We start from the raw sequence: 144,179 nt of genomic DNA, 5'->3' as shown, positions 1-144,179 counted from the left end.
TTTGCAATGTAATTTAAACATATTTGTGTAATGCTGTCCACAATAAAAAGAAAATGGTTCCAGTGCCATTTTATAGTTAACTTTGAAATATTAAGAATGCATTTCTTATAAAACAGTATTACAAAAGGTAATATATGAAGGTTTCTTTGAGTTATTTTTGTCCTATGAATATAAGACGTTTAGAAAAAAAACTTCAGAAAAATATGGGTTTTAAAAACAAAGTAAAATGGCATAAGGTTCTACATTAAGAGTTTTGTTTAATTTTTTAGTCATGCCTCATTAAAGTCAATCCAAAAAAAAAAAAAATAGAAAAAGAGCAATAAAAATAAATGTTCAATATCTTCAAATGATGTGTTACAAAAAGTACATTTTTCACAAACAGTATGAATATATCTGCATTTACAGGCTAACATCTATGAATAATTTTCTAAATTAGTTATTTTACTTTATTAGAAATAACATTTATTTGGTAATGTCCAAATGCTGTGCCAAGATATACAATGAGTTTTAAGCCATTTTGATTTACATGGAGAATTGGATCCAACATTAAACGAATTTCTTATAAAATTGTTATTAAAACATTTATCAAAAAAAGGAGAAAGTTTTTATTAATATCTACATTTGAGAATTTGATTAAGATTATTATGCCATTTGGGACAGCCCTAATTACTTTTACAAAAATCAAAAACAAAATACATTTCTAGTTTTAACATTATTTATTCTTCAGACATTCCCCTTTACATGCAATAAGTATCAGCTGTTAGAATGAACATAATTGAACATGGAGCCGCATTGAGATCCCCATACCAATGGGATTGAACCATTCAAGATTTCAAAAGAAAAGTTTAAGAACCAGAATCTAAAATCAAAAAGTATCTTTAATATTTATGGCACTAAGAAGGTGTCCTATCGCAGTCCTCTGGGATAAATTGACGGCCGTTTAATCTCAACTACAAATAAAAGCGTGGGCTGATTACTGCCATGAAACGAAAAGGCTGTTGTATGTAATTGTTTTGATAGAGGGAAACAAGATACAATTCTAGTTTTAACATTATTTGTTCTTCAGACATTCCTCTTTAAAAGAAAATAATTATCAGCTGTATGCAATATACTCATGGGGCCGCATTGAGATCCCCATGGGATTGAAACATATAGGGCCTTTAAAATGAAAATACCAAAAGAAATATTTGTTAAAAACAAAAATATAAAAGAATATTAAGATGTATTTAATATTCTTCAGTTACAGGCATGTAAACTTGGGGCAAAAAACACAAGAAGTGCTTTTTCTCATTTTTGAACGGTCACCGTTGGCATATAATAAAACAAAAATTGCTAAAGTAAACATATTTTACTAACAGACCTACAAACTTCTGTAAAAATAAAATAATGATGGGGGTAAAAATGACTTTAAAAAGATGGCACCATGTAAAAATGTTAAAATTGTCATTTTGACCCCCTCTACAAAACAGTGGATTACTCTAGTCAATATACATTCATTACATTTAATATTTTGGCTTTCATCACCATATGTTTGTCTTTCTTAAAAAATAAATAAATAAACAAAAAAAAAAAACAACAAAAAAAAAAAGGTTTCCAAAGGGAAGTTTCCAAAATTTGGTTGATTTGACATGGAATTACCTGTTAAAGGTAGGGGTAACAGATAATCGTCCTTGTCCCATAGTTCTGGGTCATGATTTACCAGTAGATCTAGTCCAGCCCCTTGCAACAGTGCAATATGATGATAACAAGAACCATGGCAAAGCGGCCAGAGGAACCAATAGACCAGTGTTTCCCAAACCTGTCCTGGAGGACCCCCAGCCCTGCACAATTTGTATGTCTCCCTCATATATCACACCTGATTTAACTCATGTGCTCATTAGTAGCAAGCAAGACCTGGGCCCTCATTTATCAACGGTGCGTACGGATAGATTTGTGCATAATGAGTGCGTAAGAACAGTTTTACGCAAAGTGTGGGGATTCACCAACTTGTACTAATACGTAGAAATGTGTGTAAATACAAGCACACCTCTGAGCATGCTTACGCAGAGAATCTAGTGGTAGAATAGCGACACTACACATAAAAAGCATTTAAGAGTGTCACAGTATGAATTAAGCAATCCACATACGTCCTGTGTTTCCTCAATTTATCATTTGTCTAGTTTTAAACACGATGCGTAATTGGTGTCAAACCCTATAAAAGACAGATGTGAAAAATGTTTGTCTCAGTGCAATGGCTTATCTTGTGTTATTGGAAGACTTGGCAAACTATGCGCTCCGCAGAGAGCGCGTTTTCCAAGATTGTGCTGATCTGCTTGGCGGCAGCATAGAGTGCTCTCTTTGCCATTATTGCGGTGAGGAAAAAACACAATCACGTGATTTTTAAAGGGAAGTGTTGTCACCATATATGGTTCATTGGAGGCGTTTCCGAATGCTAATGACCGTGAACGTGAACGAGCATGGTACTTACGCACATGTGGGATTTATCAACAATGATTGCTTACTCATGTGCGTAAGAACTGCGTGCGTACGTTTGATAAATACGGATTTTCTTGTACTTAGGCACATTCTAAATTTCATTCGTAGAACAAAATATAGAACCTTTTCTACGCACTGTTGATAAATGAGGGCCCTGAAATGCGTGTGTCAGAAATAGGGAGACATACAAAAATGTACTGGGCTGGGGGTCCTCCAGGACAGGTTTGGGAACCACTGCAATAGACTCTTTCAACACTGCAGTTTTATGATGCAAATTTAGAGATAGGGGGCCTCATTTATAAAATGTTGCGCAGAAACCGTCCGAAATTTGATCTTACGATCATTTCTCCCATGTGCGTACGTGTGATTCATAGAATGAACGTACACACAGAAAGCGTAAGCTGTAAGACTTGATTATTATTATTATTATTATTACACAGTTAGTAATGTATACAAACAATATGCCATTATCAACACATCTCTGCATTACAATTTACAGAACAGGTGCATGAGAGAATACAATACAACAGATAAAAGCAAAATAATAATAGTAAAAAAAAAAAAAAATAGTAAAAAAAAAACTTAGGGGGGCTTGGGTTTTTCTTTTGTAAATCATTTTCTTCTATAGTGGAAAAAAGATTTATTGCATTTTTCTTTTTCATCACTTTGAGGGCTTTTGTATAAGAAATAAACTCATTATGAAATGCATAAAACATTGGTTTCACCTTCAAGTACTTAGATTTGTGTATATAAAATTTTCCCAGCATAAGAATGTTGTTAACCAGGAAGTCATCTTTGTTATTGTTCATTACAAGTCCATAGATAATGTCCTTTATAGTGAAGTTGTACAAGGTGAGGCACCTTTGGGTAAAGCCAGTCATGAATAGATGATCCGTGGTTTCAATAGCATCTCAAAATATACATTTATTAGAATCAAACCCAAATCTATGTGGTAGGTATTCAGTGGACGGATATATCCCATTTAAAAGTTTAAAATGATTTTCTTTAATTTTGGGAAGTAAAAGAAATTTTAAATATTTGGTTTTAAGTATGTGAATGATATCTTTCAAGAAATTATGTGAAATTGAGTTTCTATAAGCTACTATAGGATAAGAAATGTTGTTAAACCTATTTCTAATCATTTTGTTTGAAAGTTTACTTCCTTTAAAATCACAACCTTCAATTAAAATTGATGGGAGAAGCGGGGTCCTGGGAATAGAATAAAATAGAATTTCTTTAATGAGACTAACAGAGTTTGGGGATTGCTTTAGTAATATAATTAAATTTGGCCCTATTGCAAAGTAAATTATACATAACACAGAAATTCTCATATAATATAATTCCACTATTACCATCAATTAAATGGGACACTGACCAAATACCTTTCTCTATCCAGTCTTTGTCATACAGTGATTTGTTTCTAACTATTATTCCATAGTGGTGCATTGTGTGGTGTGAAGTTAACAACAGGTATAACAAGACCTGTTGGTGAAACTGGGATAATTTAATTGGAAGTTGAAGTTGAACAGTGAAATCACAACTTAATAAAAATTCTATTCCTCCTAATTTCTTAAACAATCCTCTGGGAATATGAAACTAAAAATTGTTGTGGTTTAAAAAGGATTTCAGCCAATTAATCAGGGTCCCATTTTTAGAATCAAAATCAATGGCTTGTAAACCTCCATCTTTAAAAATTGTCATCTCTACTCTTTTCATGTAATGGGTTTTCTTTTTCCAGATGTAACCAAAGTTAACCTGATTGATTTTTTAATGGCTCTATTAGAAATAGCTATTGTGTATGCATAGAATCACGAATATCCATTTTATATTATCCTTTAATATTGAGGCTGTCGGTAGAATAGTTAATCGTGGATAATGTTTTTGTTGGTATTTTATTGAAGTTGTTGTATTCCTCAAGTGCTTCTCACGTAATTGTTAGTGTTTTTTTGCTCTTATGTGATGTGATTCCCCCATAAAAAATGACAAATTACCTTATTTTTATTAGAAGAGTTTCTTTATGTTGTAAGCTAATAAACCATTTTATGAAGTTTTAGTATCAATTTTAATAACTGTCTTAAATAATGATATTGAGCATTTTTATTTAATGACAAATAATAACTCTAAGACTTTTGAAGCACTGAATAACATGGCAATAAGCACATTTGACACTGACTTGAATTGCATCTAGCATCTAGTAACGTAAGCTTTTTAGGTCATTCAACATAATTTTACTACAGGTAGTATTTGCTAGAATCCATGACGCCACGTATCTGAACAAGATGTCCAGGACCTCCAGCAGAAAATTAGGCCAAAAAACTTTAAAGATACAGCAGTGTATTTATTTTACACATGTGGTACTTTTTATCTCTGTTTGCACCAAACCCATCTTAAGTGTTTGCTGCCAAAAAGCTTTTTTTGTTTTTTTGTTTGTTTGTTTAATCTGACCATAGAACCCGTCCCGTTTGAAGTTCCAGTAGTTTTAGTTACTTTTCAAATGTTCTATGGTCAGATGAAAAAAAAAAAAGCTTTTTGGCAGCAAACACTTGAGATGGGTTTGGTGCACACAGGGAAAAAAAGTACCCCATGTGTAGATGCATGTGTTATATGTACATCTGTAGCTTGTTGATCAAAACGTGTACCTGTACATGCAAAATGACCCATTCAGTTAAAATCTGTCAGACATGCATGTATATTCCATAAATACCTATGACTTGGAATATTTGTAATGTCTGTTGAATTGACAAATGGCCCCCCATTGTAATGAAATAGGAATCACAATCTTACCAATCAACCAATCAAGTTTGGAAGCATGCAGTAGGCTGTATGAAGTTTTTTCAAGCACATTTTTGAACATGCAGGAATGCCTAAATCCCTAAACAACAGCAGCAGTTTTTTTTTTTTTTTTTTTTTTTTGTAGAAATGTGTTACATATAAACTGAAAATACACAGTTGCTTGTTGTGGAAGAGCAAGATATGTAAGAATGTGTGGTGTTTGGGGAAGGCATAATTGAAAATGCACAGTTGCTTGTTCACTTTTACATATTGTGTTTACATGTACAAATGTGTCTTTAACTACTATGTACTAACATTTAAATTAATCATTTGATAAAATGCACTTATTGTGTACACTTTTACATTGTACTTATGTTTAAAAAACTGCACGCAATTACAGCTAATTAGTTTTTTTTTTTTTTTTTTTTCACAATTGTTAACATCCTGTTGTCCAATCTGCAGTCTACATCTACATTTTTAAAACTCTGAACACAATTAGCACAACATCCATTGTCACTGTTGTGACCACACCATTAACACAATTAATGTTGTTTTCACACAATATACAGTCAATTAACACATTTCTAAAATGCTTGAATTTTCTTTTCACACAAGCTTACTCAATACCAAAATCATGAATCTTTCTGCAACGAAGAGTCAGTGTGGTTTATTAAAGGTGCAATATGTAAGAATTTTTCAGTAAAATATCCAAAAAAGACTAGGCCAGTGTTATATATTTTGTTCAATTGAGAACTTACAATATCCCAAATGTTTCCAACTATTTGTAAATCGTAAGAAAATTGCAATTTTAACAAAGGCTCCGGGACGTGTGAGCAATCGCCTGTCAATTGCGTCATACCCACGTTATCCTCAGTTTCCGGTTTTATTTTGTAGAAACCATGGAAACACCAAAGACGCTTTAATATATTATATGTTTTAATAGACAAGGGAAAAATTGTTTTGATATATTTATAGACAGAAAACTAATTATTGTTATATAGCTCAGCACGTTTAGTCTTATTGTTTAAATCTAATTTTCTTGATTTTTTGCGAGTACATCTGCCTCAGAGAAAAACACTATTTTGTGAAGTAGCTAACATAGGATAATCAGATGCAGCTTTATTTTTAGTAACAGTAATACAGCATTTTCTCCATCATACAATACGTTTTAAAATTAATTGCATGCCATTCATCAACACAAGCCATCCAGCATTTAATATGATATTCTAATATCGATCTAGCTTACTGCAGTGTGCAACAAGTGTCTCATAGCAGCCACCGAGCGAACGCACAGAGTAACGCTATAACATAATTTTCAACACACTCAGATGTATCTAATATGATAAACAGAGCTGTGTTACTTCATACTCACGGAAAAGCGGAAGCAGCGCCGGTGACTGTGGCATAATAAAAGTCCGCTGCTCGCGGCGTGTTGCGCAATTGCTCCAGCGGCCTCGTTCAGCTCCCACAACACTCGGTCCTGCTCTGCTTCATACTACAGTAACGTTACAGTTTTTTACAATCGCTAGGACACATTTCTCAATACTTAGGTCACTTTTTCAAAACTCTTCACACAGTTCTCCTAACCAACTTTCATCTTGGCACAGAGGTTAACTTCATATCACTAATAAAACATCGACCTAAAAACACTAACATCAGTTAGCATTATACAATGTTTTCTTTTTTAAAATTTCTTTACAAAACAAGAATGACACTCTCTACTGCTTATAATTCACTGCAGTTTGGTGGTCCATGTTTACATTACAGAACAAAATTATTACAAAATAAGTTTCCCCTTTTGAATTGATGGTAATGAAATTGAAAGACTAATGCTTGTATAGGTGTTCAGTTTCATCTAATTGTTTTGATAGTATTTGATTTTTTAGATTCAGAATATATTTCATAACTATATTACTGTAGAAATGTAGCAAACTTCTGTCTTATTCAGTTTTGTATTATGTTATTGTTTTGAACTTAAGTTTAACAGTTTTGAAAACAGTATGTAAGCATGTGCAAATTGGCCTGTACGTACAAAGAGTTTTGGCAGTTGTTGTGTCTGAGTGAGAAAAGAATTCATGAAATTTGAGAGATGTAGTCATTGAATGCATTCTGTGCCAAAGCAATGATAATTGATCCTCAGTTTAGCCCACATAGACTTCTGTTGTGCTCACTGTGTGAAGAGTTTTGCAAAAGTGACCTAAGTATTGAGAAATGTGTCCTAGCGTCTGTAAAAAACTGTAATAATCGCATCCATGAACATGATTTCTTCTCGAGTCCTATCCCGATTATTTTCCACCGGCTGTGAAGTGAAGACCACATGTCCAAAGATTCCACGCTCAAACTTGGCATCATCAAGCTACGCCTTTGTTTTGAATAGGCCTCTAGCGACCTCTAGCGGACAGAAAATCCTACATATTTCACCTTTAAGAGAAGCAGCAGTAGTACAAAACAGGCAAGGATCAATCACCAGCAACAGATATATCAGAGGTATCACAGTAACGTCAGAGCAGGCAGCAGACAGTACAAAGTTAATCCAAGCAAAATCAGCAGGGCAAAACAAGACATTGCAAAGGGTGAGAGAAACAGGGCTGTAAAAATAGTCCAGGGAATGAGGTGTGCAGGTAACCAGTACCAGGTACGGGATTATGGGAAATGGAGTTTAAAGGGGAAAGTCAATATTCCAGGAGGGAGCCCTCTGTTGGTGAATGGGGGGAACTACGGGAGCCTGATTTGTGACATTTTTTGGTCTTACTTACAAATGAAGAAATGTCAGAAATAAAGACCTAATGTTCCAAAGCTTACATATAGTATAAAGCCTCTACTTCTGCCACAGCAGCTCAAAAGTATTGAAAAAATATATGAAAAATATTGAAACAAATGCTAAGCATTTTTAGGTAACAGATCACTGAAATATTGAGAAATAGCTGATTCCAAACTCAGTTGGAGGCATAGTCAGTTGTTGAAATTCTTTCCATTACATGGACATACACAGTAAAAATATGACTCTTTGAATTGGTTTTGTTCAGTGTGGATGCCGAACAACAGAAAAAATAATGTCTGGGTGAGAAGTTGTAGGAGGAAAAGGAGTAGTTGGATCAGGACAAGGGAGAAGAAGAGTTAGGGGAGGGAAGGAAGAATGTGTGCTGGATTGTGCATCTTTACGTTTGTTTGTTTTTTTGTTCTGTTTTTGTCAGAATTGTGAGATGTAAAAAAAAAAAAATTAATTGTCAGATAAAAAGTCACAATTACCTTTTATGGTTTTTTTTTTTTCTGTGGCGGAAAAAGCTTTCATAGGAACCAATGGCCATGTATGTTGGATTTTTTGTTGATCAATGGCAGCAGTTTCATGTTTTCATTTCAGTAAAAGCTTCATGTAAAGCATTTGTAAAGCTACAAAAATTTTAGTACATCTGTTCCATATGTGCAGAATATGCTGTCTGCATAGGGCACTAAGGGGCCCAGGTGAAAAAAAAGTACATTTCTATAATGTACTTAAAGTGATCTATTTTCGTGCACTAATTTTGTACTCAATATACTAAAAAGTCTTCTTTAGTACTTCTTAAGATAATCTTAAGAACATCTAAGTGTACTCAACTGTGCTATTTTGAGACACCATGAAATATGAACTAAAATGTGCTTTTAAGCTCCATCTGTATTTAAAAAATGTATTTAGTTACCACTTATAGTACATTTGAACCCATAGTGTACTACAAGTTGTAACTAAATATATTTTTTAAATATAGAGATAGTATATTAAAAGCACATTTTAGTTCATATTTCATGGTGTCTCAAAATAGCACAGTTGAGTACACTTAGATGTTCTTAAGATTATCTTAAGAAGTACTAAAGCACAATTTTTAGTATATTAAGTACAAAATTAGTGCGTGAAAATAGACTACTTTAAGTACATTGTAGAAATGTACTTTTTTTCAACACCCCTCTTTAATCTCTCAAGATCTGATTAAACAACTCGACAAACTCTATAAAACATTACCAGCTTCACTCATTGCTAACTAGACTGACTTCATATGTCTACAGAAGTTATAATGAGAATTAAGAGAGGTTTAGATGTTGATGATTTATTGAGATTCATTTGAAGTTACAATCTTTGAGGTCAGTGTTGGCTTTAATTGGGCTCTTGACTTTATTGCATCAGTTGTTCTTTGGCTGCTGTAATGGTGTTTATAAAACGCATTTGTTATAGCACAAATGTCAAGAGAGTGTATAATCAGGTGTTGATGGTTAAGTGTTGATGATGAGTCATCATTTAGTGACCTGATTCATAGACCTTGTTCAGAGTTTAATCTCTGATGAAATGAGTGATGCATTATTAGCTTTGTGCTATTCATTAGTATGTGAGATCCAGATAAAGAAATGCTCAAAATAAAGTTTAATTATAATTTTATATCAGTAAGTCTGAAGTGATATGTCAATAAATAAGTTAATAAATATGTTATTGGATTTGAAGTATACTTATTATGAAATAAATGTATTTTAAATAGATTTTGGTATAGGTTGGTTGTTGTTGTTTTTTTACTTGGGTAGACATGTTTTCTTATCATTTTCTTTATATCACAATGACATTGTACAGTGTGCAGTGTGTATATTTTGTACTGTTGAAATGTATATATGCCATACAAATAAAGTGCAGTCTTGTGCATTTTCAATCATTAGCATCAAAATCGTACACCTTAAATTACTGACAGAGTACACTTTTATATTGACAACATGACTAAGCATTTTGACTCTCTTGTTTGTGAACAATGACACAATGACTTGTCATTCTGATGGCACTGATATGTTCATTGACCTGTAGGGCCCTATCATACATGTTTTTTGCTAGTTTCAGTCTGACACAGTCATCATTTTCATGTCCTGTCCTGTTTAAATAGCAAATGCATTTGCACCTATTTGTGCACCCATGGGCGTGCTGGTCTGAAAGTAAGCTGTATTGTTGGCATGTTACAATTTTGCGGCAACTGAAAATGACTCCGCCATTGACCAACTGAAACCTGGTCTAAATTCAATGGCGCAATATTTGATTTGTTATTTAAAGAGCGCGTTAGTAATATGCGCCTATAAGCGGGTGCACAAAATGTGTACACTCTGCTTATTACACACACAGAGACACACAGCAGGACACAAACATGCCAAATATTAAAAATAAAAGGATTGTAATGTAAAAGATTATTATTGTGTGCATAATGACAAAAATGCTTTGCTGGAATCCGGCTTTTCCCGTGGATGGTCTGCTCGCACACTTTAACCTTGTGCACGAACAGATCCATTTCCTTGCTAGAGAAGCATTCAGGCTTTCTGCTTGCAAATTCCTCCATATAAATAGCGAATCCGTCATGGTGCGAGCGCAACTGGCTTTTAAAGGGAATGGGAGATGAAACTCTGATTGGTTTATTGCATGTCACGCCCAAAACACACTCATTACTCATTAAGAGAATAGGGACAACCCTTTTAGACCTTGCACCGGGTGCGCCGACCATTCTTCCCGTCCTTTTACTAGCAAAAGTGGATTCGGACACCCCCTAAGCGTACTTGCGCCGTGCGCTTTAGATCATACACTTAGATCATTAAAATAGGGCCCAAATATTTTTGAGAGATGAACTGAGGATTTTGAGCAAGTTACAGGCTTTTAAAGGTAATCCATTGTATGGTGCTGTTTGTATAAATTTGTTTTGAGAAATGCACTTACTGGTTTGCAATAAATGATTCAAGAATTGTACCAAAGCGACTGAGAAAAACTGTGAGAAATATGGGATTAAACAGTGTTAAATCACTCTTTTTTCTAAAGTGACACTGTCCAACAGTGACAGCAGCATTCCAGATCCACAAATCAAACTAAGCTAGTAAATAACTCACACACTGCTTTGTCATGTCCAATCAACTTTATTGCCAATGATCTACTTGAAATAACAATCTGTGAGTAAGCCGGTTTTTATTGAACACTTAGCTTGGGGAAATTAATGGTAGAGTAAAAGGTAAAATCTCCATGTCTGAACTCCAGTTCACAAATAAAATACACAAAATCTGAAAACTGTTACTACATTCTTATATTTAATATTTTGGAATAAATATAACAGACTTAACCGACTTGCACATTGTGATCAACACAAGAATAGTGTTTAACTTATTGAGAAATTAGTCTATGATGAGAGAAGCACAAGGAAATTATAATGTAACAGACACACACACACATACATTGGGTTCACTGTGCCTCCATTGTATTCTGTTGACTGTGAATTCTCGGAAGTGTCTTCTGATTCACCATTAGCTGGTTCTGACGAGATTAGACTGCCATCTAAAACCTGTTATTACAAAAAAAGTCACTTTGATGCTTTCATTTATTAAATCCCATTTGTAGTCTTCTCCATCAAACTGTACAACCCAATAATATACAATCTAAATTTACACTGTAGACTCCAAAAAAAAAAATAAAAAAAAATAAATCCAAAATGCTGTTCATGAAGTCACATGCAGTATTAGCTAGTTTTACTACTGTAACACTTTACAATAAGGTTTCATTTGTTGACAATACTAAATTACATTAGTTAACGAAGAATGAACAATACTTCTACAGCATTTATTAATCTTATTTAACTTAGTTCAACATTTACTAATACATACATTTTTAAATCAAAAGTTGTATTAATATTTGTTTAATGCATGGTGAACTGAACATAAGCAAACCATGAACAACTGTATTTTTATTAACTAAGATTATCAAATATTAATTCACGAGTTCATGTACCCATATAATCTTAGTGTAAGTGGTAAACAGATTTGGCTTGCTGTCTGCTATAGAGGGGCTTGGAGAGGATATTCTCCTTGAGCTCCGATTGCCCCCCATAACAGGCAAAATTGTACAAAAAAGGAGGAGAAGGGGAGGATGAGGGATGCCGAAAGAACTAACAACAGGAAGAGGTAAGACGCTGGTTTTATACCTTGGTATTAATTGGAAGATTAGATGGGCGTACTCCTCCCGAAATTACGTTTAATAACTTCACTAAACGTTGCAAAATATATACTGTTCACTGTTAGTTAATGTTAGTTAATTCATTAACTAATGTTAACAAATGAGATCTTATTTAAAAAAGTGTTACCTTTACTACTCACCGCAGTGTCTCAAGTTTATAATCTGCATTATTCCTTAGATCAGAGAGCAGCTTCATTCCTCTCTCAGTTTATTTTTAGCCAGATCCAGTTCTCTCAGGTGTAAGGGGTTTGATCTCAGAGCTGAAGCCAGAGCATCACAACCATGATATGTGACACTGCAATCACTTAACCTGCAGAGAACAATGACACATTCTTCAGTTTGTGTCCTTCTGTACGTAGAAAGCTATTTACTGATATTTTCTGTTAGGTAAGAGAAAAACTGATATTCCAAATTACCTTTATATTAAAGGGTTAGTTCACCAAAAAAAAAAAAATAAATAAATTCTGTCATTGTTTACTCATCATCATTCATCTTCTGAACACAAATGAAGATATTTTTAATAAAATCTGAGTGATTTCTGTATCTCTGTTGACAGCTATGCAACTACCACTTTAGCCCTATTTGGATGGTAATTCTTTCTCATAAGGACGTAAGGTATTTTCAACATTTACAGGGGCTAGTCAGTGATTTTATTGCTGTCTGAATCCTGAATGTCAGTGTTTTTGTCCACCACCCACGTAAAAGCTAACTGTTTTTTGACAAACGGCAAGGTCATGTGGTAATTTAATTGCTGTCCGAATCTCTGAGTTTACAAGAGGACAATCATGCGACCATGTGAGCAGTGCGTTCCCAGGTTTGTAGGATCACTAAACTCACTCCTCCATCGTGAATAAATCGCCATCTGAAAAATCGCATGAGTTTTTACCCCAATTACCATCCAAATTACCATCCAATAGCTTTTGATGCTTCAAAAAGAGATCATAAAACTAATCCATATGAATAGAGCGGTTTAGTCAAAATTTTCTGAAGAGACACGATCACTTTATATGATGAACAGATTTAATTTAGGCTTTTATTCAAATATAAACATTCATCAACTCACATATCAGTTGAACCAATGAGGTTCATTCTCGTGTGTTACGCAGCACATTTGAGCTTCCAAGAGAACCAATGAGGTTTGTTCTTGTGCATCAAACATGTATGGTTGAACTTCTGTTTATGTTCGCTGATCAATGTTTACATGTGAATACAGTTTTTTTATTTGCTTTGGTAATATTTTCACAAGAAAGGTGTACATTTTCAAAATTCTTAGTTTAAAAGCTCCAAACTGAACACACTTGTAACACAGCTAGTCATTCTTGCAAAACCTGATCTCATGCTTTCATTCTAGTTGTACATATTTTCATTCTACATAATAATTGTTTCAAAACACAAGATAATTGTGATATGTAATGAGAACATTTGGTTTAATCACTGAAACACAACAGTATGTTCTTCTTTCAATTTAGTACTTTTGACAGTCAGTTAATTCAATAGCAAACAATGCAATATACATGTTTCAAATCACCATTGTTGCTGAAATAATTAGAGTATCACAGGCTACAAATGCCACATTAGGAAATACACTTACATTACCTAAATTATATCATTGACATAAAATCCATAATGTTTGTAATAGTATCTTTTCAGTGTGTTATCAAAAGGTGTGAAGTATGACACAGCTATGATATTCTGTGCTAGAACAGAGTGTGCTGCCAATATAGTAAATGATCTCACTGTACCATATGATTGAATCTGTACTGTAGTTTACATTTATAAGGGTGAGTTACAGTAATGTGGCAGTCTCTACCATGATAATGCGTTTGTTTACAGTGCCACATGGCATACTGTAATGTAAAATGCTGTATTTTAGTCATCTGTATCTCTCTCTCTCTTACAAACACACACACACACACACACACACACACACACACACACACACACACACACACACGTTAGGTTTCTATGTTTTATGGGGACTTTCCATAAACATAATGATTTTTATACTACATAAACTGTATATTCTATCCCCTAACTCTAAACCTACCCATCACATTTTATAAAAATATTTTGTATGATTGTTTTCCTCATGGGGACCAAAAAAAAAAAAAAAAGTAATATTTCCATCCTTGTGGAGACATTTGGTTCACAACGCAGGGTTTACCAGGACCACACACACACACACTTTGAAAATTGTGGTTATCATCTAAGATAAATTGCTTATAATGTAAAAAGAATTCATTACATTTGGTTATCCATTTCGTAAATTGCAAACAAGTTCTATAGAAACTATGTCTATAGAATCAATATCTATAGAAATCTATAGGTGTACCAAATGTTTCATTGATTAACCATTTAGATTAGTTGGATTAAATAATAGACAAATGTATTAAACTGAACGAGAAGAGGGGGGCGCTCTTGAATGCCGATGGAGTAAGACGTGTCTAGCTCAGGCTCTCGCCGAACCCGTTTTATAAAATAAATAAACACCTTACATTACAAAACACTGTATAAAATCTGCTCTGATTTTGGTTCTGAAATGAGGAAATAGCTGATATGCGGGTCAATGGCAGAAAAGTTACGCAAGTATATATACGATGCATCATCCAACACTCGGCCCAACGCTGCCTCAACTTCGTGCTCTACCATCACCCGATCCCAAACGACCCCACCCCCGCTGGACAGCCCAGAGAAAATGGACGCGGTGGCTTTGAAATCAGAGATCCTTCGCTCGTTAAAAGCTGACATCTCAGCAGTGATCAAATCTGAACTGAAAAGTGCACTTGCCGATGATTTCAGTTTCCTTAAAAACAAATTGCAAGCAGTTAAAAAGGAAATAATAAATAATACGGCGGCAATTCACTCTGAGATAGACCAAATGAAGGCTACGATAAAAGAGGTGGAAGGCGGGCTATCAACGTGGTCTGACGAGGTGACAACTTTACAGTCTGTGTTAACTGACTTGAAAGCAGAGATGACTGTGCTAAGAGGAAAATGCGAAGACATGGAGGGAAGGATAAGAAGGTGCAATATCAGGATACTGGGGGTAGCTGAGACGGATGGATCAAGCTCTACTGTGTCGGTTTCGAGGCTGCTGAGAGAAACGCTACAACTGGAAAAGGACGTGCTTGTGGACTGTTCGCATAGAAGTTTGGCTCCTAGAATATCGGATGGAAAACCACGCGCCATCGTGGCTAAACTTCACTACTACCAAGATTGTGTTGAGGTGCTGAGCCGCTGAGCCGTGCGCGCACTCGAGCCCCGCTGAGATTCAACGGAGAATCAATCGCCATCTTTCCGGACTATACTGCAAGCGTCGCCAAGGCCAGGGCTGCGTTCACGGAGGTTCGGAAATTGCTGGTTTATCAGTTTTGTTTACCTACCAGACTTATTCTGTCAGATGTCCATATTAATTTTCATTTGTTGTCACGTAGCTTCTATAGTTTCCATATATATAACTATTTCCCCTTAACATGGCTGTCATCAATATTTCCAAAGGGTTTAATGGCTGTTCAGTCAACTTTGTGAGTTGGAACGTTAAGTCACTTAATCATCCAGTGAAACGTAAAAAGGTATTTGCACATTTAAAGCAACTTAATGTAGATATCGCATTCCTTCAGGAGACCTATCTACGTACAACGGATCATTTCAGACTTAGAGGGAGTTGGGAAGGACAGATATATCACTCTAATTTTCATTCAAAAGCTAGAGGTGCTGCCATACTTATCAAGAAAAATGTGCCATTTACTGTGACTAATGTAGAGGCTGACTCTTTGGGGCGATATGTAATTGTGGTGGGGCAGCTTTATTCTTTTCTAGTCATCCTGGCCAATATTTATGCGCCAAACTGGGATAACCCTGCGTTTTTTTCCAATCTTTTTTCTCGGTTACCAAATATGACATCACACCACCTTATTCTTGGTGGTGACACGAATTGTACACTCTCCCCTGTCACTTAAGGCATATTTACGGGGCCAGATAATTTCATATTGCGCAAATAAAAATAAAAACAACACGCCTTAAGGAGTTGGTGGATGAAATACTGGAACTAGATAGGCTATATAGTCATCTGCCCTCTGCAGATACAATGAAAAAGCGTATACTATTGCAAACTGAGTATGATCTCCTGTCAACAAGGCAGGCTGAGTGTCTCATTTCTAAATCGCGGTATGTGTGTTATGAACATGGGGACAAGGCTGGCCGAATACTTGCACATCAGTTGAGGCAAAGGATTGCTAATCAGTCCATTCCTTTAATTAATGATGAGTAAGGCTTAAAAAATACTGATAGCTTAAAAATTAATTCCAAAATTTTTACCAATCACTTTAAACATCCGATTCATGCATCGACCCTCATTCGCTGGAAGATTTTTTTGAAAATATACATATCCCCTCTATAGACCCAGTGAGGGCTGCTGAATTGGAAGAAGACCTCACGGTGGAAGAGATAACATTAGCAATTAGATCTATGCAGAGTGGCAAATCACCGGGACCGGATGGTTTTCCAACAGATTTCTTTAAAAAATTTTCAGAACAGCTTTCCCCTTTATTGTTATCAGTTTTTGAAGAGTCACTTTCATCAAAAAATCCTACCACCAACCATGCGTCAGGCAGTTATCTCATTAATTCTCAAAAAAGACAAGAACCCTCTTGAGTGCAGCTCATTCCGTTCAATCTCCCTTCTAAACACTGATGCTAAAGTGCTCGCTAAGGTCCTCGCACGACGTTTAGAGGAAGCGCTTCCCTCTGTCATATCACCTGACCAAACAGGTTTTATTAAGAATCGTCATTCGTTCTTTAACATTAGACGACTTCTGAACATTCTTTATAGCCCCTCTCCACCCGGTACACCAGAGGTAGTGCTTTCACTGGATGCGGAAAAGGCATTTGACCGGGTGGGGTGGGGTTATCTTTTCAACACACTGGAGAGGTTTGGATTTGGTCGTAAGCTTATATCATGGATCAAACTTTTATATACGACTCCGTTGGCTGCCGTGCGCACTAATAATAATATATCTTATATTATTAATAATAATATTACTTAATAATAATATTACTTATTTTGAGCTTCTACGTGGCACGAGACAGGGATGCCCTTTGTCCCCACTTCTGTTTGCAGTTGCAATGGAACCACTTGCTTTAGCTTTGAGACAAAGAGCTGATATCAAGGGTATACAGCGGGCAGGATTGGAACATAAGGTTTCGCTTTATGCGGATGACATGTTATTATACCTGTCACAACCCCTGTCAAGTCTTCCTAAATTGGTGACTCTACTTGCAGAATTCGACAAAATATCTGGCTATAAAGTTAATATCCAGAAAAGTGAACTAATGCCTGTTGGTGATGGAGTCAGCCTGTTATCTTTACGCTCAGTTCCCTTCAAAATTAGCATTAAAAAACTGAAGTACCTTGGGGTTTGGGTTACGCACAAGTATAAAGACTTGTATGGGGCCAACTACCCACCTCTCTTAACTAATCTAAAACAAGATTTTGAGCGATGGGATCACCTCCCTCTCTCACTGGGTGGAAGAATTAATACAGTAAAGATGAATGTACTGCCCAAGTTTTTATATATCTTTCAGTGCCTCCCGTCTTTTTTAACAAAATCTTTCTTCTCCAAATTAAATAAACAGATATTGACCTTTATTTGGAACAAAAAAACAATAATTAAAGAATTAAAAGAAGTATACTGCAGAGACCTCGTACAAAAGGAGGGATGGCACTTCCAAATTTCATGTTTTATTATTGGGCAGCCAACATAAGGGCACTGCTGTTCTGGTTAAGGAATGACATCACTGTCCCTGCCTGGACGACTCTGGAGGGGGCTTCAGTTGGGTCCACGTCTTTAGCAGCTTTATTATGTTCTAAAATACCATTCACACAACCAATCTCTAGCTTGACTTCTAGACTTCTTGACTTGTCCAGTTGTTATACATTCAGTTAAAATTTGGAATCAGTTTAGACGATCATTTTCCCTTAAAGATTTATCACAGGCTGCATCAATCGCTAAAAATTTCATGCTTGCTCCATCAATGATGGCCGATGCTTTTGAGGTTTGGGCAAGAAAGGGTGTGGTCTCAATGTCTGAACTTTATATTGATGGAAATTTTGCATCATTTGAACAGTTGGTACAGAAATTTAACATTCCCAAGTCACATTTCTATAGGTATTTGCAACTTCGAAATTTTGTAGCATTGAATTCTGATTATTTCCCATCATGCCCTCCAATTTCTTTATTAGACTCAATTTTTGAATGTAAATCAGTCCAAAAACAGGCTATAAGCAGGATCTATGAATTACTCAGCATGTATGATTCAACACCTTTAAATTCACTCAAAAATAAATGGGAGGCAGATTTGGATGAACTAATCTCAGAGGAAGTCTGGCACAAAATAATACAGGGAATCTTTACATCATCCATTTGCCTAAGACATCCTGTAATACAGTTTAAAATTGTACACCGTTTGCATTGGTCTAAAGTCTGATGTAAAGACTTTCTAAGATTAAAGCTAACATAGATTCCACAAGTGATAGATGCAGGCAGGCTCCCGCAACACTACTGCATATGTTTTGGACATGTCCAAAACTTTACATGTTCTGGACTAATATTTTCGAGACCTTCTCTGGGCTATTTGGAGAGGTAGTAGAGCCATCTCCATTTATTGCATTGTTTGGTGTGGCCCATGAAAATACTAGTTTTACTAAAAGTAAAATTAAAATACTGGCCTTCTGTTCTCTTTTGGCTAGAAGACTGATACTGATTAAATGGAAAGACCCTTTTCCACCTACATTTAGTCAATGGTTAAGGAAAGTTATGTACCATCTTAAGCTGGAGAAAATTAGGTATACAGTCAGAGGGTCTACTGGGGCAATGTCTGGCAACCTTTTTTAAATTTTGTTGAGGGAATGCAAGCATGACATTGTAAAAGAAAGGGGGGGGGGGGGGGGGGGGGGGGGGGATATTATTCATACTTACTTCATGTTGTTTATTTATTATTATTATTATTATTTCTTTATGGACGCCTGATCATGTATAGTAACATCACAACTGCTCAAACTGCAGGGAACAATGACACGTCATATAAAGAGTAAATTTATTATCAGAAACTAATAGCAACATTAAAAATTGCCAAACGTATGCTTCAGTTGTTTTCTGAATTCTCTCTATATATCTGCATCTGCACATGCACTGGAAAGGACTTCACTAATTAGAGGAGCCACTGTGGCAATACTCACAGTTGGGCCATTGATAAGAAGATGCCAATAAAAACAACAGAAGGCAAAGTGGAAACAACAAAAGTGGACATGCAAAGGAAGTCAGAAGATATGCAGATTTATACAAGCATTGACTATGAATTCATGGTCAGTGGACTATACTCAGAAATACTAGAACACTTGACATGCTACTGACAGTAGAATCAACAAGCGGCAGATAAACTGGGCTGATACATTTCCTCTGATTGTGATTTTTGTGTAAATGCCAACTATGTGTTTCATTATAAAGATGGATTAAGTGTTGTATGTGAAGTAAAAAAAAATATGTCTTGTATTATATCAATTTGTGAGAATTATTATTGAGAATTGATTTATTGAGATTATTAGTGTTCTTGCTGGGTGGAAATAATTATCATGGGTCTCAGAACAAATTTGGACCATCATCCACTAGCTGGTGACTTCTGCTACAGCTGATATTTATCCAATCATGTTTACACAAACAGTATGATAATTAAATAAGTCAATGAGAAAACAAGAATCACATCAATATAAAGAATACATCAGATTACTCTTCAGTCATGAGTTGTCACACTTTCTATGTAAACTTTGTTTCATAATACCATTGCGTTTGTTAAAATAAAGGGAAAAAAATGGGGAAAAAATAAGTTGCCTTATGATGTGATGATAAGAGAGTGAAGATAAATCTGAGGACCAGTTCAAATATAATTCTTGCAGACATGATCTTACCAGAGTTTCTTAATTTTACATAGAAGCTTCTCAAGTCCATCAGAGAGCTGCTTCACTCCTGAGTCCCCTAGTTTATTCCATGACAGATCCAGATCTCTCAGGTGTGAAGGGTTTGATTTCAGAGCTGAAGCCAGAGCAGCACAACCTTCATTTGTGATTTCACAATACCTCAACCTGCAGAGAACAAACAAACAAAATTAACTCTCTTAGTTCATAACATAGATTCATTCAGCAGAGGATTCATTATCAAAGAGACAATACTATAAAAAACAAAATATTTTTAGCTAAGGCACTGCTAATGGTTGCTGTGTTAACAGTATACTACTGTACCTCTTAACGAGTAAAATATCAAGCTATAATAAATCTTTTTCAATCTTGTTCCTTGTCACTGTTATTTGTGAAATAATTTATGGTTATTTGGAGGGACAGTGATATAAACACTTTCTGGAGTGTTTTCTGTTTAACTACCCATGATGACAGATTATTTTTCCCTGTGCTGGTCTGTTTGACACAAATAGCTGATCTTTGATAAGAGTGTTGTGCTTATTTGCAAGTAAAAAGTCAAAATCTGGTTCTGCAATATTAGTTTCCCATTTGTCAGTAACTACGTTATGTTGACTTAAGCCCTGTTTGAAACCCCAATAAGTAATTGGGGAGGACAGAAATAAAAGAATGGGGCACTATGTGGTCAGTTCTCATAACTCTTATTTACCCAGCTCATACCCTGACTAAGTAAAGGTACCCTCCAGAAACCCGTTATGGCCAGCGACCTCCAGCACAGAACAAAAGTGGGCAACAGAGAGGGACACCACCAGGAGATCTACCTCTACTGTAATCCCTACTATACATCGATCTTACTAGAATAGGCTTATGAAATAAGCACGTAATCCTACTTAAAACACCAATATCAATAAATGGAGAGGACAGTAAACAGGAGCATGGGATGCAAAACATTTTGCCCAACGCAACCCCCATTCACCAAGCTTCATATCAATTATAGCTACTGTTTGCATAAAATAGACAGCACTGCTCCTAGCCTGATAAAGGAACAGGCAACAGAGAGAGTGGTTTCCACTCATTTCTCTTCATTTTTTTTTTTTTTTTTAAACAAACATTTAACTTCAAATGTTAAATGTTAATCACTCTGTAAAGGTCACTACAACTATCACAAGCCTGACAAGGAAGTACAAAGACTCTGACACCTCCCAGCTGAAATGCTGGAGTGGAATCCAGCAGATTGCCTAAACTGGTGAGAGGAGATTGGGAAATCCACACCTCCCGAAGTCCTCCACTAGCTTAACCTGTGACCATCATGAACAGAGTGTGAGCAGAGCTTTTTCACTGAAAAATTTTCACAGTGAGCACATTCAGCTTTCTCGAGAACTGAATATGCGTACTCCGCTCCTAAGTCCTCTGGTGTCATAAAACAAAGACACAGAGGAACAAACTTCCTGAAACTATTCTCTGAAACCTGAAACTATTCTCTTCCTGAAACTGTTCTCTGTTGCCATGCGCTACAAACAAACGGCTCCTGAAGACAAAAAAGCTGATGACGTGTAACTTTTATATGCATGGGTGATCCATGTGTGATGTCATGGACTGTCATCTGCCAATGGATTGGGGTGTGTGTACACATGCTCAGACACCAGTCAGCGTCGAAGTTCCACTTCGAACGGGGACTAGACATTCATAATATATTACTACAAATGTTAATCAAGTGTTGTGTATTAAACCAGTGGTTCCCAAACTGGGGTACGCGTACCCCTGGGGGTACGTGACGTGACAGAGGGGGTACGTGAACAAAATTCTGAGTTTTTTCGTTCATTTAATTCTTCTCCATCTTAAAATAACATTAAAACCCAGCATGTATCTCATGGCACAATGCCAAAAATACATGACATCCAATCAAAATACCACATCTTTTGCGGTCAAACTGACTAAAATCCATTTCCATATAAGCAGCGTGCTTACAGGTTGCGTGCAGAGTCTGCTGCCTTAGTAGATTGCGCAACATTACTTTCGTTCTCGACAATGTACCTGTAGATTTAGCACTACTAGCATGAAAAACAGCCTGGCACAGACGGTGCATATAGAGATCAATTTAAGATTTAAACTCTTGATACAAAACATACCTTTTGTGAGTTCTTGTTTTTAATGTTGATAATATTATACGAGCAAGAATGTAAATCCAATGTAAATCCAATCCACATGTTTGCAAATGTGACATTGATTTTATAGAACAGTTCAACAAACAAACGGGTAATATTAAGTGATGTTCTTCATAGTATTGTCAGTATTTGCAATGAAATATAAGTTCCAACGAAAGCCACAGCATAACTACAACAGACACAGTGGTACGAATCTGTGGCTTAGAACGAATCATTTGTGAAAGTCATTGATTCAATGATTCATTCATAAATACAGCCACTTGCTTCGTTACTGAATGAAAGAATGACTCGGTGACTCACGCATTAAGACTTACCGCCACCTACTGGTAGTTTTAGTTTGTAAAAGAATCACTTTTCACATTTTATCATCTTTGCATATTTTACTATTGCACTTTTTTTGTTATTTAAAACATTATTAATGTTATAAAGGTATTTATAAAGATAATAAATGCACTGGAAAGTCAATTTAGGGGGCAAATACTGTCCCTTAATGGAAAAGGTGCAGTATAAGTGGAAAAGAGGGGGTACGCAGAAGGATGGTAAATGCCTCTAAAAAGTTTGGGAACCACTGTATTAAACTCATGGACATGCAAAAAATATTTATGTCATAGTCTTTAACAAACTCAATTCAATTTAAATAACTGTTTACAGTGTTACTTACTGAGCTGATCGGTATGCTTTAACCACAGGAAGCAGCTTTAGAAGAACTTCAGCTTTAATTTGTGATCCAACAAAATCTTTGAGCTTAAACACATTCATCTCTTGCTCAGATGTCAACAACACAAAAATTAAAGCTGACCACTGTGAAGAGGACAGTTTCACTTTATTTAATGTTCCAGCTGTCACATAATGTTGAATTTGCTCCATTAGTAAACAGTCACCTAGTTCATTCAGACAGTGAAACAGATTGAGGAATTTCTCAGGAGAGGGATTCTTCTTGGTCTTCTGTTTGATGTACTGAACTTCTCTTTGTTATGCAAGCAGTTTCCTGTCTGTGTTAGGCCTTGTAAAAGAGTTTGATTGCACTCCAGTGAGAAGCCAAGAAGGAAACGAAGGAAAAGGTCTAAATGTCCATTCTTATTATGTAATGTCTTGTCCACAGCTTTCTGATGGAGATTTGATATCGAAATCTGTTTTGATGAATTGAATTTCATAAAGTTAAAAAATCTGGACAAAAACCTTCCTTTGTTAATCAGATCAAATACATTTATGTTATCTTTTATGAAGGACAGTGTGTCCATATAGAGCTGCAAGATGTTCTTGAATGCTCAGATGAACAAGGCAGTACACTATCCCTTGATACAAGCCAAATTCCTCTCTGAAGATCTGAGTGCACAATCCCGAGTACACTGATGCTTCTGTCACATCAATGCCACACTCTCTCAGGTCTTCCTCGTAGAAGATCAGGTTTCCTTTCACAAGTTGCTGAAAAGCAAGTTTCCCCAGTTTTGAGAATCATGTCTTTGTCTTTCACTTCTCATAGTCCTTTTTATGTTTGATGTTAGTCTGAATGATCAGGAAGTGTGTGTACATTTGAGTGAGAGTCTTGGGAATCTCACCACTCTCTGCTTCACTCAACATCTTCTCTAGAACAGTGACCGAGATCCAGCAGAACACTGGGATGTGACACATAATAAAGAGGCTCCTTGATGACTTCAGGTGTGAGATGATTCTGTTGGCCAAACTCTGATCACGGATTCTTTTCCTGAAGTATTCCTCCTTCTGTGGATCACTGAAGCCTCATACCTCTGTCACATGATGGACACACTCAGAGGGGATCAGATCAGCTGCTGCACGTCCACTGAGGCTGATTCAGTGACATCACACATTCTCACATTACTCTGAAAATCCAAAAAAAGACGACACTCGTCCAGACCATCAAAAATGAATGACACTTTATATTTACTGTTGCAAACATCCAGTTCTTTTGTTTCTGTGAAAAAAAGTGTGAAGCAGATCTAAAAGACTGAGTCTTTGTTCATGTATCAAATTGAGCTCTCTGAAAGGAAGTGGAAATATAATGTGGATGTCCTGATTTTCTTTCCCTTCAGCCCAGTCTAGGATGAACTTCTGCACAGAGACTGTCTTTCCAATGCCAGCGACTCCCTTTGTCAGCACAGTTCTGATTGGTTTGTCTTGTTCAGGTAAAGACCGAAAAATGTCATTGCATTTGATTGTTGTGTCCTCTATAGCAGTTCTTCTGGATTGTGTCTGAATCTGTCTCACCTCATGTTCATTACAGTCTTCACTTTCACCTTTTGTGATGTAGAGCTCGGTGTAGATCTTACTCAGGAGTGTAGGGTTTCCTTGCTTTGCAGTTCCCTCATACAGACACTGAAACTTCATTTTTAGTTTTGGTTTAACTGCATTGTAGACTTGAGATGCATTGCTATAAATTTAAAATAGCAGATTATTAGTTAGTAAACATATATGCAAACTGATCATTGTATAGCCTGCTTATAAAAATTTGTTTACTGAGATTTGGGGAAAAAAATATTAGAGCCACTATACAGTATCTCACAGAAGTGAGTACACCCCTCACATTTTTGTAAATATTTTATTATATCTTCTCTTGTGACAACACTGAAGAAATGACACTTTGTTACAATGTAAAGTAGTGAGTGTACAGCTTGTATAACAGTGTAAATTTGCTGTCCCCTCAAAATAACTCAACACACAGCCATTAATGTCTAAACCGCTGGCCACAAAATTAGCCATTTTCTCTTCCCGGTGTCATGTGACTCAGGTGTGAATGGAGAGCAGGTGTGTTAAATTTGGTGTTATCGCTCCCACTCTCTTATACTGAATTGATGCTCTACATAAAGATGGCGTAGGCTATAAGAAGATTGCCAAGACCCTGAAACTGAGCTGCAGCACGGTGGCCCAGACCATACAGCGGTTTAACAGGACAGGTTCCACTCAGAACAGGCCTTGCCATGGTCGACCACAGAAGATAAGTGCACGTGCTTAGTATCATATCCAGAGGTTGTGTTTGGGAAATAGCCGTATGAGTGCTGCCAGCATTGCTGCAGAGGTTGAAGGGGTGGGGGGTCAGCCTGTCAGTGCTCAGACCATACGCCGCACACTGCATCAAATTAGTCTGCATGGCTGTCGTCCCAGAAGGAAGCCTCTTCTAAAGATGATGCACAAGATAGCCCGCAAACAGTTTGCTGAAGACAAGCAGACTAAGGAACCATGCCCTGTGGTCTGATGAGACCAAGATAAACTTATTTGGTTCAGATGGTGTCAAGCGTGTGTGGTGGCAACCAGGTGAGGAGTACAAAGACAAGTGTGTCTTGCCTACAGTCAAGCATGGTGGTGGGAGTGTCATGGTGTGGGGCTGCATGAGTGCCGGCATTGGGGAGCTACAGTTCATTGAGGGAACCATGAATGCCAACAGAGCATGATCCCCTCCCTTGGAGACTGGGCCACAGGGCAGTATTCCAACATGATAATGACCCCCAAACACACCTCCGACGACCACTGCCTTGCTAAAGAAGCTGAGGGTAAAGGTGATGGACTGGCCAAGCATGTCTCCAGACCTAAACCCTATTGAGCATCTGCGGGGCATCCTCAAACGGAAGGTGGAGGAGCGCAAGGTCTCTAACATCCACCAGCTCCGTGATGTCATCATGGAGGAGTGGAAGAGGACTCCAGTGGCAACCTGTGAAGCTCTGGTGAACTCCATGCCCAAGAGGGTTATGTCACAGACACGCCAGCCTCTACACTCACACAGACACAGCAAACGTCATCACCAGAGTTCTAATCACCCACACCTGCAGCCCATCAAGCACCCTCATCAACAGCAGCACAAAAGACTCACGCTCTCACTCAGTAACTGTCCGGTCTCTTTGCACATGGTCTTACCTGTTTGCTTACCTCAAGGACTCCTCCGAAGATACTTACCTGTCTCCTGTGTGTTCCCTCGACTCCTCGTTGTCTCCTCGTCTCCCGTGAGTTAATCTGTGTCTGCTCAAGCTCCAAGTCTGTCATCCATCTGCCAATCCTGCAAAACCAAGACAAGTATCAGTTCTACATCAATACCTGCCAACGTATTAACCTGCCTTCACTCACCTGCACTCTGTCATCACTCTGGTTGTTCAATAAACACCTATACCTGTATTCCTGTGTCGCTGTCCACTTCTGTGTTGTAACAGGTTAAGGCAGTGCTGGAAAATAATGGTGGCTAGTGCTGGGCGGTTTGACCGAAAATCTGTATCATGGTTTTTTTTTTTAAGATTCTGGCGGTTTCACGGTGTCATGGTTTTTTTTACCTTTATTTTGGCATATTTTACTATCAAGAGTACAGGTAATATATAATTTAAACATTGTAAGGACAAATAAAAATTTATTTAAAAAATGTAATCAAATCAGTTCATAAAGCTAACAATTTAGTTAAAATGTAACCAAATTAATTTAATTATTTAATTAAATTAATATTAATAAGTAGGCTACATTTTATTGTGCAATTTCTGTCATTTCAACGAAGAACTTTGACGAGTCATAGCTCAGAGCGAGGATTTCGTAGAAACATGTGGTTTACCACGTTTGAAGAGTCAGACCATACCTCAAAATGGGGTGTAAGTTGTACCCCTGGGGCACAAGAGCTGCCCAAATTTGCCCCATAGACATACTATGGTGAAGCCGTGCCCATGAACCAGGAAGTGATTGTGTTTTCCTACTATGGGAAATTACATAGGGATTTAGTATTGAACATAACTCTGGATCACAATGTCATAGAGACAAGGGGGTGGGCTCATTTTACTCAGGCAACCATTCAGTCTCTCAGGATCATTGTGAAGCTATCAAGCCACGCCCTAGCAACCATATAGAGCACCATAGCAACAAGTTCCATAGACTTCCATTGAAAAAGATCAAAGGAATATCTTTGGATAGAAGTGTCATAGGAACATGAGGGTGGGCTCGTTTGACTTGGGGCAGCAAACTGCCAATCACGAATCACCTTCAACACTTCATAGCCACACCCTAGCAACCATTAAGAGCTACCTAGCAACCTAAATCCAAAGAGGGATATCTTAACATCTGAAAGACATAAAAGCATGGGGGTTGGTTTATATTGGCAAGCAGCCTTTGGAGTACCATCATTGGTAGCTGCCAAGCCACTCCCTAGCAACCAAACAGAGTACCCTAGCAACCATTTAGCAAGGCCTATATCTCTGCATCAGAGCATCGTCGAGACATGGGGTTTGGCTTATATTAGCAAGCAGCCTTTGGTGTATCATCATTGCCAGATGTCAAGCCACTCCCTAGCAACCAAACAAAGTACCCTAGCAACCATTTAGCAAGACCTATATCTCTGCATCAGAACATCGTAGAGACACTGGGGTTGGCTCTTTTGACTCATGCTAACATACTGGAATTTCAACATGCTACACATGCTAGCAGTGAATAGCTACATGCTAATAGCAATTAGCTTAGGGTTTAAACATGACACAAACAAGTCAAAATGTATTAGCATCATGCTAGCAGCATGCTAATCGTGTTAACATCATGCTAGTAGCATGCTAATCATGTTAGCATCATGTTAGCAAAAAATGCTAATCATGTTAGCATCTTCTTAAAAACATGCTAGCAACATGCTAATCATGTTAGCATCATGCTAGAAACATGCTAATCGTGTTAACATCTTGTTAAAAACTTGCTAGCAACATGCTAATCATGTTAACATCATGCTAGCAACATGCTAATCATGATAGCATCATGCTAGCAACATGCTAATCATGTTAGCATCATGCTAGCAACATGTTAATCATGTTAACATCATGCTAGCAACATGCTAATCATGTTAGCATCATGCTAGCAACATGCTAATCATGTTAGCATCTTTCTAAAACATGCTAGCAGGACGGTAATCATGTTAGCATCGTGCTAATCAAGAGTTCAGAGTTTTGCCACTGCAAGCACCATTCACATTTTCTTCAGGAAATGTACAGTCTAGTTATTGTTATTATTATTATTATTATATCTATTAATCGAAGTACATTCTATTGTACAATAGTAATATTTCTGTTATTTCAAGTTTGCCGAACTTTTATTTTGACAGGGTCGTGAAGACCTTTGACTTTCTGTGTATATGATACGACAAATTTCAAGAGTTTTATCAAATTAAACGGTGTAATGTTCATAAAGTGACTAAGTTCATGTATAATGAGACAGCAGACACTGAAATCATCGCGAGCGTCACGCATGCTTCAGTATATCTAGTAGTAGACGAAAATGCAGCGCTCATTCATACAGACTTCAGATTTCAATAGCAGTCATTTTTAGCTTTAATATTCACAGACACTAGTCCGTATCAATATCTGATTCATTGTACATCCCTACTTTTGATTTATTCATCCAAAAATTGCCAAATTCTGCTTTATACACTAAGTTCTATTTGTGACTGGATTCTGTGATTTCATCCATGTTTTCTGCATCGCGGAAATCAAATGGCTATACATGGTATTTGCAGTATTAAAGAGAGTTAGTTTTGTGAGTTATTTATTGTTGTGCTATAAAGTTGTTTCCATTAGTTTAAGAATGGTATGCAGTTAATAGAAGTCTGCTCTCTATACGCTCCACATTGCGCTTCATGGCCATTGAATAGATACAGCAGCTGTTTCAGCTACTCACCGATATGGCGGTTTTTGAAAAATTCATATCGGTCTCGAAATTGAAACCCGGTATACCATATGAACCGGTATATCGCCCAGCACTAGTGGCGACACAAAATATTGACACTCTGGACCCAATTTTGACATTTTCACTTAGGGGTGTGCTCACTTTTGTGGCCAGCGGTTTCGACATTAATGGCTGTGTGTCAAGTTATTTTGAGGGGACAGCAAATTTACACTGTTATACAAGCTGTACACTCACTACATTGTAGCAAAGTGTCATTTCTTCAGTGTTGTCACAAGAAAAGATATAATAAAATATTTACAAAATGTGAGGGGTGTACTCACTTCTGTGAGATGCTGTATGTGTGAATATCAGAAATAAACTTTTGTTCTATGCTGTTTGTTTTTAGACATGTGAATTATGGTCTTACTATTTGTCTCTGATGCTGATGGTCTGGTTTCTTTTCCAACTGATCTGTCCAGTTTCTCTGACTCCTCCTGAAAGCCTCTATCACTGAATTTTGGAGGACATCCCATTGACCGGTCACTCTTCATAGACACACAACTGGTTTCTGATATCGCTGGTCATTTTAATAATTAATAATCACAGGTGTGGTCAAGAGTTAACATTCCCCTTGCAGAATCTGCAAAATGTTAATAATAAAAAACAAAAAAGAGAGATCATAAAAAGTGCACTTTGATTTTATTTAACACTGCCCTGAACAAAACAATAGCTGAATTTATACAAATGAATCAGTTTGGTAAAACGTCACATTACACTGTGATCCACTGAGGTGCTGAGTTTAAACTTAAAAGGAAAACAGTTTGTTTTCTATCTAATGATGTGATTGCAGGGGTTGTTTAAGGTTATGAGAGGCATGTGATCATGCCAAAAGGACAGATAAATCAACAGGCACCCAGATCAAAGTCCCCAGGTTTTATGACTAACCATGTGACACTTGCTGGAGAACGTAGTGTGTCAAAGATAATCAATGTCTCTTAACAACTGCATCCAATTTGTTGAACAAAACTCCATGTGGTCACACTTTATATTAATGTGTCCTTAACTACTATGTACTTACCAGTGGCGTGCAGTGGTGTTCTGAAATGAGGAGGCACATTTTTTATTTATTTATGAATCAATGTAAATTCATGCATTACTCTTAACGTTGACACATCTTCCTTGTTAAATGAACATTACTTTACATCAAAAAAAGAAACCAAAGACAATTCTATTTTGTAATTTTACATTAACAATGTAATGTTCTATTTATCAAAACCAAGTCAATCTCATCAAGTTAGTGTTTTAAGCATTTCTACATTCATTCCAAAACAATAACTAAAGGCAATAATAATTTCATCAGTCATGCTCCGTAAACACCGTCTGTCACAGACACGAAGATGTATTTGCACCAAGCTGATTGCACTAAAAAAAAACGCAGTCATCATGCTATCAGTCCATACAAGTTTGATTTTGACGTGACATAAAGCAGTGATATCTAACTGGGTGATCTGTTTACTTACTTTTCAATTAGTCTTCCCATTGACGCCATCATTTGTTAGTCAAACTGACGCAAAGAATGTGCACATCAACAAGAGGCGGGATCCCAGATAGCAAAATTGATGTGGCCCAGATCTGGCGCAAACTTGACACTTTCCTTTGGCCCACTTTTGGCAGGAATGATGGCACTTGGGCGGTCCGCTCCTGTTTTCCAGATTTGGACCACAAGCAAGCCACAGTAATGCCGCATGTCAGCCATGAACAAAACAAATGAAGCAGAACTGGCCCACATCTGGGCAACAGTTCATTTTAATTCTGGCCCAGATCCAACACCTTGCTGTTGCCCAGATGTGGGCCAGTTCTGCTTTATTTGTTTTGTTAATGGCTGACATGTGGCATGTGGCACGATTACCGTATATGTAATATTGCCTACCACACTAATCTGACGTCGCTAGCTTGTAATATTTGAATCTAAATCGCTGTTACAACGCATTTGCATTTGCAGCGCTAGCTTGTTAAACTTGTTAACAGTCGCTCGCGCACTCCTTTTTCAACGCGTTCTTCAAACAGCTGTGGTAAGTCGGATCAGTCTACAAACACGGTGAGTCATGTCATCCTCTCCCAGCATTGCTACCTGTTCCATTTGCCACATGTTTACCATAGCTCTCTCTGTCAGTGATGAGGGATTTACATGTCATAAATGTAGGGAAATAGTCAGGCTGACAGAGAGAATCTCAGAATTAGAGACACGCATCCAAACTTTAATCGAGGATAGTAAGAATGCAAGGGCTTCAGATACTGTTTTGGATGCGACTAGCTTAGTGAACTCTGTACATTGTTCGGTTCCGGCTGTAGAGCCCGCACAGCAGGGCACTTGGGTAACGGTGAGGCGGCCTAGCCGCGAAAAACACCACTCTTCCGTTCCAATAAGAACATCAAACAGGTTCTCCCCACTCAGTGATACACCCACTGAGAATCCTGTTGAAAGTGCCCTAGTTATTGGCGATTCTATTACACGGAACGTAAAAATAGAGACACCAGCCACCATAGTCACATGTTTGCCGGGAGCCAGAGCACCTGACATCAAAGCAAATTTAAAAGTGCTGGCTAATGCTAATCGTAAATACTCTAAGATTATTATTCACGTCGGCACTAATGATGTTCGACTTCGCCAGTCGGAGATCACTAAAATTAACATTAAAGAGGTGTGTGAACTCGCAAGTACAATGTCAGGAGAAGTAATTTGCTCTGGCCCCCTTCCTGTTAGTCGGAGTGATGAGATAGTTAGCAGATTATCATCACTCAATGGCTGGCTGTCTAAGTGGTGTCCGCAAAATAATATAGGTTTCATAGATAATTGGAAAAGTTTTTGGGGCAGACCTGACCTGTTAAAAAGAGATGGTATTCATCCCTCCCGGGATGGTGCTGCTCTTCTCTCTAGTAATATGGCACATAGTCTTAGAACTGAAACATGACAAACTGGGGCCCAGGTCAGAAAGCAGCAGACAAACTGGCTAAACCGACCGTCTGCTAGCTGCCTCACGTTACAGAAGTCAGAAAATTCAGATAACTCTCAACACATAGAAACTCTTACACCTAGATATTTTCAAATAGAGACTGTGTCTGTACCCCGAATTAGTAAAAACAAAAAACTTCCAAACCCATTTAATGGTAAAAATTTAATTGATGTTCAACAAATAAAAAATAGAGATAATAATGCTAAACAAATGATAAAACTCGGGTTGTTAAATATTAGATCCCTTTCTTCAAAATCACTTATTGTTAATGATATTATCAAAGATAATAATCTAGATGTGCTGTGTTTGACAGAAACTTGGCTAAAACCGGACGATTACATTACTTTAAATGAGTCTAGTCCTCAAGGTTATGATTATCGACACAATGCCCGTCAGAAAGGCAAAGGGGGAGGTGTTGCTGTAATCTATAGTAATATTTACAGTATTAGTCAGAAGTCTTTCAAATATAATTCCTTCGAAACTATGGTACTTTACGTAACATTATGTAAGTTGACATTTGTGCTGGCTACTGTATACAGGCCACCAGGACACAATACAGACTTTATCAAAGAATTTGCTGACTTTCTATCAGAGTTAGTACTAGCTGCAGGTAAAGTCCTTGTTGTTGGTGATTTTAATATTCATGTAGATAATAAAAAAGACGCATTAGGATTGGCATTTGCAGATATTCTAAACTCTATTGGTGTTAGACAACATGTGTCAGGACCCACTCATTGTCATAATCATGCTTTAGATCTAATATTGTCACATGGAATCGATATTGATGCTGTTGAAATTCTGCAGCAGAGTGACGACATCTCAGATCATTATCTAGTCTCGTGTATACTACATTTAGTCAAGGCGGCTAAACTGCCTCCATGCCATAAATATGGTAGAACCATCACTTCTACCACTAAAGATTGCTTTATAAATAATCTTCCTGATCATTTTCATCGCCTTAGCATACCAGACAGCTTAGAAGACCTCGATGTTGCAACAGAAACTATTGCCTCTGTCTTTTCCAGCACATTAGACTCAGTTGCTCCTTTGCGTTTAAAAAAGATTAAGGAAATTAATCCAATGCCATGGTACAATGAGCACACTCGGGCCCTAAAGTTAGCAGCCAGAAAAATGGAGCGCAGCTGGAAGAAATCAAAACTAGAAGTATTTCGTATTTCGTGGAGAGAGAGAATGATTGAGTACAGAAAGGCCTTAAAATCTGCTAGATCTGCCTATTTTTCAAAACTCTTAGAAGAAAATAAACACAACCCTAGGTATTTATTTGATACAGTGGCTAAATTAACAAGAAATAAAGCTTCAACTTCTGATGTTTCCAAAGAGCACAGCAGTAATGACTTTATGAACTTCTTTACTTGCAAGATTGATAATATTAGAGAAAAAATAATAACCATGCAACCGTCTACTACAGTATCGTGTCAGATAGTGCATTGTAGTGTCCCTGAGGAAAAATTCAATTCATTTACTGCTTTAGGAGAGGAAGAATTGTCTAAACTTGTTAAATCATCAAAATCAACAACATGTATGTTAGACCCTATACCGACTAAGCTATTGAAAGAAATGCTTCCAGAGGTCATAGACCCTCTTCTCAATATCGTCAATTCATCTTTATCATTAGGATACGTACCAAAAACTTTTAAGCTGGCTATTATTAAACCTCTTATTAAAAAACCACAACTTGATCCTAGAGAATTAGTCAATTACAGGCCGATCTCAAATCTCACTTTTCTGTCAAAAATACTAGAAAAGGCAGTATCATCACAGCTATGTTCCTTTTTAGAAAGAAATGGTATCTGTGAGGATTTCCAGTCAGGATTTAGACCGTACCATAGTACTGAGACTGCTCTCATTAGAGTTACTAATGATTTGCTCTTATCATCAGATCGTGGTTGTATCTCTCTATTAGTGTTACTGGATCTTAGTGCAGCATTTGACACTATTGATCACAATATTCTTTTAAATAGACTCGAAAATTATGTTGGCATTAGTGGAATTGCATTGTCATGGTTCAAATCATACTTATCTGACCGTTATCAGTTTGTAGTAGTAAACGAAGACATGTCATATCGATCACAAGTTCAATATGGAGTACCACAAGGCTCAGTACTAGGACCGTTACTGTTCACTCTGTACATGCTACCCTTGGGAGATATCATTAGGAAGCATGGCGTTAGTTTTCACTGTTACGCTGATGATACTCAGCTCTATATTTCTTCGCGCCCTGACGAAACTTACCAATTCACAAAATTAACGGAGTGCATAGCTGATATAAAAAATTGGATGACCAGTAATTTCCTACTACTAAATTCAGAAAAAACAGAGATTCTAATTTTTGGACCAAAAACTTCTTCACGTAATAACCTAGAATATTGTCTAACACTTGATGGCTGCTCTGTTAAGTCTTCGTCGTCAGTTAGGAACCTAGGTGTGCTCTTTGATACCAATCTTTCATTTGAAGGCCATGTTACTAGCATCTGTAAAACCGCATTCTTCCATCTTAAAAATATATCTAAACTACGACATATGCTCTCAATGAAAAATGCAGAACAGTTAGTTCATGCGTTCATGACCTCAAGGCTAGATTACTGTAACGCTCTACTGGGTGGTTGTTCTGCTCGCCTGATAAATAAACTACAGCTCGTACAAAATGCAGCAGCTAGAGTTCTTACTAGAACCAGGAAGTATGACCATATTAGCCCAGTTCTGTCAACACTGCATTGGCTTCCTGTTAAACATCGTATAGATTTTAAAATCTTGCTAATTACTTACAAAGCACTAAATGGTTTAGCTCCCCAGTACCTGAGCGAGCTCCTAATTCATTATAGTCCTTCACGTCTATTGCGATCTCAGAATTCAGGCCAGCTGATAATACCTAGAATATCAAAATCAACTGCAGGTGGTAGATCCTTCTCCTATTTGGCACCTAAACTCTGGAACAATCTTCCTAGCATTGTTCGGGAAGCAGACACACTCTGTCAGTTTAAATCTAGACTAAAAACGCATCTCTTTAACCTGGCATACACATAACACATTACCAATTTATATTTCCAAATCCGTTAAAGGATTATTAGGCTGCATAAATTAGGTCAGCCGGAACCGGGAACACTTCCTATAACACCTGATGTACTCGTTACATCAGAAGAAGAATGGCATCTACGCTAATATTAGTCTTTCTGTTTATCCCGAGGTTCACCGTAGTCAACCGGATCCGGGCCGTATCCAGGTGAGACCAAGGACCTGCACCTTGACACGACCACAACGCAGCCCTGAAGTATCAGCAGAGATTGAGTCAACTAGATCATCCCCTGTGAAGGCCTCATCGACACGACAGCCACGACACAGTTCCTCAACAACCGTCCATACCGGCGTGATGAATACGATCCTCAATTGGATGGAACTGAAATAAATACTTTTAATGTTGCGATCCTATTGGACTTATGATAGCAACCTGAATTTTAACAAAGCACTGTTGGCCAGAGGAGAACTGGTACCCCGACTAAGCCTGGTTTCTCCCAAGGTTTTTTTCTCCATTTTAACACCAATTTGCCACTTGTCTGCCACCTGATGGAGTTTGGGTTCCTTGCCGCTGTCGCCTCTGGCTTGCTTAGTTGGGGACACTTGACTTGACATTTTGATATTCAACAGTGCTTTTGATCTGCCTGCATTGACACTATTCTTTAAGAGCTGCTGTGCAGTCAAACAATGTACCAGATATCAATGTAAAGCTGCTTTGACACAATCTACATTGTAAAAAGCGCTATATAAATAAAGGTGACTTGACTTGACATTGGTATGGATTGCTTGTGGCCCAAATCTGGCAAACAGGAGTGGACCGCCCAAGTGCCATCATTCCATGCGGTATGTGGGCCAGAGCAAGGTGTTGGATCTGGGCCAGAATTAAAATGAACTGTTGCCCAGATGTGGGCCAGTTCTGCTTCATTTGTTTTGTTCATGGCTGACATGCGGCATAACTGTGGCTTTCTTGTGGCCCAAATCTGGAAAACAGGAGCGGACCACCCAAGTGCCATCATTCCTGCCAAATGTGGGCCACATGAAAGTGCCAAGTGTGCGCCAGATCCAACCCCTTTGCTCTGGCGCACATACCCTATGGAATGATGGCACTTAGGCGGTCCACTCCTGTTGGCCAGATTTGGGCCACAAGCAAGCCATATCAATGCCACAAGTCAGCCATTAACAAAACAAAAAAAGCAGAACTGGCCCACATCTGGGCAACAGTTTATTTTAATTCTGGCCCAGATCCAGTACCTTGCTCTGGCCCACCAACTGCATGGAATGATGGCACTTGGGCGGTCCGCTCCTGTTTTTCAGATTTGGGCCACAAGCAAGCCATACCAATGCCGCATGTCAGCCATAAACAATACGAATAAAGCAGAACTGGCCCTAATCTGGGCAACAGTTCATTTTAATTCTGGCCCAGATCCAACACCTTGCTCTGGCCCACATACCGCGTTGAATGATGGCACTTGAGCGGTCCACTCCTGTTTGCAAGTTCTGGGCCACAAGCAAGCCTTGGAAATGCCACACGTAAGCCACTAACAAACCAAATAATAAACCAGAACTTACCCTAATGTGGGCCATAGTTGATTTTTATTTTAACCCTGGTCTTTCCCACGTTCCTCATGTGGCCCACATGCTGCCTAGAATGGTGACATTTTGGCAACGCATTACTGTTTACCAGATCTGGTCCACAAGCAGGCTATTTCAAAAGTCAAGTCACCTTTAATTTAGCAGCACCTTTAATAATAAGCAGCTTTACAGGTATAAACAGGAGAATGATTCAATTATTCCAACAGAGTTCAATTCTGCTGTAAAGCAGCTCTAAAAAGAAAATAGTGTCATTGTTCAGCTGAAGTCAGTTTAGTTTTAATTCAGTTCTGTTCAATAGATGTGTAGAGTTAATCAATTATGAAATCAGTTTAATTCGTTATAAAGCAGCTCTGCAGAAAACAGTGATGTCATCGTCCAGCTCAGTTCAGTTCTCATCTGATAGTGTCAGTGCAATCAAATCAATATTATTGCTGAATATTAAGTGTCCCAAACTTAGCAAGCCAAAGGCAACAGTGGAAGGGAACCCAAAATCCATCAGGTTACAGAAATGAAGAAAAACCCCTTGGGAGAAACCAGGCTCAGTCAGGGACCAATTCTCCTCTGGCCAATGAACGAACATGGTGTGATATGATTCAGGCTCCATCACAAGTTAGATTGTGGATTGGTATAATTTAGAATATTTTGATCTGGTTCCATCAGTTTGAAGATCAAGATACAACACGCCGGCATAGAGTTGAAGCTGGCCGTAGGGGTCTGTGCAGAGGACTTGTCTGGTTCTTGTGGTCTTTGCTGAAGATCTGTGCCGATGGCTGTCAACGAAGTCCTCACAGGGGATCTGTCTCTAGGGCTTGTCTAGTTGACATGGTCTTCGCTGACATTTAGGCTTGTGTTGTGGTCATGCCAAGATGCAGGTCCACCATCTGATCTGGATTTGGAAGGGATCCAGCTGACTATGGTAACCTCGGGATAAGGAAGAAACAGACAAAATGTTGACTGAGTTCTGAACTCACGCCAAAACTCCCATTATAATCAACAAACCTCTTATTTATATTGTGTTTGCACTGTTAGCTGTGATGAACGCATTTGTTAGTGAGCAGAATTCGAGTTTCAATGATGAGATCACTGCTTACATACACTCATGACTGTGATCAGCTACAATGCTCATTCAATGTTGCAACCTTTCATGCCACTATCTAAATACAATGCAATAGATCTAAATGTAATGTTATAATCACGTTTTTAATAATATATATTATTATGTAATAATTTCACAGTTAATCTCTAAATTAAAAACAACATAAAGAAACAACATAAAGACAGTATATTTTAAATACTTTTTTAATGGCATGTTTTTATGAATTAAGGACAGTATCACTGAAACTAAAGCTGCGATCATGCACCGTCTGCATGATGTAATGTTCGTCATCCGGAGGGCTCACGGACGTCCGCATACCCTGTCCGTGTGCAGGCCAAATTTCGAGACTGTGCATGTGCAACAGCACATGCGCAAGCTGTATAGAAGAGTCCACTAGGTGGCAAGATGCACAGTGTGCAGTCGTCGAAGAAGTGTGTGGAAAGAGCAATTCAAAAACAAGAGTAAACTTAGAAGCGTATCCATCTCCATCGATTTTGATTCTTGTTCTCTTGGTGTATCTTCAGAACTATGTTGAAATGGTGGATGCACCATTTTTCTTCTCTGATCCTGCCCAGTGAAGTCTCATTGATAGCATGACTCGTGAATTAAATTGTACTGCACATGTCAAACTCGGTCATCCGCGCGCATCCGTAGTTGAGTATACTTTGAAAGATGCGCGGACACAACTGTGCGCGAGACACGTCTGGCTGCGGAAAGTGAAGTATACCCGGGCCTTAATACAGCTACTGATGTCTAGATGAAATTGATTTTTTCCCCAATTTTAAACATGAATTATAGCCATTTCAACATTTTAATGTAACTGAAACTTCCAACTTCCAGTTCACAGGGACTTTAACTCATTCAAGGCTGCTCCAATGGTGATATTCAACAAAATGGACATTTTTGACATTATTGTGTGTGTTACTGTTTGTTCAAGCGCGACAGAGAACTCGATACTGGTGTGCCGTCCATGCTCACTATACTGGCGCGCGTCTTTCTGTGCGTTGTGTGTGTGACAGGACATTAACAGACAGTACGTTCTCTTTTGGCGTACTTAAATGGTTTAAAAGCATTTGCAGAAAGAAGAGTGTAATCATATATTGTAATGCTAGCCAAAGGATGAAAAAAAAAAAAAAAAAACAGATGCTGCATTAACTGTGTTAAATATTTTAACGCTTTAAACTGGAAAAATGAATCGCATGCATTAACGTTGACAGCACTAAGTATTTTAGTTGATTTACTCTTTCCAAGGTCTGATTTCTGACACATGAAGAGGCAACAGCAATACGGCTATTTGATTTGCGCTCATTTAATTCATTTAATAGAGTTTACACTCATTCACTTCACACACTCATTATTGCATAGTGATTTTGGAGGTTTAAGTATAATATCATGCTTTCCTCTGGCTCACCTGTTATCCAGCAAACACGAGGAGTAACTGTGTCAGCCTCAGCAAAATATTATTTGGCAGAATTATTAGTTATATATTTTGAAGCCATTATCTGTGTCTTTCTGAATCAGGTATTTGGCTTCAGGCACACCCCTAATGGAAAGTCATGGAAACCCCACATGAGTGTGTGCCTTAATGAAGGCAAGCGCATTAATGTAGAATGGTAATTAAACTGACTGGAACTACCTGTGCATTAATAGCAAAACTGTAAGTTCATCTGCTTTAAGAGCAGTGGCGTTACCTCGCTAGTGAGAAATGTCATGTAGCTTTTAAGTTGCTAGTTCAGTTTTTACTGATAAAATAGAGCAGTGCTGACAACAGGTTTATGTGCAAGTGTGTGTCCGTTAGGGGTGGGGGAAAAAATTTGACTCTTAGATGCATTTTAAAAAACAACCTGTTTAACACGGAATACTATTCTTCTAATTTGTTTTACTATATTTATGGGCCACAAGAGAAATAATGGAATAAATTAAGACAGTTAGGATAGTCTACCGTTATCAGCATATTATGCTGAAATTGGTCTCTTGAGAAAAGTTTGCACGTTGCTTTTTGTGTGATATACATTGGCTTGCCTTCTTGGTTTAAAACGGAAAGATTTCCCAATATTGCGACGTAACCATTTTGGTTCGCAGAGGGCCCTGCAGATTTGCGCTACACCACTGTATGTGAGTGAAGAACAACGCACACAGACAGTGCTTACATCTACTGTGTTTACGTGAACACCAGTGCAGGCATTTTGACACGGTGTATTTGACCAATTAGACGCGCAACCAAAAACGGAGGCTTCAATGCTTGTGCATGTTACACTCGGAGCATGCGCACAGAAACATCCTGCCAGTATTGAGTTTTATTTTTAATATCAAGCACGTCCTACTCTTTACTTTCTCATTCATTCATGTTTCTTTATTAATAATGCCAACAGTCCCACCCACTGAAAGCTGCGTGGACTGTCATACAAATACGAATATGACACATTTATAGGACATAAAGGTCTATGCGGTAAAACGAAAGTAACCGGTGAAATGTTTCGAGATGTCCCTTGGCACAGCAGAGCACCAGTTTTAATAAAAGCATATGTTTAAGTTCAGTCACTATTTTACATACTGTAACATTTTCGCGGATGTTCAACAAATCATTATTTTCGCCGTTACCACAAACAAGCTGCAGCCGCATGAATCTGATGAGCGCAGGAGCTCTTGGTTACCATAGAAACGTGCGGTGATGACGGTGATGGCCTCAACATTGCGGTAGGCATCTCATAACTGCGGTATTGCGGTTATCGTCACAGCCCTAATTCAAGCATTCAACAGCCTCGTAGTATAATACAAATTATTACACACATATAGCAACATAGACAGTGTAACTGACTTACAGGTTTCTTAGACAGTCCATCTTCATTCCTCTTTTTCTCTTCTCGCTCTGTCTCACATGCAAGTTGAAGCCATCTTTTGATGCAGGATTCTTCTTCTTAATCTGTTGCTGTGAGCCTAATGTTTCTGACAAGTAATGAAACTAGTTAGTGCAGTATAATGTACAATGAATACATAGATGAATGTACAATTGAATTATAGTCATAATTATTATTTTACTACACTGTCTACACTACCGTGCTGAACCGACTGCAGATTGGTAGACAGTGAGTGAAGGGGAATTCATGCTGGTCAGTGCTGGTTTTTTTACAGCAGGAGGATCTGCATTGAGGAGACAGACAATGTATAACTTCAGTGTTATTGACCACTGGATTTACAGTTTAACTGGGCTACATGCTGCCTTCATGGGACTTAATTGTAGATCAGATCATGTTACTGACCATTTATTCAAATCATTTTATCCATTTGAGCTGAATTACAATAAAATGTTACATTTTCAATACCCAGATTCCCCTAAAACATCTACTTGCACAAACTTTGATCATATTTAAAATAAATAACAAAGTAATGATAAACAACAACTAATAGATGAAAGCTATTGCAGCCACAATAACAAATTATAACAAAGATAAATTATTAATTCAGGGTCTTCAGTTAGGCCTCGTTCATTCTTTTGTCACGTGATAGCAGCATAGGCTAGTGCAGGAAACAGATATGACCATTTCATCAGCATTTATTTAGGAATTATCATTTAATTATCACAAACAAAAAAAACTGTTTATCACATATTCACAAATTCAAAGTGCAAGAAATGAGATCAGGAACGCGTCATGTACTCACTTTAAGAATAACAGGAGTAAAACCAAACTAACGTTATCTGAATGTATGCTGTCACGTCACGTCACGTGACAAACGAACGAAAGAGACTCGGTGGTGAACTAATTAACGTTATTCACGAGATATTAAATAAAATAGTTTAAAATAATGATCTGATCAGTCTTGATCTACTGGCCGTAGCAAAGTATCATAAGAAAAATGTAAACAGCGCGAACATAGCAAATTACTCTGTCACGGTCACTTACAATCATCATTCAGCCTATTTCTCTACACAAACATTCATATTTAAAAAAAATCCTGAAAATCCAGAGATAGCAAAAGTTGAAATGACTAAATAACTTATCTTCAAATAGCCTTAGCTATGTGTTTGCTTGCTAACAACTTGTTAAGTTATCACTAACTTTAATATCACATAAACACTCCAATCAAATATAACGAAGCAATCGCCAACAAAAAGACATTGTTTAAATTTATTATTTTTTATGAAATCTTACCTTGACTTTACTTTGTGCAGTTTTCCACCGTCAATTCTCCAGCCGATCCTCTCTGCTGTTCCGTCTTTTGGGCGCCTTTTCCGCGCGCCTATTTTAAATTTAAAGGGCCGGAAGTAGGAAAATTCGAACCAGTTTGAACTTTGATTAAAAAAATATCTTATCTTTATCTTAGCTGAAGCCTATAACATGATTAAAAAAAAAAGTTTTGAAAAGTTAATAATATCAAAATAACATACAATGTACTCATTGCAGTTTGTGCTGATTTACCCACTCATAATTTAATTCATCTATTATGATAGGCTATTTTTATTAATAAAAAAGTCATTTATAAATGTAAATGTCAATATTCAGTCAAAATGTAAGACAAATTAAATATTTTTATTAATGTTTGTTTTGTAATGGTTTATTTATTTATTAGTTTATTCATTCATTTATTTACTTATTACAATATCAGGGTCACTTAAAGCAGTTTATAAAATGACACTGCCTGCTTACATTGTTAATCCTGCATTTCATTCAACCAATCATATTTGAGTGACAAGTTTAGAGTTTATGTCAAGTTTATGCATCAACCAGGGTTTTGTGCTGGTTATCATTTCCTGCTTTAAGGTTAATGGGTTGGGTTAGGTTTAGGGCTAGCGTTAGGACTAACTTGCCTTTGGGATCTTGTTACAAGATCAACAAAACATGTGTCCTGCTTGAAACCATGGCAAAGATTTTAACATACAACAGCTCAAAATATCTCTCTACCAAACATTAAACGTATGGTTTTTACACAATACAGAGTGTATATTGTATATCCCCCTACCCTAACCCTAAACCTACCCACCACACAAAACTTTCTGCATGTTTTGAATTGAAAAAAAAAAAAAAAGTTTAGTATGTTTTTAAGCCATTTGGTTTACGATGACAAAGGAAGTGTCCTCATAAACCATGTTTACATGGCCACTTTAGGTTCACATTCAGATTGGCCAGTCGTTACTGTCCCTCATGTTTGCCAAAACTGGTCCAGATATGTTTTAAGATATCTGAGCCATATTTGCTGCATTATTTGTGGGCCAGTTTAGACTCACACCCTGGTTAGCCAGTAATGACTGTGCCGTACATTTGCCAAATGTGGTCCAAAGTTGGAGTAATGTATTCGGGCTATATTTGTCATACCATGTGTGGGCCACTTTAGGTTCACATTCAGAATCGCCAGTGATTACTGTCCCATAAGTTTGCCAAAACTGGGCCAGATATGTTTTAAGATAACTGGGCCACATTTGCTGCATTATATGTGGGCCAGAGATTACTGTCCCATAAGTTTGCCAAAACTGGGCCAGATATGTTTTAAGATAACTGGGCCACATTTGCTGCATTATATGTGGGCCAGTGATTAAAGTCCCATAAGTTTGCCAAAACTGGGCCAGATATGTTTTAAGATAACTGGGCCACATTTGCTGCATTATATGTGGGCCAGTTTAGGCTCACACCCTGGTTAGCAAGTGCTGACTGTGCCATACATTGGCCAAAAGTAGTCCAAAGCTGGAGTACTGTATTCGGGCCATATTTGTTATGCTGTGTGTGGGCCACTTTAGGTTCACATTCAGATTTGCCAGTCGTTACTGTCCCTCATCTTTGACAAAACTGGCCCAGATGTGTTTTAAGATAACTGGGCCACATTTGCTGCATTATATGTGGGCCAGTTTAGGCTCACACCCTGGTTAGCCAGTGCTGACTGTGCCATACATTTGCCAAATGTGGTTCAAAGTTGGAGTACTGTATTCGGGCCATATTTGTTACGCTGTGTATGGTTCACATTGTGTGTGAGCCACTTTAGGTTCACATTCAGATTCAGATTTGCCAGTCGTTACTGTCCCTCATGTTTGTCCCAAAACTGGTCCAGATATGTTTTAAGATATCTGGGCCATATTTGCTGCATTATATGTGGGCCAGTTTAGGCTCACACCCTGGTTAGCCAGTGCTGACTGTGCCGTATATTTGCCAAATGTGGTCCAAAGTTGGAGTAATATATTCAGGCCATATTTGCTATGCTGTGTGTGGGCCACTTTAGGTTCACATTCAGATTTGCCAGTCGTTACTCTCCCTTATCTTTACCAAAACTGGCCCAGATATGTTTTAAGATAACTGGGCCACATTTGCTGCATTATATGTGGGCCAGTTTAGGCTCACACCCTGGTTAGCCAGTGCTGATTGTGCCATACATTTGCTAAATGTGGTCCAAAATTGGAGTAATGTATTCGGGCCATATTTGTTATGCCATGTCTGGGCCACTTTAGGTTTACATTGAGAATCGCCAGTGATTACACTCCGTCATCTTTGCCAAAACTGGCCCAGATATGTTTTAAGATATCTGAGCCATATTTGCTGCATTATTTGTGGGCCAGTTTAGACTCACACCCTGGTTAGCCAGTGATGACTGTGCCGTACATTTGCCAAATGTGGTCCAAAGTTGGAGTAATGTATCCGGGCCATATTTGCTATGCTGTGTGTGGGCCACTTTAGGTTCACATTCAGATTTGCCAGTCATTACTGTCCCTCATCTTTGCCATAACTGGCCCAGATATGTTTTAAGATAACTGGGACACATTTTCTGCATTATATGTGGGCCCATTTAGACTCACACCCTGGTTAGCCAGTGCTGACTGTGCCATACATTTGCCAAATGTGCTCCAAAGTTAGAGTAATCTATTCGGGACATATTCGTTATGCCATGTGTGGGCCACTTTAGGTTCACATTCAGAATCGCCAGTGATTACTATCCCATAAGTTTGCCAAAACTGGGCCAGATATGTTTTAAGATAACTGGGCCACATTTGCTGCATTATATGTGGGCCAGAGATTACTGTCCCATAAGTTTGCCAAAACTGGGCCAGATATGTTTTAAGATAACTGGGCCACATTTGCTGCATTATATGTGGGCCAGTGATTACTGTCCCATAAGTTTGCCAAAACTGGGCCAGATATGTTTTAAGATAACTGGGCCACATTTGCTGCATTATATGTGGGCCAGTTTAGGCTCACACCCTGGTTAGCCAGTGCTGACTGTGCCATACATTGGCCAAAAGTGGTCCAAAGTTGGAGTAATATATTCAGGCCATATTTGCTATGCTGTGTGTGGGCCACTTTAGGTTCACATTCAGATTTGCCAGTCGTTACTCTCCCTCATCTTTACCAAAACTGGCCCAGATATGTTTTAAGATAACTGGGCCACATTTGCTGCATTATATGTGGGCCAGTTTAGGCTCACACCCTGGTTAGCCAGTGCTGATTGTGCCATACATTTGCCAAATGTGGTCCAAAGTTGGAGTAATGTATTCGGGCCATATTTGTTATGCCATATCTGGGCCACTTTAGGTTTACATTGAGAATCGCCAGTGATTACACTCCGTCATCTTTGCCAAAACTGGCCCAGATATGTTTTAAGATATCTGAGCCATATTTGCTGCATTATTTGTGGGCCAGTTTAGACTCACACCCTGGTTAGCCAGTGATGACTGTGCCGTACATTTGCCAAATGTGGTCCAAAGTTGGAGTAATGTATCCGGGCCATATTTGCTATGTTGTGTGTGGGCCACTTTAGGTTCACATTCAGATTTGCCAGTCATTACTGTCCCTCATCTTTGCCATAACTGGGCCAGATATGTTTTAAGATAACTGGGCCACATTTGCTGCATTATATGTGGGCCAGTGATTACTGTCCCATAAGTTTGCCAAAACTGGGCCAGATATGTTTTAAGATAACTGGGCCACATTTGCTGCATTATATGTGGGCCAGTTTAGGCTCACACCCTGGTTAGCCAGTGCTGACTGTGCCATACATTGGCCAAAAGTGGTCCAAAGCTGGAGTACTGTATTCGGACCATATTTGTTATGCTGTGTGTGGGCCACTTTAGGTTCACATTCAGATTCAGATTTGCCAGTCGTTACTGTCCCTCATGTTTGTCCCAAAACTGGTCCAGATATGTTTTAAGATATCTGGGCCATATTTGCTGCATTATATGTGGGCCAGTTTAGACTCACACCCTGGTTAGCCAGTGCTGACTGTGCCATACATTTGCCAAATGTGGTCCAAAGTTGGAGTAATGTATTCGGGCCATATTTGTTATGCCATGTGTGGGCCACTTTAGGTTCACATTCAGAATCGCCAGTGATTACTGTCCCATAAGTTTGCCAAAACTGGGCCAGATATGGTTTAAGATAACTGGGCCACATTTGCTGCATTATATGTGGGCCAGTTTAGACTCACACCCTGGTTAGCCAGTGCTGACTGTGCCATACATATGCCAAATGTGGTCCAAAGTTGGAGTAATGTATTCAAGCCATATTTGTTATGCCATATCTGGGCCACTTTAGGTTTACATTGAGAATCGCCAGTGATTACACTCCGTCATCTTTGCCAAAACTGGCCCAGATATGTTTTAAGATAACTGGGCCATATTTGCTGCATTATTTGTGGGCCAGTTTAGACTCACACCCTGGTTAGCCAGTGATGACTGTGCCGTACATTTGCCAAATATGGCCCAAAGTTGGAGTAATGTATTCGGGCCATATTTGCTATGCTGTGTGTGGGCCACTTTAGGTTCACATTCAGATTTGCCAGTCGTTACTGTCCCTCATCTTTGCCAAAACTGGGCCAGATATGTTTTAAGATAATTGGGCCACATTTGCTGCATTATATGTGGGCCAGTTTAGGCTCACACCCTGGTTGCAGTGCTGACTGTGCCGTACATTTGCCAAATGTGGTCCAAAGTTGGAGTAATATATTCAGGCCATATTTGCTATGCTGTGTGTGGGCCACTTTGGGTTCACATTCAGATTTGCCAGTCGTTACTCTCCCTCATCTTTACCAAAACTGGCCAAGATATGTTTTAAGATAACTGGGCCACATTTGCTGCATTATATGTGGGCCAGTTTAGGCTCACACCCTGGTTAGCCAGTGCTGATTGTGCCATACATTTGCCAAATGTGGCCCAAAGTTGGAGTAATGTATTCGGGCCATATTTGCTATGCTGTGTGTGGGCCACTTTAGGTTCACATTCAGATTTGCCAGTCGTTACTGTCCCTCATCTTTGCCAAAACTGGGCCAGATATGTTTTAAGATAATTGGGCCATATTTGCTGCATTATATGTGGGCCAGTTTAGGCTCACACCCTGGTTAGCCAGTGCTGACTGTGCCGTACATTTGCCAAATGTGGTCCAAAGTTGGAGTAATATATTCAGGCCATATTTGCAATGCTGTGTTTGGGCCACTTTAGGTTCACATTCAGATTTGCCAGTCGTTACTCTCCCTTATCTTTACCAAAACTGGCCCAGATATGTTTTAAGATAACTGGGCCACATTTGCTGCATTATATGTGGGCCAGTTTAGGCTCACACCCTGGTTAGCCAGTGCTGACTGTGCCATACATTTGCCAAATGTGCTCCAAAGTTAGAGTAATCTATTCGGGACATATTCGTTATGCCATGTGTGGGCCACTTTAGGTTCACATTCAGAATCGCCAGTGATTACTATCCCATAAGTTTGCCAAAACTGGGCCAGATATGTTTTAAGATAACTGGGCCACATTTGCTGCATTATATGTGGGCCAGAGATTACTGTCCCATAAGTTTGCCAAAACTGGGCCAGATATGTTTTAAGATAACTGGGCCACATTTGCTGCATTATATGTGGGCCAGTTTAGGCTCACACCCTGGTTAGCCAGTGCTGACTGTGCCATACATTGGCCAAATGTGGTCCAAAGTTGGAGTAATGTATTCGGGCCATATTTGTTATGCCATATCTGGGCCACTTTAGGTTTACATTGAGAATCGCCAGTGATTACACTCCGTCATCTTTGCCAAAACTGGCCCAGATATGTTTTAAGATATCTGAGCCATATTTGCTGCATTATTTGTGGGCCAGTTTAGACTCACACCCTGGTTAGCCAGTGATGACTGTGCCGTACATTTGCCAAATGTGGTCCAAAGTTGGAGTAATGTATCCGGGCCATATTTGCTATGCTGTGTGTGGGCCACTTTAGGTTCACATTCAGATTTGCCAGTCATTACTGTCCCTCATCTTTGCCATAACTGGCCCAGATATGTTTTAAGATAACTGGGCCACATTTGCTGCATTATATGTGGGCCAGAGATTACTGTCCCATAAGTTTGCCAAAACTGGGCCAGATATGTTTTAAGATAACTGGGCCACATTTGCTGCATTATATGTGGGCCAGTGATTACTGTCCCATAAGTTTGCCAAAACTGGGCCAGATATGTTTTAAGATAACTGGGCCACATTTGCTGCATTATATGTGGGCCAGTTTAGGCTCACACCCTGGTTAGCCAGTGCTGACTGTGCCATACATTGGCCAAAAGTGGTCCAAAGCTGGAGTACTGTATTCGGACCATATTTGTTATGCTGTGTGTGGGCCACTTTAGGTTCACATTCAGATTCAGATTTGCCAGTCGTTACTGTCCCTCATGTTTGTCCCAAAACTGGTCCAGATATGTTTTAAGATATCTGGGCCATATTTGCTGCATTATATGTGGGCCAGTTTAGACTCACACCCTGGTTAGCCAGTGCTGACTGTGCCATACATTTGCCAAATGTGGTCCAAAGTTGGAGTAATGTATTCGGGCCATATTTGTTATGCCATGTGTGGGCCACTTTAGGTTCACATTCAGAATCGCCAGTGATTACTGTCCCATAAGTTTGCCAAAACTGGGCCAGATATGGTTTAAGATAACTGGGCCACATTTGCTGCATTATATGTGGGCCAGTTTAGACTCACACCCTGGTTAGCCAGTGCTGACTGTGCCATACATATGCCAAATGTGGTCCAAAGTTGGAGTAATGTATTCAAGCCATATTTGTTATGCCATATCTGGGCCACTTTAGGTTTACATTGAGAATCGCCAGTGATTACACTCCGTCATCTTTGCCAAAACTGGCCCAGATATGTTTTAAGATAACTGGGCCATATTTGCTGCATTATTTGTGGGCCAGTTTAGACTCACACCCTGGTTAGCCAGTGATGACTGTGCCGTACATTTGCCAAATATGGCCCAAAGTTGGAGTAATGTATTCGGGCCATATTTGCTATGCTGTGTGTGGGCCACTTTAGGTTCACATTCAGATTTGCCAGTCGTTACTGTCCCTCATCTTTGCCAAAACTGGGCCAGATATGTTTTAAGATAATTGGGCCACATTTGCTGCATTATATGTGGGCCAGTTTAGGCTCACACCCTGGTTGCAGTGCTGACTGTGCCGTACATTTGCCAAATGTGGTCCAAAGTTGGAGTAATATATTCAGGCCATATTTGCTATGCTGTGTGTGGGCCACTTTGGGTTCACATTCAGATTTGCCAGTCGTTACTCTCCCTCATCTTTACCAAAACTGGCCAAGATATGTTTTAAGATAACTGGGCCACATTTGCTGCATTATATGTGGGCCAGTTTAGGCTCACACCCTGGTTAGCCAGTGCTGATTGTGCCATACATTTGCCAAATGTGGCCCAAAGTTGGAGTAATGTATTCGGGCCATATTTGCTATGCTGTGTGTGGGCCACTTTAGGTTCACATTCAGATTTGCCAGTCGTTACTGTCCCTCATCTTTGCCAAAACTGGGCCAGATATGTTTTAAGATAATTGGGCCATATTTGCTGCATTATATGTGGGCCAGTTTAGGCTCACACCCTGGTTAGCCAGTGCTGACTGTGCCGTACATTTGCCAAATGTGGTCCAAAGTTGGAGTAATATATTCAGGCCATATTTGCAATGCTGTGTTTGGGCCACTTTAGGTTCACATTCAGATTTGCCAGTCGTTACTCTCCCTTATCTTTACCAAAACTGGCCCAGATATGTTTTAAGATAACTGGGCCACATTTGCTGCATTATATGTGGGCCAGTTTAGGCTCACACCCTGGTTAGCCAGTGCTGACTGTGCCATACATTTGCCAAATGTGCTCCAAAGTTAGAGTAATCTATTCGGGACATATTCGTTATGCCATGTGTGGGCCACTTTAGGTTCACATTCAGAATCGCCAGTGATTACTATCCCATAAGTTTGCCAAAACTGGGCCAGATATGTTTTAAGATAACTGGGCCACATTTGCTGCATTATATGTGGGCCAGAGATTACTGTCCCATAAGTTTGCCAAAACTGGGCCAGATATGTTTTAAGATAACTGGGCCACATTTGCTGCATTATATGTGGGCCAGTTTAGGCTCACACCCTGGTTAGCCAGTGCTGACTGTGCCATACATTGGCCAAATGTGGTCCAAAGTTGGAGTAATGTATTCGGGCCATATTTGTTATGCCATATCTGGGCCACTTTAGGTTTACATTGAGAATCGCCAGTGATTACACTCCGTCATCTTTGCCAAAACTGGCCCAGATATGTTTTAAGATATCTGAGCCATATTTGCTGCATTATTTGTGGGCCAGTTTAGACTCACACCCTGGTTAGCCAGTGATGACTGTGCCGTACATTTGCCAAATGTGGTCCAAAGTTGGAGTAATGTATCCGGGCCATATTTGCTATGCTGTGTGTGGGCCACTTTAGGTTCACATTCAGATTTGCCAGTCATTACTGTCCCTCATCTTTGCCATAACTGGCCCAGATATGTTTTAAGATAACTGGGCCACATTTGCTGCATTATATGTGGGCCAGAGATTACTGTCCCATAAGTTTGCCAAAACTGGGCCAGATATGTTTTAAGATAACTGGGCCACATTTGCTGCATTATATGTGGGCCAGTGATTACTGTCCCATAAGTTTGCCAAAACTGGGCCAGATATGTTTTAAGATAACTGGGCCACATTTGCTGCATTATATGTGGGCCAGTTTAGGCTCACACCCTGGTTAGCCAGTGCTGACTGTGCCATACATTGGCCAAAAGTGGTCCAAAGCTGGAGTACTGTATTCGGACCATATTTGTTATGCTGTGTGTGGGCCACTTTAGGTTCACATTCAGATTCAGATTTGCCAGTTGTTACTGTCCCTCATGTTTGTCCCAAAACTGGTCCAGATATGTTTTAAGATATCTGGGCCATATTTGCTGCATTATATGTGGGCCAGTTTAGACTCACACCCTGGTTAGCCAGTGCTGACTGTGCCATACATTTGCCAAATGTGGTCCAAAGTTGGAGTAATATATTCGGGCCATATTTGTTATGCCATGTGTGGGCCACTTTAGGTTCACATTCAGAATCGCCAGTGATTACTATCCCATAAGTTTGCCAAAACTGGGCCAGATATGTTTTAAGATAACTGGGCCACATTTGCTGCATTATATGTGGGCCAGTTTAGACTCACACCCTGGTTAGCCAGTGCTGACTGTGCCATACATATGCCAAATGTGGTCCAAAGTTGGAGTAATGTATTCAAGCCATATTTGTTATGCCATATCTGGGCCACTTTAGGTTTACATTGAGAATCGCCAGTGATTACACTCCGTCATCTTTGCCAAAACTGGCCCAGATATGTTTTAAGATAACTGGGCCATATTTGCTGCATTATTTGTGGGCCAGTTTAGACTCACACCCTGGTTAGCCAGTGATGACTGTGCCGTACATTTGCCAAATGTGGCCCAAAGTTGGAGTAATGTATTCGGGCCATATTTGCTATGCTGTGTGTGGGCCACTTTAGGTTCACATTCAGATTTGCCAGTCGTTACTGTCCCTCATCTTTGCCAAAACTGGGCCAGATATGTTTTAAGATAATTGGGCCACATTTGCTGCATTATATGTGGGCCAGTTTAGGCTCACACCCTGGTTAGCCAGTGCTGACTGTGCCGTACATTTGCCAAATGTGGTCCAAAGTTGGAGTAATATATTCAGGCCATATTTGCTATGCTGTGTGTGGGCCACTTTGGGTTCACATTCAGATTTGCCAGTCGTTACTCTCCCTCATCTTTACCAAAACTGGCCAAGATATGTTTTAAGATAACTGGGCCACATTTGCTGCATTATATGTGGGCCAGTTTAGGCTCACACCCTGGTTAGCCAGTGCTGATTGTGCCATACATTTGCCAAATGTGGCCCAAAGTTGGAGTAATGTATTCGGGCCATATTTGCTATGCTGTGTGTGGGCAACTTTAGGTTCACATTCAGATTTGCCAGTCGTTACTGTCCCTCATCTTTGCCAAAACTGGGCCAGATATGTTTTAAGATAATTGGGCCATATTTGCTGCATTATATGTGGGCCAGTTTAGGCTCACACCCTGGTTAGCCAGTGCTGACTGTGCCGTACATTTGCCAAATGTGGTCCAAAGTTGGAGTAATATATTCAGGCCATATTTGCTATGCTGTGTTTGGGCCACTTTAGGTTCACATTCAGATTTGCCAGTCGTTACTCTCCCTTATCTTTACCAAAACTGGCCCAGATATGTTTTAAGATAACTGGGCCACATTTGCTGCATTATATGTGGGCCAGTTTAGGCTCACACCCTGGTTAGCCAGTGCTGACTGTGCCATACATTTGCCAAATGTGCTCCAAAGTTAGAGTAATCTATTCGGGACATATTCGTTATGCCATGTGTGGGCCACTTTAGGTTCACATTCAGAATCGCCAGTGATTACTATCCCATAAGTTTGCCAAAACTGGGCCAGATATGTTTTAAGATAACTGGGCCACATTTGCTGCATTATATGTGGGCCAGAGATTACTGTCCCATAAGTTTGCCAAAACTGGGCCAGATATGTTTTAAGATAACTGGGCCACATTTGCTGCATTATATGTGGGCCAGTGATTACTGTCCCATAAGTTTGCCAAAACTGGGCCAGATATGTTTTAAGATAACTGGGCCACATTTGCTGCATTATATGTGGGCCAGTTTAGGCTCACACCCTGGTTAGCCAGTGCTGACTGTGCCATACATTGGCCAAAAGTGGTCCAAAGTTGGAGTAATATATTCAGGCCATATTTGCTATGCTGTGTGTGGGCCACTTTAGGTTCACATTCAGATTTGCCAGTCGTTACTCTCCCTCATCTTTACCAAAACTGGCCCAGATATGTTTTAAGATAACTGGGCCACATTTGCTGCATTATATGTGGGCCAGTTTAGGCTCACACCCTGGTTAGCCAGTGCTGATTGTGCCATACATTTGCCAAATGTGGTCCAAAGTTGGAGTAATGTATTCGGGCCATATTTGTTATGCCATATCTGGGCCACTTTAGGTTTACATTGAGAATCGCCAGTGATTACACTCCGTCATCTTTGCCAAAACTGGCCCAGATATGTTTTAAGATATCTGAGCCATATTTGCTGCATTATTTGTGGGCCAGTTTAGACTCACACCCTGGTTAGCCAGTGATGACTGTGCCGTACATTTGCCAAATGTGGTCCAAAGTTGGAGTAATGTATCCGGGCCATATTTGCTATGCTGTGTGTGGGCCACTTTAGGTTCACATTCAGATTTGCCAGTCATTACTGTCCCTCATCTTTGCCATAACTGGCCCAGATATGTTTTAAGATAACTGGGCCACATTTGCTGCATTATATGTGGGCCAGTTTAGGCTCACACCCTGGTTAGCCAGTGCTGACTGTGCCATACATTGGCCAAATGTTGTCCAACGCTGAAGTAATGTATCCGGTCCATATTTGCTATGCTGTGTGTGGGCCACTTTAGGTTCACATTCAGATTTGCCAGTTATTACTGTCCATCATCTTTGCCATAACTGGTCCAGATATGTTTTAAAATAACTGGGCCACATTTTCTGCATTATATGTGGGCCAGTTTAGACTCACACCCTGTTTAGCCAGTGCTGACTGTGCCATACATATGCCAAATATGGTCCAAAGTTGGAGTAATGTATCCGGGCGATATCTGCTATGCTGTGTGTGGGCCACTTTAGGTTCACATTCAGATTTGCCAGTTGTTACTGTCCCTCATCTTTGCCAAAACTGGCCCAGATATATTTAAAGATATCTGGGCCACATTTGCTGCATTATATTTGGGCCAGTTTAGACTCAGACCCTGGTTAGCCAGTGCTGACTGTGCCGTACATTTGCCAAATGTGGTCCAAAGTTGGAGTAATGTATTCGGGCTATATTTGTTATGCCATGTGTGGGCCACTTTAGGTTCACATTCAGATTGGCCAGTCCTTACTGTCCCTCATCTTTGCCAAAACTGGCCCAGATATGTTTTAAGATATCTGGGCCACATTTGCTGCATTATATGTGGGCCAGTTTAGACTCACACCCTGGTTAGCCTGTGCTGACTGTGCCGTACATTTGCCAAATGTGGTCCAAAGTTGGAGTAATGTATTCGGACTATATTTGTTATGCCATGTGTGGGCCACTTTAGTTTCACATTCAGATTGGCCAGTCGTTACTGTCCCTCATCTTTGCCAAAACTGGCCCAGATATGTTTTAAGATAACTGGGCCACATTTGCTGCATTATATGTGGGCCAGTTTAGGCTCACACCCTGGTTAGCCAGTGCTGACTGTGCCGTACATTGGCCAAATGTGGTCCAAAGTTGGAGTAATGTATTCGGGCTGTATTTGTTATGCCATGTCTGGGCCACTTTAGGTTTACATTGAGAATCGCCAGTGATTACACTCCGTCATCTTTGCCAAAACTGGCCCAGATATGTTTTAAGATAACTGGGCCATATTTGCTGCATTATTTGTGGGCCAGTTTAGACTCACACCCTGGTTAGCCAGTGCTGACTGTGCCATACATTTGCCAAATATGGCCCAAAGTTGGAGTAATGTATTCGGGCCATATTTGCTATGCTGTGTGTGGGCCACTTTAGGTTCACATTCAGATTTGCCAGTCGTTACTGTCCCTCATTTTTGCCAAAACTGGCCCAGATATGTTTTAAGATAACTGGGCCACATTTGCTGCATTATATGTGGGCCAGTTTAGACTCACACCCTGGTTAGCCAGTGCTGACTGTGCCATACATTTGCCAAAATCTGGTCCAAAGTTGGAGTAATCTATTCGGGACATATTTGTTATGCCATGTGTGGGCCACTTTAGGTTCACATTCAGAATCGACAGTGATTACTGTCCCATAAGTTTGCCAAAACTGGGCCAGATATGTTTTAAGATAACTGGGCCACATTTGCTGCATTATATGTGGGCCAGTTTAGGCTCACACCCTGGTTAGCCAGTGCTGACTGTACCGTACATTGGCCAAATGTGGTCCAAAGTTGGAGTAATGTATTCGTGCTGTATTTGTTATGCCATGTGTGGGCCACTTTAGGTTCACATTCAGATTGGCCAGTCGTTACTGTCCCTCATCTTTGCCAATAGTGGCCCAGATATGTTTTAAGATAACTGGGCCACATTTGCTGCATTATATGTGGGCCAGTTTAGGCTCACACCCTGGTTAGCCAGTGCTGACTGTGCCATACATATGCCAAATGTGGTCCAAAGTTGGAGTAATGTATCCGGGCCATATTTGCTATGCTGTGTGTGGGCCACTTTAGGTTCACATTCAGATTTGCCAGTCATTACTGTCCCTCACCTTTGCCATAACTGGCCCAGATATGTTTTAAGATAACTGGGACACATTTTCTGCATTATATGTGGGCCAATTTAGACTCACACCCTGGTTAGCCAGTGCTGACTGTGCCATACATTTGCCAAATGTGGTCCAAAGTTGGAGTAATCTATTCGGGACATATTTGTTATGCCATGTGTGGGCCACTTTAGGTTCACATTCAGAATCGCCAGTGATTACTGTCCCATAAGTTTGCCAAAACTGGGCCAGATATGTTTTAAGATAAATGGGCCACATTTGCTGCATTATATGTGGGCCAGTTTAGACTCACACCCTGGTTAGCCAGTGCTGACTGTGGCATATATTGGCCAAATGTGGTCCAAAGTTGGAGTAATGTATTCGGGCTATATTTGTTATGCCATGTGTGGGCCACTTTAGGTTCACATTCAGATTTGCCAGTCGTTACTCTCCCTCATCTTTGCCAAAACTGGCCCAGATATGTTTTAAGATAACTGGGCCACATTTGCTGCATTATATGTGGGCCAGAGATTACTGTCCCATAAGTTTCCCAAAACTGGGCCAGATATGTTTGAAGATAACTGGGCCACATTTGCTGCATTATATGTGGGCCAGTGATTACTGTCCCATAAGTTTGCCAAAACTTGGCCAGATATGTTTTAAGATAACTGGGCCACATTTGCTGCATTATATGTGGGCCAGTTTAGACTCACACCCTGGTTAGCCAGTGATGACTGTGCCGTACATTTGCCAAATGTGGTCCAAAGTTGGAGTAATGTATCCGGGCCTTATTTGCTATGCTGTGTGTGAGCCACTTTAGGTTCACATTCAGATTTGCCAGTCGTTACTCTCCCTCATCTTTGCCAAAACTGGCCCAGATATGTTTTAAGATAACTGGGCCACATTTGCTGCATTATATGTGGTCCAGTTTAGACTCACACCCTGGTTAGCCAGTGCTGACTGTGCCGTACATTTGCCAAATGTGGTCCAAAGTTGGAGTAATGTATTCGGGCTATATTTGTTATGCCATGTGTGGGCCACTTTAGGTTCACATTCAGATTGGCCAGTCGTTACTGTCCCTCATCTTTGCCAAAACTGGCCCAGATATGTTTTAAGATAACTGGGCCACATTTGCTGCATTATATGTGGGCCAGTTTAGGCTCACACCCTGTTTAGCCAGTGCTGACTGTGCCATACATATGCCAAATATGGTCCAAAGTTGGAGTAATGTATCCGGGCGATATCTGCTATGCTGTGTGTGGGCCACTTTAGGTTCACATTCAGATTTGCCAGTTGTTACTGTCCCTCATCTTTGCCAAAACTGGCCCAGATATATTTAAAGATATCTGGGCCACATTTGCTGCATTATATTTGGGCCAGTTTAGACTCAGACCCTGGTTAGCCAGTGCTGACTGTGCCGTACATTTGCCAAATGTGGTCCAAAGTTGGAGTAATGTATTCGGGCTATATTTGTTATGCCATGTGTGGGCCACTTTAGGTTCACATTCAGATTGGCCAGTCGTTACTCTCCCTCATCTTTGCCAATACTGGCCCAGATATGTTTTAAGATAACTGGGCCACATTTGCTGCATTATATGTGGGCCAGTTTAGGCTCACACCCTGGTTAGCCAGTGCTGACTGTGCCATACATTGGCCAAATGTGGTCCAAAGTTGGAGTAATGTATTCGGGCTATATTTGTTATGCCATGTGTGGGCCACTTTAGGTTCACATTCAGATTTGCCAGTCGTTACTCTCCCTCATCTTTGCCAAAACTGGGCCAGATATGTTTTAAGATAACTGGGCCACATTTGCTGCATTATATGTGGGCCAGTTTAGGCTCACACCCTGGTTAGCCAGTGCTGACTGTGCCATATATTTGCCAAATGTGGTCCAAAGTTGGAGTGCTGTATTCGGGCCATATTTGTCACGCTGTCTGTGGGCCACTTTAGGTTCACATTCAGATTTGCCAGTCGTTACTGTCCCTCATGTTTGCCAAAACTGGTCCAGATATGTTTTAAGATATCTGGGCCATATTTGCTGCATTATTTGTGGGCCAGTTTAGACTCACACCCTGGTTAGCCAGTGCTGACTGTGCCATACATTGGCCAAATGTTGTCCAAAGCTGGAGTAATGTATTCGGGCCATATTTGTTATGCCATGTGTGGGCCACTTTAGGTTCACATTCAGAATAGCCAGTGATTACTGTCCCATAATTTTGCCAAAACTGGGCCAGATATGTTTTAAGATAACTGGGCCACATTTGCAGCATTATATGTCGGCCAGTTTAGGCTCACACCCTGGTTAGCCAGTGCTGACTGTGCCATACATATGCCAAATGTGGTCCAAAGTTGGAGTAATGTATTCAAGCCATATTTGTTATGCCATGTCTGGGCCACTTTAGGTTTACATTGAGAATCGCCAGTGATTACACTCCGTCATCTTTGCCAAAACTGGCCCAGATATGTTTTAAGATAACTGGGCCATATTTGCTGCATTATTTGTGGGCCAGTTTAGACTCACACCCTGGTTAGCCAGTGATGACTGTGCCGTACATTTGCCAAATATGGCCCAAAGTTGGAGTAATGTATTCGGGCCATATTTGCTATGCTGTGTGTGGGCCACTTTAGGTTCACATTCAGATTTGCCAGTCGTTACTGTCCCTCATCTTTGCCAAAACTGGCAAAGATATGTTTTAAGATAACTGGGCCACATTTGCTGCATTATATGTGGGCCAGTTTAGACTCACACCCTGGTTAGCCAGTGCTGACTGTGCCATACATTTGCCAAATGTGGTCCAAAGTTGGAGTAATCTATTCGGGACATATTTGTTATGCCATGTGTGGGCCACTTTAGGTTCACATTCAGAATCGCCAGTGAATACTGTCCCATAAGTTTGCCAAAACTGGGCCAGATATGTTTTAAGATAACTGAGCCACATTTGCTGCATTATATGTGGGCCAGTTTAGGCTCACACCCTGGTTAGCCAGTGCTGACTGTGCCGTACATTGGCCAAATGTGGTCCAAAGTTTGAGTAATGTATTCGGGCTATATTTGTTATGCCATGTGTGGGCCACTTTAGGTTCACATTCAGATTGGCCAGTCGTTACTGTCCCTCATCTTTGCCGAAACTGGCCCAGATATGTTTTAAGATAACTGGGCCACATTTGCTGCATTATATGTGGGCCAGTTTAGGCTCACACCCTGGTTAGCCAGTGCTGACTGTGCCGTACATTGGCCAAATGTGGTCCAAAGTTGGAGTAATGTATTCGGGCTGTATTTGTTATGCCATGTGTGGGCCACTTTAGGTTCACATTCAGATTGGCCAGTCGTTACTGTCCCTCATCTTTGCCAATAGTGGCCCAAATATGTTTTAAGATAACTGGGCCACATTTGCTGCAGTATATGTGGTCCAGTTTAGACTCACACCCTGGTTAGCCAGTGCTGACTGTGCCATATATTGGCCAAATGTGGTCCAAAGTTGGAGTAATGTATTCGGGCTATATTTGTTATGCCATGTGTGGGCCACTTTAGGTTCACATTCAGATTTGCCAGTCGTTACTCTCCCTCATCTTTGCCAAAACTGGGCCAGATATGTTTTAAGATAACTGGGCCACATTTGCTGCATTATATGTGGGCCAGTTTAGGCTCACACCCTGGTTAGCCAGTGCTGACTGTGCCATACATTTGCCAAATGTGGTCCAAAGTTGGAGTGCTGTATTCGGGCCATATTTGTCACGCTGTCTGTGGGCCACTTTAGGTTCACATTCAGATTTGCCAGTCGTTACTGTCCCTCATGTTTGCCAAAACTGGTCCAGATATGTTTTAAGATATCTGGGCCATATTTGCTGCATTATTTGTGGGCCAGTTTAGACTCACACCCTGGTTAGCCAGTGCTGACTGTGCCATACATTGGCCAAATGTTGTCCAAAGCTGGAGTAATGTATTCGGGCCATATTTGTTATGCCATGTGTGGGCCACTTTAGGTTCACATTCAGAATAGCCAGTGATTACTGTCCCATAATTTTGCCAAAACTGGGCCAGATATGTTTTAAGATAACTGGGCCACATTTGCAGCATTATATGTGGGCCAGTTTAGGCTCACACCCTGGTTAGCCAGTGCTGACTGTGCCATACATATGCCAAATGTGGTCCAAAGTTGGAGTAATGTATTCAAGCCATATTTGTTATGCCATGTCTGGGCCACTTTAGGTTTACATTGAGAATCGCAAGTGATTACACTCCGTCATCTTTGCCAAAACTGGCCCAGATATGTTTTAAGATAACTGGGCCATATTTGCTGCATTATTTGTGGGCCAGTTTAGACTCACACCCTGGTTAGCCAGTGATGACTGTGCCGTACATTTGCCAAATATGGCCCAAAGTTGGAGTAATGTATTCGGGCCATATTTGCTATGCTGTGTGTGGGCCACTTTAGGTTCACATTCAGATTTGCCAGTCGTTACTGTCCCTCATCTTTGCCAAAACTGGCAAAGATATGTTTTAAGATAACTGGGCCACATTTGCTGCATTATATGTGGGCCAGTTTAGGCTCACACCCTGGTTAGCCAGTGCTGACTGTGCCATACATTTGCCAAATGTGCTCCAAAGTTAGAGTAATCTATTCGGGACATATTCGTTATGCCATGTGTGGGCCACTTTAGGTTCACATTCAGAATCGCCAGTGATTACTGTCCCATAAGTTTGCAAAACTGGGCCAGATATGTTTTAAGATAACTGGGCCACATTTGCTGCATTATATGTGGGCCAGAGATTACTGTCCCATAAGTTTCCCAAAACTGGGCCAGATATGTTTGAAGATAACTGGGCCACATTTGCTGCATTATATGTGGGCCAGTGATTACTGTCCCATAAGTTTGCCAAAACTTGGCCAGATATGTTTTAAGATAACTGGGCCACATTTGCTGCATTATATGTGGGCCAGTTTAGACTCACACACTGGTTAGCCAGTGCTGACTGTGCCATACATTGGCCAAATGTTGTCCAAAGCTGGAGTAATGTATTCGGGCCATATTTGTTATGCCATGTGTGGGCCACTTTAGGTTCACATTCAGAATAGCCAGTGATTAGTGTCCCATAATTTTGCCAAAACTGGGCCAGATATGTTTTAAGATAACTGGGCCACATTTGCTGCATTATATGTGGGCCAGTTTAGACTCACACCCTGGTTAGCCAGTGCTGACTGTGCCATACATATGCCAAATGTGGTCCAAAGTTGGAGTAATGTATTCGGGCTATATTTGTTATGCCATGTGTGGGCCACTTTAGGTTCACATTCAGATTTGCCAGTCGTTACTCTCCCTCATCTTTGCCAAAACTGGCCCAGATATGTTTTAAGATAACTGGGCCACATTTGTTGCATTATATGTGGGCGAGTTTAGGCTCACACCCTGGTTAGCCAGTGCTGACTGTGCCATACATATGCCAAATGTGGTCCAAAGTTGGAGTAATGTATCCGGGCCATATTTGCTATGCTGTGTGTGGGCCACTTTAGGTTCACATTCAGATTTGCCAGTCATTACTTTCCCTCATCTTTGCCATAACTGGCCCAGATATGTTTTAAGATAACTGGGACACATTTTCTGCATTATATGTGGGCCAATTTAGACTCACACCCTGGTTAGCCAGTGCTGACTGTGCCATACATTTGCCAAATGTGGTCCAAAGTTGGAGTAATCTATTCGGGACATATTTGTTATGCCATGTGTGGGCCACTTTAGGTTCACATTCAGAATCGCCAGTGATTACTGTCCCGTAAGTTTGCCAAAACTGGGCCAGATATGTTTTAAGATAACTGGGCCACATTTGCTGCATTATATGTGGGCCAGTTTAGACTCACACCCTGGTTAGCCAGTGCTGACTGTGGCATATATTGGCCAAATGTGGTCCAAAGTTGGAGTAATGTATTCGGGCTATATTTGTTATGCCATGTGTGGGCAACTTTAGGTTCACGTTCAGATTTGCCAGTCGTTACTCTCCCTCATCTTTGCCAAAACTGGCCCAGATATGTTTTAAGATAACTGGGCCACATTTGCTGCATTATATGTGGGCCAGTTTAGGCTCACACCCTGGTTAGCCAGTGCTGACTGTGCCGTACATATGCCAAATGTGGTCCAAAGTTGGAGTAATGTATCCGGGCCATATTTGCTATGCTGTGTGTGGGCCACTTTAGGTTCACATTCAGATTTGCCAGTCATTACTGTCCCTCATCTTTGCCATAACTGGCCCAGATATGTTTTAAGATAACTGGGACACATTTGCTGCATTATATGTGGGCCAATTTAGACTCACACCCTGGTTAGCCAGTGCTGACTGTGCCATACATTTGCCAAATGTGGTCCAAAGTTGGAGTAATCTATTCGGGACATATTTGTTATGCCATGTGTGGGCCACTTTAGGTTCACATTCAGAATCGCCAGTGATTACTGTCCCATAAGTTTGCAAAACTGGGCCAGATATGTTTTAAGATAACTGGGCCACATTTGCTGCATTATATGTGGGCCAGAGATTACTGTCCCATAAGTTTGCCAAAACTGGGCCAGATATGTTTGAAGATAACTGGGCCACATTTGCTGCATTATATGTGGGCCAGTGATTATTGTCCCATAAGTTTGCCAAAACTGGGCCAGATATGTTTTAAGATAACTGGGCCACATTTGCTGCATTATATGTGGGCCAGTTTAGACTCACACCCTGGTTAGCCAGTGATGACTGTGCCGTACATTTGCCAAATGTGGTCCAAAGTTGGAGTAATGTATCCGGGCCTTATTTGCTATGCTGTGTGTGAGCACCTAAACTCTGGAACAATCTTCCTAGCATTGTTCGGGAAGCAGACACACTCTGTCAGTTTAAATCTAGACTAAAAACGCATCTCTTTAACCTGGCATACACATAACACATTACCAATTTATATTTCCAAATCCGTTAAAGGATTATTAGGCTGCATAAATTAGGTCAGCCGGAACCGGGAACACTTCCTATAACACCTGATGTACTCGTTACATCAGAAGAAGAATGGCATCTACGCTAATATTAGTCTTTCTGTTTATCCCGAGGTTCACCGTAGTCAACCGGATCCGGGCCGTATCCAGGTGAGACCAAGGACCTGCACCTTGACACGACCACAACGCAGCCCTGAAGTATCAGCAGAGATTGAGTCAACTAGATCATCCCCTGTGAAGGCCTCATCGACACGACAGCCACGACACAGTTCCTCAACAACCGTCCATACCGGCGTGATGAATACGATCCTCAATTGGATGGAACTGAAATAAATACTTTTAATGTTGCGATCCTATTGGACTTATGATAGCAACCTGAATTGTAACAAAGCACTGTTGGCCAGAGGAGAACTGGCACCCCGACTAAGCCTGGTTTCTCCCAAGGTTTTTTTCTCCATTTTAACACCAATTTGCCACTTGTCTGCCACCTGATGTCACCTGATGGAGTTTGGGTTCCTTGCCGCTGTCGCCTCTGGCTTGCTTAGTTGGGGACACTTGACTTGACATTTTGATATTCAACAGTGCTTTTGATCTGCCTGCATTGACACTATTCTTTAAGAGCTGCTGTGCAGTCAAACAATGTACCAGTTATCAATGTAAAGCTGCTTTGACACAATCTACATTGTAAAAAGCGCTATATAAATAAAGGTGACTTGACTTGACTTGACTTGAGCCACTTTGGGTTCACATTCAGATTTGCCAGTCGTTACTGTCCCTCATCTTTGCCAAAACTGGCCCAGATATGTTTTAAGATATCTGGGCCACATTTGCTGCATTATATGTGGTCCAGTTTAGACTCACACCCTGGTTAGCCAGTGCTGACTGTGCCGTACATTTGCCAAATGTGGTCCAAAGTTGGAGTAATGTATTCGGGCTATATTTGTTATGCCATGTGTGGGCCACTTTAGGTTCACATTCAGATTTGCCAGTCGTTACTCTCCCTTATCTTTACCAAAACTGGCCCAGATATGTTTTAAGATAACTGGGCCACATTTGCTGCATTATATGTGGGCCAGTTTAGGCTCACACCCTGGTTAGCCAGTGCTGACTGTGCCATATATTGGCCAAATGTGGTCCAAAGTTGGAGTAATGTATTCGGGCTATATTTGTTATGCCATGTGTGGGCCACTTTAGGTTCACATTCAGATTGGCCAGTCGTTACTGTCCGTCATCTTTGCCAAAACTGGCCCAGATATGTTTTAAGATAACTGGGCCACATTTGCTGAATTATATGTGGGCCAGTTTAGGCTCACACCCTGGTTAGCCAGTGCTGACTGTGCCATACATTGGCCAAATGTTGTCCAAAGCTGAAGTAATGTATCCGGGCCATATTTGCTATGCTGTGTGTGGGCCACTTTAGGTTCACATTCAGATTTGCCAGTGATTACTGTCCATCATATTTGCCATAACTGGTCCAGATATGTTTTAGGATAACTGGGCCACATTTGCTGCATTATATGTGGGCCAGTTTAGACTCACACCCTGGTTAGCCAGTGCTGACTGTGCCATACATATGCCAAATATGGTCCAAAGTTGGAGTAATGTATCCGGGCGATATTTGCTATGCTGTGTGTGGGCCACTTTAGGTTCACATTCAGATTTGTAAGTCTTTACTGTCCCTCATCTTTGCCAAAACTGGCCCAGATATATTTTAAGATATCTGGGCCACATTTGCTGCATTATATTTGGGCCAGTTTAGACTCACACCCTGGTTAGCCAGTGCTGACTGTGCCGTACATTTGCCAAATGTGGTCCAAAGTTGGAGTAATGTATTCGGGCTATATTTGTTATGCCATGTGTGGGCCACTTTAGGTTCACATTCAGATTGGCCAGTCGTTACTGTCCCTCATCGTTGCCAATACTGGCCCAGATATGTTTTAAGATAACTGGGCCACATTTGCTGCATTATATGTGGGCCAGTTTAGGCTCACACCCTGGTCAGCCAGTGCTGACTGTGCCATACATTGGCCAAATGTGGTCCAAAGTTGGAGTAATGTATTCGGGCTATATTTGTTATGCCATGTGTGGGCCACTTTAGGTTCACATTCAGATTTGCCAGTCGTTACTCTCCCTCATCTTTGCCAAAACTGGGCCAGATATGTTTTAAGATAACTGGGCCACATTTGCTGCATTATATGTGGGCCAGTTTAGGCTCACACCCTGGTTAGCCAGTGCTGACTGTGCCATATATTTGCCAAATGTGGTCCAAAGTTGGAGTGCTGTATTCGGGCCATATTTGTTACGCTGTCTGTGGGCCACTTTAGGTTCACATTCATATTTGCCAGTCGTTACTGTCCCTCATGTTTGCCAAAACTGGTCCAGATATGTTTTAAGATATCTGAGCCATATTTGCTGCATTATTTGTGGGCCAGTTTAGACTCACACCCTGGTTAGCCAATGCTGACTGTGCCATACATTGGCCAAATGTTGTCCAAAGCTGGAGTAATGTATTCGGGCCATATTTGTTATGCCATGTGTGGGCCACTTTAGGTTCACATTCAGAATAGCCAGTGATTACTGTCCCATAATTTTGCCAAAACTGGGCCAGATATGTTTTAAGATAACTGGGCCACATTTACAGCATTATATGTGGGCCAATTTAGACTCACACCCTGGTTAGCCAGTGCTGACTGTGCCATACATATGCCAAAAGTGGCCCAAAGTTGGAGTAATGTATTCAAGCCATAATTGTTATGCTGTGTGTGGGCCACTTTAGGTTCACATTGAGAATCGCCAGTGATTACACTCCGTCATCTTTGCCAAAACTGGCCCAGATATGTTTTAAGATAACTGGGCCACATTTTCTGCATCATATGTGGGCCAGTTTAGACTCACACCCTGGTTAGCCAGTGCTGACTGTGCCATACATTTGCCAAATATGGTCCAAAGTTGGAGTAATGTATTCGGGCCATATTTGTTATGCCATGTGTGGGCCACTTTAGGTTCACATTCAGAATCGCCAGTGATTACTGTCCCATAAGTTTGCCAAAACTGGGCCAGATATGTTTTAAGATAACTGGGCCACATTTGCTGCATTATATGTGGGCCAGTTTAGGCTCTTACCCTGGTTAGCCAGTGCTGACTGTGCCATACATATGCCAAATGTGCTCCAAAGTTGGAGTAATGTATTCAAGCCACATTTGTTATGCTGTGTGTGGGCCACTTTAGGTTCTCATTCAGATTTGCCAGTCGTTACTGTCCCTCATCTTTGCCAAAACTGGGCCAGATATGTTTTAAGATAACTGGGCCACATTTGCTGCATTATATGTGGGCCAGTTTAGGCTCACACTCTGGTTAGCCAGTGCTGACTGTGCCGTACATTTGCCAAATGTGGTCCAAAGTTGGAGTAATATATTCAGGCTATATTTGTTATGCCATGTGTGGGCCACTTTAGGTTCACATTCAGATTTGCCAGTCGTTACTGTCCCTCATGTTTGCCAAAACTGGTCCAGATATGTTTTAAGATATTTGGGCCATATTTGCTGAATTATTTGTGGGCCAGTTTAGACTCACACCCTGGTTAGCCAGTGCTGACTGTGCCATACATTTGCCAAATGTGGTCCAAAGTTGGAGTAATGTATTCGGGCCATATTTGTTATGCCATGTGTGGGCCACTTTAGGTTCACATTCAGAATCGCCAGTGATTACTGTCCCATAAGTTTGCCAAAACGGGGCCAGATATGTTTTGAGATAACTGTGCCACATTTGCTGCATTATTTGTGGGCCAGTTTACACTCACACCCTGGTTAGCCAGTGATGACTGTGCCGTACATTTGCCAAATATGGCCCAAAGTTGGAGTAATGTATTCGGGCCATATTTGCTATGCTGTGTGTGGGCCACTTTAGGTTCACATTCAGATTTGCCAGTCGTTACTGTCCCTCATCTTTGCCAAAACTGGCAAAGATATGTTTTAAGATAACTGGGCCACATTTGCTGCGTTATATGTGGGCCAGTTTAGACTCACACCCTGGTTAGCCAGTGCTGACTGTGCCGTACATTGGCCAAATGTGGTCCAAAGTTGGAGTAATGTATTCGGGCTATATTTGTTATGCCATGTGTGGGCCACTTTAGGTTCACATTCAGATTGGCCAGTCGTTACTGTCCCTCATCTTTGCCAATACTGGCCCAGATAGGTTTTAAGATAACTGGGCCACATTTGCTGCATTATATGTGGGCCAGTTTAGACTCACACCCTGGTTAGCCAGTGCTGACTGTGCCACACATTGGCCAAATGTGGTCCAAAGTTGGAGTAATGTATTCGGGCTATATTTGATATGCCATGTGTGGGCCACTTTAGGTTCACATTCAGATTTGCCAGTCGTTACTCTCCCTCATCTTTGCCAAAACTGGCCCAGATATGTTTTAAGATATCTGGGCCACATTTTCTGCATCATATGTCGGTCAGTTTAGACTCACACCCTGGTTAGCCAGTGCTGACTGTGCCATACATTTGCCAAATGTTGTCCAAAGTTGGAGTAATGTATTCGGGCCATATTTGTTATGCCATGTGTGGGCCACTTTAGGTTCACATTCAGAATCGCCAGTGATTACTGTCCCATAAGTTTGCCAAAACTGGGCCAGATATGTTTTAAGATATCTGGGCCATATTTGCTGAATTATTTGTGGGCCAGTTTAGACTTACACCCTGGTTAGCCAGTGCTGACTGTGCCGTACATTGGCCAAATGTGGTCCAAAGTTGGAGTAATGTATTCGGGCTATATTTGTTATGCCATGTGTGGGCCACTTTAGGTTCACATTCAGATTTGCCAGTCGTTACTCTCCCTCATCTTTGCCAAAACTGGCCCAGATATGTTTTAAGATAACTGGGCCACATTTGCTGCATTATATGTGGGCCAGTTTAGGCTCACACCCTGGTTAGCCAGTGCGGACTGTGCCATATATTTGCCAAATGTGGTCCAAAGTTGGAGTGCTGTATTCGGGCCATATTTGTTACGCTGTCTGTGGGCCACTTTAGGTTCACATTCAGATTTGCCAGTCGTTACTGTCCCTCATGTTTGCCAAAACTGGTCCAGATATGTTTTAAGATATCTGAGCCATATTTGCTGCATTATTTGTAGGCCAGTTTAGACTCACATCCTGGTTAGCCAGTGCTGACTGTGCCATACATTTGCCAAATGTGGTCCAAAGTTGGAGTAATGTATTCGGGCCATATTTGTCATGCTGTGTGTGGGCCACTTTAGGTTCACATTCAGATTTGCCAGTCGTTACTGTCCCTCATCTTTGCCAAAACTGGCCCAGATATGTTTTAAGATATCTGGGCCACATTTGCTGCATTATATGTGGGCCAGTTAAGGCTCACACCCTGGTTAGCCAGTGCTGACTGTGCCGTACATTTTCCAAATGTGGTCCAAAATTGGATTCATGTATTGGGGCCATATTTGTTATGCCATGTGTGGGCCACTTTAGGTTCACATTCAGAATCGCCAGTGATTACTTTCCCACATTTTTGCCAAAACTGGCCCAGTTGTGTTTTAAGATAACTGGGTCACATTTGCTGCAGCATATGTGGGCCATATTTGGTTTACACCCAGATTAGCCATTGTTGATTGTGCAACATTTTTGCCAAAGATAGCCCACATTTGGTTTGTGATATTTGGGCCATATTCATTATTTATCACATGGGCCACTTCAGGCTCACATTCAGATCACACATTGCTGTAAGTGCCGCATCTTTGCCTAAAAAGGCCCACATGTGATTTGAAATATTTGGGCCATATTTGCCATGTTACATGCGGGCCACTTAAGGCTCACATACATTTTGTCCGGGCCATAAGAAGGCCTGCAGTGCCGCATCATTGCCTGAAGTGGCCCACATCCGTTTGCTATCTGGGTATTTATCGCACAAACCAATCATATCCAATCATAACCAATTACATCCAATCATAGCGCGATGGAGACATTGCCTCCTCTCACGTGACTTCGCCCATTCGTTCTCAATTACCCCCCACAAAACCCACCGCACGCCGGGGGTCTGATGATTTTCTATTGTTTCCTATGAGAGCAAAGGGAGGCATGTCTCCTGTGTAAATTTACCTGCGGGTGTCGCTGTTGGGCAGTGTTCCTTAAGAAATACGAGTGACTTGCGCTCTTCATAATGTCATAATTTGTAATATTTGTGTTGTTTTATATGTAATATGGATTATTTTCTCATCCTATTTTTTTGAGGGAGGCACTGCCTCCCTTGCCTCCTCGGAGTAAACGCCCATGGTACTTACATAAAAAAGTACAATTTACTTTTTGTTTTCATATTGTATTTTCATATTGTATTGCAAGTGTATTTAACACTTTTGCTGCTATTGGTGTCACAGACACGCCAGGTTCCAACATCCACCAATCACAGCGCACACCTTCCCGGGAGTACTAATCACCGCCACCTGCACCTCATCAGCTGACTCATCACCAGCACTACTTAAGACACTCACACACACAGTCACATTGTCCGGTCTCGTTCGCATCTAAGGACTTGTATGCTTACCTCAGGGACTCTCCTCGCTACTCACCTGTTCCCATTGTCTCCGAGTTCCCTCCATTGTCTCCAGTCTGTGTGTGTGTGAAGTGTTGTCTGCAGTCATCGTCTCCATTCAGCAAGTATCATTCTCCATCGTCACTCTGCAACCACAAAGGACAGTATCATTCTCTATACCATTCATCAGTCACAAACTTTGTATCTGCATACTCACCTGTTGTCACCATCTACTCTGCTTGTATTCAATAAACAACCTGTTAACCTATCTCCTCTCTCCTGGCTGGTCCTACTGTAACAGAAGACCGGACCAATACAGCGGAACACAAGCATGAGTCAACCCGATCAGTTCCAGGATTTGGTAGACGCATTGCGTCGCACATTCACCACTCATCCACCACCATCAGCACCCACCTTCACTTCCGCAAACACCGCCACCTCTTCTTCACCGCCTGTGTACGTCAGTCCCATGGCCAAACCAGTGCCCTACTCTGGTTCGGCGGAGGAGTGCAATGGATTCCTCCTGCAATGTTCCCTGACCCTGGAGATGCAACCGCACCTGTTCCCCAACGACTACTCCAAGGTAGCGTTTGTGATCTCACAATTATCAGGCAAGGCGCTGCAATGGGCCGATTCCATTTGGTCACAAAATAACCCTGTGCTTCAGTCATACTCCAGCTTCGTCGAGCACTTCAGAGAAGTTTTCGGAAAACCCTCATGGGATGCATCTATTGGTGAGAAACGTTATAATTTGAAGCAAGGAGACATGTCTGTTAATGATTATGCCATTCAATTCAGAACTCTCACTGCCAGAAGCGGATGGAATGAACAAGCGCTCCTGACGACATATCGCCAGGGTTTGGATCCTCTAGTGCAGTTGCATCTCGCTGCATACGAGGATACCATTGGCCTAGAACGTTTCATCCAACTCTCCATCCGTTTTGCCACTTGTATGCAGTCGTGTCTCGACGAGCACCAGGGTCAGCAACAGCTCAACAACCCCCTCTGCCGACCAGAATCCGTCAGCACTCCAGAACCAGCCAACGAATCTACTCGTCTGACACCCGCTGAACGTCAGAGAAGGCTGACCCAGAAATTATGCCTCTATTGTGGTTCTCCTCGTCCCATGGTGAGTGCCATCATCCCAAATGTCAATACTATGAAACCACTCACCACTATTGTACAACTTACTGCTGCTGATATCTCCATTCCAGTTACCGCTCTCCTCGACTCTGGGTCAGCAGAAAAACTTAATCTCCGGCGCCCTCTGCCGTCAGCTCGGCATCAAGACCAAGAGTGCACCGTCAACCTACCAGATCCACTTGATAACTGGCAAACCTGTAAACAGAAGACATGTGAGTCGGAGCATTGGTCCACTACAGATTCAAGTTGGCATTCTTCATGTGGAAGACATCCATCTGCTGGTTCTGGAGGGTTCCACCGCTGACGTGATATTAGGGCGCCCGTGGTTGGAGCAGCACAATCCCATCCTCTCATGGAAGACTGGAGAAGTCCTGAAGTGGGGCAACAGCTGTTTCTCTGCACTTCCAGTTCCATGACCTCCAAGCTCCAATCATCTCCCTGTCTGTACCTATACGCCCTGTCCATTGAAAGTCCCATCGAGAAACGGTCTGTGGATATTCCCTCGTGTTACGCCCCCTTCAGCGACATATTCTGCCTCAAGAGAGCTTCCAAGCTGCCTCCACACCGGCCATGGGATTGCGCTATAGATCTGCTTCCGGGTGAGTCAGTGCCTAGGGGAAGGATATACCCCCTATCCATCCCGGAGGAGAAGGCCCATGGTGGAGTACATCGAGGAGGCCCTGGCTCAAGGTTACATACATCCATCTACTTCCCCTGCTGCTTCCAGCTTCTTCTTCGTGGCCAAAAAGGAAAGAGGCTTGCGGCCTTGTATAGACTACCGAGCACTCAACTCCATAACTGTCAAGTTCCGATACCCCCTTTCTCTCGTCCCAGCGGCCCTGGAACATCTCCGCGGTGCCACTGTGTTCACCAAGTTGGACCTCCGCAGCGCGTATAACCTGATCTGGATACGCGAGGGGGACGAGTGGAAGACCGCCTTCATCACGCCCACCGGCCACTATGAATATCTGGTAATGCCGTATGGCCTGGTCAACGCCCCCTCCGTATTCCAGGATTTTATCCATGAGGTGCTCCGGGAGTTCCTCCACAAGTTCGTTCTGGTATACATCGACAATATCCTGATATAATCCCGGAGTATGGCCAAACATCGCCACCACGTTGCAAAGGTCCTGAAACGCCTGAGAGAATACCAGCTCTTACTCAAAGCCGAGAAATGTTCCTTCCATCAGTCCTCAGTGCAGTTCCTTGGGTATCACATCGACCACAGTGGCATCCGGATGGACGAGGGGAAGGTAGAGGCCATTAAGAACTGGCCCACTCCAACTACGGTAAAGGAACTCCAACGATTTCTCGGATTCGCCAACTTTTACAGAAGATTCATTCAGAACTACAGCTCCATCACCAACCCACTCACAAGTCTCCTACGCAACAAGCCCAAGTCTCTGTCCTCTGTCCAGCTGTCACGAAGGCCTTCAACAACCTGAAAGAAGCCTTCACCACCGCTCCTCTCCTGGTACACCCTGATCCCAACAGACCATTCGTGGTGGAGGTGGACGCCTCCACAACCGGAGTAGGAGCGGTCCTGTCTCAGCAGCAGGGGAATCCGAGCCGCCTCCATCCATGCGCCTTCTTCTCCCGCAAGCTCAACCCAAAACTAGAAACTATGACATCGGCAACAGAGAACTTCTTGCAGTCAAGTTGGCCCTCGAGGAGTGGAGGCATTGGTTGGAGGGAGCTAAACATCCCTTCCTGGTCCTAACGGACCATAAAAACCTTGAGTATCTCAGATCCGCTAAAAGACTTAACCCCAGACAGGCCCGCTGGGCGCTGTTCTTCACACGCTTTAACTTCACAATCTCTTATAGACCTGGTTCCAGAAATGTCAAAGCGGACGCTTTATCAAGATTTCATGCTCCAGAAGAAAACACAGAGGAACCTGAAACCATTCTCCCTGAGCAGATTGTTGTCAGCCCCATCACTTGGTCTGCGGAAACTCTGCCCTCCTCCAATGCCTCCACCAACACTCCGCCGGGTTGCCCACCGGGCTTGCAGTATGTCATCCGCACACGGCGCACTCCACTGGTTCACTCAGCACATACCTCACTTGACACTGGCCACCTGGGGGTCAATGAAACCCTCTCGCTGCTGAAGGAGCGCTTCTGGTGGGCCAATTTGGCTGCCGATGTCAGAAGGTATGTGCAGGGATGCAAGGACTGAGCCATCTCAAAGAGCCCACGCCATCTACCATCCGGCAAGCTTCTTCCTCTGTCCGTTCCAAACAGACCCTGGTCACACCTAGGAGTAGACTTCATCACTAATCTCCCAGCATCGAATGAATATACCTGCATACTGGTCGTTGTGGACAGATTTTCAAAATCCTGTCGTCTCATCCCTCTGAAGGGTCTCCCTACTGCCATGGAAACAGCAGAGATCATGTTCAACAATGTTTTTCGATACTTTGGTATCCCTGAAGACATCGTGTCTGATAGAGGACCACAGTTCATCTCCCGGATATGGAGAGCTTTCTTCTCGCTCCTAGGTGTGACCGTCAGCCTCTCATCAGGTTACCATCCTCAAACGAACGGGCAGACGGAACGGAAGATCCAGGAGATCGGCCGCTTCCTCTGTACCTTCTGTCATGGTCACCAGGACTCTTGGAACCAGTACCTGGGTTGGACAGAGTACGCACAGAACTCTCTACGCCAGCCATCCACCGGACTTACACCTTTCCAGTGCGTACTCGGTTACCAACCCCCACTGTTCCCCTGGACCAGGGAACCATCGGACGTACCATCTGTGGACTACTGGTTCCGAGAGAGCGAGAGGGTCTGGGACTCAGTGCATCACCAACTTCAACGAGCTCTTCGTAGGCGCAGAATGACAGCAGACCTTCGTAGTTCCGAAGCTCCCTCCTACCAACCGGGACAGAAGGTCTGGCTGTCCACCAAGGACATCTGTCTGCGCCTACCTTGCCGTAAGCTGAGTCCCAGGTTCACTGGCCCATTCACCATCCTGGAGCAGATCAACCCTGTCACCTACAAACTCCAATTACCTCCTGAGTATTGCATACACCCCACTTTCCATGTTTCCCTGCTAAAGCCTCACCACCACTACTGTCACAGACACGCCAGGTTCCAACATCCACCAATCACAGCGCACACCTTCCCCGGAGTACTAATCACCGCCACCTGCACCTCATCAGCTCACTCATCACCAGCACTACTTAAGACACTCACACACACAGTCACATTGTCCGGTCTCGTTCGCATCTAAGGACTTACCTGTATGCTTACCTCAGGGACTCTCCTCGCTACTCACCTGTTCCCATTGTCTCCGAGTTCCCTCCATCGTCTCCAGTCTGTGTGTGTGTGAAGTGTTGTCTGCAGTCATCGTCTCCATTCAGCAAGTATCATTCTTCATCGTCACTCTGCAACCACAAAGGACAGTATCATTCTCTATACCATTCATCAGTCACAAACTTTGTATCTGCATACTCACCTGTTGTCACCATCTACTCTGCTTGTGTTCAATAAACAACCTGTTAACCTATCTCCTGTCTCCTGGCTGGTCCTACTGTAACAATTGGGGTTGGATATACGGGTAAGGTTAGTGACAGGTTTGGTGTATAGGTAGGTTTAAGGGTGTGTTAAGGTGTAAGGGAATGCTCAACAGTTTAAATATAGATGTAATTACAGAAATTAATTACAGCTGTAATTTCATGCAGGTATTTAAAAAAAATATACAAGTACAATGTAAAAACATGTATGTACACAATAAGTGCATAGCATCAAATGATTAATTTAAATGTTAGTACACGGTAGTTAAAGGCAGAGTATGTAAGTTTCGCCGCTAGAGGTTGCTTTTTCAAAACAATAACAAAGGCGTAGCTTGATGATGCCGTGAATGAGTTGTCGTCTTCACATCCACAGTCGATGGAAAGAAATCCAACTGGACTCAGGCAGAGATCATGTTCCTTGATGAGCTAATGTATTTAAGTGTTATCAACGCTGTGGTCAGAGGCAGAGTGGGGCTGAGAGCCCATAACATTTTATGTTGCTGTTTTTATTATGCTTATATGCCACAGTCGGCCACCGCAGCTCCTTTCGCTTTTTTTGTTTATACATATTTTATGATTAAAATTGCGATTAACCTGTTAACCTTAATGAGGACGCCGACACACTGAAGCTTCTTTGTTTAGATTAGCTCAAATTTACTGTTAGATGTAATGTAATTACCTTGACAAACTATACATCATTAAAAAGATCTAAGACTCAAGCTTCAAGTTTTAACCTCTGTTTTACTCTCAATATCCTATAGTGACTGCTATTTGTTGATATGCGTCAGGAGTTATGAATATGAAAAACAGAGTCGTTACCTTTTCATTGAAATATGAGTGTCAGCCACATTCATTGACAAAAAAAAAAAACTTCTGTGAGATCGTCATGAAAACACTTGACAAAACAACATCCCTCAGAGCTTTTAGCTCAAAAGCATGCACATTTGGAGAAATATTGATGGATTCTCATATGTTTATGTCAAATTTCTATACAGAGGAGTAATATTTATTAATTTTTTACCCAAAATGCACCGTTGTATTCATTTTGAGTGCTGGATATTCTGATGTACTATGTTTTCAATTCATACTTGCAGCCGGAGGGCGCTCTGTGCACAATGTCCACAAATGACAAGTGGTGAAGAACAGGCATACCATGTGACATCAAGTGGTACTCACTGCAGAGTCTATGATGGCAAGCTCTTCCTCTCTGGACGTCCAGTGGGGTGGAGAGATAGTGTTGTGGGTAGGGTTAGCAGAAATCATATTATTATAGGGAGATAAGAGGGTCTGTATCGTTTACCATTGGAGAAAGTGTAACGGCTAACTTAATCACGTGCGGCACCTCTCAGCCTATCGTGTCGCTGTTCAAAACTCCTCCCTGCGTACCGCCAATGCGTACCACCCGTACCGTCAGTTAGCATTAGCCGTTACGCTTTTTTGGCTAAAGGTTGCAGGCTTGCCTTCCAGTGGCTTTGGGGTTAGGGTAGGATTAGGGTGTGGTTGTACATTTGCTCCTCGCAAGGGGGAGCTAATGTAAGCTCCACCCATTTGCTCTGCAGTGAGCACCTTCTCTGTGACATTCCAGAAACTAACAGAGGCTTTCGAGATCGCTATATCATGCAGAACTGACACTTTTGAAGGCAATAAATACTATAAGATTGTGACGATATATGGTTTATCTGTGTTCTCCATGCCATGTCGGGTACTTTCATAATAATAGATTATATTTATAATGCAATGCTAATCGAAATAGCTTTTCTCATTGTGCAGAATATCATAAAATAATATATTTTCTGTCTGATTTTTTTACCCATAGTTTTTTACTTGTAGTTTGGAGCAAAAACATGGTTTTAATCTCACAAATTGTCGTGTTTTGTTGGTGTGCTAAGTGAACATGCTAGAAGCACCTGTTCTAAACGAATGTAATGCAAACACATAATTTTTAATTGTAAAGCTCACAGATTTTTTTTTCTTTTTTCATGAAGGGCATTTGATACCGTTTCAAAGAAGGTGAAGTGAGAAGTTTGATGAAAGAAATGAGGGATTTAATCTGCTTGAATAGAACATTGTCAGTAATTATAATATAGACAAAAGAAACAAATAATTAGAGCCATAAGCAAGTCAGAGAGGTGTAAATGTGTGCACAGAAGACTGAAACTGAATGGGGCAGTTTGCACCACAAAACAATAGAGATGAACAGATGCTTAGAAGATGGCAATAAACATCAGTTAGCATTTTAGAGTCTTCTCAAAATAAAATCACATGACATGGTCTTGAATAACATTTTATAAAACTCAGAATTTTAGACTAGTCATCTTCAGATTTGAAATATAAAATGGTCAGACATGTGGCTTTAGCTGCAGTGCATTTCTAGATTGCTACAAGGCCAACTTCACTTTTATTTCCGTAAAGATATTTCATAAAAATAAATTTCTAATAACTTTACAAAACTTTGAAGCAATTTATACATTTTTTTTTCATTATGACCATAATTATGACTTTCCAATAAACTGCAAAGTGTCTGCTTTCAAATGAGACTATACTTATGCTTTTAGTGAAAGCATGAAAGTGCATGTTCACTCTCTGACAGCAGAGGGCGCTGATGGAACAGCAGAAATGCAGTGGTTACCCCGGAAACCCCATCAAAAGGTACACATTAAATCTCCGGCAGGGGATGAAATATTGTCCCCTGCACCTGAGACAGAAGGTCCCTCCTCTTTGGTATCGCCAATGGCGAGCCATCTAGGAGAGATATTATCTCCGAGAACCATATTCCGTTCAGCGCTATCAGTAAGAGGCAAGTCCCTTGTTGGAGAACTTTGGCTAGAACTCCTGGGAGCATAGAAACCGAAGGAAACACATACAGGTGCATTCTGGGCCATGTACGTGTATCACATCCACACCCAGGGGGAGCTGGGTGACTCAGAAAGAAGTACAGTGGACATCGCCCCAGTCCCGTCATTTATTATTAGCCTATCTATAGGCTACTGTAGCAGAGACGTTCTGCTTGGTCTCAAAAGCCTCCGTTTTACGGCTACTGTTATTTCTCTCACATCATCTGAGATTCAGCAAAATAATGAAGTTAACATCAAAATAAACGAATAAGCAAAGATAACACCCCAAGTACATAGGACGCAGTATATTCATGGGACGGGTGGCTTCGTATGAGAAGTTGAGAACCCAATGGTTTTCAAAACACAGAAGAACTTTCTCATGTCAGTTTATGTGTTAAACTGGCATGAGCTCTCTCTTACTTTGTGACCAGGTCAAACATAAAATTGCAAAAATGTCAATTTATTACTGTACAATGTAAAGGATGCAAGAGAAAGCAGATGTCAAATATTCAGAATCACTCATTTATTTATTTATTTTTTATATTTTTTTGCAGTGAGCCTGAAAAGATCATGCATGAAAGATTTCAGAATTGCTGTAGAGATATGCTGTAATATCAGCCTAGTGTTGTAATTGTCCCAGAGCTCCTGAAACACAGCTGAAAGTCCTAGATAACCTTCAATCATTTTTCTTTTTTAATTCCTAACAATTTGCTGTGTACAGGACAGGTGTTAAAATGTTAAAGAAAGGTGGTAATCATCTAAAATTTGAAAAGTGGCCAATTATTTAGGGTAGGTGACTCAGGGAAAATAATGTTTTAATCAGAGTGCATAATACATTCTAAACACCATGTTCTGAATGACACCTGAAAACTATTCAGTATATAAAAAATACATGTACTGCTATTATGTCAAAGAGCTATTAAAGACCCATTTATATGTAGTTCCTCTGAGCCAGATGGGTTATTGGTAGATTTGGGTTGCTCTGTGAATGACAGTGAGGACGGGTACACCACGACAGCTCAGTGCAGTGGTGTTAACGTACATGGACTGGTTGAGTAAGATGCAGCAACCTTCCCACATCAAGAGAAGGCCTATTCAGTGCCAGTGTCTGCAATTCTAGCCAAAGGAATTACAGCAGCAGGACAGGTTGTGGAGCTTTTTAATGTGCCTTTAACGAAAAGGAAAGTGCTCCGTATCTGTTTTGTGAGGCATTGTCTCATTACCAGACACTCTGTACCTTCCTCCAAAGCCAGACTCAACCCTACAAACACTGAGACTGGGCAGACATTTACTTAACATCAGTTCATATGCAAGCAACAAAATCTACACTTATTTTCCTGTTAGATTCTCCATCAGTCTTACAGAAATAAAATAATTTGGTGGTGATAACACTTTACAATTCCATAAATTTAGTTTCACTTTCATTGTTATTATTTTCTTATTTTGATCACTTTTATTACTTAGAGAAGAGTATAGTTATAACAGCAAAAAATGGGAGAACAGGGTCCAACAGGATCAGGAAACTACTTTGAGCCAGTTTGAAACTCACTTCAAACTTGTACAATGTTGTACAAAAGGTTCTCTATATAATTTATGTAATCTGTTAAAAGGCTATATTTGTCACAGTTCCCATCTGCTTTGGACTCCATTTCCCATAATCCTCCCTGGCCCACACCTGCACTCACTCCACCACTCAGCTATCACCCACACCTGCAAGTCATCCTCTCATCACCACAGATACTTAAGCACTCCACTCACTTCAGTTCACTGTCTGTTCTTGTTTTGCAAAAGGACTTTATTCCCGTGCATACCTGAAGGACCATTTGTGTTACTACTCCAATGATCTCCCACGTCTCCAGCGATCTCCAGCGTCATCCCTGTATCCTGTCTCCTGTCTCCTCCTGTGTTCCTGTGGCTTTGTTTGTGTGTGTCTTCCTTTCATCATCTCCACCGCACTAAGGACAGTATCAGTTTATTCATCTCACCACCCGAGGACTTTATCTGCTTATTCCCTCACCTGCTTCACTGTTTGTATATGATGTATGTCCAATAAACACCACCTACCTCCCGTCCATCTGTCCGTAACAATATTATATTTGATGATGACATTGTAAATATTTTGATCACCTTATTTTGATAAAATGGAACAGGTGTGTAGAACTAATTAACAATGAAGGAAACTAACTAGAGAAAACGGGCAGGCAACACAGTGAAAACAACCAAAAAAAGACTACATGACACATTCATTAAATTTTTACAAAGGTTTACGTGCATAGGATTTCACAAGCTAATTTTTGGCATTAAATTAATTGTTAATAATCGCTGATTGTTTATGTTTACTGGAAGTCTTGCCCACATTTTTTGCAAAGTACCATGAGACGTAGAAATACATAGAAACCCTATTGTGGATAGGCAACTGATATTTGCCTCTGATCAGTTAAAAGCTAATAAATAAATGCAGGGAAAATATGGATGTTATTTTCTGGCTTTGTGATTCATGTACATGAATTTGACAAAGTGCAATAGTTTCAAAGATTTGAGCTTTTCATTTTGGGAAAAATCTTGTTTCAGTTTGTATTCCCTGATGTAATATTCGAGGAAATATCTGAGGAAATTTACTGGTGTATTTCAGATAGATTTAAGAGAACTGGTTTATAAGAATACAATACTCTGTTTAGCGCAGGAAGATCTCACCTCTCTTTAACCAGTTTCAAACATACTGTATAAACAAGTATTCAGGTATGAAGTTGTATGTTTCCTTAAGGTACACTATGGAGGATTTCATGCATAATTTTTTATATAGAAATGAATGATTGGCTCAGTACTTAAAACAATTGGTGTATAATACCACTTTATTTCTTTACCTCGAGTCAATAAGCTGTATAAGAAGATTAAGATGTTGACAGAGACCCCATTATACCGTATTGTACCTTTAAGTTTGTCAAGACAAAATGCATGAAATTAAGAATAAAATTAAGAATACAAAATAGGATGAAGGCAAAGAGCCGAAACGTTTGTCATCTTATCTCCTGTGTATTATAATTAAAGTGCTTCAGAGTGCAAACCTTTCTTGTATTCTTAATTTGATGTATAGATTTCAGCACCTAATTAGCTGGGAGAGCGCGGTGAACGCTTTGATAAGACAAAATACATGAAAAAAGTATGTGCACATGTTCAGTTATAATTGTGCTACAGCAGGTTTTTGCATAATAAAAGTATAGTTTAGTTTAGTTTATTATTAAGCACATTTCTACTGCCTCAAGTGCAGCCCTAGGTGCTGTACAAAACAATCAAGAAAAATCAAACAAAGAGAATACATATATAACATCACCATCTCTGTCCAAACATACGAGGTGATGCATAATCGAATATTTGAAGGATTACATATATACGCCGCACATCACCTCTGTCTTTAAAAGTAAGCAGCACACAACACAGAGGCAAATTTATAGTATGAATAATGTGTATATATGCTGGGTACAATAAGTCAACCATTTAAGACAACTAATTTGATGATTAATTTGTTTACTGCTTTAACTAATTACTGCTTTCGAGAACTACATTTGCTGGCAAGGATAACGATTGAATGGTTACGAGTTACAAAATGTAACAAAGTCAATGATGAATCAATTTGATCAGAGCAGCTGAGAAAAAGGAAACAAGAAAAACATTCCAATGCAGACTGTAAGAAGAACAACAAAAAAGCACAGACTACATGCTAAATACCATTGAAAATCTTTGTTGGGATTTGAAGAAGACAGTGACAGCACAGAAACCATAGAATATCAGTGAAGTTCACTGGATGTTTTTGGACATGAGAAAGGACTAAGATTCCAGTAGAGTGGTACTAGAAACTTGTAAGCACTTATATGCAACGTTGGAGGTTATAGAGAGTAAAGGATTCTCTACAAAGTACAGACTTTTGGGGTTTGAATAATTTTGTATATGGATGTTTAAAGGGCACCTATAATGCAAAATTCACTTTTACATGGTGTTTGAACATAAATGTGTGTTGGCAGTATGTGTACACAACCACCCTATAATGAATAAAATCCACCCACTCATTTTTTTAATTACCATAAATAATAAGCAGTGTCTCAGAACAAGCCGTTTGCTGATTCTGGGCAAAGTGACGTCACTTTGCACAGGCCCTGTCCACGACTGCTGACGGACTCTGCCGTATTAGCAGCTGTCTTGTAAGCGATTGAGGTGGTTTGCTGTTGGATGTAAGAGTGAACATAACAGTCTCCATGTACTCCTGACATTAGAAGCGCTGAAGACGCAGTGGATTAGTTTTATTTTTAAAAGAATGCACCCCATATACCTAAATGCGTTTATGTATGGAGAATGAGCTCTTGAAGCTCCACCCTCTTAGCTAAAACTTCACATACACACTCTGGGGACATCAGAGACTTGTAAAAAGGGGCATAATAGGTGCCATTTAAAGCTACTTTGATTTTTTTTTTTCAGTAACCAACTTTACATTCTTAGAATCACTCAAATGTGTATTAAAACTTTATTTGATGGTTTGCTGATGCCTTGAAGTGTTTTTACAAAATCTTGTTCACAACACCAGAACGTCTTGTTTGTCAGAGGGGTTGAATAATTTCGATTGCAAATACAATACAATACAATGTTTATTTATATAGCACATTTAAAACAACCGAAGTCAACCAAAGTGCTGCACAGAGTATGCAAAACAGAAGAGTCAACAGGATTACAAACAATAAGACAATCTAAAGAACAAACACTGTAAAATGGATGAGGTGCATTAAAATATACGATCATTGCACAGCAAGTCAGGAGATGTTGAAATCTAGGGAGATGTCCATACTGCACAAATGTGTGACATGTGCACAGGAATAACCTGTTTTCTGTTTTAGTTTTCCAAAGATTTCTCTGTTCTTACACAATAAACCTTATGAAGTAGTTACTGGTATGTGCAAAAGATCTAAACAGTATAACGTTCATTTGAGGGCACGTGGATATATAACCTATACAGTGGCACTTGAAAATTATATTTAAAATCACATTGCATCATCAGTGTGTCAGTAGTTATAAAGATTAGCTATTTTTATGTATTTATTTTAATAGTTACAAACATTCACATGTTTAAGTCATTATTGTTCATTTTCTAATAAAGTTCAGCACTATTAAAAAAGTTTCAGTTCATATGAGTGATTTAAAAAAAAATATTTGTCATCAATCAGTTATCTGTCATATTTTTTAATTAACATGTCGGCAAAAGCCACTATTCATCAGTATAGCACGGAGAGCTAGAGTCTCTGTAGTGGCTGTAGGGTTCCCTTCTGTCGAGCACTGCAAGGCAGATCCAGCAGAAATACTGCTTACAGGAGGAGCAGGTCATTTTGTTGCAGCCCATTATTTTCTAAAAAAGAAAAAAAAAAGAAAGAAAGAAAAAAGAAAAAAATAGTGGTGAATCACTCCTCTAATACACGTTGGCCACAATTATTGGCACTCATATTTTTCAAAATTCATATGAGTAAAATAGATCTGTAATATATTCCCCTTTATATTTAAATTTTTTTAACACACCAGGGTGACTAGGATCATGAAATTATCCAGTCATGAGTTCCTATTTCACAAGAGTACAAATATGAGGTAAGACGAAGGCCAAATTCTCTTAATCATTCATCACAATGAGTAAAACCATAGAATATAGTTCTGGGTAGGGTTGCACCAGCCATTCGTAAGTTCTTTCCTAAATTAGAACGCAAAGTCCATACTAGTGGCTTAGTAACTACTAGCTAGTTTGTATCTAACTCTGTTCTTTATTCGATTGCACCATTTGTTCTTAAGACAGGCCGTAGCTAGTAGGTCGTAAGCTCTCTGTTAAGTAATGTGTAGTTGCATAATGTGACATTTACCCTCAATGATCCAATAACAGCCTTCAAATATGTCAAGTTGTGTTTAAATGCCGTGAATTTCAGTTTATACTTCATTTTAACTTCTTTTGCCTCACGTAACTAACAGTAAAAATAAGTTTCCATTAAATATGATACTACTTAAACGTGAATAATATAAGTGTTTTTATATGTAAATAACATTCAGAAATTGTAAAACAAAATTAAGGATCAATAAATAAATACTGATACAAAAAAAACATAAGACATGACATTTATTTATTACTAAAGAATTATATATTTTTTTTTTACATGCACAACACGGAGCAATGCACACAGCGACACGCTGTTCAGTACGGGTTTGTGTTGAAGAGCCGCTAACAAAGTAATCTATTCACATAATGTTCTCTGGGTTCTGTTTTCATTGTGTTTTTGGTTCAGTCCCTGTGACCTACTTTTCCCCAGTCTGTCTAATTAGTCATGCCATTCACCTATGCCCTGTTTATCACTTATCTCATTTAGATCCCTCATTTGTTCTAGTATATATACTCCTTGTGTCTTTCAGTTCCTTGTCCGTTCTCATCTTTGTTTTATGTGGTTGTGATCTCCTGTCTTTGGATTTGTTAAATAAATACTTACAACTTGGACTATTCCTGTTGTGCGCTTCATTCAACACAAATGTTCCCTGACAGAAGAACGGACCAAGACAGTTATATTATTTGCGACGTTTTTCCCTTTTTGTTTCTTGTGTTTTCCTTTAATGGACCTCCCCGCAGTTCAGTCACTCTGCCTGGAGCAGGGTGACCATCCGTTGGAAGCTCATACACAGGACTCTCTACATCTTGCATGCCAGACGCACTACCCAGACTGATTGCTCTGTGTATTTTACCAAGCCAGCCTGAGCGAGCGTTCGAAGGCATGTGTTCCAGCGGACAGTCCAAAGGAGGATTTTGCCCCCTTCATGGAGTGGGTACTGGTAAATAACAACTCGCCATTTACCATCGGCCCTGCTGAAGATGACAGCATTACCAGTTCCACAGTTCCACAGAAACCAGCCATCTACCACTGACTGCGACTGGTACGATGGAGTTTCCTTTGCCCACCGCAGACCGTGGAGACCGGCCTGCCATGATAGACGAGCCCGAATCAGAGAAGAGCTCGGAAGGAGTCATCACCCCAGAGCCTGGACCACTGCTAGACTCTGACCAGGTGCGTGAGCTGGCGACATCGTGCATCACTGACGGAGTGCTTGTGGTGCTCGAGGGCTGGGAGGAAAGCCCCGCCCACTACCCCAACCGCTGTGGATGAGATGTCAGCAGTCTCTGGCATATATTTAGAAGAACTGAAGGACATTTTTGTGGTGAATTTTTTGGACTTTTTTGGAGAGGTTGTTCTTAGTCCCCCTGTACCTCCAGCGCCCCCTGTATCTCCAGAGTTCCCTGGAACTCCAGCGTTCCCTGTGTCTCCAGAATTCCCGCCCAGCCTCTCTCTCCCACCTCCTCAATCAGCCAGTTTCTCAGCCCTGCCTCTGCTGCTGTCCTTCAGCCCCACATGCTGTGAGGACCTGCCCAGTGTCTTCAAACCACCAGCTCCATCCAACACAGAGGATCCCCTGTCTCTGCCTCTAGCCTCTGTGTCCATTGCTCCACCTCGGCCTGTTGACACATTGGCTCCACCCTGGCTCCTCCCCTCAGCTCCACCAGAAACCATTGGCCATACGGCTTCTCTGGACTCCCTCATCCCTCCGGCTCCGCCTTGGTCAGCCGTCGACCTGCCTGTGCCTACGGCTCCGTCTGGCTCTGCCTTTCCCCCCGGCTACGCCTCCGTCCTCTGTCCCACCGGCTCAGCCTCTGTCCTCTGGTTATCCAGCTCCACCACGGACACTTGTCGCCACTGCTCCACCTCGGTCTCCAGTGCCATCGGTCTCACGTGGGCTCATCGACCTGTCAGCTCCACCAGTGTCTCCATCTTCGGTGGCGGTATCTTTGTCGTCAGTCGTCCCCAGGGTGCATTCCATCAAGTCGTCCACACCATGACTCCTCTTCCATTCGACTCCGCCCTGGGGCCTCATCCTTGCTGCCCTCTGGATAAACATCTGGCTCCTCCTGCTCCTGGCTTCCCCTTGGCTCCTCCCACCATCCACTCCTCCTTTGACTAAGTTGTTTTTTTCTGGACTGTCTTTTCTGTTTTTCTTCTGTTCTTCGCCCTCCTCCAGAGCCCCCTCCCTTCCTCCCTTCCTCCTCAGTTGGTCTAGTTACGGTTTCAAGAAAAAATCCTCTTCTCTCATCCAAAAACAAACTCCAGCATATTCAGTTGTCAGACACCACTGCAACTGCAAATGGGAATGGGTTCTATTGTCAGATGAAACTAAAAAAAAGGAGCTTTTTGGCAGCAAACCCAAGTACCTTATGCCCGCAGTTACATATACTGCTGGATCTTTAATGTTCAGGGGCTATTTCCTGGACATCTTGTTCAGGTACATGGCATCATGGAATCTATCAAATACCAACAGATAAAAACTCAAAACCTGACTACCTCTGCTAGAAATCTTATAATGGGATCTTCAATCAGGACAATGATCCAAAACAAACATCAAAATCAACAAAAAAAATGGGTCACTAAGCACAAAATGAAGGTTCTGCCATGGCCTGATCTGAATCATATAGAAAACTGAAGAGGAGAGTATATCAACATGGACCTGGAAATTTGAAGGATCTGGAGAGATTGGTTTCTGATCTCTTATCAGGTGTTCTCCAAACTCATCAGGCATTATATCTTATATCATCTTGGCTGTCATCTTGGCCAAAGGCGGTTGCAAAATATTAAATAAAAGGGTATCAATATTGTTTTTCTCAGTCAACAAAAAAAGAAAATATGATTATTTTTGAAAACTTTTTCTAAGGATCACACCTTTAAGACCACACATTTATACAACCAAATTTTGCAGTCATGAGCTAGTAGTTTCTGACCTGTATGTTAGCACCACAGGAAGGGCACTGTTTGGAGTTATCCTTCAGCCAGTCTTCAGTTAAAGACTCATCAGTTGCTCTTTGAATTAGCTGCTTTTCATAACTCTTTTCAAGCTGTTCCTTCTCCTTTTCACTGGCAGCGAGGTACTCATCCCTCAACCTGCAAAGCTCATCTGTTAAATAAATACAGACCTATTATACTGAGCAAAGGAGAATAAGATTGTCTCATCATCATATATATATATATATATATATATATACAGGTGCTGGTCATATAATTAGAATATCATGAAAAAGTTCATTTTTTTATTGTAAATTATTTTTAAAAATGAAACTTTCATATATTCTAGATTCCCTACATGTAAAGTAAAACATTTCAAAAGTTTTTTTTTTTTTAATTTTGATGATTAGAGCGTACAGCTCATGAAAGTCCAAAATCCAGTATCTCAAAATATTAGAATATTTCCTAAGATCAATCAAAAAATGGATTTGCAAAACAGAAAAGTTCAAGTTCCTTAAAGTATGTTCATTTGTGCACTCAATACTTGGTCGGCAGCACATATTACAGCAATTGACTTGCTCCTAGCACAAATTACAGCATCAGTGAAGTGTGGCATGGAAGTGATCAGCCTGTGGCACTGCTGAGACACTATTGAGCCTTCAGATCATCTGTATATTGTTGGATCAACTGTTTCTCATCTTTCTCTTGAAAATATCCCATAGATTCAGGTCAGGCATGTTGGCTGGCCAATAAAGCACAGTAATATCATGGTCAGCAAACCACTTGGAAGTGGTTTTTGCACTGTGGGCAGGTGCTAAAGTCCTGCTGGAAAAGGAAATCAGCATCTCCATAAAGCTTGTCAGCAGATGGAAGCATAAAGTGCTCCAAAATCTCCTGGAAGATGGCTGCATTGACTTTGCACTTGATAAAACACAATGGACCAACACCAGCAGATGTCACGGCCCCCCCAAATCATTATTGACTTCAGAAACTTCACACTAGACTTCAAGCAGCTTGGATTCTGTGCCTCTCCAGTCTTCCTTCAGACTCTGGGACCCTGATTTCAACATGAAATGCAAAATTTACTTTTATCTGAAAAGAGGACTTTCGACCACTGTTCACTGTCCAGTTCTTTTTCTCCTTAGCCCAGGTAAGATGCTTCTGACGTTGTTTCTGTTTCAGAAGTGGCTTGGTAGTCCTTTTCCTGAAGATGTCTGAGTGTGGTGACTCCTGATGCTCTGACTCCGGCTTCATTCTACTCATTGTGAAGCTCTCCCAAGTATTTGAATCGGCTTTACTTGTCAGTATTCTCAAGCTTGCAGTCATCCCTGTTGCTTGTGCACCTTTGCCTACCCAATTTCTTCCTTCCAGTCAACTTTGCATTTAATATGCTTTGATATTTCACTCTGTAAATAGCCACCCCATTCAGTAATGACCTTCTGTGACTTACTCTCTTTGTGGAGGGTGTCAATGATTGTCTCCTGGACCATTGCCAAGTCAGCAGTCTTCCCCATTAGTGTGGTTTCAAAGAACAAGAGATACCCGGAATTTATACTGTAGGGATGGTCATTTAATGAAACTATTCTAATATTTTGAGATACTGGATTTTGGACTTTCATTAGCTGTACGCTCTAATCAACAAATTAAAAAAAAAAAAAACTTTTGAAATGTTTTACTTTACATGTAGGGAATCTAGAATATATGAAAGTTTCATTTTTTAAAATAATTTACAATAAAAAAATGAACTTTTCATGATATTCTAATTATATGACCAGCACCTGTATATATATATATATATATATATATATATATATACACATACATACATACATACAGTATATTGAACTGTTCAATAACAGCAAGATCACACTCATAATGATGTTGGAAATATTCATTCCAACATCATTATGAGTGTGATCTTGCTGTTATGCACAGATGCATTGAACAGATATTGTATAATATAATACTATAACATTTTAGAGTCTAATTACACAGTCCGCTAAATGAAAGGCAATTATGTACATCAAGTACATTGTGTCATACCTAGTGACAACACATTTCAGTAAGGATGCTTTGAAACCCTGTGTATTGTGAAAAGCAAGTAATCCCTGCAAACCCATCAGCTGACCACTGTTCAAGTGGAGTTTAAAACAGCACCCAGGGCAGCAAGGAACCTGGGGGTAGTGTTCAATGACCAACTGAGCTTTACCACCCGCATTTCAACAACACAGGTTGGTGCTTCACAATATCAGGTAAATCAGACCCTTCCTATAAGAGTATGCGGTGCAGCTCCTCCTTCAAGCTCTTGTTATTTCAAGACTGGACTACAGCAATGCTCTGCTAGCCAGCCTTCCAGCCAGCGTGACTAAGGACCAGATTTACTAACAAACACTCTTTTGAAAAAAAAAAAAAAACTATTATCAGGATTTACTAAATGCACACGGTGAAATATTAGCGATGAAAAGGCTTAGACGCAGTTATTTTTGCAGCTGACCTTATTGCATATGCATTTGTAGGAGTTTCCCTTTCAGACACGAAATTTATGGGAGGAGAGTATTTGAATAAATCATGCAAAGTGATTTACTAGGGTTTTGCGGTAGTCAATTTTTTGGTATTTTTGCCATTATTTAACACCAAAAAATCATGTCTTAACACATTTTGCACTTGACATGGCTGCAATAGATACAATGCTCTTGGTAGATTGCGTTGGTTATAATGGAAATGAGCTGCTGCATCTGTGTTCTTTAATTCGCGCATTGTCAGTAAATCACCCGCAAAACTTTCCACTCCCATCCTGCTTTTATGGGATTGGGGTCTCACACCACTTTGCTGTGTTTAGTAAATCTGGCCCTAAGCCTTTGCAGAGCCTCTCCACAACCTTAACCAAGGCACTTATAGACAGTGTTGGGGGTAACGCTTTACAAGTAACATGAGTTACATTTGGTGTGAATAGGCCTTTATTTTTTTTATTATTAAAAAACAAACAACCAAGCCCAGCCCAGGTGAGAAAAGTAACGCAAAAGTATGTAATGCATAGCTTTCTATAAAAAGTAACACAATTAGTTACTTTTTATGGAGTAACGCAATATTGTAATGCACTACTTTTAAAAGTAACTTTCCACAACACTGGTTATAGAGGAATTATAGACAAATTCCTCTTCTTTCTTTCTGCATTTCACATCTGTTTTAGCTTGTTGCCTAATCTAACATTGTAATAAACCTAACGTTGTTTACTATGAATACTGTTGGCTCTGTGACAAATTGCTTACTCTATTGTTGCTTTGAATAACAGTGTCTGCTAAATGCACAAAATACAAATGAAACTGACTTGACCTAACTGTACTTGTGTGTATGAAAGGACACTCCACTGTGATCTTACATTCTTTGCAGTTAGAGAGACCATGGTATGTTCGCTTGCAGAGGGTGCAGAAGACGAACTGGCATGAGGGGCAGATTCCCATGCTGGTGTCAGGCTCGATGATCACAGCCATGCAGCAACTCATGCGTGGACAATAAACAACATCTGCCATTAGGTCCAGACTCAACTGCAGAAGGAGGCGGTCATAGCGGGCAAATTCATCTTCGCCCACGAGAAGTTTCACCTACAGTATAATAGCAATACAGTGGCAATAGTTTGTCTTAAAGGGTTAGTTCACTCAAAAATGAAATTACCCTCATGTCGTTCCAAACCTGTAAGACCTTCATTCATCTTCGAAACACAAATTAAGATATTTTTGATGAAATTAAAATGACTTGTCCATAGACAGCAATATAATCAACAATTTCAAGGTCCAGAAAGGTAGTAAAGACATCGTTAAAACAGTTGACATGACTGCAGTGGTTCAACCTTAATTTTATGAAGCGACAAGAATACATTTTGTGCACAAAAACTAAACAAAAATAATATCCAAAAAAAAATATATATATATTCTCGTTACTTCATAAAACTAAGTTTGAACCACTGTAGTCCCGTCGCCTGTTTTAACAATGTCTTTAGTACCTTTCTGTACTTTGAAAGTGTTGATTATATTGCAGTCTATAGACGAGTCATATATACTTCTTAGATTTCATCAAAAATATCTTAATTTGTGTTCTGAAGATAAATGAAGATCTTACAGGTGTGGAATGACATGAGGGTGAGTAATTAATGACAGAATTTTCATTTTTGTGTGAACTAACCCTTTAAACTATTGTTCAAACAGCTGAAGTTCTTAATAGTCAAAACCTATTCATAGTTCATAAACACGCAAGAAAAAGTACCTGTGCAGGAGAGGCCATGGACATACACTCAGGCTCAGGGCAGGTAAGGCACTGGACTTTGCCATCTCTAATTTGGATCTGAAAGTATTCCTTCACACAGGCCTTGCAGTAGACATGCTGACACTCTTTGAAGAGCAAAGAGTTGGAACCAAGATTCTCAGAGAAGCAGATTCCACAGCAAAAAACCTTGCCATCAAACACCTTCTGCTTCTGAGCTTCATTAAAATCCAGCAGCTGGGTTAGTATATCTGTGTGAGGGTCAACTTCTTGAACTGCTCGTTGGTCCAACTCTTGCACTTTACTCTTTTCTACAGCGGTGTCTACTGCTTGGTTCTGACCAGATTCATATTGAGGCTGCCCATCAATGGTTTGGATCTCGAGTGGACACTGGATGTTCAGAAATTCTAGAGTTTCTTCCTTTAGAAACTGGATCCAAGTAAAAAGAATCACATTGCCCCTGTTCTCTTCCCAAAGTTCGTCCAGTCTCTTGCAAAGTGCAGTGATCTTTTAGACATTAAATAACTTGTTAATTGGGCATTTTTATCTTAATGGTTATGCCTTTATCATTATACCAATATTATGTCCAATATAAAATACCAAATAATTCTATAAATAAAAATACAAAATCATTAAATGTTATCATTTAATTAGCTCAGATCAATGCTAAAATGCAAACCTGGAATCTTGAAAGCCATTTGGAGCTTAGAGTAAAGACTGGAGCCGATGATGAAGGGTAGTCTGTAGGTAGTTCAAAACTCAGAACCACGGGGGGTAGAAAGGATATACCACACTCTATGCATGCCTCCCCTATGAAAAATATGCACAAAACAAGCTCATAAAGACTATGAGGAACACATGCAATATCACCAAAGTTAATTGAATTAAAAATTGTGTTATATATGACTTTCTTGCAATTGCGATTAAAATCCCTTATGTTGTGTTTAGGTCATTTTGATTTCTTTTTCCCAAAAATCTTAGTTAACGTTATTGCATTGGACTAAAACTTACTGACTTTGCTCACACAGGGTATAACTACTTCCTAATTTTTTTTGTTGGATAATTTTTGTATTTTTTGGGGGATTTTTTCTCAACTTAGTTACACTTGTGGTTTTGCCGGTCAAAAAATGACCGGCCTACAAAAAATAGCTTATAAATCTTGTTACGCTACATTATCAACAAAATATTGAATTTAATCTTTTTATCAACTTGTTTTATTTCAAATAGGCCAGGTTTTGTATTTCTTTTGGGAACTGATTGATCTTAGGCCTCATTGATCTGAGCTTATGCACCTCAGTTTTTGAGTGAAAAAATTTGTAAACTTGCAGTTGCAAGAAAAAAATCATACCACTTTTAAATTGTGGTAGTTTGAACGCAAATAAGAAAAAAAGGTGACTTTGTTTGGAGAAAAAAAGGCATAAATGTTGAGTATGAGAGCTGCTGTATAAACTTGTTTTTGATGTTTTTCTTTTGGCCTTGGTATCATGTTTATCATGATGGTTTATAGTAGCCTATAATAGTTCAAAGTACAATATTTTTTTTTTTAAATCACAGTGTTGTTTTTTTTTACAAAATCTTGTATAAAATCTTACCCTTGACTAGCAGTCTGAAGTTAGGAGGAAGCTCAAGGCACATATGTATCTTGCCCCTCTGCCTTGATTCTGTCCTGTTAAACTCCTCTTCATCATATATGCTCGCTAGAGCCAGCAGTTCATCTGATTGTGCTTCCTGGTTGGCTGACATTTGAACATTCCTGAGATCAATATAAAAACAAGTATTGTAAAACTCCAAGAATACTGGTAACCAAAGAGTTGATGAGCCCTATTGATTTTTTTTCCCATACTGGAAGTCAATGGGGCCCATCAACTGTTTGGTTCCCATATTCTTCAAAAAATCTTCTTTTTTGTCCAGCAGAAGAAAGAAATTCATACAGGTTTGGAACAACTTGAGGGTGAGTAAATGATGACAGAATTTTCATTTTTGGGTGAACTATCCCTTAACTGCCAAACTGATGCATGGACAGGGACTGCATGTAGAACATTAAGTAGTTTTAGAGTCAACATAAAACAGTGATCGCATTTAACTTCTGTAAAGTGATGTATTCGCAAGCGAAACAGGATATTCAATGAGAAAACATTAAGCGGAACTTTATCCATGATTGGAAATGGACTGGATGAAAAGTGGTCTCTGACTGCCCCTAATAGACTCTGGCCACCCCTTCTGGCCCCCCCATCCGGCAAACACATGTTGATTGTTTGAAGCAGGGGTGCCCGAACCTGTTCCTGGAGATCTACCTACCTTCAGTTCAGATCCCAGTCCTAGTTCAGATCCAACCCTGATCAAACACGTCTGTCTGTAATTATCAAGTGCTCGTGAAAATCTTATTTAGCTGGCTCAGTTGTGTTTGATCAGAGTTGGAGCTGAGCTTTGCAGGAAGGTAGATCTGCAGGAACAGGATTGGGCACCCCTGGTTTAAAGGAATAGTTCACACAAAAATGAAAATTTCCTGATTATTTACTCTTTCCAAGGCCATTGAATAAAGACCCTTATTGATTTGTTAGGGCCCTGTGGAGCCCTTTGAAGCTGCCTAAATATGGATTTTGGACCATCAAAAATGGTCTATGTTGGGCACCATTCACTTGCATTATATCAGGGGTGTCCAAATTCGGTCCTGGAGGGTCACTGTCCTGCAGAGTTTAAGGTTTTGATTCTGGCTTTCAGGACTGCCACTGGAATAGTACCCATCCCCCATAACTCCTAATTGAGAGCCATATGTGCAGACATGAGACTGGTTTTTACATTACTTGAATGTAGTTCCATACAATGCTATATCAATCCATTCAGTAAAGTGAAAGTCTGCATCAGTTCAGCAAATTCGTCAGATTGTGAACATTTATGTTATGAAACAAAGGTGGGCCAAATACTAAATTACATATAAATAAATCACCATCAAATTAGTGAAAGTATAAATCCTTTCATTTAAACGTGCTCGTGTAAATAACCTTTAAATAAATCTACATTCCAGAAAAGGAAGCGATTCCAAAAGAACGACCAATAAAAGAAAAATATATAAGCAAACAACAACAAAAAAAAAAATATGTAGTGTTTGTGTCGCTCCTTGTTGGCAAAGGTTATTTACACAGACGTAATGCCGCTTTAGCTGTCTGTTTTAACGCAGTGGGTAATATTTTCAGATGGTCCCTTAATATCATGCGCTTCCGCATCTCGTATATACCGGAATCTTGAGATGATAACACGTGACCTTATATTCGGAGCTGTTCACGTCCTTTGACTGGGAATTATGCATTTCTATAGGCGCATTCATGCCATATCGTAATTCCTGTAACTACGAGATTCTGGCTTGTAAAAAGTGTTCAGGTCCTCGTAGAGCTCGTAATTACAGCTTGTAAGCTGGGAGTTTTCTGAAAGCGCCCACATGTATCACGTGGCCGCCCACCACCTGACCGCTGTTGATTCATTTAGGCGTTGATAGTGGTGCCATAGAAACGCATAATTCCCAGTCAAAGGTCGTGAACAGCTCCGAATCAGAGATTGTATATTATAGGGAGATGAGAGGGTCTGTATCTCTTACCATTGGAGAAAGCATAACGGCTAACTTAATCACGTGCGGCACCTCTCAGCCTATTGTGTAATGGCAGTGACATCAGTCGCAACATTCCCTAGTCTGCCTTCTCTTAAAAAAATAAATTTTTATCAAGCTAAAATCTACATATAGTTCCCCACTAAAGTAGTTTAGTGTAAAACATGCTGAAGGTTAGCAAACAGGCTGTCGATTAATTAAATAATTAGCTATTTCCCCACAAAAGCTGTTTAATCAGCATAGTGAAGCCTCTCATCCATTGACATCTAATCAAAAAACAGCCTCTGGTCTCCTTCCTTGCGTACCTCCAGAGGCAGAGCGTTAGCATTAGCCGTTACGCTTTTTTGGCTAAAGGTTGCAGGCTTGCCTTCCAGTGGCTTTGTCCGAATATAATGTCACGTGTTGTCATCTCAAGATTCCGGTAAATACGAGGTGGCGTGAACGCAGCCAAAGAATATACACTAACAAGAAACGACACTCAATAGAACGTTCCATCGCAACACCGGCGCCCAGCAGCGGCCCTGCGTTTCCGCCATTTTGGGGTGAAAGCGAGTCGGCAGTCCACTAGTTTCTATGGTAATATCAGCTGCTTTGTTAAAAAAAAAAAAAAAAAAAAAAAAAAAAAAACGTACATTAAAGCTGAAATCCAACCTGAATGATGACACAGAATAAAATACTATCACTAGTGATCATCAAATCCTTTTAACAGTTTATTTTACACACTTTGTGTTTAAGTCTTCCACTTTTTTCACAAAACCTTTGCTCTCTAGAAACCCAGTCAGTTTGGGTTAAAATTCTTTGAAGTTCAAGTATTAGCATTATAAACACTGAATTAATACCAACATATGAAATTAAATTAAGGACATGCATCAGAAATATTGGGAATGTTGGACAATAAATACATGAATATAACAGCTTGTTTTTGCAGTGTTGTCGTCCGTTAAAGCAAAAGTGTCCAAAAGTGGGAATCATGCATAACGGACACAGCAATGCATCATGTATTATAATATCATTATGTTTGTAGCATGATCCATTAAAACATACAATATATATTTCAATTCAGACCTAGATATTATTATTACTATTACTCCACTAGGTCTGAAATATATTGTTAGCTGCAAACATGATGATCTTAAATTTATTAATTATTAATTTACTATTAATAAATGTGTAAAGTTGCATAAAATGGAAATACTCAATAAAGTAGGCTAACTATATTACCTCAGATGGTTGAATGGTTAGATTCCACAACTGGTAAAATAAAACATATATAAGACAATACAACATTTACTGTAGGAGCCATACAATTTACTGGTGGCTTAATTTAAAAAACTGTTCTATTGCGCTTCTGATTTGGCAGTGAAATTCGCCGATTTTGGGTGCGTAAGATGTGAAGGATTCTATGATTCTAGGATGGTGATTCTATAATAACACTTGGCTGTGAGTAATTTTTTTTATTGTATAAATTGTTATTATAAATACTGTTGTTATTAATATTATTTAACAATTGTATTGAGATGGAAATCAATTCGAGAGCAGATCCTCATGCTTTTCTACATCTGGTTAAATATACCAAAACATCAATTAAGAAAATTAACCATGGTTTTAATATAGTAAAGGTGTAGGAACCATGTTTTTTTTATTCCCATTTGAATGATTCCCATTTGTACAGTTTTACTACAAGTACCATCTATGGTTAGTGTAACAAAATTTGTTAATTTGTGGTTACCGTGGTCTAACTATAATAACCTTTCTTCTTCTTCTTCTTGAAGTAACCATGCTTATTTTTTTTTTTTTTTTTTTTTTTTTATTTATTTTATTTTAATTTATTTTTTTTTGTAAAGGATTTTTCCCAAAACAATGTATACTATACTTGCCTAAACAATAGCACATTGTAACGTGCAAACTCAACTATGTAAAACAAATTAAATTATAAAAGGGTAATAACTACACGTAATTAGCCTACGTCAACAACTGATTTAACGCTGGGCTGATTGGTCAATTAACCCTTTATTATTCTGAATGATCGGTCAAGAAAATTAAAAGGTTCTAAAGTGCTTAGTATTCTTACCTTCTTATGCTTCTTAGTTTATGGCAATTGGCAAAACCTCGTGGTGTTCCGTCACTACTGGGTGTGATTCCCTGGATGTCGTAGGCAGAGCCTTTCTGCTTGGTCTTAAAGCCTTCGTTTTACGCGAACGTCTACAATTATTTCTCTCTGACCGTCTGTGATTAAGCAAAACAGTAAGAATAGGCCTATTATTCAGAATCAGAATTTTATTTAATCATTTATTTTATTTTATTTTCTAGTGAACCTGAAAAGATCTCAATGGAAAGATTTCAGAATTGTCTGACTCAGATATGCTGTAATCTATCCCAGGTCTCTGTAATCAATCTCTGCGTGTCATTTCTGGTTTCATGGCTGACGTTCCTCCTGCAAGAAACATTTTATGATCCTGAGCTGTTTGTTGATGCTATCAGTGGAAAATGCACAACACTTGAAATAATGATGATACTTCACTGAATAATTTTAGTTGCATTTCTCTCGATGCTCAATCTGACCACCACAAATTCAACGTGTTATTATAATAAAGCAAACAATGCAATAGAAAATGATTGCTTCACAACATCATCCTGCTGCAAAATTTAAAAACTTACTTTTGAAAATAAAACAGCACACATCATAATATTAAACAGCAACAGAAAATTTACCTTCATTACATTTTTACACAGAACTGTGTGCACACTGATGTTTCAAAAAGCTTAATTTTTGTATTTGATGCTAAATTGTTCATAGTCGCTGATTGTTTATGTCTACTGGAAGTCTACTGGATGCAACCTGGGATGTAGAAATGTTGTGAATAGGTAACATTTATCTGCCTCTGATCTGTTAAAAGCTGATAAATAAATGCAGGGAAAAACATGAATGTTATTTACTGGTTCTATGGTTAATGTGTGAATTCACAAAATGCAAAGATAAAGTGAATTCAAATGTGGCAAAAAATCTTGCGCTTCAGTGTCCATTCCCTGATGTAATCTAGAGCAAAATAATAACTGTATTTTAAACCATATCACAGCAACCAGCATCTTCAGCATACAAATGTGAAATTTACTGTGTATTTCAGCTAGATTAAAGATTTATAAAGGTTTACAGGAATACAGTACTCTGTTTAGAGTGGGAAGATCATAGTACACTACGGAAAATAATTGTAAAAAAATCAGTGTTCAATACCACTTTATTTTTTTAACTCGAGTCAATATGATAAGCTGTATAAGAAGATAAAGATGTTGATAGAGACCCCGTTATTCCGTATTGTACCTTTAAGTTTGTCAAGACAAAATGCAGTTCTAAAAACACTAAGCATGTGGACATGCCCAGTTATAATTGTCCTTTAGCAGGTTTTTGCGTAGTCAAAATACAGTCACTATCTTTCTGTCCAAGTATTCATGAGACGATGCATATTCGAATAGTTGAAGGATTACATACACGCCACACATCACCTCTGTCTTACAGACAGTGAGCACACAACACAGAGGCCATTTTTAGTCTGATTAATGTGTTTACTATGCTGTAGGTATTTGCTGGGTGAAGCCAACCTATGATCGCAGTATGTAGGTTTGTTAGTCTACCTTCACAAAGAAAAAAAAATTTTTTTCATTTGATTTCATTTGGACTAAAGAATTTACATTACATTTTAAAAAGAACCAACCACACTGAAACAGTCCTTAACCTATATTCCATTTCACATACTATTTACCCTAAATAGTATCCAAGATAGAATTATCCATCCACTCATTTTCCACACCACTTTACAGTGATAACTGGTATATAATTTTGGCTGCACAACAGATCTTAAAGAAAATGGTGTCATTATCCATCTTAAGTAAATTCAGTATTGATTCATTCCAATGCAAGAAGTTATTAATTTAGTTAATTTATCTATATCAGCACTGGAGTAAACAGTGATGTCATCATCCAGCTCAGTTCAGTTCGCATACAATGGTGTCAATGCAGGCAGATCAAAACACTGTTGAATATAAGCTAACTAAGCAAGCCAAAAGGCGACAGCGGCAAGGAACCCAAACTCCAACAGGTGACGTCAGGAGTCAAACGGGTGTTAAACTGGAGAAAAAAACCTTGGGAGAAACCAGGCTCAGTCGGGGGGCCAGTTCTCCTCTGGCCAACAGCGAACAGTGCTTTATGATAGCTGCCTGAATCATAATAAGTCTGATGGGATCGCAACAGTCAAAGTATGTATTCCAGTTCCATCCAGTTAAGGATCGTATTCATCATGCCGGTATGGACGGTTTGTTGAGGAACTGTGCCACTGGCTTTCGTGTCGATGAGGCCTTCACAGTGCAGGTCCTCGATCTCACCTGGATATGGCCCGGATCTGGCCGACTACGGTAAACCTCGGGATAAACAGAGAGACTAATATTAGCGTAGATGCCATTGTTCTTCTGATGTAACAAGTACATCTGGTGTGATAGGAAGTGTTCCCGGTTCCAGCTGACCTAATTTATGCAGCCTAACAATCCTTTAACGGATTTGAAAACATCAATTTATAATGTGTTATGTGTATACCAGGTTAAAGAGATGTGTTTTTAGTCTAGATTTAAACTGACAGAGTGTGTCTGCTTCCCGAACAATGCTAGGAAGATTGAGTTTAGGTGCCAAATAAGAGAAGGATCTACCACCTGCGGTTGATTTTGATATTCTAGGTATTATCAACTGGCCTGAATTCTGAGATCACAATAGACGTGAAGGACTATAATGCATTAAGAGCTCGCTCAGGTACTGGGGAGCTAAACCATTTAGTGCTTTGTAAGTAATTAGCAAGATTTTAACATCTATGCGATGTTTAACAGGAAGCCAATGCAGTGTTGACAGAACTGGGCTAATATGGTCATACTTCCTGGTTCTAGTAAGAACTCTAACTGCTGCATTTTGTATGAGCTGTAGTTTATTGATCAAGCAAGCAGGGCAACCACCCAGTAGAGCGTTACAGTAATCTAGCCTTGAGGTCATGAACGCATGAACTAACTGATCTGCATTTGTCATTGAGAGCATATGTCGTAGTTTAGATATATTTTTAAGATAAAAGAATGCGGTTTTACAGATGCTAGAAACATGGCTTTCAAATGAAAGATTGGTATCAAAGAGCACACCCAGGTTCCTAACTGACGACGAAGACTTAACAGAGCAACCATCAAGTGTTAGACAGTATTCTAGGTTATTACGTGAAGAAGTTTTTGGTCCAAAAATTAGAATCTCTGTTTTTTCTGAATTTAGTAGTATGAAATTACTGGTCATCCAATTTTTTATATCAGCTATGCATTCTGTTAATTTTGTGAATTGATAAGTTTCGTCAGGGCACGAAGAAATATAGAGCTGAGTATCATCAGCGTAACAGTGAAAACTAACGCCATGCTTCCTAATGATATCTCCCAAGGGTAGCATGTACGGAGTGAAAAGCAACAGTCCTAGTACTGAGCCTTGCGGTACTCCATATTGAACTTGTGATCGATATGACATCTCTTCGTTTACTACTACAAACTGATAACGGTCAGATAAGTATGATTTGAACCATGACAGTGCAATTCCACTAATGCCAACATAATTTTCGAGTCTATTTAAAAGAATGTTGTGATCGATAGTGTCAAATGCAGCACTAAGATCCAGTAACACTAATAGAGAGATACAACCACGATCTGATGATAAAAGCAAGTCATTAGTAACTCTAACGAGAGCAGTCTCAGTACTATGGTACAGGTCGTGGGGAGCTGGAGCCTAACCCAGCAGCGTCTCGGACCACAGGCAGGGAAACACCTTGAATGGATGGCCAGTTCATCACAGGATTCACACACAGACACATTCATACCTACAGGCAATTTAGTGTCTCCAATTCACCTGACCTACATGTCTTTGGATTGCGGAGGAAACCCACGCAGACACGGGGAGAACATGCAAAGTCCACACAGAAAGGCCTCCTGGCTGAGTCGGGACTTGACCCAACCCTAGGAACTTCTTGCTGTGAGGCGACAGGGCTACCCACTGAACCACCTTGCTGCCCCAAGATTAGAATTAGTGTGTCTAAAATCATAGCATGCCAAAATGAGTATCCCAAAGGTTTGGATAATAAATGGATGGATAATTATCATCTTGGATATAGTATGTGACTTTATGATGTTTGGTTGCATGCAAAAATCAATTTCAGTTGGAATAAAGCAATAATTTATCTTTTTTCAATATGTAACGTAAATTCTTTAGTCCAACTGAAATCGTATTGCTTTTTTATTTCTTTGTGAAGGTGGACTTTGCCATTAGTCAAATGTGTAATTATGCAAAACCATGCATGAGCAAAGTTCTCTGCTTGAAAGACCCATGACCGTGCTGCTACTTTTCTCTCCAATATGGTAGAAAAAATCGTTAAGTAGTGTAAATAAAATGAAATGTGGAGTGTGTATATGGAGATGTTGTAAAACAGCCCTCTAGAGGTAAAATAAAACCAGTCACAGAATCTGCATGGATTTGCATGGACACATGCCTTATTTTTTGTACATGAAGAAGTGGATTAGTTATCAATTTTAGTATCAACAGTAGTCACTGTATGTCAGCATGTAACAGGCCATTGCACGGATTGCTCTTTCTGAAGTGGCTGTAGGGGTCCGTTCTGTTGAGAACTGCAAGGCAGATCCAGCAGAAATGCTGCTGACAATAAAAGCAGGTCATCTTGTTGCAGCCAATTATTTTCTGAAAGAAAGAAAGAAAGAAAGAAAGAAATTATGAGTAAGAAACTACAACCCGATTTCCAGAAAAGTTGGGACATTTTGTAAAATGCATTCAAATCAAGAATCTGTAATTTGTTAATTCTCTTTAACCCCTTTTTAACTGACAAAAGTACAAAGAAAAGATTTCCAATGTTTTCACTGGCTAACTTAATTGTATTAATTGTGTGTGGGGCAAGGCAGGAAACCTCTGTTGAATGTAAGTAACCTTTGAAACTTCAGATGGCACTGCATGAGAAACCGTCATGCTACTGTGTGAAATACAGCCACATGGGCTCGGGAGTATTTTGGAAAACCGTTGTCTGGAAAACTGTATCAAGAAATGCAACTCAAATTTTTGTTACACAAGGAGAAAGCTATACATCAATTGTATGCAGAGATGGTGCCGAGTTCTCTGGGCCTGAGCTCATCTCAGATGGTCTAAAAGACAGTGGAAATGTTTCAGCTTGTTTTTGGAAAAAACAGACAGGGACCAACCAGACTTTCATAAGTGACAGGTGCAAAAGCAAACATCTGTCATGGTATGGGGGTGCATCAGTGCAAACGGCATGGGTGAAAGTATCATTGACATGGAGGCGTGTATTGGGATTGTACAGAGACATTTACTGACATCAAGATGACACCTTTCCTGGGAAGAAAAACAATGCCAGGCCTCATTCTGGATGTGCTACATTAGAGTGGTTTTGTAGACACTACTACACTGTAGAAGGGATGTGCTTGTCTGGCTTGCCTACAGTCCAAATCTGTCTCTTGTTGAAAATATATGGCCTATCATGAAAAGGAGAATCAAAAACGACAACCACGGACTGTTGAGCAGCTGTCTGGGCAAAACTTCCACATGCAAAACTGCAACAATTAGCTTCTTCAATACCCAAATGATTAAAAAGTATCATTAATAGGAAAAGTGGTGTGACACAGTGGTAACTGTCCCAAATGGTTTAAAATTACAAAATAAAATTAAATTCTGTCAAGACAACTCTCGGGACATTGATATGGTAATTGAGATGTGCATGGTAATGGATAAGACAATGTTAATGTATTTGGTCTTGGCGGAATAGATCTGCTACGCTGCTGCTGCAGAGCAAGTACCGACACTTGCTACTGCCAATACATTCACAGATATTGCTGTGAGCATGTAAGACATGCTGCTGCTGCACATGTAACATACATGAATTAACCCCCATTGCAGATCTACACAGGTGGAGCTGGGGAAGGAGGAGGGCTCTGAAAGCGCGCTGCAGACTGCTAACAGCCATCAATGCCAAATATTTGAATGTTTGAGCAGCAAGCTCATTGGCCGCTAATGCAACAGCAACCAATCAGCTGTGCTGTGTAGATAATGATGTGATGCTACCAAATGAGTTAAAGACCCACCAGCCTGCATCGTCAGAGTTTCTCGCCAGAACTATGAAATTAGTGAAAATCTTTTCTTTGCACTTTCGTCAGTTAAATAAAGGTTAAAGAGAATTAACAAACCACAGACTCTTGATTTTATTGCATTTTACAAAATGTCCCAATTTTTCTGGAAATGGGGTTGTATAATGAGTAGAAAAAACACAATAATGTAACTTAAAAGAAACTAAATACTTTCCAAAAAATATTTTAGACACAGTAAGAGGACTCCTCATTATTTTCTAGTTTCTACCCATTTATATACACAAGTATGTAGTACTTATTAACTGCACACTGACTTGAAAATGTTGTGTGGACATCAGAACACACAAGAACACACTTGCACATACGAACATTGTCTGTTTATAAGACTAACAAATCCATGGAATTAACAGTCATATCTGATCATACATGCATCTTACAAATGACCCACTAATAACCCACTAATGTTGCTTCTGGGTCTTTTTTTTTTTTTTTTTTTTAATCTCAGTCAACAAAAAAAGAAAAATAATCCTTTAATTTTCAAAGCTTTTTACTAAGAATCTACACAAAGACTACACTGTTAAACAACAAAAGTGAAATCTGCAGTCATGAGCTATAGTTTCTGACCTGTATGTTAGTGCCACAGGAAGGGCATCGTTTGGAGTTATCCTTCAGCCAGACTTCATTTAAAGACTCTTGAAATAGCCGCTTTTCACGTAGGTCCTTTTCCATTTGTACTTTGTAGAGGAGAATAACATTGTCTTGTTATAAATAAAAAAAAAAATAAAAAAAACATGCTGCAAAAGAACATTATCAAAACTGTATATATAATTTTAAAACAATTTATATAACAGTTAGGCCCAGTTGCCTATTTAAAATGATAAAACAATTAGTTTGTATGCTTGATTCTGATTGGTCAATAGCTGTGTTTTATTCACGATAAAACACGGCTACGACTGCTTCACCCAACGTTTCTGTGTATTACTACACAACACCCTTAACAACCACTCTTAGCAATGTAAACTGTTTGTTCTCAGTTGATATTGTTCACTGAAGCTTACTGTATTATGTAGAAGAGCGTTGTGAGAAAAAGACTGAGTGAGCGAGTTTATTACCTGCATTCAGATTTAGCATTTTCCTTCAGGTCAGTCCTATGTTCACAATAAAAAAATTGTTTAAATGCCCAATGTATTATCTTGTCCTTTTCTCATAAAGACTGTCTTTGCCGCCATCTAATGGCGTAATAATGTAACTTCTGTTGCTGTTCACAGTCAGGGACTATTTTTCCGGCGGAAGGAAGTCTTTTAGTAAAGGTTTACTTCATGAAAGTTGCATTGATACATATATTTGGCTTTAATATTTGTATTGTGTGGTAACTGTTTTATAAAAGCAATAAGGTACTCGAGGCTAGTGCTGTATCGTGAATAAGTCACAGCTGAAGGGGCTGCAGGCCTAACAACACCTTCAGTCGTGACTTATTCACGATACAGCACAGCCTCTCGTACCTTATTGCTTACATATACATAATAAAGTAATAATAAAAAATCTTTTTTATTGGACTGTTCAATATATGCAATGTCACTCATAATAATGATGTTGGTCTGAAAAATCACAGCTCATCTGCATAGAAAAGATATCACTATACACTATGTACATCAAGAATAGACTATATGTCATACCTAGTGACGGCATTATGAATTTCTGTAAAGCTGCTTTGAAACCCTGTGTATTGTGAAAAGCAAGTAAGTCCTGAAAACCCATCAGTTGACAAAAAATCCACTGTTCAATTGGGGTCTACAAAACTAAGCTCTGTGATGAATTGCTTACTCTACTGTAAGTCCCTTTGGATAAGAGTCTGCTAAATGCCAGTTACAGTCACTGAACGAGTGGCGCCTTGTTGTTTCTTCACTTCACTCTCTGCTCCTCTTTGGTGGAATGAGCTTCCTCCACCCAGACTGAGACCATAAACTCTTTCAACAAGCAGCTAAAGACACATCTCTTCCGCAAACAACCTTAACCAAGGCACTTAAACACACACACACACACACACACACACACACACACACACACACACACACACAAAATTGCTCTTGTTCTTTTTTCAAATTTCACATCTGTTTTAGCTAATCTAGCTTTCTAATAAAACCTGCTATGGTATACTATGAATATTGTTAGCTGTAACAAATTGCTTCCTCTATTTTAAGTCAATAAAATTATCTACTAAATGCACAAATGTAAGTTGCTATAAAAAATGAAATTGACTTGACCTAACTGTACTTGTTGTATGAAAGGACACTTTACTGTGATCTTACATTCTTTGCAGAGAGAGAGGCCATGGTATGTTCGCTTGCAGAGTGTGCAGAAGACGAACTGGCATGAGGGGCAGATGCCCATGTTGGTGTCAGGCTCGATGATCACAGCCATGCAGCAACTCGTGCGTGGACAATAATCAACATCTGCCATTAGGTTCAGACTCGACCTCAGAAGGAGGTGGTCATAGCGGGCAAATTCATCTTCGCCCACGAGAAGTTTCACCTACAGTATAATAGCAGTACAATGGCGTTAGTTTGTCGAAAACTACTGTTCAAGCAGCTAAATTGCTTAATAGTCAAAACCTATTCATAGCTCAATAGGAACAAACACAAAAGAAAAAGTACCTGTGCAGGAGAGGCCATGGACATACACTCAGGCTCAGGGCAAGTAAGGCACTGGACTTTGCCATCTCTAATTTGGATCTGAAAGTATTCCTTCACACAGGCCTTGCAGTAGACATGCTGACACTCTTTGAAGAGCAAAGAGTTGGAACCCTGATTCTCAGAGAAGCAGATTCCACAGCAAAAAACCTTGCCATCAAACACCTTCTGCTTCTGAGCTTCATTAAAATCCAGCAGCTGGGTTAGTATATCTGTGTGAGGCTCAATTTCTTGAACTGCTCGTTGGTCCAACTCTTGCACTTTATTCTTTTCTACAGCAGTGTCTACAGCTTGGTTCTGACCAGATTCATATTGAGGCCGCCCACCAATGGTTTGGATCTCGAGTGGAGACTGGATGTTCAGAAATTCTAGAGTTTCTTCCTTTAGAAACTGGATCCAGGTAAAAAGAATCACATTGCCCCTGTTCTCTTCCCAAAGTTCGTCCAGTCTCTTGCAAAGTGCAGTGATCTTTTAGACATTAAATAAATTGTTAATTGGGCATTTTTATCTTAATGGTTATGCCTTTATCATTATACCAATATTATGTCCAAACATAAAATACCAAATAATTCTATAAATAAAAATACAAAATCTTTGAATGTTATCATTTAATTAGCTCAGACCAATGCTAAAATGCAAACCTGGAATCTTGAAAGCCATTTGGAGCTTAGAGTAAAGACTGGAGCAGATGATGAAGGGTAGTCTGTAGGTAGTTCAAAACTCAGAACCACGGGGGGTAGAAAGGATATGCCACACTCTATGTATGCCTCCCCTATGAAAAATACGCACAAAACATAAGCTTATAAAGACTATGGGGAACACATGCAATATCACCAAAGTTAATTGAATTAAAAATTGTGTTATATAATCAAATAAATATACTTAATAAAAAAAGGTATTTGTGACTTTTTATCTCACAACGTGGACTTTTTTCCCGCAATTGCGATTAAAATCCCTTATGTTGTGTTTGGGTCATTTTCTTTTTCCCAAAAATTTTATTTAATGTTATTGCATTGGACTAAAACTTATTTGTACTAAAACTTATTTGAAAACTTATTTGAAAACTTATTTGTATTGTAAATTTTTTTTTACTTTTTTGGGATTTTCTTCCCACTTGGTTACACTTGTGGTGTTGCTGGTCAAAAAATGACCGACCTACAAAAAATAGCTTATAAATCTCTTGTTACGCTACATTTTCACCAAAATATTGGATTTAATCTTTTTGTCAACAGGTTTTATTTCAATTAGGACAGGTTTTGTGTTTCTTTTTGGAACTGATTGATCTTAGGCCTCATTGATCTGAGCTTATGCACCTCAGTTTTTAAGTGAAAAAAATTTGTTTAAACTCGCAGTTGCTGATGATGAAGGGTAGTCTGTAGGTAGTTCAAAACTCAGAACCAATGGGAGTAGAAAGGATATACTACATTATATGCATGCCTTCCCTATGAAAAATATGTGCAAAACAAGCTCGTAAAGACTATGGGGAACACATGCAATAGAGCTCCAAACTTAATTTAATTAAAATCAAAATTGCAATATGGCCTTCTATTTGCAATTATAAATCCACAGAAGCCAGTGATTTAATCAAATAAATATACTGAATGTGTTACTTTAAAGTGTAGGTGCACCACTTTGTTCTGCCTGTATCCTGTGGAATCCTTTTTATCCTATCCATTTTTCTGCCACAGAATAAAAAATAAAAAAGGTAATTGTGACTTTTTGTTTCATAATGTTGACTTATTTTCTTATTTTGTTGACTTAGTTTATATCTCATAATTCTGTATTTTAAAATTCTGACTTTTTTCTCAGAGTTATAAACTCGCAGTTTCCTTTATTTTTTTATTCTGTAGCAGAAAAAAAATCTGAATTATGAGGTGTAAACAGAATTCTGAGGAAAAAAAGGTCAGAATTGTGATATATAAACTCAAAATTGCAAGAAAAAAAAAAAAAACATGGAACTCATGGGAATTAAGTCAGGTTCATTGCTGAGCAATGAGATCAGAGTCCACTTTTAATTTTTCATACAGTTTAAATGCAAAGACAAAAAAAAAACTCAGTTTACTTTTGGAGTAACTTAAAGAGGTTTGAGTTTGGTTGTTTTAAGGACAAAAAGAGTGAACATCCTGAAAAAGTAACTGTTTTTATCAATAGCTGAATGAGGGTAAACTATGACTTAGTTTAGAGAGAAAAGGCATAATTGTTATGAGAGCTTCTGTTTAAACGTTTTTATATATCTTTTTTTGGTCTTCGTATCATGTTTATTATGAAAGCTTTTAGTACAAAAATTCAAAGTAGAATTTTTTTTCAAAATCAAATTGTTTATTTTTATTTTATTATTTTTGTTTTTTACCAAATCTTGTATAAAATCTTACCCTTGACTTGCAGTCTGAAGTTAGGAGGAAGCTCAAGGCACAGATGTATCTTGGCACTCTGCCTTGATTCTGTCCTGTTAAACTCCTCTTCATCATATATGCTCGCCAGAGCCAGCAGTTCATCTGATTGTGCTTCCTGGTTGGCTGACATTTGAACGTTCCTGAGATCAACATAAAAACAAGTATAGTTAATCTGTAGCAAAGTTTCTGTTCAGGGAAGAAGGAGGCAGGAACCGGCAAATGAGGTACATAAAGTTTAATCACAAAATAAGCATAAGCAACAAAATGAAAGAAAGTGGCAGCTGCCTCACGGATGACTGCATATAAACATAAAACAACAACGCAAAGGGCCTGGTCCTTTCTTGTCTTTCACTATTGTCACTCCATTTATCCTTATGGAGCTACTTCATGGGATTCAAGACCAGTGTGTCATGCAGGTGTGGCTCATTAACATTCGCTCCATTGACCTCGCTCCACTGCCATGACTCTCTGCCCCGGCCTGCTTCACATCTCATTCACCAATGGATTTATAGACTGATAACTATCGAACTTATGCATGACAGTGCAAGAACAGGGACTGCATGTCAAAAGTAGTTTTAGAGTTCGTGGGAGGATCACTTTGAACTTTGAACTCACAATATATACAACATGTTTCACCATGTTTTATTTCCCTTGTAAAAGATTTTGGAGCTATAGTCTCCTCAGGTCAACCCAGATTGTTTCTGTAACTCGAAATATGAAATCTGATATTTTTTTTAATATGTTCCATATAATCAGCTTTATTTTTAACTGAATTAAGAATGATCTTGAATGTTTTTTTTAGTATACATTTTAGTGTCACCTTAGGATTTTTACTGTGTTCCTTTGGCCACAATATTAAAAAAATGTCCTGGTGGCACCACTGAATCTAATGGTGCATTTCATTTGTCCACAGAAGTGAGAATATCCTAGTTACCAACAGGAACTTTTAACTGGAAAGCCTCCTCATGTTAGAGTAGTGACTGGGAAACTCTGGAAAAGCACAACAACTCAGACTTCAAAATCCAATATGATGCTGGATCCATTATGATGCTCAGTGCATCAACAGTAGTGAAACACTAGTAATATATTGTTTATTAGCACTTTTAATTGTCTCAAACTCAGTGATGCACATGGTACCACTCATCCTCTATTTGTGGACATGATACTTCAGAATTATCTGTGCAAAATACTGCTTTTTATGTGTTTGAATTGTGAAAGAGTAAGCACAAAAAAGATTTGCCTGCTTAGTTTTCTGACCTGTGTACTGGTCGCGGTCAACTTGAGTTTGATGTCTGAACACCTTTCTCTGAAAATACTGAAGCCTAATTGGATCACACCTGTGTAGAGCACCTGCTAATAGTGTTTGAGCTCACATGGAGGCTCCGCCTCTTCTGTCTATATAACATGGCACCGAATGCTTTTGTCATGTCTGAGGACAATGAGGACGCTATGTCCATAGCGGCATCGGAGAGAGAGGAGTGTGGCTGCAGCCCCATGAAAATGTCAAAGCTGCGGACGGATATGAGTGAACCACATACAAACGTGGACAACGAGCTGATGAGGGTCCTCACTGAGGCTGTGGATGAGCTGGGGTTGGAGTGGTCTTCCTTTGCTGGATGGCTGGATGAATGTTATCTCTAGTCAGGCCGCCGCCAGAAGACTGGACCTCAAAAGCCAGCACCATTCTTCCGTGCAGTTCATGAGGAGCTCTCAAAAACCTGGTACGCCAGTTGTGCTGGATTGTCCTCTTTGACTTAAAGAACTCCAACAAGGCAGCGCTCCTGGACACACCAGTGAGTCCAACGGGTCTGTTTGGTGATGCAGTGGAAGCGTTCACTCAGCATTTTCGCGCAGAGACAGAATGTGAAGAGCGGAATCCAACAGCCATTATTTTTTAGTACCAAAGAAGGGCCAAGGCCTGTGCCACATCCTTGATTTGAGACTTTTGAATCGTGAGCTGGCAAAGTGCTCATTCAAATGATCGCACAGAAGCAAATTCTTTCACAGATTGGACTGGGAGATTGGTTTCTCTTGGTGGATCTGAAAGATGCCTATTTTCATATTCAGATAGCCCCGTAGCACCGGCGCTTTTTGCCAATTTATGGTGCTCCTCTTCGGTCGGTCTTTGTCCCCACTGACATTCATGAAATATGTGGATGCTGCGCTCTCCACACTAAAAGCAAAGGGGATGCACGTCTGAATTATTTGGATGACTGGCTTGTCGTGGTGCAGTCAGAGACTGTGTTACAAGTACACAAGCACAAACTGCGTGATCATTTACATTGTCTCAGATTGACAGGCAATATGCAGAAGAGCATGATACAACACAGCCAACACATCACATTCCTAGAGTAGGTATGAATCTGGATGTTGTCACAATGCGAGCCCACCTCTCTCAGGAAGTCCTGTTGAAACAGTTTCAGAAGGTGCAAGTTGATGGCTGAGGTGTCCCTTACGGAACAAAAATATATAAGAATATACTGCCAAATATAATGCGATATATTACATAATACATTTCCATATATGGGAAACTTGTGATTATATTTTTCAATATACTGCAATATATGCATTGAGGATTACCATTGTGCTGAAGAGTAGAGCCTGAGGTTAGGTTTATGATTGGCTGAACACCATTAAGACTATAATAACTTTATTTAAAAAGTAACAGCTGTGCATGCTATAGCACAGTGATAGTCTCTTTGGTAGAAACTTTAGTACATGCAGGTGTGCTTTTGTTAACTAATTTGAAAATATGAATCATTTAAAATGTAAAAAATTATAAAATATAAGAAATGTGTTACATAACATATTTTACCATATATGTGTTTATACTGCATGAGTAAATATATCTGCAATATATTATGCATGCAGTACCATATCTGATCACATATTTTTCAATATATGAAAAGCGGCAATTCCTTATGTATTATTCAATATATTGTAATATATTTACGCAATATATTTTCTGAATATTTTCAAATATACTGTTAAATCATGTAATATATTGATCATTCATATATAGGGAAATATATTTTCTTTCCATAAGGCGTCAGTGGTCTGCCCACTGGGCTTGTTACACATGCGCATGCTCCAACTGTGGTTGAATGTGCAGAAGACACCCTTACTCTCCACTGCTGTTGATTTTATTAGCTCAGGATTATTGCACTACACTTGTAGTATTCGGGTGGTTATCTATTAACAATTGATTACATTAGATCCCACCCTCCCTTCAGAGCACTCTCAAAGCCACGCCTTCTCCAAAACACATGAATGCGCAGGTTGCGCACAGCCAGAGCAGATTCAGCAAAGTGTCAAAAGTAGGGATGCCACAATTCTCAAATATAATATTAAACCTTTCGTTACGACATCCACGGTTCAATACACAACGTCCGCTCTTTTGTCATGTGACATGACAGATGTATTGAATAATAATTCCCAATCTCCCTTACAAACAAGTGTGTAGTTTTTTGTTGTTGTTGTTGTTCTTGTTGTTACTCTCACAGTTAGTGGTCTAAAAATTTCTTACCATTTATAAATTTGTGAGCTGCCAGTGTTAATTTTTAAATATATTTATTTTATATTATACAATACACTACGAATGTGTACAAGTGGATTTTTTAAAATAAAAAATAGTATTTTTTACTTACTGTTTCTGTCGCCTAAGCATAGAATAACAAAAAACACTATATGTGCCAAGCCATCAGAACTGAACCAAACATAAAACCATTGTTAAAAAACCTGCATTAACACAACTCATTTGTACCGTAGCGACGTTTTAACGCAGTGGATAATTTTTAGATGGTCCCTTATATATCATGCGCTTCCGCATCCGAACATTCATCGATATTATGCAGCAATAATAAGCGTTGGCCGTTTTGAGTTTTTTTTTTTGTTTGTTTGTTTGTTTGTTTTGTTTTGTTTTTGCCAGTATACAATTGAGTATTTTTTTTTTTTTTTAATCTAACTGTGGTATTTAGATGGGAATCAATGGATAGTTCGAGAGCAGATCCTCACATGCATTTCTACATCTAGTCAATACTAAAACATGTTTCCCAATACGATGTAAACTAAGCACCTTGGTAAAGTGCTATATACTGTCAGACTCAAATAGACAAATTAAAGGTAGCCTTCGTAATTAGCCTACGTTTAATTTGTCTATTTAAGTCTACACGTCTAATTACGTCAAAAGCTGTTTTAACGCTTAACTGATTGGTCCAGGTCACTCATTTTATTCTGAATGATAGGCCAAGAAAAATAAAAAGCTTCTAAAGTGCTTATTTACCTTTTTCTTCTGCTTCTGCTGTTCTGCTTCTTAGTTTATGGCGCTTGGCATATCAGATCGTAATGTTCCGCCACTACTGGGTGTGAAGCAATGACGTAAAGGCAAGACAACTCCTATAATTCTGTTTATTTAAGACAAGTTAGAAAGCTTTGTACGCAGGATTTGTTTAGCAGATTCTTAATAGTCACACACAATAGTCACAATTAAAACATGACCTTCTCCCAAGAAATAATGGGTAAAACACGTTCCATGTTCCAAAAGTTCTAGATATAATTGTTCCACTGTTTCTATCAGTGTTGCAAAATAAAGATACATTTGACTAAACCACATTAAACATTAGTCTTAAAAATTCAGGTTGGACAAATGTCATTTGTGATTTTAAAATACACCTCTTTGCATTTCTGGGCAACAGGAAATGAGATGCTTCTAATTTCAGATATATCTTTTTTTTTATTATTATTATAATGGTGAAGAATATATGCTCTCCTTACTGCTTAATGTCTGAACAAGACTTTTCCTTAGGAATGTGTGATTTTTTTTTTTATCTGTGAAAAATACTTTATTTAAAAAAAAATATATATATATATATATTATTATAAAATATTTTATTTTGTTTATTATGGGCTTATGAATTTTGTGACTGAATATTTTAAATGTTAAGTCAGGGGACTGGGATGGCCAGGGCAAGACTTTGATTTTGTGATCAGTAAACCATTTTTGTGTTGATTTTGATGTATGTTTTGGATCACTGTACTGCTGAAAGATCCTACCACTGCCCATTTTAAGCTTTCTGGCAGAGGCAATCAGGTGTTCATTTAATATCTGTTGATATTTCCATGTCCATGATGACATGTATCCTAACAGGATGCCCAGGTCCTCTGATGGAAAAACAGACCTAAAATATTAAAGACCCTTGATCATGTTTAACTCTGGACATCAGGGACTTTTCCATATGGCTACCTCTTTGTGTGTGCCAAACCCATCTCTGGTGTTTATTGCCAAAAAAGCTCTATTTTGGTTTCATCTGACCATATAACCAGATCCCATTTGAAGTTCTAGTAGTGTCTGGCAAACTGAAGATGCTTGAGTTTTTGGATGAGAGTAGAGGCTTTTTTCTTGAAACCCTTTCAAACAATTTGTGGTGAAGTAGGTGATGTTGGATTGTAGTTTCAGAGACTTTCTGACCCCAAGACCCAACTTCTGCAATTCTCCAGCTGTGATTATTTAAGATTTTTTGACCACTCAAACCATCCTCCTGACAGTGTGTTGGGACAAGATAGACACACGATCTCTTCCAGGCTGATTCATAACATTTCCAGTTGACTGGAATTTCTTAATTATTGCCATGATGGTGGAAATGGGCATTTTCAGTTTTTGCTATTTTCTTATAGCCACTTCGCATTTTGTGAAGCTCAACAACCTTTTCCAGCACATCACAGCTATGTTCTTTGGTCTTACCCATTGTGATGAATGACTAAGGGATGAATTCATAAAGGAGCTAATAACTGTGGCACACATATATTTAACAAAGATATTTGTTTTTTAATAAAACTTTGTTTGCAATTGTTTGTTTTCATGTAAACAATATTGTTTGTAAACAATAAAGACATTTTTCACAGCCTTTGCTCACATTTACCATGGGTGCCAATATTAGTGGAGGGCACTGTATATACTGTATATAGTATAGCTTGCAAGGGTTCCAGAGGTTTTCCGCCAAAATAAAAGCTTCATGGTTTAAAGTTTAAAATTGTATGAAATTTCAGGGTTTCTATGGGTCCTTAAAGTCTTAAATTTGGGGATGGAAAAACAGAGTCACCGCTCAGATATGTGATTATTAAACTTAAAAAGGCTAATTCAATTAAATAAATGTGAGTGCTGCATGATTTAAAGTCAGACCGCTTTTGTTCCACAGGATCGAGGTTTCAGCGCAGTTCGCAATAAGTGAATACCACACATTTGTGCCTAATGTTTGCTTATGACTCACTGACCATGTGTACGTCACTGGCATAAAGTTGGTTTGACGTTGGACATTCGATGTTCGCACATTTAGGGACCGTCTCTAAAGTTACATACGACATTGGTATACACATTTCTAACTTCAATAGCATTTGAAGAGAACAATTTACAGTCGAACCCAACTGTAAAGCGTTCATCTACGTGTCAGCTATACTCACCTTTTATATTTTTGATATTTACTAAAGTAAACTGTCAAATCATATGTAAAAATTGCTATGTATGTCATACTGTACTCATATATAAATATGCCATAATTTAAAGCTCAATAACATTTAAATAATTTATAGTCATAAAACCAACTGTAAAATGTCCATCTAGGTGTCAGCTATCATGCACACCTTTTATATTTTTTGATATTTAACCATGCAAGAACCAAAAAGTAGAACCAAAAAAAAATGATATCATAATAATGAAATAACAACTGATAATACACAAACGTTTTAATATATCAAATATGTTTATTTATTTTCTTTATTTTATTTTCTGTCAGCTGGGCACCAGATAACTGCGCTTTGACACAACTGGCAAATGTTGTAATTGATTGTAAATTATGTACAGTAATTTATTTGTATACAGTGGGTATGAAATAACTTATTTACATAAACAACACTTCGTCAGGTGCATTCAATTCACTTTCGTCGGAGTAAGATGGCGGTGTGCCCTACCTACACAGAAATACATTTTAAATTAAATACATTTTTAAACTAGTGATGGTGAAATGAAGCTTTGCAAAGCACTGAGGCTTTCCCCTAAACTGTATCATAAAATGGTTCGTTACTCGAAGCTTTTCAACATGGCACACCACTAACGACATCTTGTGGTCAAAAGGCGGAAAAATCTGCCATTTGCGTTCCAGCTGACCCAGCCATTTTTCATTGTTTCAAGTAATATTTCAGTTTGTGCTACGAAAGCTGTATATGGCAATACAAATGTTTAGTCTAAATAAATATTAGTTTTCACATGTCATTAAATAATGTATGAATTTATATGAATAAATGTATGAGTCTGTGAATAAGTTTATGGAAAAAAAATAATGCATTTACAAATTAATAATTAACTAATTGTGTAGAGTTGTACATTGGGCTACTGTAGCAGTTTTTAGGGATATTCTTCGATCAACACAAGCAGTCTTATTCACAAACTTTTAAATCCTAAGCCCATGAGTTAATAGACAAGGCCCGGTGTGCGATAGCCTACAGTGAGTTTTTTTGCTGCTAGACGCGGCGCGCCCGCACATGTATTCAAAGCAAAGCGATGTTAAAGGGACAGTCAACACATAATAACATTATATTTTTTTCCCTCAGCCTGGGGCCCTGGGCTTAAGCCCAGGTAAGCCCGTGCATTAATGCGGCCCAGCATATGAGAATACACGTTTACCTCAGATTTCGTTAGATAGAATAGAAGCAGGGCCGTACGCAGAGTTTCATAATTGGGGGCATGTTCCCCCGAGAAAATGTATATTTCCCTGGTGTACACATGTGCATTTTAAGATGTTTTAAGGCCAACAAATTGGATAAATAGCTTTAAAACCATGTCAACAAATACATACATTTTTTACGAAATTGTGCAAAAACAGGCAATGATGTCTAAAATGTAAACATGAATAAAATTAATATAACATTTGTTATCATGCTGATATCTGGAGAAAAACGTCACTGTGATATTTATTAACTACAGGTGCTGGTCATATAATTAGAATATCATCAAAAAGTTGATTTATTTCACTAATTCCATTCAAAAAGTGAAACTTGTATATTATTATGTTTATTTCTTTTAATTTTGATGATTATAACTGACAACTAAGGAAAATCCCAAATTCAGTATCTCAGAAAATTAGAATATTACTTAAGACCAATACAAAGAAAGGATTTTTAGAAATCTTGGCCAACTGAAAAGTATGAACATGTACAGCACTCAATACTTAGCTGGGGCTCATTTTGCCTGAATTACTGCAGCAATGCGGCGTGGCATGGAGTCGATCAGTCTGTGGCACTGCTCAGGTGTTATAAGAGCCCAGGTTGCTCTGATAGTGGCCTTCAGCTCTTCTGCATTGTTGGGTCTGGCATATCGCATCTTCCTCTTCACAATACCCCATAGATTTTCTATGGGGTTAAGGTCAGGCAAGTTTGCTGGCCAATTAAGAACAGGGATACCATGGTCCTTAAACCAGGTACTGGTAGCTTTGGCACTGTGTGCAGGTGCCAAGTCCTGTTGGAAAATGAAATCTGCATCTCCATAAAGTTGGTCAGCTGCAGGAAGCATGAAGTGCTCTAAAACTTCCTGGTATACGGCTGCGTTGACCTTGGACCTCAGAAAACACAGTGGACCAACACCAGCAGATAACATGGCACCCCAAACCATCACTGACTGTGGAAACTTTACACTGGACCTCAAGCAACGTGGATTGTGTGCCTCTCCTCTCTTTCTCCAGACTCTGGGACCCTGATTTCCAAAGGAAATGCAAAATTTACTTTCATCAGAGAACATAACTTTGGACCACTCAGCAGCAGTCCAGTCCTTTTTGTCTTTAGCCCAGGCGAGACGCTTCTGACGCTGTCTGTTGTTCAAGAGTGGCTTGACACAAGGAATGCGACAGCTGAAACCCATGTCTTGCATACGTCTGCGCGTAGTGGTTCTTGAAGCACTGACTCCAGCTGCAGTCCACTCTTTGTGAATCTCCCCCACATTTTTGAATGGGTTTTGTTTCACAATCCTCTCCAGGGTGCGGTTATCCCTATTGCTTGTACACTTTTTTTCTACCACATCTTTTCCTTCCCTTCGCCTCTCTATTAATGTGCTTGGACACAGAGCTCTGTGAACAGCCAGCCTCTTTTGCAATGACCTTTTGTCTCTTGCCCTCCTTGTGCAAGGTGTCAATGGTCATCTTTTGGACAACTGTCAAGTCAGCAGTCTTCCCCATGATTATGTAGCCTACAGAACTAGACTGAGAGACCATTTAAAGGCCTTTGCAGGTGTTTTGAGTTAATTAGCTGATTAGAGTGTGGCACCAGGTGTCTTCAATATTGAACCTTTTCACAATATTCTAATTTTCTGAGATACTGAATTTGGGATTTTCCTTAGTTGTCAGTTACAATCATCAAAATTAAAAGAAATAAACATTTGAAATATATCAGTCTGTGTGTAATGAATGAATATAATATACAAGTTTCACTTTTTGAATGGAATTAGTGAAATAAATCAACTTTTTGATGATATTCTAATTATATGACCAGCACCTGTATATTAAAGTCACACAGTGAAAACGTGCACTCTAAATGCGCACCGACACTAGTCTAATCTACAAGACAACATCACATACAGGGATGTCAGATCGTTTGTGCATCGTTAAAACAACAATTATGATAAAATCGCAGGCTAAATATATCGCACACCCCTACCTATCCTACCCTACCCTTTTCACAGTAATTATAAAAACATTTGAAATTCAGGTCTGTAGATATTTCTATTTAGACTCTTGGGGGCAGTGAAACAGCAAAGCTGCTCTGGTGGCGCCAATCTTTGGTGGCATTTTATTTTCTTTCACTTCATGAACTTGTGAATTTACATTATGCATTTAAATTAATAGTACCCACTGCAAAATCATACTGAGGTGGCCAGAATTTATACAGGGGTGGCCACCCCTTGGGGGCGCCCCTGTATCAAAGAAGCAAATAACACTCAAGCTGCACAAGGGGTTCACTCCATTTTTGAATCAGAATACATAGCAGTCACGTGGTGGTTGTGTGCGAAAACGATGCTTTGGACGTCACTGATCATGTGGTTATGACAAAATAGGTGTGTTCGACATCGGCTGCGGCTGGATGTAACCGATCGGCGAGAGTAGCCGCGTGCAGGCGGGGAGGAGCTGAAAACGGAGACGTGAAGTCGAACACTTTCTGCTTCTCGTAGTGACGCTCGTGCTGCATTTGCATACTTTATCACAGCTGAAGTTAAATAAATGCAATATTTGACTAATACACCGATGTTTCAGATACATTTTCATTCAATACTTTATGTACTGCTTACAGGTTCTGTTTTTACAAGAATAAAGTTCAATATAAGCATATAGCCTACGATATAAAAACTAATGTAGTGGGGTCTAAGTTTTTCATCAGTTTTATTTTGATAAACATGACACAATATAACATCGCGAATACATGAAAAGAGCTTTAACTGTTATAAAAATACAGATTTGTGAGCATTAGTGGACCTGAAGGCGTGAAAATAAACACGAAACACACGTGATCGTTGTCATGCGGTGAATCCGGGCAATCATGGAACAGCTGTGTCGTCATCAGCACTCGTGCAGCTCCTCTTAAGGCCCTGTCCCAAATGGCACACTAAACCCTCACGGTCTTCCTCTGAGTCTGCACTTTCACAATGTAATGCTGCTTTGACTGCCGGGTAAAGTCTGCGTAGCTCGCAGTCTTGCGGGCTCAGCTGAAGTGTGCATCGAGGGCGCATAGCAGCCGCAAAAGAGGCGCTCACGAGCACCCTTCTTTAAGCTTAAATGACGAATGGGACACCCTACAGTCTTGACTTAACGGACATGCGCACGCAACGGCCATTGGAAGTCCACAAGACCGAAAGTGCACATGAAGTGTGCCATTAGGGACAGGGCCTGAGAAACTGCGCTGGCTAACTCAGGCGGCTGATCTCAAATCGCTCTCGCGGTACTTTGATGCCACACCTCACAGTCACATGGCATCGGCGCGGTCTCAAGTCGGACAAAATTTCTTACCGGCATGCACTGCTTCAAGTCAGCCGCCGATCAGTCTGTACGGCGCTGCATCAAGTTGAACAAGCCTAATGACTCAAGCTCTGGTACAGTGCTTCAATGTGAGATGTTTCTTTTTTGATACAAGCTTCAGAGCCTCGGTGCCGAACGTCACTATTCATTATTTTAAACTATACTTCTAGAAAATGAAGATCAAATAACATGCATCAGGTGTGTTTTGCTTTTTTATGTTTTTAAATAATTTATGAAGCCAATGTAAAATTTATGGTCCCATATTATATTGATATATTACAGTGCTGTCATGTTTTGTGCAGGCAGTTATCTTATTTAGTTGTAAATAAAAATGCCTGACAGTATGACTGCTGAATACCTCATATTCCGCCACGTTTCTCACTGACATGCCCCCAACTTGTTAACATCAGGCTTAAAGAAAATGTCTTAGGTTACGCATGGAACCATAGTTCCCTGAGAATAGGGAACGAGACGCTGCATCCCCTAGAGGGCACTATGTGGAATGCCTCTGGCATGACTGGTTTCTGAAGAATGAGTCTAAACATGACAATGAACTTTAAATTGGCAGGCGGCAGCCAATGACGTCGCCACTGGTGTGACCATGAGTATAAAAGAGCACCTGTGAAATACGTCATCCACTTCTTGTCTGGAATACCCAAAGCATGGCAAAGAGAGACAGCGTCTCGTTTCCTATTCTCAGGGAACCATGGTTACATGTGTAACCTAAGACATTCCCTTTTAGAAAGGGAACTCACACTGCGTCCCCTAGAGGGCGCTATGGGGAACGGAATACCTATGCCGCCATGCTGAAGGGATGAGCTAAGTTAAGTCAAGTCAAGTCAAGTCACCTTTATTTATATAACGCTTTTTACAATGTAGATTGTGTCAAAGCAGCTTTACATTGATAACTGGTACATTGTTTGGCTGCACAGCAGCTCTTAAAGAATAGTGCCAATGCAGGCAGATCAAAGCACTGTTGAATATCAAATGTCAAGTCAAGTGTCCCCAACTAAGCAAGCCAGAGGCGACAGCGGCAAGGAACCCAAACTCCATCAGGTGACATCAGGTGGCAGACAAGTGGCAAATTGGTGTTAAAATGGAGAAAAAAACCTTGGGAGAAACCAGGCTTAGTCGGGGTGCCAGTTCTCCTCTGGCCAACAGTGCTTTGTTACAATTCAGGTTGCTATCATAAGTCCAATAGGATCGCAACATTAAAAGTATTTATTTCAGTTCCATCCAATTGAGGATCGTATTGAGGATCACGCCGGTATGGACGGTTGTTGAGGAACTGTGTCGTGGCTGTCGTGTCGATGAGGCCCTCACAGTGGATGATCTAGTTGACTCAATCTCTGCTGATACGTCAGGGCTGCGTTGTGGTCGTGTCAAGGTGCAGGTCCTTGGTCTCACCTGGATACGGCCCGGATCCGGTTGACTACGGTGAACCTCGGGATAAACAGAAAGACTAATATTAGCGTAGATGCCATTCTTCTTCTGATGTAACGAGTACATCAGGTGTTATAGGAAGTGTTCCCGGTTCCGGCTGACCTAATTTATGCAGCCTAATAATCCTTTAACAGATTTGAAAATATAAATTGGTAATGTGTTATGTGTATGCCAGGTTAAAGAGATGCGTTTTTAGTCTAGATTTAAACTGACAGAGTGTGTCTGCTTCCTGAACAATGCTAGGAAGATTGTTCCAGAGTTTAGGAGAAGGATCTACCACCTGCAGTTGATTTTGATATTCTAGGTATTATCAGTTGGCCTGAATTCTGAGATCGCAATAGACGTGAAGGACTATAATGAATTAGGAGCTCGCTCAGGTACTGGGGAGCTAAACCATTTAGTGCTTTGTAAGTAATTAGCAAGATTTTAAAATCTATACGATGTTTAACAGGAAGCCAATGCAGTGTTGACAGAACTGGGCTAATATGGTCATACTTCCTGGTTCTAGTAAGAACTCTAGCTGCTGCATTTTGTACGAGCTGTGGTTTATTTATCAGGCGAGCAGAACAACCACCCAGTAGAGCATTACAGTAATCTAGCCTTGAGGTCATGAACGCATAAACTAACTGTTCTGCATTTTTCATTGAGAGCATATGTCGTAGTTTAGATATATTTTTAAGATGGAAGAATGCGGTTTTACAGATGCTAGTAACATGGCCTTCAAATGAAAGATTGGTATCAAAGAGCACACCCAGGTTCCTAAGTGACGACGAAGACTTAACAGAGCAGCCATCAAGTGTTAGACAATATTCTAGGTTATTACGTGAATACGTTTTTGGTCCAAAAATTAGAATCTCTGTTTTTTCTGAATTTAGTAGTAGGAAATTACTGGTCATCCAATTTTTTATATCAGCTATGCATTCCGTTAATTTTGTGAATTGGTAAGTTTCGTCAGGGCGCAAAGAAATATAGAGCTGAGTATCATCAGCGTAACAGTGAAAACTAACGCCATGCTTCCTAATGATATCTCCCAAGGGTAGCATGTACAGAGTGAACAGCAACGGTCCTAGTACTGAGCCTTGTGGTACTCCATATTGAACTTGTGATCGATATGACATGTCTTCGTTTACTACTACAAACTGATAACGGTCAGATAAGTATGATTTGAACCATGACAATGCAATTCCACTAATGCCAACATAATTTTCGAGTCTATTTAAAAGATTATTGTGATCAATAGTGTCAAATGCTGCACTAAGATCCAGTAACACTAATAGAGAGATACAACCACGATCTGATGATAAGAGCAAATCATTAGTAACTCTAATGAGAGCAGTCTCAGTACTATGGTACGGTCTAAATCCTGACTGGAAATCCTCACAGATACCATTTCTTTCTAAAAAGGAACATAGTTGTGATGATACTGCCTTTTCTAGTATTTTTGACAGAAAAGTGAGATTTGAGATCGGCCTGTAATTGAATAATTCTCTAGGATCAAGTTGTGGTTTTTTAATAAGAGGTTTAATAATAGCCAGCTTAAAAGTTTTTGGTACGTATCCTAATGATAAAGATGAATTGACGATATTGAGAAGAGGATCTATGACCTCTGGAAGCATTTCTTTCAATAGCTTAGTCGGTATAGGGTCTAACATACATGTTGTTGATTTTGATGATTTAACAAGTTTAGACAATTCTTCCTCTCCTAAAGCAGTAAATGAATTGAATTTTTCCTCAGGGACACTACAATGCACTATCTGACACGATACTGTAGTAGACGGTTGCATGGTTATTATTTTTTCTCTAATATTATCAATCTTGCAAGTAAAGAAGTTCATAAAGTCATTACTGCTGTGCTCTTTGGAAACATCAGAAGTTGAAGCTTTATTTCTTGTTAATTTAGCCACTGTATCAAATAAATACCTAGGGTTGTGTTTATTTTCTTCTAAGAGTTTTGAAAAATAGGCAGATCTAGCAGATTTTAAGGCCTTTCTGTACTCAATCATTCTCTCTCTCCACGAAATACGAAATACTTCTAGTTTTGATTTCTTCCAGCTGCGCTCCATTTTTCTGGCTGCTAACTTTAGGGCCCGAGTGTGCTCATTGTACCATGGCATTGGATTAATTTCCTTAATCTTTTTTAAACGCAAAGGAGCAACTGAGTCTAATGTGCTGGAAAAGACAGAGGCAATAGTTTCTGTTGCAACATCGAGGTCTTCTAAGCTGTCTGGTATGCTAAGGCGATGAAAATGATCAGGAAGATTATTTATAAAGCAATCTTTAGTGGTAGAAGTGATGGTTCTACCATATTTATGGAATGGAGGCAGTTTAGCCGCCTTGGCTAAATGTAGTATACACGAGACTAGATAATGATCTGAGATGTCGTCACTCTGCTGCAGAATTTCAACAGCATCAATATCGATTCCATGTGACAGTGTTAGATCTAAAGTATGATTACGACAATGAGTGGGTCCTGACACATGTTGTCTAACACCAATAGAGTTTAGAATATCTGCAAATGCCAATCCTAATGCGTCTTTTTTATTATCTACATGAATATTAAAATCACCAACAACAAGGACTTTATCTGCAGCTAGTACTAACTCTGATAGAAAGTCAGCAAATTCTTTGATAAAGTCTGTATTGTGTCCTGGTGGCCTGTATACAGTAGCCAGCACAAATGTCAACTTACATAATGTTACGTAAAGTACCATAGTTTTGAAGGAATTATATTTGAAAGACTTCTGACTAATACTGTAAATATTACTATAGATTACAGCAACACCTCCCCCTTTGCCTTTCTGACGGGCATTGTGTCGATAATCATAACCTTGAGGACTAGACTCATTTAAAGTAATGTAATCGTCCGGTTTTAGCCAAGTTTCTGTCAAACACAGCACATCTAGATTATTATCTTTGATAATATCATTAACAATAAGTAATTTTGAAGAAAGGGATCTAATATTTAACAACCCAAGTTTTATCATTTGTTTAGCATTATTATCTCTATTTTTTATTTGTTGAACATCAATTAAATTTTTACCATTAAATGGGTTTGAAAGTTTTTTGTTTTTACTAATTCAGGGTACAGACACAGTCTCTATTTGAAAATATCTAGGTGTAAGAGTTTCTATGTGTTGAGAGTTATCTGAATTTTCTGACTTCTGTAACGTGAGGCAGCTAGCAGACGGTCGGTTTAGCCAGTCTGTCTGCTTTCTGACCTGGGCCCCAGTTTGTCATGTTTCAGTTCTAAGACTATGTGCCATATTACTAGAGAGAAGAGCAGCACCATCCCGGGAGGGATGAATAACATCTCTTTTTAACAGGTCAGGTCTGCCCCAAAAACTTTTCCAATTGTCTATGAAACCTATATTATTTTGTGGACACCACTTAGACAGCCAGCCATTGAGTGATGATAATCTGCTAACTATCTCATCACTCCGACGAACAGGAAGGGGGCCAGAGCAAATTACTTCTCCTGACATTGTACTTGCGAGTTCACACACCTCTTTAATGTTAATTTTAGTGATCTCCGACTGGCGAAGTCGAACATCATTAGTGCCGACGTGAATAATAATCTTAGAGTATTTACGATTAGCATTAGCCAGCACTTTTAAATTTGCTTTGATGTCAGGTGCTCTGGCTCCCGGCAAACATGTGACTATGGTGGCTGGTGTCTCTATTTTCACGTTCCGTGTAATAGAATCGCCAATAACTAGGGCACTTTCAGCAGGATTCTCAGTGGGTGTATCACTGAGTGGGGAGAACCTGTTTGATGTTCTTATTGGAACGGAAGAGTGGTGTTTTCCGCGGCTAGGCCGCCTCACCGTTACCCAAGTGCCCTGCTGCGCGGGCTCTACAGCCGGAACCGAACAATGTACAGAGTTCACTAAGCTAGTCACATCCAAAACAGTATCTGAAGCCCTTGCATTCTTACTATCCTCGATTAAAGTTTGGATGCGTGTCTCTAATTCTGAGATTCTCTCTGTCAGCCTGACTATTTCCCTACATTTATGACATGTAAATCCCTCGTCACTGACAGAGAGAGCTATGGTAAACATGTGGCAAATGGAACAGGTAGCAATGCTGGGAGAGGATGACATGACTCACCGTGTTTGTAGACTGATCCGACTTACCACAGCTGTTTGAAGAACGCGTTGAAAAAGGAGCACGCGAGAGACTGTTAACAAGTTAACAAGCTAGCGCTGCAAATGCAAATGCGTTGTAACAGCGATTTAGATTCAAATATTACAAGCTAGCGACGTCAGATTAGTGTGGTAGGCAATATTACATATAAGGTAATAAAAAAATAAGCAACAATGAATAAAAGTAAGAGATTCAAAACAAAGCTATACGGAGTTACAGACGCAAACCAATCTGAGCAGCGAGCAGCGAGGCAGACAGGAGCAATCGAGACAGTTAAAGTTAAAGAACTCAAAGGAGTCCTCATCCCTAAGATGCACACCAGATCATAAACCAGAGCTTCTCAAGAATGCAGGCCTCAACATGATAACTCTAATGAGAGGAGGCCTACTATGTTCACATCCAAGCCAGCTTCCAAGGAGGCTCTCAGAGAGCCTAACACTCAGAACTTCTGATGAGAGAAAGAGCTATAACTGACTGACTGGGCCACAAAGCTCCGCAGAGTGGAAGCCTCAAAAACAATGACTCTCATAATGAGAGGAGGCCTAATAACACTCCACACTAGGCATGTGATGGTATCAAATTTTCACGTTGTGATTAATTGCTGAAGCTTTTATCACAGTATACGGTATTATCACGATATTGAGATAAGTTGCAAAAAAAGTGTTGTCATAGTATAACAGGTTTAAGAACTCTTTTTGTAATAACGAAAAGAACTCAGAATGTTTAAATACAATACACCAAAAATATATAAAGTAAAATTTTCAAACAGATTAAAGTGCAAAAGAATTAAGCTATAAAGAACAACAGGTAACACTTTACAATAAGGTCTCATTATTTAATGCATTAACTAAGATTGAGCAATTTTTGTTAATGTTACACACACACAACACAACTGATCATTGTTAGTTTTATCTCAGGTCCATTAAATAAGTTCTTTTGATTTTAGTAATGTTATTAAACAGTAACTAAGAAATTAACATTAACTAAGAATAATTAATGCTTTATAAGTATTTTTCATTGTCAGTTTGGTAATAATGAATTAACATGTTAACTAATGAAGCCATATGTCTCAAAGTTGTACTGAACAATAACAAATAATCAGAACATTTCTAATCATAAGGGCATGTTGTAGTCCAGATTAAAATATAAAAATGTTTAAGTTTGAAAATAAATAACCTATTAAGTCTTTAAGTATTAAGTATTTGGTGCTGTGATGAACAACATTGAGATTACAAAAAAATGAATGGCTGTTTGAAGCATTTGAAAAACTTCACTAGTGCAGTTGCTTTGTTTGCGGGGTTTCCGGGGTAACCGCTGCATTCTGCTGTTCCATCAGCGCCCTTTGCTGTCAGAGAGTGAACGTGCACTTTCAATTAGTGCGTCTCCTTCACTCGTTCCGCCATATGCTTCTCATGCACGTTGGGCTTGTTTACATCTGAGCGCATATTCCTTTGACGCAGAATACAGCGGTGTTGTGCATTTTATATGGTTGATGGGGAAAGTATTCTTAAATGCATTATAAAAATTTCAATAATTGGTAATAAATTATTATTTACGTAATTTTGAAGTGCCCACGATAACAATATTGTGCATATTCATTATCGTGATATAATCGCATTACCGAATATCGGCACATATCTACTCCACACTAAGGTCAGTAGCCAAGGAGGCTCCCAGAGAGCCTAACAACCTAGCATACCACTTACCACCTAGCCAAGCTCTTGGAGCTGAGGCCTTAGTATGACGACTCTCAGAAACGAGAGGAGACCTAACAATGCCCCACGCTCAGGACATCTTGTAAGGAGGCTCACAGAGAGCCTACAACTCACAATTACTATCCTAGCGGAGCTCTGGGGAGCCAAAACCTCAATAAAGATAACTCTCTGAGCAAGAGGAGGCCTAACCACGCTCGCAGTAGCCAATGAGGCTGACCGAGAGCCTAACAACTTAGCAAACTGCCTGGCTGAGTTCTAGAAGCGGAGGACTCAGCATAACGACTCTCTGAATTGATAGGAGACCTCTATGCTAAGGACATCTAACAAGGAGGCTCACAGAAGGCCTACAGCTCTCAATTATTATCCTAGCAAAGTTCTAGGGAGCGGAGGCCTCAATAAAGATAACTCTAGCCAACAATAGCCGAGCTCTAGGAGCAGAAGCCTCAGCATGACGACTCTCTAAATTAGGGCTGCATGATTAATCAGACGATTAGAAAAAAAAACATTGTAACTGCGCTTAAACGATTTGGCTTAGTGCGATTATGAAATCGCAAAGCTGTGATTATTTTTTTATGTGCAGCTTGTCAATGAACTATGTCTCCAAATGCTAATCCATCTGAAAGCACTGCAAGTTTGAATCGCTTATAATGTGCATTTGAAAAGCAACACGCATCAAACATCTTTCCAGACATAAGCATTTATTAACATCTTGTCCAACAAAAGACAACATTTAATAACGTGTAGGAGCTAAAACAGGATTAATTTAAGTACTATGTTAATTAAGTATCTCATGTGAACTGTTATTTGAGTTGACACCATCTAGGGGTTGAAGCTGGAGATGTAAGGCCTCTGGAAATAAAGGACCTGTGACTTCACCTGAGGGCGTGGTCAGAACCGGAAGTGACAGTCTTTGACCTTACGGCCTGACTCCATGTGAAATAGACTGATTCAATCCACTTGTTATCCTTTCAATCTTTTAGTTACTTGAGATTTAGATTTTTTGATTTTGCATATAGTTACTTTTTTGTAATAAATAATACTTCAGTTTTGGAAAATTATGCTGTGGACAATGGAATCTTTTGGACAGTGAGAGTCAAGCCTTTTTTCTGTTCAGCCACCAAAGTGGACAATTTATCCATTATAACATGTTTTTACTCCAAACTCACTTCATAACGACAATTGAGCGTCCTTCTGTGAGATAATGTGGCTTCTTACACAGAATGAGGCAGTCGTGTGTTTATTAGTCATGTTTAATCAATCAAAACGTTTCTATCTTCTGTTTATTCAGCTACAGCGACAGTACGGGATTTCCTGGAATGACGCATGATCCACTTCGGCAGCAGGGCATATTTGCAGTTTCTGCACGAGAGTGCCCTCTGGTTATCAAATGAAGAAGCATTCACTACTAATCACAGAGCCGTACAGCTCTGATAAGCTGCGCATAAAATAATCGCAGCCTTTGCCAAAACGCGTGCAATAAAATTGCGATAAATCGTGCAGCCCTACTCTAAATCGAGAGGAGACTTAATGATGCCCCACGCTCAGAATACCTTAATTGCTCTCCTAGTGGAGCTTTGGGGAGTGGAGGCCTCAATAAGAATAACTCTCTGTACCGAGAGGAGGCCTAACAACGCCCACAGTAGCCAAGGATGTTTACAGAGAGCCTAATCAACTTAGTGAACTGCCTGGCCGAGCTCTAGGAGTGGAGGTATCAACATGACAACTCTCTAAATTGAGAGTCAAGTCAAGTCAAGTCACCTTTATTTATATAGCGCTTTTTACAATGTAGATTGTGTCAAAGCAGCTTTACATTGATAACTGGTACATTGTTTGACTGCACAGCAGCTCTTAAAGAATAGTGTCAATGCAGGCAGATCAAAAGCACTGTTGAATATCAAAATGTCAAGTCAAGTGTCCCCAACTAAGCAAGCCAGAGGCGACAGCGGCAAGGAACCCAAACTCCATCAGGTGACATCAGGTGGCAGACAAGTGGCAAATTGGTGTTAAAATGGAGAAAAAAACCTTGGGAGAAACCAGGCTTAGTCGGGGTGCCAGTTCTCCTCTGGCCAACAGTGCTTTGTTACAATTCAGGTTGCTATCATAAGTCCAATAGGATCGCAACATTAAAAGTATTTATTTCAGTTCCATCCAATTGAGGATCGTATTCATCACGCCGGTATGGACGGTTGTTGAGGAACTGTGTCGTGGCTGTCGTGTCGATGAGGCCTTCACAGGGGATGATCTAGTTGACTCAATCTCTGCTGATACTTCAGGGCTGCGTTGTGGTCGTGTCAAGGTGCAGGTCCTTGGTCTCACCTGGATACGGCCCGGATCCGGTTGACTACGGTGAACCTCGGGATAAACAGAAAGACTAATATTAGCGTAGATGCCATTCTTCTTCTGATGTAACGAGTACATCAGGTGTTATAGGAAGTGTTCCCGGTTCCGGCTGACCTAATTTATGCAGCCTAATAATCCTTTAACGGATTTAGGAGAGGAGACCTAACAACACCCCAAGCCTAGGACATCTAACAAGGAGGCTCACAGAGAGCCTACAACTCACAATTGCTATCCTAGCAGAGCTCTGGGGAGAGAATGCCACAAAACGAATAACTCTCTGTAGCTAGAGTAGGCCTAACAATGTTCGCAGTAGACAAGGAGGCTCACAGAGAGCCTAACAATTCAGCATACTGCTTGGCCTAGCTATAAGAGTGGAGGTCTTAACATAACGACTCTCAAATTTGAGAGGAGACCTAACTACGCCCTGCACTCAGGACATCTTGCAAGGAGGCTCACAGAAAGCCTACAACTCGCAAATGCTGCCCTAGCAGAGCTCAAGGGAGCAGGCCTATATAGCTGAGCTCATTGGGATGAAATTTCAGGACGAAAACACCCTGTCCTACACCTGTTAAGAAGCTACATAACAGGACTAGCAGCCTGACACAATAATGGTGGAGCTCCGAGGAGCGGAGACCTCTAATAGAACAACTCTCTAAGCGAGAGGAGGCCTAACAACACTCCAGTTCAATAGCAGTGACCAAGGAATGGAAGGAGGGAGGAGGCAGATGTTAATTAGCCTCTGGGACCCTAGAGCACTCAGGGAAATGATTCAGAGTAATCACTCTAAGATCTTTTCTTCTTCCTCTGTTTTCACGCCTGCTCCACGCTCTACCCCTCGAAGGAGGGGAAGCGCAAGAGGCAGTACTTGCCTTCTGGTCCCGCCTCCAGTCCTCAGACTGGGATGGGCCAGCCCCATTCGTGGCTTGAAGCATGGACCTGGACTGGCGCGGTAAAAAGGTTTTGAAAGCCGCAGAGCGCGCCTTCACCTCCAGGAAAACTTCCCGATCACCGTCCCGACAGATGTGCTGAAAAGCTCAGGTCGAAACCAGCACATCGAGGAGAAAGTTTTTCTCCTTGAAGATGTGTGAAGTGTGAATATCTGGGAGAAAGGGACAACATGTACGAGTTGGACAGTTATGTCCCAACACCAAACATTCATTGAGGCAACTACGAGGGAGCTTGCGTTTCTCGTGCTTCCACGGCAGATCTAATCTATCCGTGGTGCAAGACATAACATCCAGCAGTTCATCATATGCGGAGCAGGTGGGCTGCAAGTGCTCAGAGACATCCTTGATCTCAACAGCCTCTTCCTGCTCATCTTGGCTTGAGGCAAGTAGCATGCTCACAGCTCGCTCTTGCCAGCCGCCGACGAATGAGAAATATTCATTCCTTTCTTGAATTTGTCAGCAAGCTCCATCTGCAAACCCCATGAATGCAGTATCCAGCTCGCCTCAGCTGCAGTGGGTCCTGAACTGTGGGGTACAGATGGCTGTCCCGATTCCCTCGAGGAAAGGGAAAGCGCTCGCAATGCACACAAACAGCCCCCTCAAGGACCTCCCACCAGGCACATAACGCATATATCATGTGTGTCTTCTGGTGTCAGAAAACGCTGACACAGAGGAACACACTTTATGAAACTCATAGTGCTTGTGCTAGCCTTAGTTTGCCTATTTAGACACACACTAAAACAGACGGTCTCCTGAATACCAGAAATGTATTTCACAAGTGCCCTTTTATACTCACGGTCGCACCAGTTGTGACATCATAGGCTGCCACCTGCCAATGTCAAGTTCATTGTCATGTTGTAGCAGAACAGCGGGTAGTCCTGTTTATTTAACAAACGTCATAATGGAGGCGTGTTAATAATGAGCGCAGCATATAAAAGGGGGAAAATAGCGCACCTAGGAGGCGTTGTTCCTGATATCCTGCACGAAAGGCAAACGTGATGATGTGTGAGACAACGAGTGACGTATGTCATGTGACGTGTGGTTCCGGCCTGCTGTTTTGGACATGCTCTAGTGAGTTTGGAAGAAGAAATGATTGATTTGTACTTGCACGTACAAGTTTCATGCGATCCCACTCCAGTTTATGCGTGTTGGCACAGCTGATACGGAGATATCCAATGGATTCCCGTCGATTAGACGCCTCGTCGTTCTCTAAGCACTCATCATTAAACCCGAAATCTGCTCAAACCTGGTCAGTGACTCCCCGCTTGCTCCACACACACACACACACACACACATACACATACACATTTTCCAACAAACGCGTGCAATCAAATGCGCGCACCTTAATTCATGCATCCATTTTTAACATTGAGAGCGTTTTTTGTTTTTGTTAAATGCTCCTTACGTTTTGTGTAATGATTTAATTTTCTTTTCTTTACATGTGGGAAAAAAAATGCAGATTTGGGCACGCGGATGTGGAAAGAAACGCACTTATCTGGTGACATATTTTGGAACTTTTATTGTATTGCCATGTCGTATGGTTTGTGAGTGACTAAAAAAAAAAACCGCTTGAAAAAATCTGCTTGAACCGATTATCAGGACAGTCACCAATTATCTGAAACTGAGTTGACATTGCATTCAAGCTGTTTTCTCTCTACTGGACTGGACTTATATGATCATTGTTGCCTCATTCTATGCAAATTTGTTACTCTGTTGATGTGATATACATATATATATATTTTGGTTTTTTTGGGGTTTTTTTTCCTTTTCTTACCTTTTGATAATTAAATGAAATGAACTTGAGAATTTGAGTGTTGGTTATTGTAACTGGTGATTTTAGAGCTATCTGGGGAAATATTTAAAATTTGACAGTTTTCACTGTCTGGCGCCCGAACAAAAAAATACTTTTGAGGTTAAAGTGTACAGCTGGGTGTCGTCACCGTTACAATGTTTAGACTCATTCTTCAGACACTGGTCATGCTGGAGGCATTCCCCATAGCACCCTTTATGGGACGCAGTGCGAGTTCCGTTTCGAAAGGGAATCCCAAACTTCACACTCGTGTTTACGAAATTATGGTGGCATTCATGTGCTTTCCACTCATAAAAACGATCTTTCCAATGTGATTTGAACGCGGAGTGCACTTCGCAACATAGCACAACCAGACAGTATACTTATTAAATTAAATTGCGGTCTTTTGTGATTTGTTAAGGGCGCAAAGCCATATTACGCTATCGATTTTAGTTCGTTTGGCACAAAGCAATGGTGCAAAACACAACATTAAAGGCCTTTCATGTTATTTAAGTTTATATATATTTTCGGTCAGGGCTGGGGCTAAAATTCTGCCCTGGACAAATCCAGCCCAACCGGCCCACAAGTTCACCTGTGAATGTTTTGCTGGTGTTAGGGCCTTAAATGTGAATAAATAAATGAACAAATAGAATAGGACAGATACAAATAATGATAGATATTATTATTTGCTGCAAATACAGTTAACAAAAAGAGTATTGTCTTTCCAAACCTGTATGACTTTCTCTCTTCTGCAAAACACAAAAGAAGATATTTTGAAGAATGTTGGTAACCAAGCCATTTTGACTACCCATTACCTTTGACTTCAATTGTATGGACAAAAAACAAACAAACAAACAAAAAAATTAAAGTTTGGTTGATTTCATACAGAGTGACCCATTAGCATTTAAGTTTGTAGGGACATTATAGAATTCATGCAGCCCTCTCACAAATATACTGGCTTAAATTTACATTTAGGGAAAATTCCAGATTAATAATAACCTGCTGAAAGCCATATCACAGTGAATTAAGTAAACCACGGGTGTCCAAACTCAGTCCTGGAGGGCCATTGTCCTGCAGAGTTTGGTTCTAAAGTTTCTAGTATGTCTAATAAACCAGTGGTTCTCAAACCTGTCCTGGTGACCCAGATTTGACCCGTTTTTCTTGCGCTCTCTCTAGAGTAAATGCATACGGTATCTGTGTGCTGCCTAGCTAGTTCTAGCTTGAGTGAAAGCATCATGTAGGCCAGCAGCTCCTAACCTTTTTTACTCCAAGGTCCCCCTCCTCTCCTAATCAATACTGCAACCCCTTTTATTCACAAAAAAACATTTGTATTTGAGTGTTATATACTTTTCATGTCAAGTCAAGTCAATGCAGTACAATGCAGATTGTTTCAAAGCAGCTTTACAATAATATAAGAAACATAATTTTGATGTTCAGCAGCTCTAGAAGAAAATAGTGTCATTGTCCAGCTTAAGTTCAGTTTTGATCCATTTCTGTTGTAAAAATCATTAGTTATTTAGTTAATTTATCTATACAGCAGCTCTGGAGAAAACAGTGATGTCATCATCCAGCTCAGTTCAGTTTGCATACATGTCAATGCAGGCAGATCAATAACATTGTTGAATTCAACTCCATGTTATTATTTTATTATTTTTTGAACAAAAGAAATTTGCATTAGATTTACACTTCAATGTTATTTTTTGCAAACATACATTGCAGACATTCTTTACAACTTAAAAGTACTTACTCTGCTCAGTTATACAATAACTTAAATAATCACAAGTCAACCTGCCATAGCAAACAAGACCACAGTGAGATGCCAAAGGATTGCATATAGCTACTATATGGATCCATTCAGAATTATTAAACACACCAAAATACAAATGAAAAATAAAAACATTCTGAATGCGTGAAACTCAGCGATCTAAAGACGGTGTCATCAGTGAAAAGTTCCTCTGCCAGAACAAGCAATCGTGTCTATGTTTGGAGTGTCTGATGCTCATCTGTACGTAAACACCACTGATCCTCACAAACTCCTCCAAAACACGCTTTCTCGGTGTGCATCCGTTATAAATCACTCACAGTCGTACGTTAATTTTGACAACTACGTAAATATATTCAACTGTGTTCATGCAGAAATATGATGTTATAGTGATTATTGAGATGACAGAGCATATACATGGTTTGTTTGCGCATCAATAATAACGGACTCGCGCATGCCTAATGTACGACTCCTGTATGTCACTGTAATCGTCTTTTACCTTCCTTACAATCGTCATCCATCAAAACTTTTTTAGCAACACTGGTTTTCTTTATCCAACTGAGAGATGTAGTTTGTGCATCCTATGTTCATGAAGCAGTTGGGTGTTCAGTCTGTATTTCACGCAGCACGTTGAGAAACAGCTTTGGGTGCTCCGAAACAATCACAGAATATGTACGAGAGAGGTGGTGCTTTGTTTCAATTTATTTTTTAATTAATTTAATTTATCTTTTTTTTTAATTTAAAGTATTAATAGTAAAATTAATGAATTATATTAATATATTTAAATTAATTTTAAGTTATATTGCGGCCCCCTAGTAAGCCACGGCCCACAGGTTGAAAACCACTAATGTAGGATATATGCGTAAATGATCGATCGGTTTTAGGCCTACTTCAGAGTACTCGTCCACATATGGTAGGCTACTTGTAGTAATATGTATTATATTTAGCTATAGTGTTATGTTGTAATGCTTAATATTTGAAACAACCCAATAAATGAATTAAACATTTGGGTATTTAGGACAGGTTGGAGGTTATCCTAACTTTAAGAAGTTATTTACAATGATTTTTAAGAACATTCTTTTTGAGAATATGGATAATTCTTAAAGTCCCCCTGTAGTCAATAATTGTATCCCTGAAAACTCATCTTTGACCACCGAAATGACATATTGAAACCATTTTTTTCTGGTGAAAAAAACAAAACAAAAATTCATGCCTTAAAATTGCTTGAATGTAACTCTACACCCTTGCTTCATTTAGTATATGCGGATCTATCAATATGCCAATTAGCCCTGCCTCCACTCACTCACACCAACTCGGAGATTCACTCGGTCAACTTACTGAGGTAAACGCTTCACAATGGTATCACTTTTTACAATGTCGGACACGTAACAGTAATTAATATGATTAGCCTTTTGCTTGACTAAGTTATCAAACAGCTGCTAATAATGTGTTGCTAATGTTACAAAGTTTCAACCATGTTCCCATTCACCAACTGAGTCAGAATGATGCCTTCTAAAAATTGATTTTAAGGTTTAATACACTCCCTCCATATTTCTGTAACTCATCCTTTAACCTTATTTTTAGTTTCACACTTAAAGAGTTAGTTCACCCAAAAATGAAAATTCTGTCATTAATTACTCACCCTCATGTCGTTCCACACCCGTAAGACCTTCGTTCATCTTCGGAACATAAATTAAGATATTTTTGATAAAATCTGACTCAGTGAGGCCTGTATCGCCAGCAATAACACTCCCTTTTTTAATGCCCAGAAAGCTACTAAAAACATATTTAAAACAGTTCATGTGACTACAGTGGTTTAACCTTAATATTATGAAGTGACGAGAATACTTTTTGTGCACCAAAAATAACAAAATAGCGACTTTATTCCACAATATGATGGGCGATTTTAAAACACTGCTTCATGAAGCTTTAAAGCTTTACGAATCATTTGTTTCGAATCAGTGGTTCAGAGTGCCAAAATCCCATGATTTCAGTAAACGAGGCTTTGTTACGTCATAAGTGTTTTGAAACTACAATTGTTCACTTGACTCTGGCAGTTTGATACGCACTCCGAACCACTGATTCGAAACAAATGATTTGTTAAGCTTCATGAAGCAGTGTTTTGAAATCGCCCATCACTAGATATTGTGGAATAAAGTCGCTATTTTGGTATTTTTGGTGCACAAAAAGTATTATAGTCACTTTATAATATTAAGGTTGAACCACTGTAGTCACATGAACTGTTTTAAATATGTTTTTAGTAACTTTCTGGGCATTGAAAAAGGGAGTGTTATTGCTGGCGATGCAGGCCTTACTGAGCCATCGGATTTTATCAAAAATATCTTAATTTGTGTTCTGAAGATCTTACGGTCTTACGGGTGTAGAACAACATGAGGGTGAGTAATTAATGACATAATTTTCATTTTTGGGTGAACTAACCCTTTAATGCACTGGCAAATCAATTGCTCCACTGACTTTCTTTCCATTCCACAATCACACATACCTGCATGATGCTTTTCAATAAATTCATTGTTTTATTTAACCCAATATGTCCTAATTAAGCCACCCAAGCAGTTTGCTCTGCTGCACTCATATGCCTTGACAGACATTTGAACTCGATGTCCATTTTTCCCAGAAACAAGCTGAAATGTGGGCTCATCTGACCACAGCACACATTTCCACTGTATTTTGGACCATATGAGATGAGCTCAGACACAGAGAACTCAGCATCAGCAAAGTCAGGATCATTGCATCAACATCTCCCACAGTGGTCAAAAACAAGGTACAGAATGTAGAACATTAAGGCCTGGTTTCATAGACATGGCTTAGATTAAGCCAGGATTAGACCTTAGTTCAATTAGGACATTTAAGTATCTTTTATAATCTTACCTTATAAAAAAACATTACCGGTGTGCATCTTGAGACAAAACAATGGGACTGACATATTTTAAGAAATGTCAGTGCAATTTGCTTTCAGTTAAAACAGCTCAAACATGCATTTTAGTCTGGGACTAGGCTTAAGCCTCGTCTGTGAAACGGGGTGAAACTTGTTTTTACCACTACAAGATGTCAAAAGACTAGCTTTGAAAATGTTTGAGAAGAGGAATATTCTTAAACTTGAACGGAATGGATGGACTGTTTGAGACCACATGGAATTGGAAGCAACAAACAAAGGAAACTTCTCAAAGAAGTATGTGCTTGCGGAAACAATGTGCTGAGTTAATGCTGAGTTAAAGAGTTAGGTCACCAAAAATGAAAATTCTGTCATTAATTACTCACCCTCATGTCGTTCCACACCCGTAATACCTTTGTTCATCTTTGGAATACAAATTAAGATATTTTTGATAAAATCCGATAGCTCAGTGAGGCCTCAATTGCCAGCAAGATAATTAACACTTCCAGATGCCCAGAAATCTACTTTCATGGAGATATTCTGCAGTACAGGTCATTCCTTCATTCTTTTGAGCACATTTAAAGTAAAACCGATAATAATGCAGACAGGCTGCAATTTCTCGTTCAGTACACAAGGGGGCTCCACAAAAGCTTGTAAGAAGTTGCCAACACATATCACCGAGCAGAAGTTACCAAAAAGCAAAGCAGCTATTGAAAGATCACTTTGGGAATGCATACAGGATTTCATGTGCCTATATAGAGAAAGCACTCTCCTGGCCTTCAATCAAATCAGAAGATCCAAAGGCTTTACAGACCTTTGCATGGTTTCTTAGAAGCTGCTGCAATGATATAGAAGACTTGGAGTTCATGGAAGAACTGGACACAGCTCCCACACAATCTCAGAGAGAGGTGGTAGTGAAACCCAAATCCAAAGGCAGTTTTGCTACCAATGTGCATGTAAACTCACCACCGACCGCATCTAAGGATTTACAGCTGCAATCATGTCTCTACTGTAACAATGGACATGAGTTGATGTCATGCTTGCAGTTTGAAAAGCAGCCACACAGAGAAAAGTTAAACTTCATAAAGCAGAAAGTATACTTCTTTTTTTACGTGTACAAACGCACAGCCTTGCAAAGTATACTTCACTTGACTTGTACAAATACACAGGCGTTCAATGCGTACGCATTGAGACAAATTGCAATACCTCTATGAGTTACAACCCATATAAACATCTTTGTATTCTTTCATGCTATAGTTGTACAAATGAGGGTACTTTCTAACCTCTTCGCACAATCTCTCGTTTGTGTAGGCCTATATTGTTCCTGTAGCATGCACGCATTCCGGTCGGTTCTGTTTATGCAGTTTTTCTTCGACTACCTTGTGAACAGATGCCCCCAGGGCACAGTTGCCACCTTGTGGATAAAGTAATTACTGCCAAAAAATTAAATGCACATGTGCAACCTGCACATACAGAGTACTAGTGGTTACAAATATTCGGCGGTGCACGTTCAGTACGTGCGTACCATTCTGATGCCGAAAAGCATGTCACGCAGTGTATGCTGACCCTCACGTACACATAAAAAGTGAAGTACTTTGGCCTTATGCAGTTAAGACCCTACTAAGATGAGTTATTAATGGTCATTTACAAGGCAAATGCACAGCAAACAGGAATAGCTGTGATAGAGTTGTTGTTAAAAGAATTTCTATTTCAAACTTGGAAGAAATGTTGATGCAACAATACAACCATGATTTTTTTAATGAGAGGTCAAGAGAAGACAAGACTGAAATGTCTGTAGAAGACAAAATATTCAAAATTGCAGAAGAGTCAAAGTTGAAAGATGGACATTACACTCTTGATCTACCCTTCAGAAAAGACAACACAGTGTTGCCTAACAATTATCAAGTGGCAAAACACGAATTACGATATTTTTGATAAAATCCGATGGCTCAGTGAGGCCTCAATTGCCAGCAAGATAATTAACACTTCCAGATGCCCAGAAATCTACTTTCATGGAGATATTCTGCAGTACAGGTCATTCCTTCATTCTTTTGGCAAAACAGCGACTTCAAAGTTTGAAAAGAAAGTTCAGAAGGGATGAACAATTCAGAACAGATTATACTGACTTTCTAACAGATGTCATAAATAAAGGCTATGCTGAAGTGGTGCCACAACAAAAGCTGAAAAGATCAGATGGGAAATTGTGGTTCATCCCACATCATGGTGTATACCATCCACAAAACAGACCATAAGAGTAGTCTTTGACTGTGGTGCTACCTTTCAAAGTAAATCTCTCAAATCAGAACTTTTTCAGGGTCTTGATTTGACCAACATGCTTTTCAATGTCCTCACCAGATTTCACCAAGAGCCTGTAGAGGTTATGACAGACATCAAAGCGATGTTCCATCATGTCAGAGTGTCAAGATCAGATGTTGACTTCTTGTGATTCCTCTGGTGGCCAGGTGGTGATGTCAGCATGCCTGCTGTGGAACATCGAATGATGGTACATCTATTTGGGGTAGTCTTGTCCCCCAGTTGTGCTAACTTTGCTCTAAGGCAAACAGCCAAAGATAACAAAGACTTTGTTTTTGAACTGAGGCGATAAGCACTGATGAGAACAACTTCTATGTGGATGACTGCTTGAAGTCACTTCCAACAGAGCATGTAGCAGTAGAGTTGGTAAAAGACCTTACACCTCTTTGTTAAACAGGAGGATTCCACCTCACAAAATGGCTGAGTAACCATTGCACTGTTCTTGCACATATTCCAAAGGAAGATAGAGCTCAGAATGTAAAGGAATTGGATCACAACAGGGAAAAGCTTCACACTGAAAGAGCTCTTGGATTGTTTTGGTGAGTGTAAAGCCAACTGGTTTTGGAATGCTGAAGCAAGCAGAGCTGAATCATTTCGCTGATGCCAGTGAACAAGGATTTGTAGCAAATAGGATCTCTGTTATTAGAGAAAACACAGATGTAACGCAGTGTAAATTCATCAGAACAAAGCAGAACCCTAGTAGTATCAAGAGGGGTGAGTGTCAGCACATTGATTAAGTGCAAAGTATGGATCCATGGACCAGACTTTCTATGGAAGAAGAGGAATGGCCTAAAGAGTCCAAGGGCCCAAGTCTCTCTCACTCGATGATCTTGAAGTTAAAAGGAACACCACTTTGTATAGTACTGTCATTAAAGAAAAGCAAAATCCTACCAGCCAACTGCTTAACTATTTCTCAAGTTGGACAAAGCTAAAGAATGGCAGTAGATTGGTTCTTGAAGTTCCAGAATAACCTTCGCCTACTCAGTGCAAAAAGGAAAGAAATACAACCTGCATCCTGCATGAATAAGGACACTCTGAGCCAAAACAAGGTATGTGATGAAATTAAAGCATTGAAGACATCACTTGGAGGACAATCCATAAGCTTGGATAATCTCTTAAAAGCAGAAAAGGCCATTGCTGAGTTTTTCCAGAAACAAATGTGGAAATGTCAAGAATTGAAAAGGCATCACTTTTTGGAAAGTACTTGAATAGATTCAGCAGCCTGTACAAACTAGATCCTGTGATGGATGATGGAGTTTTGAGGGTTGGAGGAAGGTTGGAAAAGTCTGCAATGCCTGAGGAGACCAAGCGACCAATGATACTTCCACACTTATCCTTCAACACATACACGAACAGCTCAGACATGCTGGCAGAAACCATGTTCTCTCACACCTGAGAAAGAAATATTGGATTATAAATGTCAATTCTGCAGCCCACAAAGTTCTGTCTAAATGTGTGGTGTGCAAGTATGTAAAAGGAGATCAAAGATGGGAGACTTACCAAAGGAAAGACTACCTGGACCTTTTGAGATAAAAAGAGGTAAAAATCAAGTACAGTAAAAAGGTATGGTCATTTTATGTACAGTAAAAAGGTATGGTCATCTTTAAGTTACGAAGAAAGTGTAAACTGGCGTGGCGTCAGTTAAGCTTTTTCCGCAAGTTGAATAGGGAAGGCGTAGGACATAGCATAAGCTTTTTGAACTGCAAGAGTTTTACACTTTCTTCGTAACTTGAATACGGAAGGCGGTCTGGCGTAACTTGTTCATAACTTGTTAAATATGGATTTTTTTTTTTTTTTACACAAATGCATCACTTTGCTTCAGAAGGCCTTTATTAACCCCGACCCGGAGCTGTGTGGAGTACGTTTATTTTAATGGATGGATATGGATGGAAGCACTTTCTTCAGCTCATACTCCTGACCCCTGTTCACTGTCATTATAAAGCTCGGATGCATCAGAATATTTATTAAAATATCTCTTGATTGTGTTTATCAGAAAGAAGAAAGTCATATACACCTATGAAGGCTTCAGGATGAGTAAAGCTTGGGCTAATTTTCATTTGAAAGTAAACGAATCCTTTAATGGCGCGAAATTGAAAGGAAACGTGACTGAAGACAAACCAACTAAAAGTCCATGAAAATGAAACTAAACACACAGACTGTGACAACATTAACATAATAAATACATTTTAAAAAACTATCTACTTATGCTCGCTGTCTGTCTACCTATCTGAAAAATAATAATCTGCAATTAAAAGTGCTAAACAAGATAACAAAACATAAAAATATAGGCTGAACAATATTCAGCAATCAATCAGCCAATCCATGGCTACCAGCATCATTTATAATATAATACAATATGATACAGAACATAACAAATAAATGTAAAAAAAAAAAATCTATGCCTGCCACCACCCCCTTCTTTTGGAAGGACATGATCAATCGATTGATTGATCGATCTACAATGTGTGACCGAAAACAACAAATATGAAAATTCGCAATTAAAAAAAAAAAAGAAAAAAAAAAAAATCTGAGATAAATTGTAAAACTGACAATGTAACAATCTGCAAGCTAACAATCTTTCTATCTGTCGGTCTATATCTGTCAAACCAACAATAACAAATAACATTCTGCAGTACAAATGCAAAACAAGCAATCAGTGATCTGCAAACTGGCAATATAGCAATCTGCAATAACCTGTTCTATTTATCTATGTAGTGCCTAAACGAAAGGGCTTGAAAACTATCAATATTTGCAATTATAAATCTAAAAGAAATGAACAAACCGACAATGTGGCAAACTGCAAGCCGAGAATTTAACAAATGACAATTTAACAATCTGCAATAATCAGCAATCTATTTCTTCAGGGTGCCTGGAAACAACCAGTGTAATAATATGCAATTAGCCTAAATTTGCTTGCAGATATGCAATTTTCCTAGAGAAATTACTTGCAACTAAATAGGAGAAAGCGTTACTAACCCTGATGTCGCTGATGGTCTGGATGAATGTTCCTGTCAGCACTCACATTTACACTCATCGAAAATTCGGACGTTCTATAATTACTTATGACGTCACAACAGCGAAGCCACTGCACAGTTCAATTAAATTCAATTCACATTTATTTGTATAGCGCTTTTCACGATACATATCGTTTCAAAGCAGCTTTACAGAGAATGCATGTCAACATTACAATTTGGAGACTGCAGTTAGCTAATAATGTAATAATTTAGGCGATTAACATACAATCACTGTTAGCAATTTAATTGAAGGTAGAAGCAAAGAGCTCCTGGAAAAATGAATTACATATTAACAATAATTAGGATATATAGAAATTTGCGAATGTGCGTGTTGATCCAGATGTTGCATCTTCTGAAGTCATCGCAGGAGTTGGCGCCGTATCTTCCAAAGTTTTAGTCATCTGAGGTCTTCTTAAGAGGCTGGATCCAAACTGAAACCGATGTACTCTCTAGTCACCTCGGGACGGGCGTCCCGAGGTAAAACAGAAAAGCAAATGGAGAATAATTAGCATAGCTGCTGTTCATAACATTAAGCAAAGATAGTCATGTGCAATTGATCTGATATGAGATGGATTATGTGAATGCTTGGCTGAAGAGATGTGTCTTTAATCTAGATTTAAACTGGGTGAGCGAGTCTGAGCCCCGAACATTATCAGGAAGGCTATTCCAGAGTTTAGGAGCCAAATGTGAAAATCTTTAGAGGACTTAGCTATCCTAGGTACAACCAGAAGTCCAGAGTTTTGTGATCTTAAAGAGCGTGAAGGATTGTAGGGCGATAAAAGATCGGTTAAGTACACAGGAGCTAAACCATTTAGAGTCTTATAGGTCATTAGCAGTACTTTATAATCGATACGGAACTTAATAGGTAACCAGTGAAGAGATGATAAAATTGGTGTTATATGATCATATTTTCTTGACCTGGTAAGAACTCTAGCAGCTGCATTTTGTACCAATTGTAGCTTGTTTATTGAGGAAGCAGGGCAACCAGCTAGTAATGCATTACAGTAATCTAGTCTAGACGTCATGAAAGCATGAACTAACTTTTCTGCATCAGAAACAGATAACATATTCCGTATCTTAGCAATGTTTCTGAGGTGGAAGAAGGCTGTTTTTGTAACATATGAAATATGATTTTCAAAGGACAAGTTGCTGTCTAATATAACACCCAGGTCTTTAACTGTCGAGGATGGAGTAACAGTACATCCTTCTAAATGCAAATTGTAGTCTGAGAGATTCTGTGTACAGGTTTTTGGCCCAATAAGTAATACTTCAGTCTTATCTGAATTTAATAGAAGAAAATTACTAGTCATCCAATGTTTTACAATAAATGCTCAGAAATGATCACCGGGGCAAATCAAGACTTCGCAACGCGCGTGTATATGTGATCTGCTTATGAATTGTGTGTGTGTGTGTGTGTGTGTCATGTGGTGCAGGTGCTACAATCAGTCCCAGGAATTAGGGCCTATGGGAAATGAAGTCCGAATCGAAAACAGTCAATATTCAGGTGATGGCTCCTTCCAGTGGTGCGAGGAAGGAGGTGCAGTAGCCTCACTTGTAATAGTGGCATAGGTTTATCAAATTATGCAAAAAATATTTAAAAAATATTATTCAATAGATTGTAATTATGTTACACATAATAGACTTAGCAAGACAACAGGTTCAACTGTTTTATTGCAAAAATATCATTCCCATCACCATCAATTCCAACAGAATATTATTGAACACAATACATAACTTAAAACGGGGTGGAAATTACCCTCTGTTGTTCATGTTGTGACATAATGGTTAGAGAGTCAGACTGGTAACGCGAAGGTTGTGGGTTCTATTCTCAATAGCAGCAGGAAATGACTGAGGTGCCCTTGAGCAAGGCATCAAACCCTCAATCGCTCCCCGGGCTCCACAGCAAGCTCCACAGCAAGCTTGTCTGCACTTCTCACTCTACTCCTAATGTGTGTGCATTTCCTGTATGTGTTAAATGCAGAGGACAAATTCTGAATATGGGTTACCATACTTGGCCTTCACATGTCACTTTCACTTTTTCATGTTCATGACTTTTACATGGGAAAAAATAAATAAATAAATAAAACTACTAACTATTATTTAGTAACTAGTTCCACGGCTTTTTTACACTGACTCTTACACTGAATTCTCTACTGCATTATTTTTAGATGGCCCAAACATGACCCCATTTAAAAGAAAATTCAACTAAGATTTAAATACATAAGAAAATGCATTAAGGTTTTTTCCTCAGCCTGAATTTAGGGAAAATGTTTAATTACTGTATTATTGACATACAGGCTAAATTCCTCTATTTGATCAACATTAACTTTGCAATACAAATACAAAATAAGTTTAAAAAAAAAATAAAAAAAATTGTTCACTCAATTCAAAAGGAACTGACCATAGTAGTAAACACTACTAATTTGTTCACATACAAATTCTTCATACAAAAATGAAAAATGACCTCTCCTTAAACAAGTGTCTGACTGCAACAGTCTGGTCCTCAGTGAGTGAATCTTAGCTGAACCCCTTTTCACTAGCTATGTTTTCATTCACATATTTTTATGCAAATTTTGGGTTATCGTATTAAAAAAAAGTACTGGATGGAATCGAGATGCGCAGAAATTCTCAAAAAATTCACATAAAAAACTTGCACTCACTAGCTAAACTACGATGGAAACATATTTGCTGAATAAATCTCTTGATGCATAAGGGATTTATTCATTTTATGTCTGAACATGGGCTCAGTGGGTCAGCATAACTGGACTAATCATCAGACCAATTTCATTTTACAGCATCTCAAATGTTGGTTTGGTCATTCTGAAATGCTTGAGCCAAAGTCTATCATCAAATTGTTTGGTTAAATTCCCTCCCAGAAGCAACTCACATGATTGTGTCCCAAACACCAGCATCCGAATGCACAATAATATTTTCAGCTGGTTAAACTTGAAATGAAAATGAAAGTTCACCTGCTGCCTTAAAAATGTGAGTCAACTCAACTAAACATAAGTTAACTCAACTTGAAGATAATCTTTGTTTCAACTCACAAATAGTCAAGACAATGCATTACTTTAAGTTTAAATTTTAACTTGAAGCTTATCTTCAAGTTGAGTTAACTCACATTTTTAAGTTTAACCAGCTGAAAATGTTTTACAGTGAGTTTATTGTGTTTCGTCTGTGTGCTCTGAGGCACAAATCATTTATGATGTATGAAAAAAGATCCACAGTTTCTTCCCCAATTGCAGAAACCTCCATTTTTAATACAGATATTTATTACAGCAATTTCCCAGGAAGTGACACTTTTGTTCTCATGAACACATCAGATGGAAACAATGCTTTATTCACAAATGTTTTGTGCAATATTCCAACTTTGCACATAAGTTCAATTTTCAACTTTGGATGGAAACATAGGTACTGTCAAGTCCCAGAAACATGTTCTGTATAGCCTCAAAAAGGGAATTCCTCTGTTTATGATGCTCAACAAAGAAGCAGACTGAAGTGCACTCCAAATACTCCTGAAGACTTCTTTCTCAAGCACTACAGACATGTCCAACATGGATTTTGAGCCTTCAGCACCCCCAACGGTCTCAAGGAAACCAATACGCATTCATCTGGTTTGCCTCTATACAACACCTCATAGTTTGAATCACATTAGAACAATGTTAAAAATACTAAAAGATTTATAAATAAGACAAATATGTGTAGCAAAAAAGTCAAATTCAGCACTTTATTCAGTAACTGAAGTGTGTTCCTGTGTTATCCTAAGTTTGAGGCATGATCTCCTTCAGTTCCTCTAGTGATGATGGCTGGATGTACAGAAAGTCAAGCCTCTGAATGTTTTCTGGGCCCATTATCACATGAAGCTACGCGGTTCTGATACAATGCCTGTACAAAAATAGGTGAGAAAAACTAAAGAGGAAATGAACTAGATCATCAGGCAGCGTCTTTGTGTACGTCTGTATTGAGGATCTAAAATGTTTTTTACATTCTGTGTGCTTTGCAAGACTTTTGAAGTACTGAAGTGAACAAAAGTAAAAACAATTTAGCTTAAAAATGAGATTAAAAAGTTTAAAAATAACAAAATTATGTCAACTTAGCGTTAATGTTCCCGAAAAGACAGTTAACCTAATTTGCAGGGCACAATGCAGTCATAATGTGTTCATGATGCCAAATGTACACTGGATCCCAGACCTGAACCCTATAGAAAATCTGTAGGGGGGACCTAAAGAGGGCCCTCACAATTTAAAAAGTTAGTTCACCCAAAAATAAAAATTATCCCATTATTTACTCACCCTCTAGCCATAGATGTGTATGACTTTCTTCTTTCAGCCAAACATAATCAGAGTTATATTGAAAAATATTCTGGCTCTTCCAAGCTTTATAATGGGAGTGAATAGTGCCATTTTTTTGCAGCCCAAAAAGTGCATCCATTCATCATAAAAGTAATCCATATGGCTCCAGGGATTAATAAAGGCCTTCTGAAGTGAAGTGATG

General features: G+C 39.6%; 2 protein-coding genes across 8 annotated transcripts; both read right to left on the bottom strand.

Moving 5' to 3' along the window:
• Positions 1 to 11,142: 11,142 nt before the first annotated feature.
• On the bottom strand, positions 11,143 to 41,961 carry LOC127496049 (NACHT, LRR and PYD domains-containing protein 12-like). The gene is made up of 8 exons (XM_051863631.1): positions 41,877 to 41,961; positions 40,782 to 40,866; positions 40,548 to 40,671; positions 29,417 to 29,629; positions 23,027 to 24,754; positions 20,198 to 20,371; positions 12,376 to 12,545; positions 11,143 to 11,567 (listed from the first exon to the last, which is right to left on the bottom strand). Exons 5-7 carry the CDS (start codon positions 23,230 to 23,232, stop codon positions 12,428 to 12,430), a joined length of 498 nt encoding a protein of 165 aa, XP_051719591.1. The 5' UTR covers positions 23,233 to 24,754; positions 29,417 to 29,629; positions 40,548 to 40,671; positions 40,782 to 40,866; positions 41,877 to 41,961; the 3' UTR covers positions 11,143 to 11,567; positions 12,376 to 12,427.
• Positions 41,962 to 80,956: 38,995 nt separating this feature from the next.
• Positions 80,957 to 135,724, bottom strand: LOC127496194 (E3 ubiquitin-protein ligase RNF14-like). 7 transcript variants are annotated; one of them, XM_051863916.1, is made up of 8 exons: positions 95,101 to 99,633; positions 94,251 to 94,280; positions 91,021 to 91,181; positions 90,108 to 90,238; positions 89,432 to 89,935; positions 88,551 to 88,773; positions 85,171 to 85,343; positions 80,957 to 81,726 (listed from the first exon to the last, which is right to left on the bottom strand). In XM_051863916.1, the coding sequence occupies exons 3-8, from the start codon at positions 91,169 to 91,171 to the stop codon at positions 81,589 to 81,591; spliced, it is 1,320 nt and encodes a 439-aa protein (XP_051719876.1). In that variant the 5' UTR covers positions 91,172 to 91,181; positions 94,251 to 94,280; positions 95,101 to 99,633; the 3' UTR covers positions 80,957 to 81,588. The 7 variants fall into 7 exon arrangements, with proteins under 7 accessions (XP_051719876.1, XP_051719873.1, XP_051719871.1 ...); XM_051863913.1 differs by lacking the exons at positions 89,432 to 89,935; positions 90,108 to 90,238; positions 91,021 to 91,181; positions 94,251 to 94,280; positions 95,101 to 99,633 and adding exons at positions 103,850 to 104,353; positions 104,527 to 104,657; positions 106,258 to 106,418; positions 135,642 to 135,724; XM_051863911.1 differs by lacking the exons at positions 90,108 to 90,238; positions 91,021 to 91,181; positions 94,251 to 94,280; positions 95,101 to 99,633 and adding exons at positions 104,527 to 104,657; positions 106,258 to 106,418; positions 135,642 to 135,724.
• Between the last annotated feature and the right edge of the window lie 8,455 nt (positions 135,725 to 144,179).

Source organism: Ctenopharyngodon idella, chromosome 15, assembly GCF_019924925.1.
Source record: "Ctenopharyngodon idella isolate HZGC_01 chromosome 15, HZGC01, whole genome shotgun sequence".
Classification (NCBI taxonomy): domain Eukaryota; kingdom Metazoa; phylum Chordata; class Actinopteri; order Cypriniformes; family Xenocyprididae; genus Ctenopharyngodon; species Ctenopharyngodon idella.
Note: the sequence above shows the minus strand (reverse complement) of the source record. Positions and strands in the feature narration are given on the sequence as shown.

Bases quoted from the DNA above. Each gene is read 5' to 3' on its own strand.
- LOC127496194 (XM_051863913.1), bottom strand. From the start codon at position 135,691: ATGCTACAGGAACAATATAGGCCTACACAAACGAGAGATTGTGCGAAG. The intron at 106,419-135,641 runs GTTAGAAAGTAC...TGTTGATCTCAG, and splicing joins ACGAGAGATTGTGCGAAGAG to GAACGTTCAAATGTCAGCCA. The intron at 85,344-88,550 runs GTAAGATCACAG...TTTATTTAACAG, and splicing joins TCTCTCTAACTGCAAAGAAT to ATGAGCTTTGCAGGTTGAGG.
- LOC127496049 (XM_051863631.1), bottom strand. From the start codon at position 23,232: ATGGAGCAAATTCAACATTATGTGACAGCTGGAACATTAAATAAAGTG. The intron at 20,372-23,026 runs GTAAGTAACACT...TGTTCTCTGCAG, and splicing joins AAAGCATACCGATCAGCTCA to GTTGAGGTATTGTGAAATCA. The intron at 12,546-20,197 runs GTAAGATCATGT...TGTTCTCTGCAG, and splicing joins TGTAAAATTAAGAAACTCTG to GTTAAGTGATTGCAGTGTCA.